General features: G+C 41.0%; 6 protein-coding genes and 1 pseudogene across 18 annotated transcripts; 3 read left to right on the forward strand and 4 right to left on the reverse strand.

Annotated features, from left to right (window-relative positions):
• The first annotated feature begins 10,082 nt into the window (after window positions 1-10,082).
• Window positions 10,083-23,115, forward strand: mapk13 (mitogen-activated protein kinase 13). Of its 2 annotated transcripts, XM_085260210.1 has the most exons (12): window positions 10,085-10,324; window positions 12,195-12,324; window positions 12,475-12,533; window positions 14,536-14,641; window positions 17,937-17,966; window positions 19,027-19,074; window positions 19,385-19,499; window positions 20,113-20,184; window positions 20,708-20,787; window positions 21,618-21,696; window positions 21,941-22,114; window positions 22,668-23,115. In XM_085260210.1, exons 1-12 carry the CDS (start codon window positions 10,212-10,214, stop codon window positions 22,751-22,753), a joined length of 1,092 nt encoding a protein of 363 aa, XP_085116336.1. In that variant the 5' UTR covers window positions 10,085-10,211; the 3' UTR covers window positions 22,754-23,115. The 2 variants fall into 2 exon arrangements, with proteins under 2 accessions (XP_085116337.1, XP_085116336.1); XM_085260211.1 differs by lacking the exon at window positions 20,113-20,184 and having other exon boundaries at window positions 10,083-10,324.
• On the forward strand, window positions 23,060-39,856 carry LOC146550462 (bromodomain and PHD finger-containing protein 3-like). Of its 5 annotated transcripts, XR_014890187.1 has the most exons (15): window positions 23,451-24,253; window positions 25,276-26,831; window positions 27,076-27,232; window positions 27,368-27,499; window positions 28,019-28,147; window positions 28,416-28,728; window positions 30,534-30,827; window positions 31,511-32,113; window positions 32,459-32,540; window positions 32,627-32,715; window positions 32,816-32,910; window positions 33,003-33,157; window positions 33,435-33,576; window positions 39,317-39,505; window positions 39,649-39,783. XR_014890187.1 is itself a non-coding variant. In XM_085260198.1 (14 exons), exons 2-14 carry the CDS (start codon window positions 25,300-25,302, stop codon window positions 39,374-39,376), a joined length of 3,783 nt encoding a protein of 1,260 aa, XP_085116324.1. In that variant the 5' UTR covers window positions 23,060-23,191; window positions 25,276-25,299; the 3' UTR covers window positions 39,377-39,460. The 5 variants fall into 5 exon arrangements, 4 of the variants coding, with proteins under 4 accessions (XP_085116324.1, XP_085116323.1, XP_085116327.1 ...); XM_085260198.1 differs by lacking the exons at window positions 23,451-24,253; window positions 39,649-39,783 and adding an exon at window positions 23,060-23,191 and having other exon boundaries at window positions 39,317-39,460; XM_085260197.1 differs by lacking the exon at window positions 39,649-39,783 and having other exon boundaries at window positions 23,449-24,133; window positions 39,317-39,460.
• nr1h5 (nuclear receptor subfamily 1, group H, member 5) lies at window positions 34,742-60,485 on the reverse strand. Of its 3 annotated transcripts, none has more exons than XM_085260205.1 (11): window positions 60,427-60,485; window positions 51,491-51,587; window positions 44,122-44,523; window positions 43,901-44,041; window positions 43,644-43,768; window positions 40,657-40,755; window positions 40,482-40,578; window positions 36,841-36,957; window positions 36,658-36,747; window positions 36,412-36,525; window positions 34,742-36,308 (listed from the first exon to the last, which is right to left on the reverse strand). In XM_085260205.1, exons 2-11 carry the CDS (start codon window positions 51,585-51,587, stop codon window positions 36,106-36,108), a joined length of 1,485 nt encoding a protein of 494 aa, XP_085116331.1. In that variant the 5' UTR covers window positions 60,427-60,485; the 3' UTR covers window positions 34,742-36,105. The 3 variants fall into 3 exon arrangements, with proteins under 3 accessions (XP_085116331.1, XP_085116332.1, XP_085116330.1); XM_085260206.1 differs by lacking the exon at window positions 60,427-60,485 and adding an exon at window positions 51,681-53,216; XM_085260204.1 differs by lacking the exon at window positions 60,427-60,485 and having other exon boundaries at window positions 51,491-53,216.
• A 998-nt stretch (window positions 60,486-61,483) lies between these two features.
• slc66a1 (solute carrier family 66 member 1) lies at window positions 61,484-67,462 on the reverse strand. 3 transcript variants are annotated; one of them, XM_085260467.1, is made up of 9 exons: window positions 67,324-67,444; window positions 67,004-67,057; window positions 66,058-66,272; window positions 65,796-65,925; window positions 64,892-64,979; window positions 64,535-64,689; window positions 64,353-64,445; window positions 63,520-63,705; window positions 61,484-62,777 (listed from the first exon to the last, which is right to left on the reverse strand). In XM_085260467.1, exons 3-9 carry the CDS (start codon window positions 66,246-66,248, stop codon window positions 62,691-62,693), a joined length of 930 nt encoding a protein of 309 aa, XP_085116593.1. In that variant the 5' UTR covers window positions 66,249-66,272; window positions 67,004-67,057; window positions 67,324-67,444; the 3' UTR covers window positions 61,484-62,690. The 3 variants fall into 3 exon arrangements, with proteins under 3 accessions (XP_085116593.1, XP_085116592.1, XP_085116591.1); XM_085260466.1 differs by lacking the exon at window positions 67,004-67,057 and having other exon boundaries at window positions 67,324-67,462; XM_085260465.1 differs by lacking the exons at window positions 67,004-67,057; window positions 67,324-67,444 and adding an exon at window positions 66,621-66,778.
• Window positions 67,463-68,089: 627 nt separating this feature from the next.
• trim33 (tripartite motif containing 33) lies at window positions 68,090-100,369 on the reverse strand. Of its 3 annotated transcripts, XM_085258974.1 has the most exons (21): window positions 99,706-100,369; window positions 91,864-91,982; window positions 87,677-87,830; window positions 87,182-87,314; window positions 85,867-85,983; window positions 85,637-85,751; window positions 84,934-85,080; window positions 84,248-84,365; window positions 83,770-84,041; window positions 83,181-83,375; window positions 80,203-80,259; window positions 79,805-80,005; window positions 77,358-77,487; window positions 77,021-77,084; window positions 75,447-75,600; window positions 74,834-75,264; window positions 74,379-74,490; window positions 74,227-74,301; window positions 71,694-71,846; window positions 69,594-69,644; window positions 68,090-68,856 (listed from the first exon to the last, which is right to left on the reverse strand). In XM_085258974.1, the coding sequence occupies exons 1-21, from the start codon at window positions 100,352-100,354 to the stop codon at window positions 68,635-68,637; spliced, it is 3,669 nt and encodes a 1,222-aa protein (XP_085115100.1). In that variant the 5' UTR covers window positions 100,355-100,369; the 3' UTR covers window positions 68,090-68,634. The 3 variants fall into 3 exon arrangements, with proteins under 3 accessions (XP_085115100.1, XP_085115102.1, XP_085115101.1); XM_085258976.1 differs by lacking the exon at window positions 80,203-80,259; XM_085258975.1 differs by lacking the exon at window positions 69,594-69,644.
• A 9,307-nt stretch (window positions 100,370-109,676) lies between these two features.
• LOC146550466 (uncharacterized) lies at window positions 109,677-113,703 on the forward strand. 2 transcript variants are annotated; one of them, XM_085258996.1, is made up of 5 exons: window positions 109,677-110,584; window positions 110,853-110,949; window positions 111,323-111,433; window positions 111,882-112,048; window positions 112,381-113,703. In XM_085258996.1, the coding sequence occupies exons 1-5, from the start codon at window positions 109,677-109,679 to the stop codon at window positions 113,036-113,038; spliced, it is 1,941 nt and encodes a 646-aa protein (XP_085115122.1). In that variant the 3' UTR covers window positions 113,039-113,703. The 2 variants fall into 2 exon arrangements, with proteins under 2 accessions (XP_085115122.1, XP_085115123.1); XM_085258997.1 differs by lacking the exon at window positions 109,677-110,584 and adding an exon at window positions 110,605-110,751 and having other exon boundaries at window positions 112,381-113,400.
• A 1,536-nt stretch (window positions 113,704-115,239) lies between these two features.
• On the reverse strand, window positions 115,240-118,884 carry LOC146550467 (uncharacterized; annotated as a pseudogene).
• Between the last annotated feature and the right edge of the window lie 4,425 nt (window positions 118,885-123,309).

Consider the following 123,309-nt stretch of genomic DNA (forward strand, 5'->3'; position numbering starts at 1 on the left):
GATAATGTCCTCAAGTTCTGTATAACCACTTTGTCCTCTCTCTGTGTTTGTTTCTCGTTCGTTGTTGTGTGTGTTTGTGTGCATTTGTCTCTTTCAAACAGGTGCCGGTCCTCACCTCTGCAGTGCTGCCGTCTCCTGTAGCGCTGCATGGTTCTAAGCTAAGTTTCCTTTCCTTTTTCTGTTCTCTCAGATTTGTCCTCAGGTTTGCAGTGTCTGTGTTGTGCAGCTGGTCTGGTCTGTCTCTAGACAGTTCAGGCTTCACCCACTAGTTAAATGGTGGAGGCTCACAGCGACATACTCAACACACAAGTTTCTGAACTCTGCATGAGGGTTTCTCCGACGAAGTGAGGGCCGTGAGGCACAGCTCCCCGTCCCCCGGTGACCCTGCTAGGTCCACCTTCTTAGGGAAACCCTCTGCAGAGGAGCTGACAGAGCCAGGAACTTGTGAGTTGCGTGTGTCCACTCAGGCATCATTCATGCTTGTTCTGTAGGCAGTTCCTGTCAGAAGGAGGAGGCGCAGCAGGAGCGTCGGGGGGCGGAAGACGGTGCCTCAGTGCCTCTCTCCTTCTGACATTGTTAAAGAAAACACAACAAATTTATAATTATGTAGATAATTACATGTAGATAATGTCCTCAAGTTCTGTATAACCACTTTGTCCTCTCTCTGTGTTTGTTTCTCGTTCGTTGTTGTGTGTGTTTGTGTGCATTTGTCTCTTTCAAACAGGTGCCGGTCCTCACCTCTGCAGTGCTGCCGTCTCCTGTAGCGCTGCATGGTTCTAAGCTAAGTTTCCTTTCCTTTTTCTGTTCTCTCAGATTTGTCCTCAGGTTTGCAGTGTCTGTGTTGTGCAGCTGGTCTGGTCTGTCTCTAGACAGTTCAGGCTTCACCCACTAGTTAAATGGTGGAGGCTCACAGCGACATACTCAACGCACAAGTTTCTGAACTCTGCATGAGGGTTTCTCCGACGAAGTGAGGGCCGTGAGGCACAGCTCCCCGTCCCCCGGTGACCCTGCTAGGTCCACCTTCTTAGGGAAACCCTCTGCAGAGGAGCTGACAGAGCCAGGAACTTGTGAGTTGCGTGTGTCCACTCAGGCATCATTCATGCTTGTTCTGTAGGCAGTTCCTGTCAGAAGGAGGAGGCGCAGCAGGAGCGTCGGGGGGCGGAAGACGGTGCCTCAGTGCCTCTCTCCTTCTGACATTGTTAAAGAAAACACAACAAATTTATAATTATGTAGATAATTACATGTAGATAATGTCCTCAAGTTCTGTATAACCACTTTGTCCTCTCTCTGTGTTTGTTTCTCGTTCGTTGTTGTGTGTGTTTGTGTGCATTTGTCTCTTTCAAACAGGTGCCGGTCCTCACCTCTGCAGTGCTGCCGTCTCCTGTAGCGCTGCATGGTTCTAAGCTAAGTTTCCTTTCCTTTTTCTGTTCTCTCAGATTTGTCCTCAGGTTTGCAGTGTCTGTGTTGTGCAGCTGGTCTGGTCTGTCTCTAGACAGTTCAGGCTTCACCCACTAGTTAAATGGTGGAGGCTCACAGCGACATACTCAACGCACAAGTTTCTGAACTCTGCATGAGGGTTTCTCCGACGAAGTGAGGGCCGTGAGGCACAGCTCCCCGTCCCCCGGTGACCCTGCTAGGTCCACCTTCTTAGGGAAACCCTCTGCAGAGGAGCTGACAGAGCCAGGAACTTGTGAGTTGCGTGTGTCCACTCAGGCATCATTCATGCTTGTTCTGTAGGCAGTTCCTGTCAGAAGGAGGAGGCGCAGCAGGAGCGTCGGGGGGCGGAAGACGGTGCCTCAGTGCCTCTCTCCTTCTGACATTGTTAAAGAAAACACAACAAATTTATAATTATGTAGATAATTACATGTAGATAATGTCCTCAAGTTCTGTATAACCACTTTGTCCTCTCTCTGTGTTTGTTTCTCGTTCGTTGTTGTGTGTGTTTGTGTGCATTTGTCTCTTTCAAACAGGTGCCGGTCCTCACCTCTGCAGTGCTGCCGTCTCCTGTAGCGCTGCATGGTTCTAAGCTAAGTTTCCTTTCCTTTTTCTGTTCTCTCAGATTTGTCCTCAGGTTTGCAGTGTCTGTGTTGTGCAGCTGGTCTGGTCTGTCTCTAGACAGTTCAGGCTTCACCCACTAGTTAAATGGTGGAGGCTCACAGCGACATACTCAACACACAAGTTTCTGAACTCTGCATGAGGGTTTCTCCGACGAAGTGAGGGCCGTGAGGCACAGCTCCCCGTCCCCCGGTGACCCTGCTAGGTCCACCTTCTTAGGGAAACCCTCTGCAGAGGAGCTGACAGAGCCAGGAACTTGTGAGTTGCGTGTGTCCACTCAGGCATCATTCATGCTTGTTCTGTAGGCAGTTCCTGTCAGAAGGAGGAGGCGCAGCAGGAGCGTCGGGGGGCGGAAGACGGTGCCTCAGTGCCTCTCTCCTTCTGACATTGTTAAAGAAAACACAACAAATTTATAATTATGTAGATAATTACATGTAGATAATGTCCTCAAGTTCTGTATAACCACTTTGTCCTCTCTCTGTGTTTGTTTCTCGTTCGTTGTTGTGTGTGTTTGTGTGCATTTGTCTCTTTCAAACAGGTGCCGGTCCTCACCTCTGCAGTGCTGCCGTCTCCTGTAGCGCTGCATGGTTCTAAGCTAAGTTTCCTTTCCTTTTTCTGTTCTCTCAGATTTGTCCTCAGGTTTGAAGTGTCTGTGTTGTGCAGCTGGTCTGGTCTGTCTCTAGACAGTTCAGGCTTCACCCACTAGTTAAATGGTGGAGGCTCACAGCGACATACTCAACACACAAGTTTCTGAACTCTGCATGAGGGTTTCTCCGACGAAGTGAGGGCCGTGAGGCACAGCTCCCCGTCCCCCGGTGACCCTGCTAGGTCCACCTTCTTAGGGAAACCCTCTGCAGAGGAGCTGACAGAGCCAGGAACTTGTGAGTTGCGTGTGTCCACTCAGGCATCATTCATGCTTGTTCTGTAGGCAGTTCCTGTCAGAAGGAGGAGGCGCAGCAGGAGCGTCGGGGGGCGGAAGACGGTGCCTCAGTGCCTCTCTCCTTCTGACATTGTTAAAGAAAACACAACAAATTTATAATTATGTAGATAATTACATGTAGATAATGTCCTCAAGTTCTGTATAACCACTTTGTCCTCTCTCTGTGTTTGTTTCTCGTTCGTTGTTGTGTGTGTTTGTGTGCATTTGTCTCTTTCAAACAGGTGCCGGTCCTCACCTCTGCAGTGCTGCCGTCTCCTGTAGCGCTGCATGGTTCTAAGCTAAGTTTCCTTTCCTTTTTCTGTTCTCTCAGATTTGTCCTCAGGTTTGAAGTGTCTGTGTTGTGCAGCTGGTCTGGTCTGTCTCTAGACAGTTCAGGCTTCACCCACTAGTTAAATGGTGGAGGCTCACAGCGACATACTCAACACACAAGTTTCTGAACTCTGCATGAGGGTTTCTCCGGCGAAGTGAGGGCCGTGAGGCACAGCTCCCCGTCCCCCGGTGACCCTGCTAGGTCCACCTTCTTAGGGAAACCCTCTGCAGAGGAGCTGACAGAGCCAGGAACTTGTGAGTTGCGTGTGTCCACTCAGGCATCATTCATGCTTGTTCTGTAGGCAGTTCCTGTCAGAAGGAGGAGGCGCAGCAGGAGCGTCGGGGTGCGGAAGACGGTGCCTCAGTGCCTCTCTCCTTCTGACATTGTTAAAGAAAACACAACAAATTTATAATTATGTAGATAATTACATGTAGATAATGTCCTCAAGTTCTGTATAACCACTTTGTCCTCTCTCTGTGTTTGTTTCTCGTTCGTTGTTGTGTGTGTTTGTGTGCATTTGTCTCTTTCAAACAGGTGCCGGTCCTCACCTCTGCAGTGCTGCCGTCTCCTGTAGCGCTGCATGGTTCTAAGCTAAGTTTCCTTTCCTTTTTCTGTTCTCTCAGATTTGTCCTCAGGTTTGAAGTGTCTGTGTTGTGCAGCTGGTCTGGTCTGTCTCTAGACAGTTCAGGCTTCACCCACTAGTTAAATGGTGGAGGCTCACAGCGACATACTCAACACACAAGTTTCTGAACTCTGCATGAGGGTTTCTCCGGCGAAGTGAGGGCCGTGAGGCACAGCTCCCCGTCCCCCGGTGACCCTGCTAGGTCCACCTTCTTAGGGAAACCCTCTGCAGAGGAGCTGACAGAGCCAGGAACTTGTGAGTTGCGTGTGTCCACTCAGGCATCATTCATGCTTGTTCTGTAGGCAGTTCCTGTCAGAAGGAGGAGGCGCAGCAGGAGCGTCGGGGGGCGGAAGACGGTGCCTCAGTGCCTCTCTCCTTCTGACATTGTTAAAGAAAACACAACAAATTTATAATTATGTAGATAATTACATGTAGATAATGTCCTCAAGTTCTGTATAACCACTTTGTCCTCTCTCTGTGTTTGTTTCTCGTTCGTTGTTGTGTGTGTTTGTGTGCATTTGTCTCTTTCAAACAGGTGCCGGTCCTCACCTCTGCAGTGCTGCCGTCTCCTGTAGCGCTGCATGGTTCTAAGCTAAGTTTCCTTTCCTTTTTCTGTTCTCTCAGATTTGTCCTCAGGTTTGCAGTGTCTGTGTTGTGCAGCTGGTCTGGTCTGTCTCTAGACAGTTCAGGCTTCACCCACTAGTTAAATGGTGGAGGCTCACAGCGACATACTCAACGCACAAGTTTCTGAACTCTGCATGAGGGTTTCTCCGGCGAAGTGAGGGCCGTGAGGCACAGCTCCCCGTCCCCCGGTGACCCTGCTAGGTCCACCTTCTTAGGGAAACCCTCTGCAGAGGAGCTGACAGAGCCAGGAACTTGTGAGTTGCGTGTGTCCACTCAGGCATCATTCATGCTTGTTCTGTAGGCAGTTCCTGTCAGAAGGAGGAGGCGCAGCAGGAGCGTTGGGGGGCGGAAGACGGTGCCTCAGTGCCTCTCTCCTTCTGACATTGTTAAAGAAAACACAACAAATTTATAATTATGTAGATAATTACATGTAGATAATGTCCTCAAGTTCTGTATAACCACTTTGTCCTCTCTCTGTGTTTGTTTCTCGTTCGTTGTTGTGTGTGTTTGTGTGCATTTGTCTCTTTCAAACAGGTGCCGGTCCTCACCTCTGCAGTGCTGCCGTCTCCTGTAGCGCTGCATGGTTCTAAGCTAAGTTTCCTTTCCTTTTTCTGTTCTCTCAGATTTGTCCTCAGGTTTGCAGTGTCTGTGTTGTGCAGCTGGTCTGGTCTGTCTCTAGACAGTTCAGGCTTCACCCACTAGTTAAATGGTGGAGGCTCACAGCGACATACTCAACACACAAGTTTCTGAACTCTGCATGAGGGTTTCTCCGACGAAGTGAGGGCCGTGAGGCACAGCTCCCCGTCCCCCGGTGACCCTGCTAGGTCCACCTTCTTAGGGAAACCCTCTGCAGAGGAGCTGACAGAGCCAGGAACTTGTGAGTTGCGTGTGTCCACTCAGGCATCATTCATGCTTGTTCTGTAGGCAGTTCCTGTCAGAAGGAGGAGGCGCAGCAGGAGCGTCGGGGGGCGGAAGACGGTGCCTCAGTGCCTCTCTCCTTCTGACATTGTTAAAGAAAACACAACAAATTTATAATTATGTAGATAATTACATGTAGATAATGTCCTCAAGTTCTGTATAACCACTTTGTCCTCTCTCTGTGTTTGTTTCTCGTTCGTTGTTGTGTGTGTTTGTGTGCATTTGTCTCTTTCAAACAGGTGCCGGTCCTCACCTCTGCAGTGCTGCCGTCTCCTGTAGCGCTGCATGGTTCTAAGCTAAGTTTCCTTTCCTTTTTCTGTTCTCTCAGATTTGTCCTCAGGTTTGAAGTGTCTGTGTTGTGCAGCTGGTCTGGTCTGTCTCTAGACAGTTCAGGCTTCACCCACTAGTTAAATGGTGGAGGCTCACAGCGACATACTCAACGCACAAGTTTCTGAACTCTGCATGAGGGTTTCTCCGACGAAGTGAGGGCCGTGAGGCACAGCTCCCCGTCCCCCGGTGACCCTGCTAGGTCCACCTTCTTAGGGAAACCCTCTGCAGAGGAGCTGACAGAGCCAGGAACTTGTGAGTTGCGTGTGTCCACTCAGGCATCATTCATGCTTGTTCTGTAGGCAGTTCCTGTCAGAAGGAGGAGGCGCAGCAGGAGCGTCGGGGGGCGGAAGACGGTGCCTCAGTGCCTCTCTCCTTCTGACATTGTTAAAGAAAACACAACAAATTTATAATTATGTAGATAATTACATGTAGATAATGTCCTCAAGTTCTGTATAACCACTTTGTCCTCTCTCTGTGTTTGTTTCTCGTTCGTTGTTGTGTGTGTTTGTGTGCATTTGTCTCTTTCAAACAGGTGCCGGTCCTCACCTCTGCAGTGCTGCCGTCTCCTGTAGCGCTGCATGGTTCTAAGCTAAGTTTCCTTTCCTTTTTCTGTTCTCTCAGATTTGTCCTCAGGTTTGAAGTGTCTGTGTTGTGCAGCTGGTCTGGTCTGTCTCTAGACAGTTCAGGCTTCACCCACTAGTTAAATGGTGGAGGCTCACAGCGACATACTCAACGCACAAGTTTCTGAACTCTGCATGAGGGTTTCTCCGGCGAAGTGAGGGCCGTGAGGCACAGCTCCCCGTCCCCCGGTGACCCTGCTAGGTCCACCTTCTTAGGGAAACCCTCTGCAGAGGAGCTGACAGAGCCAGGAACTTGTGAGTTGCGTGTGTCCACTCAGGCATCATTCATGCTTGTTCTGTAGGCAGTTCCTGTCAGAAGGAGGAGGCGCAGCAGGAGCGTCGGGGGGCGGAAGACGGTGCCTCAGTGCCTCTCTCCTTCTGACATTGTTAAAGAAAACACAACAAATTTATAATTATGTAGATAATTACATGTAGATAATGTCCTCAAGTTCTGTATAACCACTTTGTCCTCTCTCTGTGTTTGTTTCTCGTTCGTTGTTGTGTGTGTTTGTGTGCATTTGTCTCTTTCAAACAGGTGCCGGTCCTCACCTCTGCAGTGCTGCCGTCTCCTGTAGCGCTGCATGGTTCTAAGCTAAGTTTCCTTTCCTTTTTCTGTTCTCTCAGATTTGTCCTCAGGTTTGCAGTGTCTGTGTTGTGCAGCTGGTCTGGTCTGTCTCTAGACAGTTCAGGCTTCACCCACTAGTTAAATGGTGGAGGCTCACAGCGACATACTCAACGCACAAGTTTCTGAACTCTGCATGAGGGTTTCTCCGGCGAAGTGAGGGCCGTGAGGCACAGCTCCCCGTCCCCCGGTGACCCTGCTAGGTCCACCTTCTTAGGGAAACCCTCTGCAGAGGAGCTGACAGAGCCAGGAACTTGTGAGTTGCGTGTGTCCACTCAGGCATCATTCATGCTTGTTCTGTAGGCAGTTCCTGTCAGAAGGAGGAGGCGCAGCAGGAGCGTTGGGGGGCGGAAGACGGTGCCTCAGTGCCTCTCTCCTTCTGACATTGTTAAAGAAAACACAACAAATTTATAATTATGTAGATAATTACATGTAGATAATGTCCTCAAGTTCTGTATAACCACTTTGTCCTCTCTCTGTGTTTGTTTCTCGTTCGTTGTTGTGTGTGTTTGTGTGCATTTGTCTCTTTCAAACAGGTGCCGGTCCTCACCTCTGCAGTGCTGCCGTCTCCTGTAGCGCTGCATGGTTCTAAGCTAAGTTTCCTTTCCTTTTTCTGTTCTCTCAGATTTGTCCTCAGGTTTGAAATACAAGGCAAAAAAAAAGGCTGCAGGGTAGCTTTTGAAAGCAAGAAAGTTTAACAGCTGGCCAAATGGCTGAGTCATCGGCATTGATTCATGACCCTTTCAGCACTCACAGGTACATTATGATCAATTTGTGCTCTGCAGCAGAAACACTTAAAAACAGTCACATCATCCCTTTTGACTAGCCAAAACAGAAGGGCTTCACTGACTCATCCTGAACAGGTAATACAGGTCAAAAAAAAAAAATAATAATAATAATTATATATATATGTCACACAGTGGAAATTTGTATTTATCTTGTATATTGTTTTTATTCTGATTTTTAGTGTTTATTTATGAGTGTCGTTTTATTTGCATGGTTTTATTCTGTTTCTATTGCATGGTTTTTAGTGTTTTATGTGACATGGTTTTTATCCACTGTGGACTGGCTGCACATGGGACAAATTAGCTGATAGGGACCACCTGCTGAGGCAGGGGTGTGTCCAGAGGTGGCCTATCAGCTGTGTAAAGATCTTTTAAAAACAGGCTAGCTGAGCACTGAAGGAGAGAGGCCCCAGACTGGAAGGTTAATGCGAGATGGCCAGCGTGATGCGGCGGCCTAGTCCTGACCTCATGGAATGGCAACAGTAAGAGAACGTGTGTGATTGGCAGCAGGGCAGAGGTTGTGAGTAGGGTCTGTACTGTTGTTTACTGGGTGCAGCTGGATTGGGAGAGGGTCGCCATGGCCATGAGCCAGGGCCGCTTCTGGGACCATTGTTCTGGCCCCTATTTGTTATTTTACAGGACACCGATGCAATGGGAGCTGTGGCGGTGGTCGCATGATGGATTTGGGAGCAGAACGCAAGCCGGGCTGGGAAGTGATGGGCCAGCGGAAGGACAAGAAGATGGGAGGCTCTTTCTTGTCTGCCGAAGACGAGGCTGGCGTGGACTCTGCTCTAAAGAAGGAATTCCTGGCCTGCTGATGGACCCATAATGAACATGTGGCATAATTATAGCAGGGTGGGTTTTAGTGAATGTAGAAAATGGTAGTTTTATGGGTTTTAGAATTGTTTTATTTAGTTTTAGTAGATTGACAACCTTTTATTACTTACACTTTAAGGGTGTTTTTATTTGTGCTCCCTGACCTAGTAATAAACTGTTTCTGATCAGACCTGCTTCCTCTCTGTGCCCGTGGTATCTGACTCGCTTGCTCCCCCTTGTATTTTATAGAATCTTTCTTTTTAGCGTGACATTCTGGCGCGACCGCTTTAGTGTTGCCGTGTTATATCTATCTATCTCACTCATTTGGTTATTCCTGCGATTGTAAAACTGTAGTTTTAATAACACTTTATTAATAATTTTTTATTAATACTTTGTCTCTCAGTATATCTTTCCCTCATCAGTTCTTTTAAAAAAATTTGATTTATTGAAATTTTCTTTATTGATTTAGAGGTCAAATGCTGATAGTAATATGCAATCAATACTTAAGGAAACTCTAATTTTGTTGGCTAAGTTGTGAAAACTAACACATGTCACTGTAACACACAATTCCCACTCAGAAAGGGAAAACACAGCAGATCCAGGGGTGTAGGGTGCTTTGATGACACCCTACATTTGCAGACTTTAACAGCTCTAATACACAGGTGCTGAAAATCGGGCACAAATATTTTTATTTTTTAAGTTAAAATGTACATATAGCAGTAACAGGTTATGAATTTTTAAAGCTACAAAACCAACATATTGTATAGAAAGTCAAAATCTCCAGGCTTCGTGTTTTCGTCGATTCCTGTATGTGTGAATGGGGCCTGCTGTAGGCTGTCATGATTCACAAACTTCTGGCAACGTACAGTAATTATTCATGACAAATGACACCTACTGTGCGTGGGTGAGAGTACATCGAGTCATGTCGACATGTTTCAGCACGCAAGCCGTCCGCTCGTCTGATTCTTTACACTGCTAATTTCGTGGTTTTTTAGCAGGTTTTTCAGTTATGTTTCCACACATGGATGGAGGTTTCATTTTTTTCTGATCAAACAGTCTTCTACAAAGCAACGCCTACATCAGGTTATGCTTGTACAGACTAACTAGTTGCTTGCAAACAGATGCCTCATACTGGTACTGAGGGCGCAGTGTAAAGGGCGTCAGAGGATTACACCGGAAGTTGGTTTTTGCTTTCAAAGTAAAGCTTCATTATAAACTATGATCAGATATAATAGTGTAAGATAAAAGTTGAGTCTTAAAAAGAACATTTAACAGTCTGGTTTATCGAGTAGATTGCTTGTATCACAATTAGCAGCCCTGCTGAATTCTTTCTGTTTTTTTTTTTAATGAGCTCTATATAATATATTCAGTCCAGCTGCCTGTTTTATTCTTGCATCCCTCCCACGCAGCGACGGTTGGAAATTATTTTGAAAACTGTTAACGGAAGTGGGATGTGAGGCGTAATAGCTGGTACTTGAACAGTGAGTGTTTTGCTTTACCTTCTGAGCAAGTGACAGGCACACGGGAGGAGGGAGAAGTTTTTTGTAGCTTCGCTTGCTCCTCTTCATCATGGAGACTCGGGCACATTTCACCCGTGAGGAAATTAACAGCACGGTGTGGGAAGTCCAGGAGAAATACACGCACCTGAAACAGATAGGGACCGGGGCTTACGGCTCGGTATGGTGAGTGATTTATCATTTACTGTGCACTGCAAGAAGTGTGTGTCGCATTTGGGGCTCATTCACGTTAGCTACACTGGCTGCACACAGTGTGTAGTGGGCCTGCGTTATATCCTGTACAGTCTAACATAGAGTGGTCGCACAATCAGTCAACTCATGTAGCAAGTAAGCACCTAGTGTCATATTATAGCACGACGACCACACAGCCCGTTATGTGGACCTTACAGTCTTATGTTTACCTGCAGTAGGAGTAGGAGTTATGATTGAAAGTCTGTATTAAAGATGGCCACTTTCCATTTTCATGGCATCATACAGTTACATACAGGACACAGTTAAACACCAGAATAACTGTTTACGTAAAAACGTGCAGCAATTTAAATGTTTTGTTTTCTCTTTTTTTGTTTTGGGTTCTTTTTTTGTTGTTGTTGATTTTTTTTTTAGCAATACAATTATTTTTTCAGGCTTACATAAAAATGGGGGATCGGGTGTCAAACCATTAAGGAAACTAGATACAGCCAACATCACTTATCATTGCATTTTTACAACCTCCCTGGTTTTTATTTGGCTAACTGGATACATACAATCCCTGATTAGGGTTTCTAAAATAATTTCTGTTTGCACAGTTAGAATGCTTCAAGTTTAGTCATGTAGCTGCCTTCATAAAATGTTAATAACTGTAAAGAACCATTTGAGAAGAGCTATTCAGAAAGCTCTAAAGCCTATTATTATATTAATATGTCATGAGGGATAAAATGGCAAATGCTGGAACAGTGGCAGCTGTCAAACACACAAGGCCATTGCTACGTTTCATATTGCTGTCACGTAAGTGCTCTTAAGAATAACCAAAGGTCAATATATTTGAAGAAAAAAGCCAGCCTTTTGCCTTTTATCCATTATTGTGTACATTAACCCTTACATTATTGTTGAAATCACTGATTTTCTTCACTGTCAAATGTGCCTTCCTAATGAACTTTACCACACAGTTGTTCTAACTTATTTTGACTAAAAATATAAACTCATAAATTATGACAGCACTTAGTTTAAATTAGACTAAATTTAAAGGGCCTTGAGGTGACAGTTGTTGTGATTTGGCACTATATACATACAATTGAAATGAACTGAATTAACGGATAAAGCTTAGTAGGTAAAATTTTGAGAACCTAGATAAACAGCGAAAAAACTCTTTACTGACCTCAAAGCTCCTGTTGTCACAGCAGCAGTGTTCAGGCATGCTGACTAGGCTTTAAGCATAATAGTGTGGGAGTTATGATCTGTTAAAAAGCTCAGACTGGTCGACCTTTAAAAGAAGCAGCATCTCATGAACACCGTGAACATTATCTGAACCTACCTGTAAATGGAGGAGGGAAAGGAAATAACAAACAGAAGCACAGCCTGCAGTTTCGTGTTTTTTTTTTTTTATTATTTTTTATTGTAGCTATTTGCTTGGCATGCATTAGCTGTTTCATGTAAAGCCGGCTGCAATATTTGACATTACTGCATCAGTGTTGTTCACAGCACACAGTGAAGTGTGCAGTGTGTGTTGGTGGATGCGGCTCCAAATAGCCTAACAAGCCTGTCCTCCTACGATTTGGTGCCCTGTAAACATGCACGTCAAGAGCTGCCAAACATTCACATATTGATAACTCTGTAAACCACAGACCACCACACATTTAGAGAACGAGTCCCACATACAGTATCTCTGTCTCACATCATCTATGCTTTTGCTTTGTGTTTCATGCACAGCCTCTAAGTGTGACTGAAACCCCAAAAATAGACTATTCAGTCGTTTTCAAATGGTGAACATTATAGTGAGACTAAAAGGTCCAAGCAACAGCAGCCAGCTAATGACTTGTTACATTATCATTCCCAACAGCTCAGCACTAAATGAGAAGAATAAAGAAAAGGTGGCCATTAAAAAGCTCCACAGGCCTTTCCAGTCAGAGATCTTTGCTAAGAGGGCCTACCGAGAGCTCCGACTGCTCAAACACATGAAACATGAAAATGTGAGTAGACTATACACTATGCATACTCAGTCGCTTTTAGGAAGTTGTGTTTTTTGCATTGTAACAGCACTGTGATGCAGTAATATTCTGTAAATGAGCCATTGCTTGTATGTTTTAGTATTTGTCACCTGCTTCTTTCATTCCAACTAGGTGATAGGACTTATCGATGTGTTTACACCTGCCCTAAGCCTGGATGACTTCCAGGACTTGTGAGTATTCTTCATCTTATTAGCAAACCGCTCGGGGAAAGGCAGACAACACTTTAAATGATCTGCAGGTTCAAATGGACTGGTGCTTATACAGCACTTTTCTAGTCTAATTAAGAATTCAAAGCCCTTTTTACTACTAAAGCCTCAGTCACACACACACACACACACACACACACACACACACACACACACACACACACACACACACACATTTATAAAAGCACTTTTTTCTATCCCTGAGGTCTTTTCTTTTTTATCATCAACAAGTTTTATTTATTTCATTTTAAACTTCAATAACAGAACTTAAGGATAAATACATAAATAAATAGAAACAAAGGGAAAACAAAAACCAAAACAAAGGGAAGTTATCCTATTCTTTCTTCACACACCAATCCCCACACCACCACTCTGTCATTACTCCTCTGTTCTTCAAGTTACAGAAAGCCAGCTTGTAAAGGGGGACCAAATACAATCATATTGATGCAATTTGTCTAATAAACCATAAGTCACTTTTTCGTAAGACGCCAACTTAGCCATTGTCATTAGCCACTCTTCATAGGGAGGGGGGGTTCTTTTTCCGCCAATGCCTTAGCAGGACCCGTTTGGCCGTAGTAAGAGCCAAAATAATCCATCTTTTTGTATAACTGCGAAAATCTCCATCAGAAAGTTCTGTGGTTATACCAAGTATGGACAGTTTTGGTGAGATACCAAATCTCCTTACCCTACCAAATTAGTTGTATTAAGATGATAACTGCACCCATGATATTTTATATTTTATCTAATATTCCATTACACATTCCAGATAAGTATTTCAAAGATCTAGACTTTTTGATCTGGCAGTTTCTTTGGGGTAGCTCACTGCATCGTTTAAGTATTAAGAAACTTCAAGCGAGTGCAAAACAAGGAGGTTTTTCATTGCCTAATTTCCAATGGTAATATTGGGTGATGAACGTGAAACAACTTAGAGCTTGGTTACCTACTGCACCAGTTAAACCCATCTGGTCCCACATAGAGACGGAAGTTGATGGCGGTATTTCTCCCTGGATGGAGCTGTTTGATACCAGTCATATCCCTAAGCTCTTTTCTAACATTTCCGCACACACTCAAATTGCAGTGGCTCCATCAGGGGTAATTGGGGGTTCAGTATCTTGCCCAAGGATACATCAACATACAGACTGGAGAAGGCAGGAATCAAAACACCAACCTTCTAATTGGTGGATGCTCTACTCTGCCTCCTGCCACAGTCGCCACATTAACATGGTGCACATGCTGTCAGAGATCTGTTTTTTCTCTTTAAGCACTCGACACTAAAACTCTTGGAGGAATGCAGTACTTGCAGAAAAAATCTGTGGGGTTTTTCTAGTTTAGAGTGATTAGGGAAAGATTTTATAGTCAGGATCATATAAGGTTACTCTGTGAGACATGTTGCGACATCTACTTGTAACGTTAAAGAAAAATATGACAACTTAATTTTTCTTTCACTTTCCAGGAAACATGTGAGCATGCCTGTGAAAGAGCCTTTCCCACACTGAAAGCACACTTTCTGTCTACCTTAAAGAGGACATATTGTCCTTTAATTGTCATGTATTATTCAGTGGGGGGTAATAATCATTTGATTCCCTGCTGAATTTGTAAGTTTGCTCATTTACCAAGAAATGAACAACCTATAATTGTTATGGTAGTTTAATTTTAATGGAGACATTTGCTTTCTCACATGCACAGCTAAGATTTAAGCTGCTGCTGTATCACATGAGGAGACTCTAAAAAAGGTGGAAGAATATTTTATTTGGAAGTTATGTAAACATACGCAAGTCCACCAAGCTCCTTGGTCAAAGGGAGACAGGACAGATTACAGCACAGACAGGGTGTGGAAGTTAAGAGTAGGATGACTTGCTAAGGCAGTGTCGTATATCATGTTTGGACTGTTAGGCTGAGGTAATTACTTTACTCTCTGCCTCAGGGTTGTCTCACTGCACCTCTCTTCCTCTTTTTTCCCCCCCAGCTACCTGGTAATGCCTTACATGTTTACTGACCTGTCAAAGGTGCGGGGTCAACTCTCAGAAGACAAAGTCCAGTTTCTTGTCTACCAGATGCTTTGTGGACTCAGGGTGAGCCAAAGATGATCTCTACCAAACTTCAGAAATGAACTATATTTATATTCCAATGTAACTGTTTAACAGAGTCATGTCAGAATAATACTGTTGTATATGTTGTTCCAAAATTTATTGGACAAAGACGCGTTTTTTTGTAGTTAGCCTATGTACAACACCACTATGGCACCACCACCTCACCTTCATCTTCAGTTGCTAATTGGTTTATGGGGTCTTCCTATTTATATTCAATAACTTTAAAAAAAGCCTGCTGTGTTGGGTTGATATTAGGTGACTGAGTTAGATGTCTACATTCTTTGCCTTAAGAAACTCCCATTTGTCTGATTAGTTCAGCAGAGTTTGGCTGAATCAGAGCAGAGAACATAGCCCTGTACACTTCAGAATTCATCCTGTTGTTTCTATAAACAGCCACATCATCAATAATCACTAATGGTCCAGTTTCAGTGGCAGACAGACAGAAGGACAGACAGATTGATGCATACTCTGTCAATTTCACAAGGGAAATTGCTATGATACAGCTGCAGGATGAAGACTAAAAATATTATATTCTACAATTAAAAAAAACAACATTGTTAAAAATAAAAGTACCACAGGCCCAGAGTGAATACCCTATAATTTGAGGTAGTGCCAAAAATATATATTTACAACAGTAATTTAAAAAAGGGAAATAAAAAGTTAAGATAAAGCAAAGTTAAATGACAAAAGATTGGGATTGTGCAAAAGTGGAAATGGCATTAATAATTCAGTTCAGTTCATTTTTATTTCAAACATTTCAAACATGTGCCTTCACAATCATTACAAAATATCATTCCATTATTGTTTGAAAAGGAGTAGGCAGAAGTATTTACTTATTTGTCCCTACCCCCTCAAGTTTTACCTCTCATTCATTTAATTTTTTTTAATTTTTTTTATTTTAGTCTTAAATTAAACAGACAACATGTGAAACAAAAGTAAAGCAAAACAAAACAAAACATACATAAATCAAAAACAAGAAAATTAGCAAGCCCCACCACAGTATAGTTTCTTTCATATGAAAAATACAGAATGTGTATATTTGCAGATACACAAGTTATGGAAAAACAAACAAACCAAAACAAAAAAACTAAAAAACAACCACAACACCATTTACCAGCAACATTACCGTCCTGGGTTAACCCCGTTTTCTTCATTCTTATACTTATTTAAAATTAGGTTTTTATATTTTACTTTAAACTGTTTTATGTTTTTACTGTCTTTTATTTCTTCTGTTAGACTGTTCCATAATTTAACTCCTGCAATTGAGATAGACATAGTTCTTAAAGTTGTTCTAGCACTTTGTATTTTTAAATTCCATTTCCCTCTTAAGTTATACCCACCTTCTCTTTCTATGAACAATTTGCAGATTTCTTTTGGAAGCAATTTATTTCTTACTTTATACATTATTTGCGCTGTTTTAAGCTTCACCAAGTCTTGGAATTTAATAGCTTGCATTTTGACAAAGAGTGCATTTGTATGGTCCCTGTACCCCACATTATTTATTAATCTAATGGCCCTTTTCTGTATTATAGTTATTGTTTGTGTGTTACTTTTGTATGTGTTTCCCCAGACCTCTACACAGTAGCTCATATATGGCAGTAGTAAAGCACAGTATAAAATGTGCAGTGCTTTTTGATCCAACATATGCTTTGCTTTCCCCAGGACGGCAATGCCCCATGCCAATTTCCCCCGAACATAAGTAATGTGTGGCTTCCAACAGAGCTTGTGGTCAATGATCACCCCAAGAAATTTTATTTCATTTAATCTTTCTAAATATACATTGTCAACACATATTTCTACTTTGATGTTTTTCTTTTGGTTTCCAAACAACATAAATTTGGATTTATCTAGATTCAATGATAATTTATTTATATCAAACCACTTCTTTAATATCGTTAATTCCTGTGTGATCATCTCCAAAACCTGTGGCAATTCCACACCTGAACACAGTATATTTGTGTCATCTGCAAATATTACAAACTTTAAAATCTCCGATACTCTGCAGATATCATTTAAGTACATAATAAACATTTTTGGACCCAGTACTGAACCTTGAGGTACTCCACAAGCTATATCCATCAAATTAGATTTATATTCATTTATTTGTACATATTGTTGCCTATTCCCTACATAGCTTTTTAACCAGTCCAAAACCACTCCCCTAAACCTGTACTTTTCCAGTTTTTTTTTAATAGAATTTCATGATTAACAGTATCAAATGCCTCTTATTATCCATACATTCCGTTATCTTTTCCATTAAATCTATCAGTGCCAAAGCTGTTGATCGGTTGCTTCTGAACCCATACTGACTATCTGTCATTAATTCATATTTTTCCACAAAACTGTCAAATCTTTTTATGAAGAGTTTTTCCAGTATCTTAGAGAACTGTAGTGTATACAATACAGAAATGTATGAGTGGAATCTGTCCTGATAGGTGTGTCATTCTGACCCAAAAAATGTTTGTCCAGAATTTTTACAGGCTCTAGATGTTTTCTGGCAAAGTCTAACCTGACACACATGTTCTTAAGTCTAGTGGCGTACAATTTGTTGCAAAATCTCTGTATTTCCAATCATGAGGGATTTTCTTGATTATCCACTTTTAAAAAATGATACAGCTGATTTCTCACAAGTTTTCTTGACTTGGCTCAATGTTGTGAAGCTGTTTTCAGCCTCATGTTGGCCTCTGTCACTTGGGCTATCGTGTTTAAAATGAGAGTGAAAAGCTGTGAAATACAAATTCAACTAAATCAATGTCACATGTTATTTCAAGCCTCACCTGGGATAAAGTTGCTTATGATTCAACTGTCAATTTGGTTTGAGCCTCAGAATATGGAGGACTGTATATAAACAATGCTTTAATTCCTAAACAGTTAATGCAACACTTCTTTCAAACCCTTTGGATTAAAGCTGAAAGACTGCAATCACATGTTTTGCTATTTATTAATAATAAAAGATATAATAACAGATTATTAATAATTATCATAAATATTTCATGATTAGGATTTACATGACTGTATGTATCATGTAGCACATAACTTACAGAGAAATTACAGGAGAGTTAGCCTTTTTTGCTTTAAATGAGTCAATGAAACACACAATGCAATGGATATAATTATTAACAAGCCTAGTTATTATTTAAAAGGTATTTGCTGTGTGGCCAAACAGTTATTCATCAAACTCCTCTAATAAAACTTTACTTTGAATTTAGCCTAACTAGGCCTGGTAAAAACTGACAACGTAAACTAAAGTGTTCCTGCTCTGTTTATTCCTTTGCAGTACATTCATAAGGCTGGGATTATCCACAGGGTAAGTACAACTCATTGTCCCATTACAGGAAGCTGAGCTGTTTTGGGAGTACCTTTTTTCCTGTTTTATGATAAGTTGACTTTTTCAGGTTATTATCAATAATAATAATGATAACTTTATCTATATAGCACTTTTAAAAATCTGTATCACAATGTGCTTCACCAGTGTAACACAATAAACAAAGCACTGCACAGAATAAAAAAATGAAAAATTTCCGATCAATAATCTGTAGCGAGAAATAGGCGACTTCCTCAGGTCGGAGGAAGTGACTCACTTCTCCGACCTGATTTCCTCAGACTCAGACTGTAATCTGTGCAGGATTTTGTACCGCACAATGTTGTGACTCAGATTGCAGATTTGGTATTCCTCATGTTCTTTGGAAATATATTTTGTAATTCATTTGTTAAGCAGTCAGATGAAAGCGTGCCCAAACAAGTAGGATGACTTAACTCCTCTAATGCGTGTGCATGTCTGGAGCTGTTAGGTCACACCCTTTAACTCCAGTTCCAAGACGTCAAAGACCTGTCGGTAAAGTAAGAGCCACTTTTGGCTTCCTTATTCAGACTGGGTTGCTACAGCAAGTAGCTCCCCATGTTTGGTGCGGCAGATTTTTATGTTCTTCGTGACACAGCCCCAGAGGGATGTGTGTCCACTCCTGAGTTCAAACCAGGGATCTTTGGCTTGTTAGACAAATGTGCAAATCACTACACTGTGAAGTGTTACCCTGCTGTTACTCCTATAACGCTTAAAGCAGATAAATTTTTATCAACACCTACTGACAGTGATACACTTCTCACACCTTATGTTGCAGCACTAACTGCAGAGTTGAGGCAGTGTGTCTTATAGTCATCTTGTAGTTGAGTCACGATATTGAAGTCCTTGTTTTAAGTCCCCACAACATTCTTGTGTTTGAGTTCAGCTGAGCCATGTGAGACCACAGGAAGCACGTGCACTAAAGCTCTTACTGGCTCTAGTAAGCGCCTGTGGTCCAATCACTGTAATTTCTTCTTAATTACCATTTGGACTAAGTAACCGTCATTCGACTCATTTTCTCTAACAGGATCTTAAGCCTGGAAACTTGGCTGTTAATCAAGACTGTGAACTAAAGGTATGTACTTTCTGCATTACTGCATATGAGAAGCAGTGAGATGATAGGGCAGCACAGGCAGCAGACACAGTAGGACTCAGCAGTCGATGTAATTAACAATATACAGGAGGTAGAAGAAGAAGTTCATTTACATACAGTTGTGCAAACCTACTCGAAATAATCCTGAAACGATAGAATCATTTGTTATTGTTTATATGAGATTGCCATATATATGTATGCAATATTTTATGTGTTTCATTAAAAGTAAACAGCCTGTGAGACACTAAGTACATGTTTGAGATTGTCATCCGTTTCATTGCTGCTGATACAGATCCTGGACTTTGGGCTGGCTCGCAGTACTGATGCTGAAATGACAGGCTACGTGGTGACCCGTTGGTACCGGGCGCCTGAGGTCATTCTGAACTGGATGCACTACACTCAGACTGGCAAGACAATTGTAGCTGTTACATATTCTTTCCCACCGTTCTCTCTGTCGTCTAGAGTTGGCCTCTTGGTGCTGTGACCATTTGTTGTTTGTTACGTGAAAACGTCTCGACACTCCAGCTTTCATTGTTGCATGTATGGTTCTTCAAGGGTCAGCAACTTTTGTAATCCTGTTCCTAGTTCCTGACAAATATTTGAAGTTGCATGGATGTCATCTTGAGAAAAGAAATGTTTGGGGTTTTTTTTTCTCCTCTTAATCTGTTGACACAGATGGTCTGACAGTGCTGAGACTCAATGACAGAACTGTCACTGCAAACCCAGGATTTATGTTCCTTTAGGAGATAGTGGTTTTTCATTTTGTACATAGCATCCACAGAGTGGAGTGTAGCTGCGAAAGCAGCTCTGACAAGTTTAGGATAGTATTACTCACTGAATATTCCCCCTTTCAAAGCACACAACATATTCAGCTCTCTGCTGTGAATAGGAACTGTGCTCTGGCATATAAATGCCACCTTCCTCATTCCTGCTGCACTCAGCTAAACTTATAACCCTCTTGGTGTTATGTATTCTTCATGATTTCTCACTAATGTTACTTTCCTTTGGTGTTTCTTGTAGTGGACATCTGGTCTGTGGGCTGCATAATGGCAGAAATGATCAATGGAAAGACCCTCTTCAAAGGAAAAGATTGTATCTTTTCTTCAGCTTGGTCCATTTACTAAACTTTACCAGCCTGTGTGATAAATAATAAGTTGAATAATGAATGTCAGTATGCAAAGAGAAAGGTATCAAGCACACTTTGTGAAATCCCTTTAAAGCTTTAATATCGCTTTATTAAACCACTGTAATAATATAGGAGATGGAAAGGTGCTTGATGACAAGCTCTATAAAGACACAAAATCAAGCACAAGAGGCAGTTACAGTATATTAATACAGAGCAAAAGCGGCATATTTCCCGAGTCAATTTTTTTCCCCCTACCTTGTTATAAATGCTCCTGCGTTTGTTATATTTCTCTTTTATGTTCTTATTTTGCTTCTGATGCAGCGAACTGATTTATAGCTCTGCTAGGAAATAAAGACATCACAGGTCTTTCTGTGATGTCTTTTTCCTTTATTATTCTGTTTTGCATGCCTGCTTCATATCTCTATGTTCTGCTCACTGAACCACGAATGTAAGAGTAAAAATCCTTGATTCTAATCTGTTTGCTATAAGACATGGACCAGCTGACTCAGATCATGAAAGTAACTGGTGTGCCCGGGCCAGAGTTCATCCAAAAGCTGGACACTCCAGAGGTAGGAAGAACAGTCATAAATATGCAGTTATGCACTAGGAGTACTATCTGCACAGAAAATTTTTACAAATGTCCATTGCCTATAATGTTAAACATTTTTTTATAAGTGATTTCTCTCAGAGTGAGCATTAAAAAAGCATCATATCTCAGAAAGCATTTGAGCTGTGGTGCACTAGATCCTAAACTGAAACCCATGAAATTAGCATACAAAGTGAAAGTTCCACCGACAGCCCTCTGAGGTAGAAATGTACAGCATACTGCAACCTACAGTGACATACGGGAAATTTTGCCAGACTCTCATGTCCTTTTTTTCTTTACCAGATGTGAGTAGTTAAAATCTAGAAATTGTCCTGAGGGTGGCACTAGAGGAACAGTCAGGGCATTAATAAAAGCCTGTAGTAGGATGCATTAATAGGAAGGAAGTTAAGGCTTTTGGAAAGTCCTGTTTTGCAACTCTATAGGATTTTATAAATGGCCTTAGACTTGTTTCAGCACAATGCTAACAAGATGGCTCACATGCACAAGTGACGAATTGAATATACAGTTCCATCTTTGGAAGTCATATTTGCACAAGGACTATGTAGCTGTATATGAGTATGAAATCAAATATAGTTCTATCTTTGGATTTATTTCATTTTTGCAAGGTGAATAACAAACTATTCAGTTTTACAAAATAACAACATGAAACAATCAGCCTGTCTTTGATAAATGAAGACCTTTTTTATTATTTCATTTTGTAATCACAGTTAAACTAAATCATTGTTGCCATACTTAAAGATTGAATAAAAAATATTCTGTGTCTGGGTATTTGTGTTTGATATCTTAAAACAGGCCAGAAATTATGTCAAGGGCCTTCCTCGATATCCCCGAAAAGACTTCTCAATGTTGTTTCCCAGAGCTAGTGCACATGGTGAGATGCACCTTTTTTCCCCCACATTTTTATTCTTTTTTTAAATCACACTTTTTGTTTCTTTCTTTGGTGTTTTTCTTCTTTGTATGGCTATAATTCGAAAAGTCATTCATGATACCCTGTTAATGAAAGCTTTTCCATTTTCTGGCCTGCTAAGTGATAAATATTCACTTACAAAAACCATGAAACTGAAAAAGTATCGTAGTAAACTGGTGCATTATTCCACACTGCTGACCTTTTGTAGGCGTTGATCTGCTGGAGAAGATGCTTGTTCTGGATGGAGATGAGAGGCCCACAGCGGAACTAGCTCTAGAGCACCCATATTTTGACAACTTGCGGGACCCCGATGATTTCCCCAAACCACTGCCATATGATGACAGTCATGACAACGACACATTGTCCCTAGATGAATGGAAGCGTAAGTGGAAATCTTACTATGATAATCATGTCTCTATGTCTTCTCCCTAACTCCTCCTACATGTGTTAAACAATCTGAATGAAACTTACTGTGTAGACTGCCTTAGGTACCAGGATTATCAACATCTATATAAAACTTTTGGGAATTATTTTCATAACACTCAAATCTTTACAAATCCGTGTGCTGATCTCAAAACGAATGGTGATATTACGTCTATGTTACGTATGTGTTTTTGTTTGTAACTCATTTTTGCTAACCAATTTTTAATGCAGTGGCTCTTGGGGGCCACAGGAATATAGTGCCTGGCAAAATAGTGCCTGTTGTTGGTTTTTGTCTTATACAATGAATACATGGCTTGCAAAGAATAATAATAATAAATATATGTATACATTATGGATTGGGTTTTTTTTTGTTTTCTAACTATACGCGGTGATAATAAAGATAAAAAGATTAATATTAATAAATGAACATAATGCCATCATATATTTTAAATAATGTACTTGATTTAAGTTGACACCCCATTCCCTCTTTTTATTTTTCTATTTTTACACAGGATTGTGTTTCAGGGAGGTGAAAAGCTTTGTGCCATTCCCACGGCGGGACTCCAAGAGGAAAAACACTCTGACCATGTCTCCATGATCTGATGAATGTCATGTAATTACTGATGCCCCAAACAACAAGCATACAACCAATTGTGCCCTTGTATATTCTAAGCCTGGATTCATCATATATCTTTTACTCAGTTATATAAATATAAAGCGCTATATAAATCCAATCCATTATTATTATTAGTTAATATCCTGAATCAGTGTTCAAAAGAGTAAAACTGTATCATCCCCTTTTTTTACGTAATGTGCAACTGTTTCCTAAATGTAGCTTGTTCATAGTGTTACACATTTCCTGTCAGTGGATTTTGGTGTGGATTTATTGTAACTAAATGCTACAAGGTTTCTTGTAAGATTTACTGCAATGTTGTTTTCCAATTAAAAAATTCAACATGATGTGGCCTTTCTCATTTGCACAGGAGGCAGCTGAGTTGAATCATCTGTGACATTGCTTGAATATACACTGGACAGGGTTGGTACATTAAGAGACTGTATGTGTATTCATGTATTATGAATATTGTTTCACAATGCAAGATAAATATGTATTTTAATACACGTTCTTGACAGTAATTAATGATGGTGCACCTCTGTGCACATGCTTTGTATATCCAAAGTGACTGGACACATGTACGTTAGTAAATCGTCCAAATATTGTTGATACTCGGGTTTAAATGAAAAACTACACTTTTCACTGACCCTGTGATCTCGCGCGCGAAAATCGTGGTCTAGTGACGTCAGGGGGGATGGCTAAACTTGTCTCGTTTGACTGTTGTCAAGGTAGCCCACAGGTTGCTCGAAAAAGGAAGTGAGACAGTTCTCTCTCAAAATAAATGAATGTAATCGCGTTGGAATGCGATATTCCGACTTTTATATCAGACAAGCTCTACAAATGGCATGTGGTACATCTAAATCAGATAACACATAAATAAAGCAATAAGCATTGTAAGTACAAGCATGAGAAAGAGTATCCCAACCCCAGATACTACTATTTTTCCTTAGATTGCAATGCAGTGAAATACTCTTAAAAGGACATGTTAGATGGGGAAAAGGGTAGATGACATAAGTAGGTGTTATTCAGAGTCGTGTTTGTGGCAGAAGAAAATGCACTCGTTCAATCTTGGACATTATTTTGAAATCTAACCGGAAGTCTTATTATGTTGGGTGATGTCGGTTTAGCTTACTCTGGGCTCCAAATTGCTAGCCAACTAGCCGAAGGAGGCTAGTATTCCTCCTTCTCTTAAAATTGGGCCGACAGTAGGGCTTTCTCATATTTTAATGTAGATATATTACTTTTGTTCTCAGTGAGCCGTTGGGATTGACTGCGTGCCTTCCAAGTGCCGTGCTGTGAAGAAACGGAAGCGCTGAAAAATAGCGAAATATACCGGCTATACCAGCAAACTGTGGATTGCTAACGGTAGCTATTAGCTTGGAGAGTATAGCAAGTAAGCCGCCTGGCTAGGCAACCATTACAGCAAAAGCGGCTTCAACCCACCGGGGCTGTCGAGTTACTCCTGTCAGTCAGTTGCCATAATTGGTAAGATGGCATACATTTGCCATTTTACTACCCTTTTGTGATCATTGACAGGCTTAAAAGTTTTAGCTAGTAAGGATTTTTTGTGTCATGCACCTTGTCAATGTTTAAAAATATCAGACAAGCTAACGTTAGTACTACCCAGCTTATAAAGTTAGCAGGCTAGCCTGCTTATAGACTCTCGGCACTTTCATGTTAGTGCCGTTACACTGTTGTTCTTATACCGACACGATGAAATGAAACCCACTGCATCAATCGTACAAAATCAACAACTGTTAAAAATTAAACAGTAGAAAATCTTTGGACAGTGTTTTTAAAACTGTAAATATGGCTGACATTTTTACTCCTGAAATAAGGACACCGCTCTGTTGAGGCTCTAGGATCCTTGAATCTGATTGGCTCTGAGTCGGATCATTTAAGCTTTCCCGAAAGCTGATTGGATTTGACCGCTGTGTTGGGTCAAGCCGTGATAGCAGATGCCAGCAGTTATTAACATATAGTCGAGAATAATCTACACAAGATTTTACTGGCCATGTGTGTTTTGTCAGTAAAGTCTGCTGCTCGGCAGCTAACGTAGTCATTACAGTGGTTTGTTCTGTTAGCTTTTGTTAGCTTTTGTAGGTGACTAAGAGTTTTGAGTTTAGATATGACAGACTGTTTTTACCACAGGTGCTACAGCCTAATATCACCACAGTATTATGTAATGTACGTCGAAGGACTATTTCAATGAGTTAATATGGAAAGAACTTTAGCCACTTGGGCATTAGTGAGGTATTGAGACAGCAGAACATAAGTATAGGTAGAAAATAAATGGGTAATGACAGCTAGTACAGCATAGACTCATAATAATAAGAAATGTTATGATTGGGATTGGCATTGGGAATTGAGCTTATGATATATATTTCTTCTGAGTGAGAACGCTGGTGTCGTATTTGAATGTTGCATCCCTAAATGCTAATAGAAATTTGTTTTTATGTTTATTATATTATTAATATTTTTATTTTATTTCCTTTTCTAACCAACAGGAGGAAAAGTGTGATTGGTGGCCTATGAGGAAGCCACGTCGAAAAGGCCAAGTGGCCGGAGGAGGTGGAGATGTGAGAAAGTCAAATGGGACATTTGGCGGGCGTGGGGGGGCCCGTCAACGATCACCATCCCCCTACAGCCTAAAAGCTTCTCCAAGCAGAGAAACGTTGACATATGCCCAGGCCCAGAAGGTGGTTGAAGTGGAACTAGAAGGTAGGCTTCACCGAATTTCTATTCTGGAGCCTTTGGAAGTCATTACTGAAGATGAGATGATGGCTCAGGACATTAGTGAGTGTAACAGCAACAAGGAGAACAGTGAGCAGTCATCGCCTCCCACCAGCAGTGCCCAAACAGCCCGCAAACCTGTCACACCACGAAGCCGCAGGAAAGACCCCAAATGTTCCTCTAATAAGTCGCCACCATCCTCCAAGAACTGTTGCCCCAATTCTCATCCGCCATCACCGGAAAAGCTAAACAAATCACAGTATCATCACATGACCCTTCCTGAACCTAAGTTTCGAGTGCTGGAAACCTTTACGCCAGTTGAGGCCCCTCCTCTGCCAGCAGCATATTATCGTTATATTGAAACCTCAGCTGAGGAGGAAACTGAGGCAGAATATGACATGGACGAAGAGGACACTGCCTGGCTGGAGATGGTCAACGCTGATCGGACATCAGAGGGTTGCTCAACTGTCTCAGCAGAAACGTTTGAGCGGCTGGTGGACCGATTGGAGGAGGAGGCATATCTGGAAGCCCGAAGCCGAGCGCCTTCTCAAAGCACTATTGATGATGATGCCTTCTGCTGCGTGTGCCTGGATGACGAGTGCCTCAACAGCAACGTCATCCTCTTCTGTGACTCCTGCAACCTGGCTGTGCACCAGGAATGTTACGGAGTGCCCTACATCCCTGAGGGTCAGTGGCTATGCCGCTGCTGCCTTCAGTCCCCTCAGAAACCTGTTGACTGTGTTCTGTGTCCAAACCGTGGCGGCGCATTCAAGCAAACGAGTGATGGCCGCTGGGCACATGTAGTCTGTGCTATATGGATCCCCGAGGTCTGCTTTGCTAACACAGTATTTCTGGAACCAGTGGAAGGAGTTAATAACATTCCCCCAGCACGATGGAAACTGACTTGCTGCCTGTGTAAGCAGAAGGGTCGTGGTGCATCTATTCAGTGTCATAAAGCCAACTGTTACACTGCATTTCATGTTACATGCGCTCAGCGTGCTGGGCTCTTTATGAAGATAGAACCTGTGCGAGAAACAAACATTAACGGGACTATGTTCTCGGTTAAGAAGACTGCTTTCTGTGAGGCCCATTCTCCGCCAGGACAAGAGACTGGGTCAGATGATGAGAGTGAGGGACGAGTGGTGGGCAGCAGAGGGAGGGCGAGCAGAGGACGGAGTGCCTACACTGAGGGTCCGACAACACCGAAAAAAGGCAGAAAGTCTGACGATGATGCCAAGACAGATAAAAAGAAGGGGAAAAAGAATTCAGACTCAACATCCCAACACACAGCATCACCACAAGTGACAGTGCCTCAGATACCCACGAGCAGGTTAGGTTGTTTGTTTTTTTTGTTGTTGTTTTTTTTCCTTTTTTCCCCAAAATAAGATTGTCTTCTGCAGTTAGCTTGAACATCTGATAAAACAAAGTTTATCAAAAGCAGCAAATTGTTGGAGATTTTTTGATCTAGTTGATATTTCAAATAACCATAATTCACACGTTCTACAGTGAGAAGCCTGAATTGATGTTTGGCATATTGATAGTAACATAATACTGCATTTCCTTCTGTTATATAGGCTGAATATCATCTGTAAAGGAATTATTCTGCAGAAGAAAAATCAGTTCATGCAGAGGCTTTATAAATACTGGTTATTAAAGCGACAGTCGAGGAACGGTGTGCCGCTGGTTCGGCGTTTGCACTCTAACATCCAGTCCCAAAGGAATACTGAACAGGTAAGAGCACAGAAATGAAGCCTTAACACTCTGTAGCTGTTTTTCTAAAATCATTGTTTGCCTTTAAATATGTTTTGATGTTTAATATGTTTAACTATAGTTTGTAGAAGCTTTAAAATGAATTGTACTTTATAGCCTGAAGTGGATGAGAAGATTTCTGCAGCAAGAGACGCACTGAGATATTGGCAGAAGCTTCGCCATGACCTTGAAAAAGCCAGACTTCTAGTGGAGCTCATCCGCAAGAGAGAGAAACTCAAACGAGAGCAGGTAACTTACAAAGATGAACCACCCTCACTGGTTTACATGCTTCATATTTAACGCTGTGAGTTCATCGTGTAAATTTTGAATTAAAAAAAAAAATGTTGGCAAAATGAAGATCTGAAGTACCTTCAAAATGCAGTTACCTAAATAGTTCTCCAGTGTAATCTTTAGTTCTGTTATGTTTGGGTAATCTGCTTTTTCTTGGCCTGTCCTATAGCGTGTATATTGTATGTTGGCATGTCTTTGCCACATGATAATAAACAGGTGGCTGCTATAAACTGATAGGGAGGCAGAGCCGAAAGGAAAGCTATTCATATGAGATACTGGTCACCCAGTTTTGTATGGATCATGAATTGATTGTTGGAAGATTTCTGTTTTGAAAAAAGGTTTATAATGTTTTTATATATAAAAACATTTTCTTGGTTGGTTAACATTAAATCAGATCACTCTGTTTGTCTAGCCTAACCTTTTTTAGATTTGCAATTTCTGCGTAAATATCACATACATGTCTTCTGTCAACTGCAGGTCAAAGTTCACCAGGCAGCTCTGGAAATGCAGTTGACCCCAGTGTTGGCTCTGCTACGCTCCACTCTGGACCAACTACAGGAGAAGGACACAGCCCAGATTTTTACACAGCCTGTGGACATCAAGGAGGTCAGACATTAATTATAACAGATGCGCATGCACACAGTTTACATTGTGTCAGAAAGTGAGAGGAAGTGTGTTCCTCATTCCCCATATAGTTCAATTCCTTGTATCATATTGTCTGAGAATTTAGTAGAATTATACAAAACAGTAACAGTACAGTTTACAAGAATTTACATGTTTTTGTTTGTTTGTTTTTTTTGCACAGTGCAGATGTTGTTGTAGTTTAAAACATGCATCCATTCTGATGATAACGTTCGTGCTGTCTTGTCCTCAGGTCCCCGATTACCTTGAGTTTATTAGCCACCCTATGGACTTTTCCACTATGCGCTCTAAACTAGAAAGTCATTCCTACCGCTCAGTGGCTGACCTGGAGGCCGACTTCAACCTGATGGTGTCAAACTGCCTTCTTTACAATGCCAAGGACACTGTCTTTCACCGAGCAGCACTACGTCTTCGAGACCTTGGAGGGGCCATACTACGACATGCACAGCGACAAGCCACCAACACTGGGCTAGACCTAGATACTGGCATGCACTTTCCAGAGTCACCCCAGAAAAGAAACTTTTACAGTTGCACCTGGGAGGATGGTGAGTCAGAGGATCATACTGTGTCTGTCTTTAGTGATTTGGAAGCTGTTGTGTGTGTTCAGTCTGTTATTTCTTCTGTGCCAAAGGATTAGGTTGTTTTTTTGTCAGTATATTCAGATTTTCTAGTTTTGTAACATGTTAATGCTTAAATACCAGTAACACCTTACTAAGAGAACACTGTGTAGAGAGTACACACTATTCTGTGTATACAGTGTACACACTGTGGCTGTTAACCATTATATAACAGTAAATGCTACTGCTACAACAGCAATATTAATACGTACTGCATCTAAGTAATGAAGGTGTAGTTGACAACAGAAATGAGGAGTTATCAGGGTTTTAACCAAAGATTTTGTAATGCCCGAGAGCTGAAAACATCCCGGGTACAAATATATCTTTAGAGTCCGTTAGTTGTTGTTTTTTCTCCTGCATTTTATAATAGGAAAATAAGTTAGTCAGAAAAGTATCCAATCAAAGTCGACTTTGATCACGTTGAAGATATGAATGGTTCAATCTACTTTAATACATGAAAAGTGGACAGATAACTGGCTAAACAACTGAAAGCAAAAAGGTTCGGTAATTGTTTTTTGTTTATTTTTTTTGTAAACATCTTTATAGTGTTATTAAATCTTGAACTGTTTTTATGTGCTAACTGGAATAGTAGGCTAATAAGATTCATTTGCTAAACTTATTGACTGAACTTTATTTCTTCCTAGGCTTAGTAAGTTGCTGGGCTTAAAATACATTTGCTGAAAACCTGGAAATATATTCGCAAAGCTTCATAGTACTTATAATTGCTGAGTAGTTGATGAAGTTCCAGGAAAATAGAGAGCTCTTGGGCTGAGTTTCTTAGAGAGAAAATGGCAGAAAGATGATTTTTTTATTTTTTATTCCTATTTATTCTATTTATCCCCTTTGTATATTTTATTTATATTTGTTTCTGTATTTATATATGTGTGTGTGTGTGTGTATATATGTATATATATATATATATATATATATATATATATATATATATATATATATATATATATATATATATATATATATATATAACAATTCTGTAACTGTAACTTCGGTCGTTGCTGTGCTTTTTTTTGGAAATCGAATTTCCCAGAGGAACCCACCCGAGGAATTAATAAAGTTCTATCTTATCTTATCTCTTATCTTAAGTGTAGTGCTGGCAGTGGAAACTGAAACAACTCTTCATAGTAGGATATTTTGTATTTTTTACATTCTGGTTAGTTGGTCTGATTTTTAAGCTTTTGGACGTTTAATAATCCAGTCAATACTAAAATATATGACATGCAAGTGAGCCAAACACAAACTAAATGGTGTGTTTATTAATTTACATTATCAAATAATGGGTTTAGTAACATGCAGGAAAATATTTTCCTTTAAAAGCTGCCGGTACAGTCAGTTTATTCATTTTTTTCAACAGTTTATACATCGACTGATAGAGATGGATATGAGTTTGGAGGAAGAGATGGTTTAATTAGTATTTCTCACATTTTATACTCAGTTGTAGTTGACTCATGTTTAAGCAAATCATAGACCAGGGACTACAGATGAAAAGGAGTTTTGTATTCATTCTATCATGTACAATATATGTGGTGTCCATGCTAAATAATTATTCAGAATAAAATAGAAATAGCACTGCAAAGAGGGGAAATTTTTAACCTTTGAGATCTCTGAGAAAACAAGCCTGGCTGGTCATCTTTGTGAAATGTCAGCATTGAAGTATTATTATCATGTTGTACCTAAGTGTCTGTTTGGGCGCTAACCAAACTCCCTGCTGTGTTCAGTTGACAGCGTGTTGGATCCAGAGAACCGGCTGCATATGACAGTGGAAGAACAACTGAAGGAGCTGCTGGAAAAGCTGGACTTTGTCACATCGATGCGATGCAGCGGTGCTCGAACTCGACGAATCCGCCTGCTTCGTCGCGAAATCAACAGCATCAGGACGGGCAGGCAGGGCCAGTCCCACCGCCACATCCTACACAATGGACATCTCAAAGAAGAGGATGATGATGAGCAAGATGAGGAGGACAACGACAAAGACGCCAAGGCAGATAACGGCCTCACATCTTCAGACAAAGGTGGGCACTGAGAGAGACTTACAGCAATATTAAATTGCCAATTCATGAACCTTTAAAAAGCCACTTTTTTTCAATGAGACCAGTTGTGAACATGAGCTAACGGAACATTGTCCTCAGGTAATTGAGCCAGGGTCCCCCCCACGCACCAACCCCAACCACCCCACTGTCTCCAGTCTAGTAAGTAGGGGCCCACAGAGTCTCGTTAGCCATGGTTGCCTCACAAATCCTCTCTCCCAGTGAACTCTATGTCTGCACCTCTTCTATACATCACTCTCATGGACTCACCACTCTCCATGGCCACATGCAGTCATGCCATATCATCCCACTTTTGACTAAAGGCTAGTCTAGTCAAACAGTCTTGTGTCACCATAGAAGATGGCAGGAGAACTCCTGCTATTTGAGTAAAGAACGAAAGATACTACCATGTTACCATGTTGATGGTGTACAGTTGTGAGAGCAAAGTACTTTTTCACTTGTCTTGATAAGGTCCTCCATATCTAGAGAATCTGTCAATTCCCTCTGGACTGTGGTTAGAGTGTTGGAATGAAGTGTAAATCATTACAGAGTGACACCATTTTCCTGTGTGAATACTGCACCACCGCATCACACTACATACTAAATGGAGATTCATTTAAAACCAATGCTGAGTGAATTGGAATATCATTCGTTTCCTCTCCTTTCAGAGGACCTCAAACCCGCTTCGCCCCCGACACTGGAACCTACAGGGCCGGCTCCTCCTCCACGTCAGGGGGACACACCTCTTGAGCCTCCCACTCTGCGGCCAATCACAGGGGAGCCCCAGTCCCCCAGCTACTCCTGCAAACGCCTTAAGATGGACGGTGACCTCTCAAACGGCACCACAGAGAACATTCATTGCATTAGCGCACAAGAGCGGTCAACTTTGCCACGTCCCAGTTTGCACAGTGAAGGACAGACAGTGACCAACGGTCTGGCAGAGCTAGGCATCACCTCACGGCCCCCGACGGGGGGAGTCGGGCGACGGACCTCCGTGCTGTTTAAGAAGGCAAAAAATGGAGCTAAGTTGTTCAAAGTGCGAGACAATCCTGTGCTGAATGGGAATGGACCACAAGACGAGAATACAAGTAACAACTCTTCAGCACTCAATTCCATAGCCAGCACCCCATCTTCCACACCTTTGACCACTCCAAGCAGAACCCCACAGAAGAGCCCAGGACCCCCCAACCTTAATGAACTATGGACCTCCAGTCGAGACATGTGTTCAGATAGTGAGCCAGAGAAGACACCAAATCACATGCTGGAAAGTGGTGAGAAACTTTGCTTGATTACTGACGTTAAGTTTAAAGTGTTCTGCTCAGAGAGGAGAAGTGACACCTAAAGACTCGCTTGGAAGGGATCACATTTTCTGGATTGGGCTGACTGTACATTTGTTATTAGCTACTAATGCACTGATCACAGCATAGGAATATGTTTTTTTTCCTAGGTCTACCTGATTGATCAGACAGTTAGCCCTGTATTGTCTAATGGATTTCAATATAACTGAGACAAGAGCAGACATAAGTGCTCCTTATATGTCATCTTTTCTGACTTCCCCTCCTGCTCCTTTGGCTCTTATCTGCTGCTGTTCTGATTGCTCTCGCTCTTACTTTCAGGATTGACCAACGGCTTTAACACGCACAAAGATAGCAGATCCGACTTGGAGTTTAGGTCTTGCCCAGTTCTCCACAAAGAAATGTAAGACATTGTGTGTCTGGTATTCTTTGTGGTTTGTTTTGCTAACAACTGATAATAAAATTACAATATAATGTATTGTATTACAGCAACTCACCACCCAAACGCAGCCTTGGGAAACCGGCTCTTTCTAAAGTCCCCTTTCTGGAGATCATCAACGGAGACTCGGATTACACCGGTACTTTTTTCCCTCCTGTTCTCTTGAAGCTAAGTTGCATTTATGTCCTGATTATTTATTTAGTCGCTGAACTAATTTGAGTGTCACTGTTGTTTGACAGGCAATAGTAGTCAAACATCAGAGGATGAGATGGAGCTGGAACCACTGGACCTGGTTTGGGCCAAGTGTCGGGGATATCCCTCATATCCTGCTCTGGTAATTGCTGATCTGACTTAATATCACTATTTAATATGAGCGTTCAGCTCAGGGTGTAGCTTAAATTCCCTGTTGGGCTGTGTTTGTTTCAGATCATTGACCCCGAGATGCCTGAGGAGGGCCTACTGCACAATGGGGTGCCGATCCCCGTCCCACCCAAAGATGTCCTGTGTCTGGGGGAGCAGCGGCAGGAGGAGATGAATGAGAAACTTTACCTGGTGCTTTTTTTTGACAACAAGCGGACATGGTGAGTTTAACATAAACATTGCTGTTATGCAATGCTCCATTTATCACATGGAGGTCAGAAGTGTTTGGTTAGTGAAACCTGATACATTTTCCACAGGTGTATCATGTGATGAAAAGACAAATGGTGGAAAGTTTGTTTGTCTTTACAAATAATTTGAAAATTGTTTGTAGATAATTCTTTAGATTTGAATTTTATTTTTAAGATTAAGATTTAAGATTTTATCACTCTTGATAAAAGGCTGTAATAATAATCCTAACCTCTGTCATGGGTGTTGTAGGCAGTGGCTTCCGCGTGACAAGGTGACACCCTTGGGCGTAGATGACACAGCTGACAAGCTGCGCATTATGGAAGGTCGCAAGTCCAGCATCCGCAAATCTGTCCAAGTGGCATACGACCGCGCCATGATTCACCAGAGCCGGGTGAGCCACAGCCACGGCTTTGTGGCTTCCGGGTACCTGTAGGGGGCCTCTGTGAGCACTGTGTACACCCACAGTTGGCCGATATGCATTTTCTCTTTGGTCTTAAAGCAGCAGGTGGAGCTGTTCCTGTTGCCGGTCGAATTCATATTCACACTGTGGTCCGAAAAGAGGTTGCCGTGGCACCGAGTCCTGGACTGTAGTTTATTACCAAACCACTAGTGTCTGACACACAGAGGACTGGTGTTTGCCTCTGTGTCATTGTTGAGGAGGTGGAACTCCTGACGTGAATGAAGTTACCTTTAGGTCCCGTGTTGCTGCAGTAAATTCCCCATTCAGGGTTGTATTGAGGTGTTGCTTACTCCTCCTGGATGTGCTGATGTAAAAGAATTCCCGTCTATTTTGTATAATGCTACTGCTGCCAAGGAATCAAGTAGTCAGAAGAGATTTGATATATTTATATGAGCTGCAGAAGACTAATGAATGCATCACTGCCATCTTTTATACAATAGCTTTTTACATTTAAATCTTTTACAGAGACAATTGTATATTATAAAGGCACACTTTGTGTACATATGTAAGTGTATTATCAAACTGAATTTAATTTAATGTTGCCGTTTTAAAATGCGTATTTCAATCAACCCACAAGGGACAAAGCCAGGCTGTGTATATTTGTGGAGATTTAATAATTCCTGACTTGCTGCAGTTTATTTAGCTTGTCTTTGATGTAATTTCAACTGTGTTGTGTGCGTGTATGTGTGCGTACGTTCTGGGCATACAACACAATGAGCCGTTGTTCTTTATACTTGTATTCTCTTTTTGATACAGAGAGAAATAATTTATTTATGGAAGACAGAACTATAGAAATAAAGCTATATTGGTTAAAGTTGACAAAAATCTTATTTAATGGCGTGAGGATTTAAAACCATGCAGCCAACATTTTTAAATGGATGACATCACATGTTTAGTTTCAGGATTTTACTTTAGACCAACATTTGCTGTCCCCACCTCCCAGAGGATTCTATTTATTACAGAGTGCCCTATTTTATCAAATGGACAAATACACCTTCATAAGCTTGTACTACCTGCATATTTTACCTGCTCACCAAATATTTTGTCTGTAACCAGTATTTCCTTATTTGGGGAAATAAATTCTATATTAAAAAAAGAAAAAAGCTTTTGGGATACTTACCTGGAGTTTTGTGTTCTTCTTATTTAATACTGATCGATAAAGCATTCATTGTTATGTACACCTGTTCAACTGCTTGTTATTGACACTATCTCATTGACCAATCACATGGCAGCCTGCTGAAGTTCAACCATCTCTAGGGTTTACAAAGAATGGCCCTCCAAAAAAAAGAAATCCTCTAGTTCTCTGCAAAAGAACTATAAATCAGAGGAGAAGGGTCAGATTGCTTCGTGCTGATTAGAAGGCAGCAGTTACTCAGATAACCACTTCTAGTGACCTGATATGCAAAAGAGCATCTCTGAACACACAACACGCCAAACTTTGAAGCCGTACAGCAGTAGAAGACCATACTTGGTCCCACTTGTGTCAGTTAAGTACAGAAAACAGAGGCTACAGTTCTCGCCCGGTGGCGCCAGTGTCCGGCAGCCTCGCCTCTGTCAGTGCGCCCCAGGGCGGCTGTGGCTACACTGTAGCTTGCCATCACCAGTGTGTGGATGTGTGTGTGAATGGGTGGATGATTGTGTATAGTGTAAAGCACTTTGGGGTCCTTAGGGCCAAGTAAAGCGCTATACAAATACAGACCATTTTATTTACCATTTACACAGGCTCACCAAAATTAAGAAAAGACCTGAAAAGCACCCCTTCTGATTTGGTGTAAACCCCACAAAAGCATGGATCCATCCTTTCTCCTCAACATGACAGTGAGGTCACTGTACTCGAATAATCTCCAGAGTCACCAGATCTCAGTCCAATAAGGCACCTTTGGGATGTGGTGGAACAGAAGATTCACATCATGGATGTATAGATAAGAAATCTACATGTATGCTGCTTATCATGTTAATACAGACAAGAAATCTCTGAGGAATGTTTCCAGCACCTTCCTAAATCTTTGATACAAGAAATTAAGGCCGTTCTGAAAGTTGCAGCCTAGTACTAGTAATGTGTGCCTAATAAAGTGACCAGTGAGTGTACGTTCATTACAACTGCATTATCATTACAGCTTTCCTTTTATGCTTTATTTTAACATTGTTCAGCAAAGTGAAAAGTACTGTAAGTGTGAATGTTAAATGTATACAAATATAAAAAAAACCTATAAAAGTTTCTTTGATGAAACAAACTGCAGCAGCTCACAAGTGCATCTCAGTCCTGTTATAGAGGCTAAAATTCCTAAATGACTCAGGACTGGGGCGAAAACAAAGACAGCTGAGTAACTGTCTCCTACACTGTCCCATTTATACCCAATTAGAACCATTCTAAGACAGTGTTTGTACAAATAAGTCTTTGAATTGAAGTGAAGACATAAAAGACTGAAGATTTTCAGAATTTCTTGCACATCTTCACTGTCAGTGTCCAGACTGCTGTCTTGTCAGGAGGAGGTAGTTGTGGCGGAGGGTTCGCAGCTCCGTCAGTCTGCCCAGCAGGCGGCCAAACCTCTGAGCTCCTCCTCGCGCTGCTCCAGCTTGGGCCCCGCACAACCTGGACAGCAGGTCCAGGATCAGTTCCTGCATTTTCTCAACACAGCTGGCTGCCTGCAGGGATGCGCGGTCTGCAGACAGGGACAGAAAGACAGAGACAGCTTTACAACAGCATCCCAGAAGCTTTGCTTTGCCAATTCTTAACTTGACAGCTGATTTTATTCCTGGTCTGACCTGAGCAGAGCAGCGCTGTGGCTGTAAGTAAGGTGTACTCAGCCTCCGTCACCCGCAGCGCAACCATGCTGTGGAAGAAGTTGAGCACTGGTGCAAAGAGATCCTCACTGCTCTCTGTTCACGCCAGCAAATGTGGAAAAAAAACATCTAATTCATTCATTGTCTGAGCAATTTTTCCACAGCTTGTCAGACTAAGGAGTGTATCTCTGTGTGTGTGTGTGTGTGTGTGTGTGTGTGTGCACCCACCTGAACCAATGAGTCCCCTGCTGTGGATGTTTTCCTTTGATTCTACGTCTCTGAGAAAGCTGTGTGTTGACATACTGAAAAGCTGCAGTGCTGATTAATGGAGAGAAAAAAAGAAAGAATGGTTATTTCATACAGTTATCTACTTGTGTCTCATCATCTTCCTCTCTCCTGGTGTTTTTTCACCTGGACTGGGGCTTGTTGGGTTGTGGGAAAACTGCTGGGCAGAGAGCAGGAACATGACGTCCAATGAAGAGATGGATAGCAGAGAAATCTGGTCTGAGAAATCCAGGAGGTCAAAACCTGTGAGAAGATAATTCTTTGTTGCTATTGTTGTTTTAATTCTTTAAATACAGAATCATTTTATATAACTTTGAACTGATATCAAAGTTCCTCCCTGGAGACACTGGCTATAATAATTCAGTAAAAGGACTAGATGTTGTAGTCCCTGATAATGCATTGCTTTAAATGGCGAGAATCTTGAGGGATGGCTGTTATGAGGAAAGGCAGCCCAGAAACTTTACCAGCAGCACACATCGTTGTGTGCCTCAACTTTCAGTCTTTTACCCAAGCTAATCTGCCATTTTTTGGGATTAGAGATTTGATCTAGATTATCATATTAAGATTTGGGACACATCATCAGTAGTGGACCTTGGATTCATCGGGTGTTTCAGCCATTATCACTAGACACCCTCATCCAAGGAGGCCCTGCCAGGGTTGATCAGGCCCCGGAGTGTGTCACTGGTTTATGCTAAATTGTTCTTTCTTCTGTTTAGTTTTCTACAGTTTATTTTCTCCTATCTATTCACTGCAACTGAGAAATAATACTTACCTCTTTAGGTAAGTATTATTTATGGAGCCTAACTTCTTCAAAGGGATAGAAAAGGTGATAGAGAGAAGTAAGACAAAAGGGACAAGATAGGAGAGAGCAGAGAGGAGAGCCGGAAGGGGGGCGCCCGATCTGGCTTCCCGCACCTTCCCGCCTGTACGCTCTACCTCCCCACTGCCTCCCAGAAAAGGGAAGAAGAGCAGAGGGGAGAAGAGCGGAATATTTTATTTTCTCTCGCGGTTAGCTGACTGCCTTAGCTGCCCAAGTGATGTCAGCTCTTTTTAACCATAGCCAGTGACTGGTCCTCTCAGCAGTGTTAGCTAGTTCTCTTATAACCTGCTGTTGCGCCTGTCCTCTGATCCCAATCTCTCTAAGTAGTTTTGCTGTTGTACTGGCAACAAAGCCCCTGCACCCCACTTCCACTGACGCATCTTGATCTTCCAGCCTCTGTCCTCTGCCTCAAGTTGGCATACTGCAGCTTCTTACGCTCAAATGCTTCCTCAATTGCTTCCTCCCATGGTACCGTCAGCTCAATGACGTACGCAAGTTTTTGGGAGTTCGACCAAAGGACGAGGTCTGGTCGCAGAGTAGTTGTTACGATCTCTGTGGGAAAAATTAGCCTCTGATCCAAGTCCACTTGCATCTGCCAATCCGTGGCAACCTTTAGTGGGCCCAGGTCCGGGGTTGAGGGGCTTGTCCTCGACTTGGCTCCCGGACAAATGTTGATGACAGCTGACACTCCTCTTGGTTCGTTAAAGGTTGAGCGTTGATGGATTTTCTTTTGCACTCAACTTTCTTGGCTAGACACCTGAGGACCTGGTTGTGTCTCCATGTGTCTGCCCTGAGTAAGGCTAGTCCTAGAACCAACCAAGATGTACTTCAGTGTGGCTGGGACTGTACACAGGGGTCAGGATGGGTCCTTTCCAAACCACAGCTGCAGATTTATTGGGGAAGGTAACACATCATATTGGATGATGAAACTTAGTCTATTAGACTCCATTCCCCAGAATTCACTCCATGAGAGTTTCCTCTTTTCCACACTCTACCAATTCATCCAGCGACCCTGCTTGGCCAGCGCTACGGCTGTGGCATGTCTGGCTGTTTCCTCCTGTCGGCGCACCTCTTCCACCACCATTTTTTGATGTTCGGTTACAGATGCCTGTTGCCACCGAGGTGTTACTGCTCTAAGTCCAAATCCTCCTCTGCCCTGTTGGACATGACCCTCCACGTCACGATGCTGAAGAGCAGATTTGGCCTGTAGCACAGATGTGGCTGGGGTCCACTTCCTCCCCTTCGCTAGTGGGAGCAGTGCTTCTCACTATTGGGTCCCGGGAGTCCGTGAGTGACATCATAAGCCTCACTTTTGCACATTTTAACTCCTCTATCAGACTAGGCATAGGCAATGACAGTATCCCGTCGCGTAGAGTCCAACGCTGCTTAGGCATTTGGGAAGTCCGAGCCACTTCTTAACGTAGAAGCTCACTAGCCTCTCTAGTCGATTGGCATGATTGAGTGAGACCTCGTACATTGTCAAAAGCCACAGTAGTCTGGGTAATAACCCAAACTGGGTTCAGAGCTTCAGTTTCCCTGGGAGTGCAGTGTTGTTAATCCGCTTGAGGTCATTAGCCAAGTTCTGCCTTAGTTGTTCTAGTTGCCACGTATCATTGAGGTCTGCGTTATACTACCGTCCCAGGCTCTTTATGGGCTTCTCTAGGATGGTTGGAATTTGTTCTCCACTGATATAGAATTGCTCGGCTGTTTCCCTGGAGCTTCTGTAGCAATCGCCTAGTACATGGTTTTGTTGTTGTAATGATGGTCATGTCATCCATGTAGGCTCTAATGGGAGGAAGACAAAGGCCACTCATGAGTGTCTCACCTCCCACTACCCACTGAGATGCCCGCATGACCAGCTCCATTGCCATGATAAATGCCAGAGGGGAAAAAATGCAGCCTGCCATCGACTCCAATTTCCAGGTGCTGCCAGGCTGTGGTGGTGTTCTCAGCTGTCACACAAAACTGAAAGTAGGTCTTGACCAGTCCTGTGATGTGGTTCGGTATGCTGAAATAGTTGAAGGTCATCGACAAGATCTCATGCAGAACTGACCCAAAGGCATTGGCAAGGTCTAAAAAGACCACGTGATGGTCTCTTTGTTCTTTCTTGGCAGTTTGAATCTGGTGCCAGATGACGCTGGCATGCTCCAGGCACCCCGAGAAGCCCTGGATGCCGGCCTTCTGCACTGATGTGTCAATGTAGTTGTTTCTTTGCAGGAAAGTAGATATTTTTGGGGCAAAGACACTGAAGAAGATCTTTCCCTCTACGTTCAGCAGGCTGATCTGGCGAAATTGGCTGATGGATGAGGAGTTCTTCTCCTTAGGGATCAGAATACCTCCTGCTCTTCGCCAAGCCTTTGGAATAACTCCTTTCTGCCACACTACCTTCATCAGCTTCCACAGGTATTTGAGGACTCATGGGGTGTTTTTATAGAGCCTATATGAGATGCAATTAGGTCGTGGAGCAAGCATGTAGATGCAAACAATAATCCCCATCCTTCTTTCAACTGAGCTGTGAGATTAGCGCGCTATGGGTTTCGTTTGGTTGGCGGATGTAGATAGTATAAAGAAAATAGATCCAACACGAAACCACTAACAATAAGCTCTATGGATTTTTATTTATTTATTTTTTTAAGAAACTGGATCATGATTTCTGGAAAGCCATACTGCTGCAAAGCACCAGCAGGAAAGTTTCATTTACTTCTATTATATTCAAGAGAAAGCAGAGATTTCTTCAACCAGTATCTCTTGTGCCAGCAGAAACATACTGATTCAATTTTGAGGACTGAGAAGAGACTGTAGGTAATAAGATTCTGGAAACTTTCTTGAAGCTTGTATTTTTTTTGTCTCATTTGAATGGGAGAACATCTCCCCTCTGATCCTCTTATCCTGCTTCTTTTTCAAGCAAATACATTATAAAGCTGAAACCTTCCCTCTTTCATCTCACCTGGCACTGTCCTGGCAAACTGCAGCAGCCTTTGTAGGCGGGGTGATACTACATCAGACAGGCCTTCCACTTCTTCTGGACACAGCCACTCAAATGCCTGAAGGCACACACAACAAAAGCAAGATGAGAACAAGAAAACTATTTTTGCACTGTATGTTTCTGGACTGGAACCTACCCTAAAATTGTTACTGTCCTGACCTCTGTAGAGCCTATGGGCCTCCACCATCCTGTCCACGATGTATTTCTGTTCTCGGGTTAAACTGGCAGACAAAGCCTGGTGCAGATGGAAATGAGCACAGCACACAGATTTGCAAAGAAGCACTCATGATTACAGAGTGAGAGACTAGACACGGTTTAGATTAATAATGAGGGGAGCCTAAGACTTTTAAAGCTGATACTGAGAGCTGTGTGAATAGCTGGAACACGTTTTATTTCAGTCCGTCTAATGCCTGTTTGAACCTCCTGATGGCAGCAGAGGAAGAGTCTGTGATATTTCAGCCTTTCTGGGTTTGAAAAAAATATTGAAATAGCAATGCAACCAGAAATCATTGACTAAATAACCGAATAAATACAAGTAAATGCGATTATATTTATTATATCCTATATATACTATTTCAGTATGAACCAAAGTGGTGCGACTGACCATCAGGCTGATGCTTGAACACCAGCAGTTGCCATGGCAACAGTTTGCTATGATTCGTTCATTAGAAGGCCTTCGGCAGCTGCTGGGCTGGTGGTGGTTGAATTTGAGGATCATGTTTTAAGTCACCTAAATATAAAGGCAGCACTTTATAATGTGGCCTGTGACTAAGGGTGTAATTACCAAAGAATTCAGGAGAGTTTCAATGTGTTTTACCTGAAATTACAATGTAACAATGTGTATCTACAAATGCTTCCCAGTAGATACATCAGAATGAGGAGGTAACAATTCAAGTTTTCACAAGAAAGAAGAACATTTTAACTCTCAGGGAACTGCACCCTTAGTCGCTGGCTGTATTATAAAGTGTTACCAATACCAAAAAATCCAGCGCTAGTCCCCCCAAAATTATGCTTTGTTAATGAGCACCATGTTAATGCTTTACTGAAAAGGTCCAGCAAATCATCTTTTTCCACTAAGCATAGTGAAATCTGAGCAGGTTTATTTCACTGAGACAGTGCCTCTTTTTTTTAGTTTCACATGACCATTTTGCATTGCTGCTTGTTTCAGAAGCTTTAAAAACATCAGGTGGACTTGGAAGTCTTGTCAGAACAGCCAGTAAGATGTTCAACAGGAATCAGAGCAACCTTTTTGTTATTTACAAAAAGGCTGGATGGCCTTTTTGTAAATAGCAACCGGTTCACTCCCATTGGCTCCTTGGCGGGGTCTGGTGCCCTGGGAGCCCCTTCCAGGGGGTTGGGGGCCCTCAGGCCTCTGGCATCTGGGCCTGTGGCTCGGTTAACTCTGGCGCAGCTGGGTGCCGGCAGAGCCCGCAGGCACATCACTGCAGCCCCCTCTGGCTTCTGCTCCGTGGCTGCTTCACCCAATCACACACTTTCTCTAAACTGAGTGCATCCTAACTACATTCATACACATTCACATTCACACTCTTGACATGCAGACTGGAGGAGCCAGGGATGGAGGGACCACTAACCTTCCGATCAGCAGGTGGCCTGCTCTACCTCCTGAGCTACAGCCACCCACTGGCAAAGATGAGTAAACCGTCACTAGGTTTTGGATAAAGTGTACACTCACAAACCTGTCAAACATGCATTTGAAACATTAGCTACCATAGCAGTATAGTATTGCAACATGGCATTTGGGTCTTCTAACTAAAATAGGAAAATAGAAACATAAATAGTGCCATCATTGCCAGACCTGGCCCACATCTGGTTGACATACACCCTGCCATGACACCGGTCAATCAGAAGTGCCAGCTTGATGCCGGATCCAGGGAAGACCTATTTTCTATGGGCCTTTTTTTTTCTTTTTTCTTCTCTCAACAGGTGATCCAGGAGATTTTTTCTTTTTAAGTGCCCTTTCTCACACTCCCTCTTCCCCTCTGTTTTTCTTTCCTTCCCTCTCTTTCTTTCTTTCTCCTTTTCCTATCCCCCATGTCTGTCCCATGTGTAACAACTGAAAATAAAATGAAATAAAATAAATAATAATAATAACAAAAGTCGATCAAATGGACCAATACGGCAAGGCCGTGATGATCCACTTGGTAAAGTAAATCCATTGGGTATTTTTCTTGGCCTTCAGACAATAATTCTGATGGCTAAAGGACAAACGGGACAGGCAGAAAAAAAAAAGGCTAGCAGGTCCTCAGGAGAGCTAATGGCATAGAAAGTTGAGTTAGCATAGAAGGACACCGAAGGATTGCACCACTACACAATCTGAGCCTTAGCAAAATTAACTTATGGTTTAATTCTGGGTTTTCAGGTCTTGTACTACATGCAGGAGGTTAGAATAGCTGGGGAGAATAGTGTCACCCTTCCTGGGTGATCCCTCAGATCTCAGGATGCAGATAGCAAGACATACTATAGATTTAGAGACTGTGCCTGGTGAGCAAAAGTAAGAATTATAGATTCTTAGGAGCAATTTTAGGTTGTTCTTTGTTTTGTTTTGTTTACCACTGGCAGCATGCAATTTCAAGGCAATTTGATGCTTCTATAAGCCTTAATCGAGCAATATATTCCTAGAACAAGTCTCCTTACAGATCTAAATTATGTTTTTAATTTGGTCTGTTTTGTTCTTGGGCACTTAAACAGCACTGGGGTAGCAGGAGAAAGAATAAGACATTTTCCAACGAGCATAAGAGCACCTACTCTGCAATTCATGGGTTTAACAAAATGCTGTAGTTGGAGTCTGAGCTAGTGCCTTAATCAGGAGACAGTTATACTGATAAGTCTATTAAGATTTTGCCAGCTTTCCTTCCAGGCTTTAAATAAACTTTATTATCACTGTGCACTACTCTGGCACTTTCATTTCCTTATGAATTAGCATACCATGTAATCATTTGTATAATTCACCCATATTGGTGCTGTTAAAGTTGTTCCTGTATATTGTGTTTTATGTGAACTCTTGCTGCTATGCTGAATTTGTTTAGCCCATGTGGCACAATAATCTTGAACCTCGAACTCTGAAGTTAGGAAAGTATCCAATCGAGCACAGGTGTGCCGCACCTGTCCGGGTAGCCTGCTGGTAGAGCTGACTCTCCTGGTGTCTGTGTTCTCCTCTTCCTCTTGCCCTCTGCTTTTACCTCCTTTCCTCAGGCGTTTGGATTGGCACTGCACCTCAGTCAACAGACCTGAAGAGAGGGTAAAAAGTATTATTTTCTGCACAACCACAAAGTGACATATTTGTTTTTTGGAATCTCACTAATCATTTCTCTGATTACATTACAACCTCAGTCAATCAGTTTCTTGTATTTGAGCCTTACATTCAGCCAGCATTCCCACAGCTCGGCACTTCCTCAGACGGCAGTCTTGACACTTCCTCCTCATGTACATATCCATCTCACAGCTACCGCCACTCTTACAGTGATACACAGCTTTCTTGGTGACACTGCGTCTGAAGAATCCTGTAGCGAAAGGTAAAACATGACGCGCTGATGCTAAGAAGTAGAAAAATATGAAGATCAGAAAGCAATCAAATAAATACCTTTGCATCCCTCGCAGGTAAGAGCATTGTAGTGGTATCCTGATGCTTTATCACCACACACCACACACAGCTCATCCTGACCTCTGCTCTTTCCACCCGAGCCCATCCGGGACCTCCGCCCCATTGGCAGTCCTACAGATCCGAGGCCCTGAGCAAAGAGGCCCCCACAGTGGGGCTCGGGGCTCGGATCGCAAGGGGCCTCCAGGCAGTGAGGGCTGTAATGGTATGGTGGGTTGCAGAGCTGAGAGGAAGAGGAGGAGGAGGAGGGAGAGGGGGCAGAGGAGGGTGGAGAACCATAGTGGGAGAAGGGCAGGTTGGCAGGACTATACTGTTGTTGGCTGTATGGGAGGAGCTGGAGGTCAGGGTCCTGCAGGGGATAGCCCAGGGGGTCAGCCAGCATATCTGAAATCAAAGTCCAGGGTCAAAAGTTTTAACTGGCTCTGTATGTTGATGAGAGATGACACTGATGTAGGATCACATAAGTCATAGGTCCACGTGTGAACAGAGCAGCTCTGCTTTCTGTTTGTCAAGGTTGGCCAGTTAGAAGAAAGCTGACTGGAGGAAGGGTGGCTTGTTTCAGACAGTATAAGTAAGTATAAGGCAAGTGTGATTCAAAGCTTCTCTAATAGAGTCCAATAACGGAAATATGGAGCTTGAAATGAACACAATGAGGTTTCCTTGAAATACATTACTCGGACAGCTGACTTTTTGATGTGGCCTTGCAGTTTAAACCCACCCTGTCTCCATACATACAAAATTTGTATTCAGATTTTCATTCCCTTGGTTGTGCTAAACTGTGAGAAACGATTCAAGTATAAAACATGACATTTAATGGAAATGGTCACTGGAGTAAAACCTCTATTAATCCACAGTTAAAGAATTATCCACCAGGAGATGAACCATTTATTCCAGTTGGAGTAGCATTTGCTAAAAGCTGCAGTGCTCAGCAGCTGTGACAAATCACTGAACCTTTTGTAAGAATCCCAAATCCAATAAAAGTTGGACACTGTGTAAAATGGAGATAAAAACAGAATGCATTGATCTGCAAAACTCATACACTACTGTTGTATTCACAGCAGAACACAGAAAACATCAAAAGTAAAGAAAAGAATAAAATCTTTTTGAATGGCACCAACACGTCTTAAAACAAGTTGGGACAGAGCCTCATTTACGCCTATTTTGTTGTGTTTTTTTTTTCATTATGCAAATTTCCAGAAAAGGAGTTTTGCTCTTTGCCTCAGTTCACTTTAAACGAGCTTCAACCCAAAGAAGACGGCAGACTCTCTGAATCCCGTTCACATGTTGCTTCTGCTTCGCATCACAGAGCTTTAACCTCCATTTGTGGATGGCACAGTAAGTTTTCTTCACAGGCATTGCGCCTGTTATGGCCGAAGACCATAACCACCCAACGCTGACTGTCCCTTGTGCTCAGAGATTTCTCCAAATTCTGTGAATCCTTTGATGATAACATGTACTGAAGATGATTAGATATTCAGAGTTTTTACCAGTTTTATGTTGCTGGTACATATAGATTTATAGATGCAGTTTTTTGTACAACTCTCCCACTCTGAGATTCACGTTTTATACGCAGTCATGTTACTGACTTGTTGCCAGTTAACCAAATTAGCCTCCAGCCGTTTCATTTTAGTACCACATACTAGGGCTGTTCGATATAACGATATATATCGGATGACGATATAAAAACGTCTATCGTTTCATTTTACGCTATCTTTTGTTTCGTGGTGTCGCAAATTAAACTCTTTACGGCAATATTTTTTCATCGTATTGATGGTCACTGTAGTGCCTACATTAATTTATTAAAGTTCTCTCTTTCTCTTATATTTAATATAACCACGCCGGTTTTTATGCATTTGGTTTTATGCATTTTGGTTAGCAACAACCACGGTAACACCATCGCGTGTCCGCTTGTTTATGTTCCACATAAACTTTTCACATTAAAGCTCAAGATCCTGTTGTGACTTTTCAAAATAAACTGAATCACGTGAAAGAGCAGATTAATTACGGATGAGAATTAAAAAAGAGCCACCAGGTGCTAAAAAATAAACCTTAGACTCAAACGTTAGAACAGGCTTTTCCTGTATTTATTACACGCCGTGTAATAAATACTCACAAAGAAAACGGCGGCTGTTACAACTTATGTCTAAAAATGTATCGTTTCATGCATCGGTTAAAACACTCGACTCAAGACGAGCTGCCCAAGATTCACAGAATTTACAGAAAATGTTACATTTTTGTGATTTATATCGTTATCGGGACGATACAATTCTTATATCGGGATATGAAATTTTGGTCATATGGCACAACCCTACCACATACTTTTGTTGACCCAATCCCACTGACACATGTTGCTGCCATCATTTTCAAAATGAGATCATATTTTCCCTAAAATGGTTATTTTTCTCAATTTAAACTTTGAATATGTTTTCTGTGTTCTACTGTAAATAGAATAACAGTTTATGAGATTTTCAAAGGATTGCATTCCATTTTTATTGATTTCTAACTTTTTTGGAATTGGCGTTATACAAACTGAGCTAACATAGATCACCCATTTTAAAGATCGCTATCTTTAACCAGGAGCAAATGAACTTTTATCTGGAGTCACGATGATGAAATGATGAGAGACAAACAGCTGGTTTTAAGTGAAATACAGGATCATGCTTAAGGTAATCTTATAGTATCACACACCTGTGCTGCAACCTGTCCTCACAATTCATAACACTCCATCATTTTTTTCCCTTCTTCTTCTTCTTTCCTTCCTGCGTCACCACATTGGACCATCCCTAGCATCTCCTTATGTCACTACAGCCTCCTGACTGTATGTAGGATATTGTTATGATTACATCAGGCTGTGATCCACTTAAATAGCGCTCAAGTGCCATGGTGTAAGATTTATGACTTTAGGTGTAGCAAATATTCTTTCCAAATTGAAAATCTTGTCAGTATTGTAAATCTTTCACACACATACAGCATCTAACCTACAGGGAATAAGTGATTACACTAGCGTGACTGAAACATGAATGAACGTTTAAGGAAACTCTGTGACGCTGGTCGAAGTCAAAAAGCGTTCAGAGGAATGTGAATTTACGTGAGTCGTGACTGCTTTAATGGCTCTTATGGGATACAATAAAAAGCTGAGAGTGAGACCCTGTGAACTTGTTCAGACTGCTGAAACAGGATGCAGCTGAGAACTCCCAGTGCCATTTAGGATTTTTCTTTTTATTATTATTTTTCTTTTATTTTTTTATCCCCTTTTTCTGGATTCTTCATTTAGTCCATCATTCATTCAGTTCGTTGTTGGGATGACCTAAAACATGTCAGAGTGTGGGTCAGCTGCTTGTGTTTTGCAAGCACTGACTCCACTGAGAAAACATGTGTGACCACTGGCAGCCTCTTAAAGTACAGCTGGACTGTTCGACTGGGACTGCTGTGGGATCTGTTATGCACTGATTAAACAGAGAGCCCACCCAACCTTCAGGAGTTTCAGGAAATGGGAACTTTCGGGCTAAAACATGTTGGATGAAGATTAGGAAGGACTAGTTCATTGATTTTAATGTGTGTAAACCGTGTATATGTACACATGATAGTAAAATGAGTATATGTATATATAGTAATTTTACTACTATATGAACATATGTCTGTGAAGGTTCTCAGTCATCCAGGTCATCGTAGTCTAAGGAGCTTGGAAAGAAAAGCGTCTGGACTTCTTTAAGTTGCTTGAAGACCATTTTACCTCTCATCTGAGAAGCTTCTTCAGTTCTAAGATCAAATAGTGAAGAGCCCTGTGGGAGTGTCCCCCTAAGAGGGACAATGGACCCCCCTAATGATCCTCTACCTAATCACGTGAGCCAAGGTGTGAAAACAGGTGTAGGTCACATTCAGCCAAAGTTTTGGGTGAACTCATTGTGAAACCTAGCCCCACCCTATCATGTGATTTCCTGAGGTCAGAAGGCCCAGGATGTGAGTGGGCGTTAAGGCGTCTGAAGAAGCTTCTCGGATGAGAGGTGAAACGTCTTCAAGCAACTTAAAGAAGTCCAGACGCTTTTCTTTCCAAGCTCCTTAGACTACGATGACCTAGATGACTGAGAACCTTCACAGACATGTGTATACAGTATATAGTAGTAAAATGTGTATCACTATATACAGTACTGTGCAGAAGTCTTGAGCCACACCTCATTTCTCTACATTTTGCTTGTAATTGTATTAAAGTGGCCTTAGCCAATAGCTCTAAAGGCTTTCTAAGTCTTTCAAAGTGCTTTGGATATTGGCTGCTTTTTCACTCATTTTCAGTCCAGTAACTGCATTGTTTTTTCTTCAATTGCAAAGCCAAATACACTGACTTATAAACCATTCAAGCATAAAAAAGCACCTTCCTCAAGGAATGAACCAGACTTGTTTCTACACATAACAGACAATTTAGCAAATAACCGATTTTTAAGAGCAGCCTTTCACAAAAATCTACAAAATCTACAATAACTGTCCAACAAGGTGATTCCCAAAGAGCTGTTAGCTGAAAAAGTAGCATATTATGGCATGATGCATGCAGGGTGCCCTTAAAAATATGGAACTGGCCAAGTGGAGCAGAAAAAAAAAAGAGTATACCTCAGAGGTCAGAAGGGAGGTACAACAGTGAGTATGTACAGCCATCTGTGAAACATGGTGGAGGCTGGGTCATGGTTTGGGGTGGCATTTCAGCCAGTTGTGTTGGATATCTTCTCAAAATGAATGGAATTATGAAAGCAAAAATGATCGTCAGACTTTCGTCCAAATCAAGTAAATGCATATTGGGGATTTTTTTTTTAAACATAAAATGGGACATTATAAGTCACGGTGTCCCCAAAGTCCGGACATCTCTATTATTGAAGCAGTGTGGGAATCACCTTAACAGAGAACAGAACAAAAGGCAGCTAACATCCAACAAAGCACTTTGAACGTCCCCAAAGAAGCTTGGAGAACTATTACTGACGTCTACTTAAAGAAAGCTGCCTAAGAGAGTTCAGGCTGCATCAAAGAACAAAAGATGATCATACTAAATATTAACTTTAGAGGTACGCAAAATTGTACAAACTCTATTTTTGCCTTATATACTGCATTACATACTGTATTTAAATGTGTCTGCAAATGTTTTCTTCCCCTTTTCTGACCAAAATATAAACAAATGAAGAATGGCTTGAGACTTGCACAGTACTGTGCAGAGAGTGAGGTACGTCTTCGAGCTCTGACAGAAAATCGGGCATCCTGCAGTGGTGCTGTAGCACATGCACATAAAGAGGAATTTCCAGGAGACAATATTCAAAAAATAAATAAATAAATAAATCAAAGCAGCAAAGGTCGCCATATCCTGCCTTTTAACACTCAGTGTGGTTTGACAAGTGTTAAACCCTTTCACAATGCATGGAGTGAGCAACAGATTAAGTTAGTTTAGAACAAAGACAGGATGAAAGGAAACAGAGAGTGACTGTAGAGCCGCATGAATGAGAGCCTTTTCTGTGCGTGTCAGATAACAACCGAGCAGTCCCAACCATGCTGGCGACTCCACTTGAGTCACATTTTCAGAGTTGACTTCCCATTTTGAGTAAATTGATCATCACACATAAAATTGTTAGAGCTACCTTTGTTTCAGGAAGTAATTCAACTTATATCTTTGGCAAATAGACAAATCTGAATAGTTATATCATGGTTATGTGAAATCCATTCCTATTCCCAACTCTCTCTTTTAGTAACCTCAAAAATAAGCAACATAAAAACGCCACCCTGCGTGTGGTCAGTTTCTCCTCAGAGACCCCATGCGTGTCATCAATCGTCAGTTGTGACTGAGGCTTCCTCAAAAGCATCCCGAGGAGTTCTGAGCCTAAATTACAAGCGTGTTTGATGATAAATGACAGAACATGTTGAGAGCTGCTGCAGCTCACATTTAGTGGACTAATGTCCCTGCTCTGATCAGCTGAAAGCCTACTAATGAACTCTTCTCTGTGCTTAATTTCCCCTCCTCGCTTTCATTCTCCCTGCAGATGTTTCCTGTCTTTACCCGACTAGGCGATGGGTTGGCTTGGTGGGGGGTGGAGGGGGAACTGGGGAGTTGGTGGGGGGGTGGTCCTTGCTTTCTCACTGTGTGACTGAGCTGCTGTTTGCAGTGTTTGTAAACCATTTGAACGCTGTCTAAACACTCCTCAGCCTCCCTTCCATCCCACGCACGCTAGGGAGCCAAACAACACCAGCAAAGCACCTCCCGCAGCTCCCCCTCCTCCTCCCTTTCTCCTCCTTCTTCTTCTCCAAAGGGCAGGAGGGGAGACAACAGGGAGACTTTGTTGATGATACATGTCAGTATAAATAGATCCTCCGATGCACGCTCAGCCTCTCTGCATGTCGCGAACGCGGTGAGCCGGCTGATCCCCCTCAAGAACTGTTTTTTCCATGTCACTGAGTTCTCAAACGCCGTAAATAAAGGCTTAGCGTTCATTCATCAGCTGTCAGAGTGAATGAGGCTGCACTGCACACAGAAGGCAGTCGTATATCAGCGTGTAACAATATAAGCTATTTATGACCCACTTACTTAATGTCAATCTGTGTGACCAGTACACAGTGTCAAATCTGTAGACATAATAAAGCAGCAGAAGAGTCATCAAGTCTCGAGTGTCTTATGCAGCATGGATGCTCATTTTGCTGCCTAGAAATTGTGAAATTCTGCTCTCTCTTTGATTTAAATGTTCATTTCAAGCCAGCGAGGTTTAGATCAGCGGATTGAAAAATGCTAAAGTGTCCAAAACCTTCAAGGAAGTTCAGAACCTCTCAAAGTACAAATGGAAATTTATACAAAGGGGGATTTGGTTAGAGCAGAAGTGACAGCAGAAACCACATTTTCTTTCTTAATACTTGTCGCACTAAATTTTGTACTTTGTTTGGATTTCATCTGCTCAGGTGAGAAGAAAATCCTGTGAACAGTGTCCATAGTAACTGCTTTCTCCTGAAGAAATAATCCCATTTATTCTGTGGATTACAGGTTGATATGGAGACTGGCTCTGAAAAACGATGTCTCCCATTGAGCTCTTTACAGTAGCACTGACTGATCATTTAGAGAGTTTTTTGTAAAGCAAATGTCTGCACACATTCAAGTTGCATAAGGTATTAAATGCTTAAAGTCAGTTTTTCCTTTTTCCAGTGTCAATTTAGATATATTAATGCCCCACGAATGAGATTTAGCTTAGAATAAGAATCAAAAATCCCATCAGGCAGTGTTTAATATTTCAATTTCGTGGTTCTTTTAAGAGAAGCTGGAGAGAAAACAGAAGTAAAAGTAGATGAAGACACCAAAGAGAAAGAAGCAGGAGCACGAGCATGACTGTGGACTCACCGTAGTACTGGAGCTGCTCAGCGGAGCAGTAACCATCTGAGGTGCTGAGAAACCCCCCTGCCGTGAAGCTCATCTCCAGCTCGGTCCACTCTCTCATCTGGACAGAAAATCCTCTCTCTTTAACTAGTAATACAGGATCTATCTTCATACACACACACACATACACCCAGAAACACACAGAGACAATTACTCAGAGAATTCTCGCAGATATCAAGGCTCTGGGAAGTGTGGAGACATTCCTCAATCCCCAGGATGCGTCCAGGTCTCTTAGCTGATATCCCAGCCTATTTTTAAAAAGCAGAGAGCAGCAGTGCAGCTGATCCTCTTGGTCGGTGGTGGATGATGTGCTGGAGGAGGGATTACACATCCCAGGGGGATAGACAAAAGGGAAAGTGGGGGGACACCGAGGAGGGACAGGGATGGGACTGTGTGTCCAAACAGCTGGACCTGACTGGGACGTCATAGATCAGAAAACGCTGGGGAAAGATGATGGCTTTATTCCTTGCATGTTGAGGTTTGTGTAACAAGAGTGCAACAGCTGGACTGGGCGAAAGAAACATTTTCCATTAATCTCACGTTTCAAATAAAAGAAATCTTCCTTAAAGTTTCCCTTCAGAATAAACAAACCTTGCTTCTTTTATTTAAGTTGTACCTAACTGTGCGCTGTGAACGTAACTGTCCATATTTGTCCTAAAGGCCTTGGGGAGTGTGTTTACTCTTCCTTTTGTTTACCACTGTTCTGTTTGTGCTGTGGTTAATATTGGACAACAGATTAGATTTAAGGCTCTCGGGGTCCTCCGCCTCCCCACAAATAGTTAACCAGACCAGGGCAGAGCAAAAGAAGTCGAGGCCTGCACCACCCGGAGAAGACGGAAGAGTGACCCCCATTACAGGCCTGTAAATCTCCAAGCAGGGCCGGTTGACACGCAACATGCTTACTGAGGATTAATAGTGTCCTCCCACCCGCCTATCATCTCTTTCGCTGGCTCATTATGGGAATCAGGACTGACTTATGCACAGCAGAGGGCTAAGGGAGAGCCAATCATTCTCAATGAAACTGTAGCCTTCACTGGTGCAATCACGATCAGTCTCACTGACAAATGAAACAGGAATGTAGCTGCTGGCTACACAGTGTGGGTTTTTTGTAAGTGGATGTCTAAAGGGTAAATTGATACATATGTGGTCACAACACTGTGGAAAAGTACAAACTAAGGCCTAAAGAAAAAGTACATAAAACAAAAGATGTGTCACACTTTTGAAAACTCTGACTTACCCTGATTAACTATAAATAAGGACAAACCGATTAACCCGCTGTGAGATTTGTCACAAAACTTTCCAGGGGGTCAAAGTGTGTTTCAACAGGGCAAGGGATTTTCATTGGAGCATTTCTAAGCATATTAGTTTTCTTTAGAAAGCAGCCTGGAGATTTTTGTTTAGAAACAAAAATGACCAGGATCAATAAAAAAACTGACCTTTATACCGAGCCATTGCACAAACCGCTGCTGTGCAATGTGTTATAACGCTGTGATGCTCAAAGTTTGTAAAATCAAATTAAAACTGAGGGTTATCTTCTAATTTACACACAGTATAATAACTTCAGCGAGTGCTTGAGCCGTCGCTTGAGAAATCAAGTGCCAAAAACGAAAGAAATCGCTTTAGACTTGAGAAAAAGAATCGCTGTTGCTCACAGAGCAGGAGATGGATATACAAAGTTACCCAAGCATTTCCAAAGTGTCAAGAACTGGAGAGAGAAGTATCATCAAGAACTTCAAAGACAGCCACAAAACACAGAACAAACCTGGGAAGGTAGGAAGAGAAAGAAGGGAAAGACTCTAGAAATAAAACTACCGGGAGATGTTTCTAAAAACTAACAGTAATAATTACATTCAAATTGACTTTTTCCGATAGATTTAAACAAGCAAGTAGCTGTTTAAAGCTGTTGGAGAAGTGTTTACTCACATAAATACACGTGTCAGTGATTCGCTCTTGCTTACAGGAAGTCTTGTTTTTTAACTCTCTGATATCCAGGGTCTGGTGTCATTCAACCAGGATCTAAAGAGCTCTACAAGGGCTTCAGAGTAAAGTTTGTGAATGCCTATGAGGCTGGTAATGGATTTTAAAAACTGTCAAAATATCCTAGAATTCATACTAGTACTTGAAGAAAAAAATCCACAATTTATGTAAAAGATTTGCATGTGTACTTTGTGAAAAGAAAAATCTATAAGGCACCAAATTTCATAACAGGATCTCCGGGTAACTCAACCCCCTGCTGCTATCAAAGTGCAAGAAACAGAGGCTACACAAATCTGACCATGCTTGGCCAAAGGCTTTTCCTATGAAAATGATGATCCGAGCAAACCAGCTTTTCAGGAAAAGAACCTGATACCAGCTGTGAAACTTGGTGGTTGAAATGTTACACTGTGGTTTTGTTGTACCTCTTCTCAAGGACTAGGTAGCCTCATCTATGAATCCCATATCACAGTAGAGAGCGCAAAAAAAGAAAAAGGCCAGTTGAAGAGCCATACCTGAACCTACGCACGTTAGCAAATCCTCGGTGGAATGACTCAGTCAAAGTCTGAGAGATTTGAAATGGACATCATGAAAAGCCACAAACATCTTGCAGTAGAAGAGTGCACGTTGATGTCTAGTGAGTCTGTGGACACTTTTTTCACACTTTCTATTTTTCTTCCTTAAATTTCCTTGTGTTGTTGTTAATGTATATGACTTTTATCGGCATTGTTCCAAATTAAATCCAGTGTGATTTAATCAATATTGTTATTTTGGTTCATTTAAAAATCAGACTTACACAGAGCGCAAAAGGTAGTTCTGTGACCATGCTAGCTGTTCTCTGAAAATGTACTTCACAGTGTGAATATCGTGTCACCAATCGCTGTTTAGAATCAAAGTTTACATGATGCCGATGAGGATTGTTTTGCAGGGTTTCGGCTGTATACAGAAGAAATGTATAAACTAAAAGGTGGAGACGATGAATCATGGAGGGAACATGAATGTCTGCAACCGATGTAACTTGCACATGGTGTTAAAACTATCCATTAAAAAGCCAGACAACTCCCAGGGTCAATGGGCTTCAATTATATCTTGATGTCATACATGCAGTGCTGTGCAAAAGTCTCATTACTTTGGAACTGAGTGGGCTTACATCGATCAGAGAGTTAGAAGTAAAAGGAACTTAGATTAACCTGAAAGGAACTAATACGGGCTAACTGGTAGTCGATACAATTCAGGAATTAAAACCAAAACTGACCTGGGGGAAAAAAAAGAAATATATTTTCGTTTTATTTTTTTATTTGTCTTATTCTTTTTCCTTCAGGGATTTGGATACAACAAGTATAGCATGCATATTATACACAAAAACACACTATTACCCGTTTCTTTTTTTATCATTAAGATGAATTATTCTTGAATGAAGACATTGATCTGACACGTCAAATGTAGCCAATTGTGTTTATTGTTCCACCCCCATCTCTCTACCATGTGTTTTCAAAAGTGAACACAAGGTCAGGAGATGATGGAGGAAATCAAAGGTGGGGGGGAGTTGTAAAGAAGTGATTAAAGGACAGGTAGAAGGGGGAAAAGAAGGAATAGATAGAAAGGAGGAAAGAGACAGGGCAGAGAAAACCCCAGCAATCCCCTCTGAGCAAGCACCAGTGGGAAGGAAGAACTGCCTTTAAACGGGCAAAAACCTGCAGAACCAGGCTCAGGAGGCGGCAGTCAACCGCTGGGACTGGTAGGGGGGTGAGGAAGGGAGAGAGGGGAGAAAGAGGGCAGAGGAGAGGTGAAAATTAAGATGGAACAGAGGTGGAGGAAGAAGGTGTTACGACCTGGCTCAAAGGCCGCAACATAAAAAAGGAGACGAACACCAGGGCCCGTATCCCTAAAGAATCTTTGTGCAAAAAGTGGCTCCTAGCGGCCAAATTCTAAGAAAATTCTCAGAGTCATGACGTTTTCTTAGAATTTCCCCTAAAAGTGACACGACAATCCCAGTTAATATAAAAGCTATTCCTCAAGATTCCTAACGCTTAAAAGGGCTCCTAAGGCGAGATCTGCTAAGAGCAGGGAAGAGGACTTTTAGTGGCTTAGGAGTTCCCCTAAGCAGCTGCACAAAATGGTCAACAGAAGAGGCAGGAGAGATGTCCTGCAAACACTGGATGACAGGGAATTATTGAGACGCTACAGATTGGATCGTGCAGGAATCATGTTTGTGGTGGATCTCCTTAGAGATGCAATTACTTCACCAACTCGACGCCACAACGCTATTACACCGGAGACGAAAGTAATCACAACCCCGAGGTATTTGGCAACCGGGAAAATGCAACAATGCAGCAGTGATGACTTGGGTCTGCAATCACAGACATTGCTAAAAGCTGAGCCGTGTTACCCTCGTTAAGACCACACTGGACTTGTAACGTTGTGATTTCTACTTCATTAAGGACAGCCTCTTGAGATAGGCCATCTTGTTTTCAACGGGGTCCATATGGGAGTGAAAGTACAAAATATGCCAGCTAGGATATTAATATGAGCAAATAAGACACGAATCATTATTTGAACAGGGTGTAATGAGTTTAAGTTTTCACATATTTTAGATTCTAATGTTAGGCTATAACCCCTACAGATTACTATTCATTTTCCAGATATTTTCTTGAATGTGAAATATTATTTACAATTACAGTCAGCATAAGATTAGAGTATATAATATGTTTATTGATTTGAGGGTACATCCTTTGCTCATTATCACCAAAAGCTCATTTCCATCAAACTTGTAGGATCAACCAATCACGGCTTTTGAAATGATGACTCATACCTAGCAACGGGGTCAACCACACCTCCTCACTAAGATAGGATTTTCCATCCATTCCTTGCTCAGAGTTCACTGAAAATGTTCTGGAATCACTTCTAAGCTAAAACTCCTGGCAAGGAATTTTTAGGTTAAGTTAGGAGCTCTCTGAGAGGATTCTCAGAATCTTTAGGGATACGGGCCCAGATTGTTAGTGAGAAGAGGTTTTATCTTAAAATGGAATACCAGGTTGGCTAAAATAGCTAGTGCCACCAAGGCAAAGACAAGTGAGCCTCAGGTATGCTTTTATCCACACCTGACTAGGTGTGGCCAATTAGCACCAGCTGAACACATTGAGATGATTAGGGGCTGCAGAGGGACGTAACACAAGGCTACAGCAGGTGGGGAAGCATGCCTTCCAACTGCTCATTTCTTCTCTGGATTTCTTGAAGCGTATGCTGCAGGTCTTCATGTATTTTCTCTTGTTGTTGCTTTTGCGCCTGCATTTCAGTGTTTTCGTGCTTCAAGTTGCTGAAGTTCAACATAATCCCCTTAATGAGCTCTGAGTTGTTTTTCGCCATTCCATTGATCCTATGCTGCATCTCCGAGCTTCGCTTTTCCACTTTTTCCTTTTCTCATTCTAGTTCGGTTGTTTTGTCCTTCAAAGTCACCGTTCCATCCATTCATGATGATGAATGGAGGGAACATGAATGTCTGCTAAAATAAAGAACACACTGTTTCTTTAAGAACAAAAAAGACAGCATAAACCGAATACTGTCAGAGTAGAGCACAGGTGTCCTGCAGGTTTTAGATGTGTCCTTGAACCAACACAGCTGATGTAAATGGCTAAATTACCTCCTCAACATGTCTTGAAGTTCTCCAGAGGCTGGTAATGAACTGATCATTGATTCAGGTGTGTTGACGCCCTCGAGGCCTGGAGTTCGACACCCCTGGTGTAGAGGATCGACATAAAGGACAACTCATGGCCATCTGCTGACATCTTCTTGAATTCAGTTGTGTACATCCACACAGAGCAGCAGGTCAGCTGATCACAGCCTGCACATTAATAAAATCTACTGAGTTCTCAATAGAAATTATTTTTGCGTTGTCATTCTTTTCCCCACGCTGAGCCATTGCAACCCATTTTAGGATTTCCCCACCTGCTCCATCCTACTTTAGCCCCTGACTGTGCACATTTTCCCGTTTAGAGGCAAACTCACTCTATGCAATGTAGGCAACAGAAAATAAAGAGATTGTTTTTCATTTTCATTTTTCTTTAGATTCAAGCTAAGTATAATCAGAATAATAAAATACTATACTAAAGTTTGTATTCCCATCTGCTGATTTTATTTTATCATTAGGTAATATAGCACAAGGTTCAGTTAGCTCTGGACAAAAATAGAAACGTCCTTCAAAGAGCTATTTTCACTTTCTTACTTTAAGTATATTTCACTGTACTTTTTTTTTTTTTTTTAATTTGAGTAGAGAAGTAGACTATTACTGGAGTATTTTTTAACAGTAGTATCTGTTCTTGTACCTAAGTACCAAATGTTTGCCATCTCTCTGACCAGAATCAACTTTTTGGGATTTCTTTACCTGGATGATTGAGCTTGCATCGGGACAGCGTTTCACAGTGTTTTTCTATCTACAGTGGAACACTGCTGTGGAGGATGCTTTTACTGCATTGGCAGTGTCTTTGCAATCACCCTCATAATGAAAAATAAAGCTGTTGCCAATCAGCTTCTTTCCAGTTGATATGTACGGTGCATCAATTTTAAAATTCTTTTCTACATAAAACATGTTGCTGCTGATTTTTGGTCCAGTTCTTGTGTAACTTGGCATCTTTCATCCTTTGCTCCTTGTTTTCTGTTCTTACGAATGGCTTCTTGATAGCTGTCCTTCCACTGAGACCATTTCCGTAGAGGCTTCAGTGAACAGTGGATGGATCAACTGAAGGCCAGATGCATATCTCAGGTCCTGTATCGGATCTTTCCTGTTTCTTAAGGACACAACTTTAAGATGCTGTTCATTTGCTGTAAATATTTTATGCAGCCCTGTCACTTTTTCCTTTGTCTTCCACTTAGCCAGTTTCCAAACACTTTTGTTACTTTTCATATATTCAGCTAAAGAAATGAGAGTAAGTGATGTTTTTTTCTGCCTTTTCAAAATACTTTTTAGCCAGTTTGCAATTTGCACTAAAACAACTAAAAAGCATCTCAGTGGTGGGTTGCTGATGGATTCTGGCGTGAGAAGAAGTGAGTTACAGCTATTTCATTGTCAAAGGCAGTGTGTCGCATCTCAACATGCTAGTGTATGTCGAAATAAAAACCATGATAACAAACCATCCCTCTGACTCCCTCTGACCCCTGAAGAACGGAAGAGGAACAGGGAGCAGGCAGCGGCACTGAGAGTGACTCTAAATGATGGGGACAATATCTGAGAGCGTGTAAATGTCACCATGGATCTTCTGGAGGTGTCAGACTGTTGAACACAGGCCCCCACGGGAGTATCATAAAAAAATAAAATGAAAATAGGAAAATGGCAGGGTAAGGAGGGAAAGAGTTTTAGGTCACATTCACATCAAGTGTGGTTAGTTCAGTTGGATTCTGGAGTGAACTTTTTTGGGGGGATTTTGTGCAGCAACATGGCTCCAACCACATGAGAAGGGAGTAAACGGTTGTCTGGCATGTCTAAATAAGCACGAGCACAGCAAACTACAATTAACGCAGCGTTCCCTCCAGACCAACAACTCATTAGTCCTGAATCACTCACACAGTATAAGCCCAGAGATAAATTCAGCACATAATAAATCGTGTTCGGCACGTACTCTCCGTGCGATCGGCTCCCGTCTCTATCAGACAGCTGCTGGCTGGTAGCTGCAGCTCGATAACAGCCCGGACTGTTTACTGATCCTCGCAGGAAGCTGACACTCATACAAGAGTGGCCTCTGGATTTTGTGAGTAAAGTCCATAGCTTACGCCTCAGCATATGTAAGTGAGAGTGGCTGGGGGAGATTTAGCTATCACAAGGAGGAATGTAAATTGTCAAACATTAGTTATGTCTGCTCGGAGCATTTGTTTGAAACCGTATTCTCTACTCTGTGAAAGCTGCTGGTCCTCTAGTGTGTTCTATTTGCATTATTTTTCAATTCAGTTCACTTTTAATTTTTTATGGCGAAAATTCCCAACAGCAGTCGCCTCAAGGTGCTTTATATTGTCAAGTCAAACGACCCCATTTGAGCAAGCATTTGGTGACAGTGGGAAGGAAAAACACAAGGGTCAGGGAGGGGCAGCCACCTGCCTCAACCGGTTAGGGGTCCCCATTATAATTTTTCCTTATGTTCCACCTCTGAAATAAAAAACCACTAAAACAGTCAAAGTTTTCTATCCATCCTCTTCTTCTCTTCGGGGGGTGATGGAGCCGATCCTAGCCACAAACAAAATTTTATTTAAAAAAAGAAAAAAAAAAATAGGCCAGTATCCATAAAAGTCAAAAGATCGGGGTACAGACTGCCCGAAATGGTCCGCTTTACATTGTTGTTTTTTCCCTCCTGACTCTGTCTGACGTCAGTGAGAGCAGAAACGAGGCCCCCCTCGCCCACTGCTCAAACCTATTGCCAAACCTGCTTAAAGGGAGAGTGCAGTGAGCTGAAACGTCTTGTTTTAGACAGTGGATGAACTGAGAGGGTACACCCGGGTGCTAACTAAGGTAAATAGCTTAATAGTGAAGCATGCAAAACCATTTTAGCAGAGCCCAAGAATAAAAATGCAGCTAGAATTGCACATGATAGCTCACCTTTTCATGCAGCACTTTAAAATATAGTTGCTGGATACAGGCAATGAGCAATAATCTGTTGCAGCAACTCGTAGCCCTACACTTGGAAAAATGTTTTTCCTTTTGTTTCCAGATTTTTACAAGATCCAAAAGACAATTTAGTGCACGACAGCATCCACATTTGATCACTTATTTCATTGTTCAAGTTTCCTCTTTTACACGAACCCACAAAATCCATATTGGCTCTAATGAAACAATGAGGTATGAAATCTAGATTTGCTACATGAAAACACTGCTGTAGTTGGGAAGCTCTTTGTTAGGGTTTAGTTTGGTTACTTTTGCAGATAGTTAGAGGTTGGGGACTCACCACTGAGTTTTCCTGCTGTGCCAACTGTTTCACCGTCCTGTCACTTTGTCAAGCTTTTCCCATTTGTAATGTTGACAGCAGCCCAGCCTCTCTCTCCCTCACACACAGAGTAAACAGAACCTTTCACGTGAGATGTTTTTTCTGCACATGCTGATCAAAGATCTTTAGTGTCAAGCAGGATTCATAAGCTTTATTTTTTTCTTCGAGGAACACCAGGATAAATAAATGCATTTTTAAAAAGGGGCAACGTTTCAATTTAAACCTAATGTTTTAGTTATTGTAGTGTGACAGATGAAAAAAAACTAACTTTGCTTAATATTTCCCATAAGTGGCCTGTTTTTTGGTTGCACTCGGGACTTGAACTGGAAACAAAAAGCCACAAAGCTCCCTCCCCACTCGTCTCCCCTGCTCATACGAACTGGAATCGTCTCATTAAGAAATTCCCAGTATGTCGTGTTTATAAACAGCCTCTTGTTCGTGTCTGGTGATGGATGGATGCGCCCTATCACTGACTCTTCCTGCTAACTCCCCAACATGTTTAACAATCTCTCTGCCACTGTTTCACAATCGCACACTATTCACCCCCCAACCCCACACACACACACACACACACACACACTTACTGAACCCTTGATATGTTTTGTTCTGACCTTACTTCCTCTGTGGGTGGGCCCTTAGTGTTTTCAGTGGATTATATATGTTTAATAGTAAGAGAAAATGTGTGGGTACGCGTGGGTGTGCAACTCAGGGGTCAGTGTGAATCTGCTAATGAAGAAAAACAACAAAGCTGTCGAGGCCTCCCAGAAGCAGGTCAAACGCGGTCGCACTGGGGGTTCAGGTCAGCAGAGGCAAAGGCCGAAAGGTCATAATTAAAGCCAAGTGCAGACCTTGCCCTCTACTGGGTGGAAAAAAAAGAAAGAAAAAAGAAAATGTGCGTTGTCAAGAAAGTAAACTGTTAGAGACGGAGAACCCCAGAGAGTTTTTTTTTCTCCTTTCTCATCCTAAATGACTCAATAAAAAACAGAGACTTTACTCAAAGTGAAAGCAGCAGAGCAAATATGGTCTGGATGAGTTTAATCTTTTCAGTACTCTATCCCAAAGTTAATTTACCAGACCTGCAGGTACATACTTTTGTGCAAAACACTGAAGATGAAAATGTAAAACATGAAGGTACTGAAAATCTGTGCTAAGCGATGTGACTTCATCACCAGTGCAATAAAAACTGATCCAGACAAACAAATAAGCATGGCACTTGGTGCGACGACCAATTAAAACTGACCAAATACAAGTGACTCTTTTGTTCAGTTAGACATCACTACAGTCATGTGTACCCTCCCCGGAAAACACCGGATTCAAGTTACAGGAGGTATCAATTACAGAGATCAGGGCTTCATGCAGTGGTTAGCTAGCTGACAAATGGTTTGGCAACTTAAAGCACCAGAATAAAAGAGAAACCTCTCAGTGACATCATCACTCCAGGCAGCAAGTTTATAATATCACATGAGCGTTGGCATCATATTGAGAGCTCAGGGGCCATGTTCACCTAACTTCTTAGTAAACGAGTGGCTCCTGCTGACAAAAGACATCTGGGCTTGTTATAATCCTTAGATTTATCACGTTTTAAAAATTTAAAGTGACTGAAGTTCTTTCCACGGTATCGTTATGAAAGCACCGGGGCACACAAAGGCTCACAAAAGGCCATTAGTAAAACAGGCGTCCCTGCTGTTGTTGGGAAGCCAATTACAGGAAGTTGAAAAATGTCCCCCCTGTTATAATAAAACTGATTAAACAGTAAAATTGTCATAATGGTAATCAAAGCAAATACAGGCTGATCACCTTTTCTGAAAGGATGTGTTATACTTTGCTACAGGTCCACCAAGCCTGCTTGATAGGAGATGGGTTTCAGTCCCTTGCTTGCTCACATGCAGCCGAGATGTTTTTACTAGAAATTTCAAGTCTGAGCTTGGAGACTTCAGTCTCAGGATGACGGGGATATTTTCATCCACGTCTGACACCCGAAACCTTTAACCGTCCCTTTAAAGCTAAAAGTAAAACTCACTAAAAGTGAAGAACTTCAATTGCTGCTGTACTAATCACATACAAAACTTGATTGTAAACATTAAAGAGGCTGACAGCATAATAAATACATCTATAACACCAAGTCTCCAGTTCAGATCCTGATGGCGTCAGAAAGATGATTGTAAGGATCCGACTGACAGCGAGCATTCGGTCGATCGCCACCGATGAGCTCTGGCTGTTCTGGTTTAGCTCCTGATAAGAGGTGCTGTCTCATCGTGGTTGACTTCCACCCGTGGCCGAGCGTTACGGTACATCAGGAACTGGACAGAGATCTGGATCACAGCGTTAAAGAACATAAAAATGTTTCGGTTTTGTTTGTTTTTAAATGCAAAAGCAGACAGTACCAGAGGATTTCACTCAGAAGAGTACAGACTCCAGCTGCTTCCTTAATTACTCATTTCAGTGAATATTTGACCGCAAAGTAATGAAAGACAAACACCATAATTCATAGTACAAAAAATACAGTCTACTATTCAGCAAACACTGACTCCAAACTGGGCTGAAGCGATCAACCAGCGTTCACAGAAACACGTCCACTATACCTTCCCATGTCCCAGTGCTGATTATGGGCTAGCTTTAAATAAGCTGCATAAGACAGTGACAGCAGAGATGTACCCCAAGATAAATATTTACACGCACTACCCACAATTAGGGAACCACACTGATCTGATGTTTGCTAAATGTCAGTCATCATCAGGCTGCTCCCTTCTGCACTGTCACTGTTAACTAAAAACAAAACAGCTTGTGGCTTCATTTCAACGCAGTGCAAAGAAAGAAGTAGCCTACAGGCTTCACTGAGGCAGCTTTAACTGACTTGTTTCTTTCCTAACCATGAACCCGTTTCCCTGCAACTATTAATATGCCATATTGTGTTCAAAACACAATCAACTAATCCCCACTAAAGAGCTCTGCTGCCCTTCCGGTCAGAATTTCATAAATATGTGCCACATACATGCAGCAGAGGCATGAGGCCCAGCCTCCCCGTACATGTTTTCGCTTCTCTTAAAAGGATACAATAAGGTCTAAACTGAGGGTACCGAGGCTGCCGATGAGCCAGGGCACGTGGTGGATCATGTAGCTGCTCTCACCCTGGCCCAGGTCAGGGTTCTTCAAAAGGACGCTTAGACCATATGTAGTGTTTCCCAGGATGACCAGCGCGAACAGGAAGTAAGAAACTCCCTGTGTCGACTTCCTCTTGAACTGCAGGGGAAAACGAGACAGCAGAAAAAGGAAGTGAGGAAAATGTTGTGTTAATTTATTCACTTTTATTTACAAAGGAATGGATGACATTTCAACAGCCAATAAGTACACGGTTAGATGGATAAAGTCGAAACACTTATAGATTTTCTTTTTAGTTTTTGAGCTATCTACCAAAACATGCAAGTTACAGTCTCAGTTTAAGTGGGTGAGCAAGACTATGTGGGTTTACCAACTAAAATGCAACTGAATCAGGCTGACATCAGGTAAGAGACGAAGCAGTAGTAGTATAGCGCTTTTTAGTTTCGTTTTTAGCAAGGGAAACGGGCCGTTTCACTTGCATTTTCTCTTGTTCAGGTACAGCAAATTTCTTCTTTCACTTTAGTAAACATTTGCGAGCATGCTTTAGCTTACATATTGAACTTAACTGGATAATATTCTTTATTTAAAAGATAATTTAAAACTTGGAGCAGTACGTGGTCATGGAAATACTACTCTTGCTTGCCACTAGGACTTAAATAACCTTGAGACAAATTAAAGTAATTTTTCCCTCTTTATAACATTGGATTACTGACTACTGCCTACACTTTGCAGGATGTCGGGCAGAATCCTTTACACATTTATACCAGACCGTACTTTGTCATACTCACATTAGTGTATATCTGTGGACCTCTGGAACAGAGGTAGAGGACTGATGACACTGACCCAATGCAGAAACCAATAATCTCTTTAGTGGTAAAAGGCTGAAGAAACAAAGGGGGAGATGCTACTTTACACACACATACAAAAAAAAGTTTTCTTCAAATCAGTTTAGCAAATAAACAGGACTCACTGTGATAGAGCTAGTGCTAGAGGTTGAGAGCAAGGAGCGACTTCTGAACCCAGAAGAAATGATTTCCTTGTGGGGGCCTACATCTGGGAGTTGGGTGAGGCTTGTGGCAAAGCATAAGAAGCAGGATACGCCAACCACGAGCAAACGTGTCCTGCCTGGTGAAAGGACAACATATAAGTTACTCAATCAATTGACCAGACGACACCTCATCAGATAAATACAGGGTACACAGATTAACCTCTCGTCACGTCGATAGCACACAGGTCTAAAGAGGCTACAACATTCTAGGAGAGGTATTGGTTCTTCTATTGAAAACTGCTGGCAAACCACCCCCCCCCCCCCCCAAAAAAAGCTCACCTTGAGAAGCTTTGTTCTTCAGCTTGTAGTACGTGTACATACTCAGCATGATCAAGTCAGCTGCAACGTAATAAATAGCTGTGTATTGCTGAATGAAAAGAAGAGAGACAAACAAAACGACACAGATCAATGGAAAAAAACGACTTTCTTAACACAGATTTAGCTGTTGTCATGGAATTTGCTTTAAAAAAAACAAAACAACAACAACCAAAAAGCAGTCTACAAATGCTGTATGGATCAGTATTTCTATGCAGCCCATTGCGAAACTAAAACAACATGACACAAATTTTACTGATCAAGAAATAGTTAGCTGACATAAACTTGAAAAGATAAGATAACCTTTATTAGTCCCACACGTGGGAAATTTGTTTTGTCACAGCAGGAAGTGGACAGTGCAAACGTTATGAAGCAAAAATTAGAATACTATAAGAATAAAATACTGTACACAGCTGTACAGAATAGAATAAAATACTATATACAGTAGAATAAACAGAATAAAATATACAATAGGATAAAAATAGAATACAAATGCTTAATACAACTGAGTAAAAGTACAACTTTGTCAGATAAAGAGTATCGCACTTAGTGTTATTGCACATGTGTGGATGTGTGTGTTTGATCAGTTTGAGTCTTTGTTGTGGAGTCTGACAGCAGTGGGGAGGAAAGAACTGCGAAATCTCTCCATCAATGACACAAAAATGACACATTTTTGACATTACACTGCAAACCACACAAAGTTGTTTTTTTTTTTTGTTTGTTTTTTGGGGGGGGGGGGGGATTAAATAAAAGAAAAAACCAGTGACACATAATTTCTGATGTTTTACAAACACCACTGAGCATCCACCACTGCTTTTGATATTTTCTACATTAAACTCCACTTAAGGATCACATCCCTACAACTTACCTGAAGCGGAAGCTGATCTGCCAAAAATGACCCAATCAGATTACAAGAGTCACCTCCCAACCACAACAGCAAAAACCAAATGGAGAGCGCTTGATCCATATTCCCACTTTTCCACGAGTTGTAATACTGCCTGTAATCAGAGGCAGTATTACAATCAGCATTACTGATCTGACTATTCAGAGAGAGATGAGATGGAAATATACAGGTCACTTAGTTCAGTTAAGGTTTGCTCAGAGTCACAGACACCAACATAAAAACTTACGGAAATGAAGACACCAGGAAGCAGAGGATGGACAGGAGGCCCAGGTAGACGCTGGCCATATCTCTGGCATCTTGGGCACATTCCCCAAGGCCCTCCCAAACCCATTTGGACCCATTAGGACACAGAGAAGTGAAGTTTTCTGAAGTAGTCCATCCAAGGGTGGCGCGTGTGAGGACTCCGTCTGTGGACATTGTTCTTCAAGCTGACCGACGCCTCTGTAAAAACAACACCTTCAGCTTATGAAACCAGATCTTCACTACACAGTCACTATGATAGCACAAGCGCGGAGGACACTACCGACAACATGACATAAGGACCTCAAACTACATGCCGTTCGAAACAAAAATGAAAACAGCCGCTTCACTTCCACATTCAGCTAGCATCGCCCTAAAACTATTTTCAGACGTAATACAAAAACAGATAACAAGAAACGGTCTGTTAGCTTAAGCTGCTAAGCGGCAGCTACCTGATAACCGTTTACTGGATCACGTGCGCGGCTTTTACGTGGATAACATCACCAAACGACCCCACTCATAGTAAACAAAGTGCTAAATTTATCTTGCCTGGGAGGTGTCGGCGGAGTCCTCAGAAGAACAAGTCAGAAATGGCAGGTAAAAACGAAGCAAGCGAGAAACAAACAGGTTCAGTGTGAGCTGATTGATGGAGCGTCAGAGCCGTGAGTCACGAGTCACGTGATTACATACTCGTCATATGACCTGCGGTGCAAATTAAATGAGCTGGTCCTTTAAAAAACAAATTCAGTTTGACCCAGACGCGTTAACGCATTGATTTTAAACCAATATAATTTATCTGTATTTTGGTTATTTATAATGTCGACAAATTATTATATAATAAATAATTTTCTGATTCACACAATTTAGTTGTGAAAAGTGTATTTAGACGAAGGGACATGCTTACAGTACGTTTTCCCGTTATTGTCACATACCTGCAGAAGTGAGGCTCACACATTTCACATACTCCCATCACATATTGCCAAGTCCTGTTAAAGTGGTTCATTTGCTTACATTAGTTATTCTAGCCTTTGTAGTAGACCACGTCACCAATATTTACTGTATTTGAGTAAGCAGCATACACACGATAATTACATCAATACAAGTTAATCCTGCTGTATGTTATAAAATAAAATAAAAGGAACTTTAAACTTCGACAGGACAACTAAGGCAATTTTATTAGAGGTGGCAAAATAACCTAATATTATAATAAAAATATTTCTGATCATTTGCATATTCCGCAACTAAATCCTACCTGAAAAGCACGATGAACTCCAACGTCAGATGTTGAACGGGAAAGCAGAGAGAGGACTCATTTCCTATTTTTTTTTTTTTTTTTAAACACTCCACGATAGCGTCAGCTGACTGTCAGATTGGCGACTCAGCATCTAAAGTCTCTGTTGTCAGCTCGCGTGGCTTTTATTAACAGGCTTCCTAAGTTTCCGATGTCACGTGGTCCTCGGAGACCAGTTTAAGCCATGAGGAGACGCTCAAGTTTTATGTGTCAGAGTCATTACAACACGAAGAAACGCTGAGGTCGGTGTCGGACTTCCTCTAAAGGAACAGTGCATCAACTCAAAAGAATCTATGAGGAAATTATTCCTTTTTACTGACTGAAGTCTGTTTAATGCCTTTCAGATACTTTAATGTAGACCTGGAATGATGAAGGTTTTAGGTTAATAGAATAGTTACTCACTCCTTTAGTTAATGAGCCTGCAGCTTTAGTAAGCCTGATGATGTGCCAGAGTAAATTATTGACTGCTGATGTTACAAATGTATCAAATATTGTCTGTATAGTCGCTATTGTTGCCGGTAAACGTCAGGCTTTCCTTGTGACAGGTGTGTAACTGGACTGGAGGCTTTCTATAAAGAAATGTAGCCGTGACTGCTGTGAGCGGCACCATTCTGGACAAAGGAATATCCTGAAATCCAACCCATAACAGATCTAAACTAGAATTATCCGTCATCATAATGACAATACAGCAAACTCTGATAACCTCAAATCTATTCCACACAACACATTCTCTTTGTTATATTTCAAGAACAGGTTTTATTGATGACGCACCCAAACATTAATACGGCAGGAACACCTTCAGTGAGCTAGATTCTCTTATTTACACAACGTTTCCACAAAGTCATACAAATACTTGGTAGGCTTCTTGTCAAAGTATATATTTAATACATTAAACAGAACAGGGGGTTTCTTTGTTTTTATAAAGCAATTGTCACAACAAATCTACATATGAAAACGGATGATAGAAAAGAAACAACATTTTCCTAACTACTGCAAAACAAGTTCTACTTCAAAATCTTTCCAAGCGAATCTGAATGTCCATGAAATAATAAGGGAATGCAGCTCTTCCATCTTTCAGTCCGTAAAGAGTTCTCAGAAAAGCAGATGTCTAGTGTAGTTGAGAGTAATTCTTTCAAAAGCCAAGGATGAAATAAACCAAGCTTCTTTTACAGAATCTCTCATCTGTTTTTTGTGTTTCCTTTCTCCAAAGAGAAGTGTGGGATATGAGGAAGGCAGTTTTTCACTTCTCTCATTTCCTTCGTGATGAGGGTCTCACTTGATGTGGACCACTTTCTCATCCGTTTTCAACCGTTTGCGTCGGGGCTGTATGAAGTCGTCCTCGGAGTCGTCTGTATTGTCGTCCTCCTTTTCTTTTTCTTGCGGAGATTCGGGTTCAGCTGTTTCAGGAAAGCTTTGGCCTGGGAAGATCTCCTGCAACTTCTCCTCAAAGTACAGGCTCACTGCCTTGCCGGATATCGCCATCTCTGATCCCACCTGTCAGAGGAGGAAGAGGAGGAGGTGGGAAAAGGAGTGACATGAAGGAAGATTGTGTGAGAATGCCATTGGGCAGAAAGAATGAATAGGTTGAAGCGGGAAGGGGAAGAGGAGAATGAGGAGACAAATTAGATCTGGTTAAGACTCCTGATGGCGGGGTAACCCCGGCTCAACCTTGATGTACAGAGCAAGGATTTCCTGCCTCCCTGTCCCACTGTGGCTCCCTGAAGCATTTCCACAATAAATGGAAGTTGCAAAGTTTTAGTGATCTAATCAGCCAGTAGGGTCAAATATAGTATCTGACTATTTAAAGGTTGTTGAAATCCTCAGACGCTCACTATATGCACAAGGCACACATGTGCATGTCAAATAGAAACAAAAAAGCCGAAATGTAACAGCCTCCACCCTTTCCAAACAAACAAACAAACAAACAAACAAACAAACAATAAAAAAAAAGTAGTAGATAGGCACTGGATGCTCTATGGCTTACACGATAAAACTAAACAGACTTAAAGCCATCAACAGTCAAACAGAAACACTTTTAAACAGATTTATTTTGATTCTCCAAACACCCTCTCATCTGACATACTTTTCTAAACAGTGCGCAGTCAAAATGACACTTTAATCTTCATACATCATCTAAGGAAATTCTCTTCTCTTTAATAAAGGGGTACAACTTTTCTTGGAGCCTCAGTGGGAGGGGGCAGGAGATCTGCACTCCATTTGAAACGGCTTACCTGTGTATTAATCTGTTTCTCCTCATCATAAACCTGGATTATTCGAGACATCTAAAAAGGGGCAATAACATTACAACAAAGACAGTGAAGCAGCAGGGGGAAAGAAAAGAGTTCACAGCATAGGCAGGTAACATAATAACAGATCAGAAATCTGTTCGGGCCTTCTGTGCTCGAATACAAAAGTGCGTATCCCCATTACTGCAGAAATTAACAGCAGGTAAAGATCGCACAGGATACAGGAAGCCACACGCAGCTAGTGATAACTTTAGTGAATACAAGTTTAGCTCTCTGGCATCTTTTTTCCTGTATCAACAACAGTCACATTTCTTGTTTTAAAGCCCCAATTTCAATGTAAGTTTACATTAAAATGTAAATCGTACAGAATGCAATGAGAGTTATTTGTAAATCTCATAAACACAAACAGTGAAACACAGAAAACATCAAATGTTCAAACTGAGGCATTTTACTGTTCCACAAAACAATATTAGCTCAATTTGAATTTGATGGTAGCAACACATCTTTTTTTTTTTTTAAAAAGAAAAAAGAAAAAAAGAAAGTTAGGACAGGACCATGTTTACCACTGTCTAGCATCCCCTCGTGTTTCAACAATAATCTGCAAACATATGAGAACTGAGGAGAGCTGCTGCTGGATGTTGGGGAGAGGAATGGGAGAGGAATAAGCAGTCCCATTCTTATCTCATGGAGGACTGTAGCCTGCTCAACAGTTCTCGAATTTCATTGTCATTTTCATTTCCACTTTGTCTCACTCCATTTTAAATGAGCGTTGGCCCTGAGGAGACAGAGTTTCTGGATCACGTTCATATGATTTTTTTTCCATATGTGTCAATTTCAATGTCATCACCATTTTTAGTACCACTTTCTCTTCCAGACCTTTATTGGCCCCATCCAAGCTGTTTTGAGACCTGTTGCTGACACCAAATTGAAAATGAGAAAATAAGTCCCAGTTTAAACATTTTATGTTTTCTATGTTCCATTGTGAATGAAACATGGGTTTATGAGATTTACAAATAAATGCATTTTGTTTTGGTTTTTTTGTTACACAGCATCCCATACATTTTTTAAACTGGTGTTCTTTCTCTAACAGAAGCGCATCTCTGATGTCTCAACCACTGGTATGTAATAAATGTATCTTTGGAAGCGACCACAGCATTTAACATGGGCACATATGCCATCAAGCAGCAGTGAATTCCTAGCTGGTCACACCTTTACCATTTTCCTCTTTCCTGACTCTCCCCGTTTCCCAGCTATACTCACTTCTATCCAAATGAAGACAAAAAAAAATGCCAAAAACAATAAACTATAAATGAATGACCTAACTTTATATTTTGCGACTATCATAATCACTGGAATGACTCACTGATATTTGGCAACTCTCACTGAAAACCAGAAAGTATTACATTCCAGCTAATCACATGATGTTTTGACCAACATCCTTCACAAATGAGAACCATACTTGCTGTTAATTTCAGTCACATTATATTACACTGCATCTATATAGTGAAGCCATGCTACAAGGCTCAGTGTTCACAGTCAATATTAGCCAGAACTGTAGTCCAGACTTCCTGATAAACCACCAGCATTTCAGTGCCACGAAACAACAAAAATAAATACATCCATGTGTAAAAATGCATTATTTCTCCTAAGGAGAATGTAGATGAACATTATGTGAACTGTATTAAAAATAAACAGGTAATCACAGCCATCCATTAAAAAACAAAAATGTGGGGTTTCATTATAACGCAGACGGTGTTAACAGTCACACGGTGTTCTTGCAGCCAGTGTAAAAAGAGCACAGTGACACTCACTCCATCCTTCAACAGCCAGTGTTAGTGTACGAAACTGAACACACTCTACCTAAACACCCAATTTCCCCTCGAAATACCAGGCAGTGTTCATAATCAGGTTAGACAAATATGACGGTTTGCCTTTTATTGTTTGACCATGAAAATGGTCAAATAATTCAATTTTTTGAATCGGCAGGCAATTCAAATATCAAACCATATCAGTCTAACCCACGTCTGCATGCACACACAAGCAGATGCCATTCCCTGAAGCAGTCTCAAGACTCATGCTGCTCACCTCGTTGTATTTCGCACAGTTTTTGAAGACCAGGCGCATATTGGACACAAACTCCTGGACAGACTGGTAGTACTGGGAATTCCGCAGCTGCAGCTTCTTCTTCACCTTCTTTAGGTCCATGGGCTGCTTGATTATCTTGTAATAGTTGGGTACCTAAAAAAGCAGGTCAGATAACATCTCAAATTATTTCACATGACTCCAAATATTTTTCTTTTGGTGAGACGTAAACAACGTTTTTAGATTGTAAAGATTTTAGAATTTAGAGATTTCCCCAAACCCCAACAGCAGATCAGACGTTTAGAAACAAAGATGCATTTAAACACTGTCATAACCCACAACTGTGGTAGCAGTAAATTGCAGCCATGCTATAGTGCAGTCCAATATAAATGGGCATACAGCAAAATGAAACCCATTATTAGCACAGCATGTTTGAGTAACTTATACCGAATACATGCCAAAGAACATGTGAAATAATACGGTACAAATACATTACTTTACACAAACTTGTGTGGATTTTGATATCTGTCGCAGGAGATCCTACCCTTTGGACCTAGTGTCGTAACTTCTAAATTTCTAAAATTCTAAGGACAAGAAAGAGCAATGAGAGGACAACCTCAGTTTTTAGATGGCCTCTGGCCATGAAAATCAAAATACCACTTCACTTTTAAAAATGTTAAACTTTTTCTTTCAGCATTTCTGCCTGTATTTGCAGCTTGACAGTAAGGACAGGTAAGAAATGTGAGGCGAAAACAAAGAGGAAGACCTGCAAAAGGCAGGTGGCTGGGACATATAAATGCTGTGGTCACATTGGCATGTGCTGCAAACCACCAGAACACAGGAAGATCCCTCCCGAAGAATCAGTTAAAAATATAAAAGGTGGTTCTATATGTGGTAATAAGAGCCTGACAAGAACAGAAATTTTTCAATACATCAGAAAAAAATTGTAAGAAAAAAAAATTTTAAGCAAAAAAGTGGGGTAAGTGTATCCACTGAGACCACAAGCTACCGTCAGTTCTACAGTAATCGTATGGGCTCAAAATGTGGTCATAAATATTTTGTACTTGTAAATCGGTTTTGTACTTGTAAAAAAGATTTGTATGTGTAAAAAAAAAAAAAAAAAAAAAAAAAAAAAAATTGTGCGTGCGTAAATAAAGATTTGTATTTGTAAAAAAAATTTGTGCGTGCGTAAAAAAGATTTGTGCGTGCGTAAAAAAGATTTGTGTGCGTAAAAAAGACTTGTATGTGTAAAAAAAGATTTGTGTGTGGACTTAGCCCAAAAAAACCCCCTGCAAGTTACAACTACGAATTTTGACCCTATTTTTCTTCCTTTAAGCTGATTGGTCAATGTCATGTCAATCACAAATTAAACAATCCAATCAGAGAACAGATGGGTTCGGCTGTTGGAGGGGCACTTTTTTGAACTGCAGGTCCTTGAAGGGTAATCTCTATATAAATATCCGATAGCAGTTAGGTCCCCTTACTTTCAGCAGCTGTTGAAAGGAAAAAGTTGTGGTATATCAGTGGTTAGAAATACATTATTACTTTAGGATTAGTTTAACACAACGCCAGGGCTGACCCGGGACCATTGCTGTGAGTCACAGCGCGCAGCATAAAAGTCCTTTCACATCGGACGCAGGATGTGCTGCTAATGCTAACTGCTAACTAAAGGCAAAGGATCCAGAATTTGCTGCTGGCTGCTGAGCTCTGTGAGTTTTTGCAGCAGCTCTACCTGTGCTAGATGCACCTGCTCCTTGTCGTTTTTATCTCTGACTTTATGTGAACTACAATAGTTTGTGGTGTTTTTTTGCTAGTTCTTTAAATGTTCAATAAAAACATGTATGCTAATTCATAACGAAGAAAGCTTTGTAATGAAGACTGTCATTTCCAAAACGCTGCCCGCCCCCACCCCGCGGTCCGCAGCGCTGTTGAAAAGGCTGTGGAAGTCCCTGTATTAAACACGTAGTCCTGTGACACAAAAATCACCAAACTCGGACGACCACACTTTTTTCCTTCGTGGTGATGAAGGAAAACGCTGGGTTGGCATGTAAAAGGGCATTTATTCCCTTCAAAGACCTGCAGTTCAAAAAAAGCGCCCCTCCGACAGCCAAACCCATCTGTTCTCTGATTGGATTGTTACATTTGTGATTGACATGACATTCACCAATCAGATGAAAGGAAGAAAAATAGGGTCAAAATTCGTAGTTGTAACTTGCAGGGTTTTTTTTGGCTAAGTCCACACACAAATCTTTTTTACACACACACAAATCTTTTTTACACACGCACAAATTTTTTTTTCACATACAAATCTTTTTTACAAGTACAAAACCGATTTACAAGTACAAAATATTTATGACCACATTTTGAGCCCATATAATCGGACATTTATTAATTTTGGAAGAAAAACAGAAAATACAGGAGTTAATGTCAAACAACACACGAAATGAGGAACAATTAAATTTTGCTAACAACACAAGGAAGTAGAATCTTCACAGCAGCAATGGTGGTGCAGCACAGCTGACACAGTGCTACTTACAGAGCTAGGAACAGGTTCCCTAAAGCCCACGCTGAGCTCATGACAGAAGATGTACAGCAGGAGGCGTTCACATTTCTGAGGACGTAAGAAGAGAGAATTAGTTGCCTTGTATCAGTCACATCAATGTGGATTACTGTGGTTGTTTTACTGACCCTTTGGTCCTCAGCACTCAGGCCCGGCTCTCCTTTGCCCTTCCTGCTATCATCACAGTACTCTATTTCAGGGTTGGTTATACTCCGACAAAACGTGCAGAGAAAGTCGCCCCTGTGACACACAAATAACACACAGCACATTCAGAATCGCATGGAAGTGTGTTTGGGGGTTTAAAGAGATCAACGCGTCTGCTGGTATCACAGCCTGTGACTATTATTCGGCTATTATATTACTAATGTCTTTCTTTTTTCTGTTGCATCTGTGACTTCCTGAAATCCACCCAACTACTTTTTATTTTAATTTATTGTGCTTTTGAAGTTTTATTGCATCTATGTTTCACAGAGTGACCTTGTAAAAATAAGATTTTAATCTAAAGCATTTGGGAGATCTGTAATCTTTTTTTAGGGGACGTCCAATCAATAAAATAAAATAAAACTCCATTGTAATCACTTACTTTGGAAATATTTTTATGGTGGGTACATGGCATTTCATGTGAAACACTTTGGGGCACCGGTCACAGCATAGCAGATCACCGCCATTGATACAAACAGCACACCAGTCTTCATTTGGGTCATCCTCTTTCCCTTCAACATTCCCGGTTCCAGTAGAAGCCTCACTCCTTTTGGTTTCTCCCCCCTTATTTGAGTTTCCATTAGTGAGTGGAGCGACTGTCGTGGTGCTGCTGCTCTCTGTGGCTGACGAGGTAGTGGAGGTCATTGTGGTTGTGGAAGAAGATGACGCGGCTGTACTGGAGTCATTGAGTCCAGAACAAGGTGTCTCAGACTGAGGTTCCGTTTTGATGCGCTCGCCTAGAGCCTTGAGAGCGTCTTGGCCTGCAGATACAGCTCCCACTACAGGATGGGGGCTGTTCTCTGGACTGCTCATCTTCAGGGGAAAAGCACACACAAAGCAGTGTTTTAATGCAAAACGACAATATTTGACAAAATAAAGACACTACTCTAACTAAATACAGCTTTGTCAACAGTGTTATCATATCACTTTTCTGTTGAATTTGCAGTGCTGTACTGCAATATGATATTATCACATTACAACTGTATATATCATACCATGCAGGCACTCCTTCCAGCATCTTTCCCCCGCTCTGTCTTCAGAGAAGAAGCTGGACAGCTATAGCTGTCATCTGTACCAGGCTCCTGCTTCACCGTCACCTGCTCCACTGCTGCTCCACCTCCTGGCCCTCCCCTTCCTGCAGAACTACAGCTGAAACAGATAAAAACAAACCAAATTTTATCATGCTTCCTCATTTATATATAATTGACTTATTATGAATAAACCTGCATAACTGGAAAAGAACATGAATTTTGTTCTGACCCAGTCGTTTTTGTAAAGCATTATTTTTAAATAGATGGGCTAGAGAGGGTTATTTCATTTGAAATAACTTTTATTTGTTCTGCACTCTTATTTTCTCTGTCCAAACAAACCTTTCTATTAATAAATGCAGAACAAAAACGCACGATTTCTGAATCAGAAGAATGGAGATACAAGAAGGAAAATGCAAAGTTGTCTGACTCCCGTTCCAGACCACATACAGTTCTCATGTTAAGATGTAAATAACATAGCAAAGATTAAAATTACAGTTGCCAAATTTAACATCACATTTAACAGTGAAAACACTGTGAAATAGAGCACCTTTAATACATCTTGCCTAGGAGAAGCAAAGACTTCCTGAAATCCTGGATCTACAGAGGAGACACTATTTGTTTTCTGGTGATGCTCTGATAGGAGCATCATCTTATATCAAGTTGAGTGCAGCTCAGACTTTCAACAGGTGACTAAATCAGCCAGTAAGATGTATTTGTTTTAATGTGGTTGTGTTGTCAGCATTTCAAAGATGCTAAAGAGTCCTTCAATTAGTTTTAATACATTTGTCTGAATCTCAGCACACAGCAGACTCCTGTACACTCATCCTGTGCATTCATCCTGTTGCCTCCATCGGCACTAAAATCATCAGTGTGCGAGCATTTCCACTGATTGCCCAAACTATAACAGAAACACCGCTTATCTTGAAAGATGAGATGGTACAAAGAGTAGTTGCTATTTATCCTCCACAGTTTTCTTTGTCCATCATTTTTACAGAGGTAGCTTTTTTATTGCATCAGCCAAAATCCACAATTCTACTTCACATCTTTGTACAAACAACAACTCATCAAGCATTGTTGACTGTTCTGTTCAGTCATTTTCTTTACAAAGCAATTTATCACACCCATTTATCAGGACATTTTCTCCTGAGTGAATGATGTTGCCATAAAACAGAAACAATAGTCAATACATCCACAGCAGATTTTTACTTAAGCTCCTCACAGCATCAGGATTCAATCTTAATCTAAACGACCCCTTTTTGTACCTAAGCTGGACCGGTTTAGTGTCGATTAGTCCATTTACTTTTGATCTGATTACTGCACATATAAAAAGCATTTTCCCACACAGTTCTTTCAATATTAAAATAATACCACAATATATTCATATTGTAGATCTTATATGATTATATTATCGCTACAGATGTAAATGATATAAATGAAAAATTTTACATTATTATGGACCCAACACTATGCTAAAGGTCATGGAAACACTTGTAAATCCTTTCTCCTTGCTAATAAAATTTTGACTTATGTTGTCTTACCTGCCCCTGCTGCCTGTGCTGGAGTTGCTGGAAGGCCGTGCTGGCGTATGGGAATTAGACACACCTGCAGACATAAATGAAACAAGGAACAAAACATCCATAATCACCTCTTTCTCTGGGTACACATTAAAGCTCTTCAACATGTACACAGCACTTAAGCAGGGAAAGAAAAGAAAGAAGAAGAAGAAGAAAAAAAAATCAGTGTCATTTAGATCAAAGGCTAAAAATCCAAAGCTATTAATGCCGCCCGAATATCCCATAGACTGTATGTGATTTAAAACTGCAACAACGTTACAAATAAAACATTAAATGATATTTTAAAAAGACATGGGGATACCTGAAGATCCAGGAGAGTGTGTGGATAGTCCGGGTGAGGGGTTCATGTCCACTGAACCCAGCTGAAGCTTGCTGGCTGTGATCCCGCGATACATAAGGTCTCCAAGGTAGTTGGTACCAGCATCCTCCAACTACAAAAAAAGTAGAGCGATAGAGAAAAGTTAGTGAAGAGGCCAAAAATAAAAATAAACAAATAATGAAATAGTGATATCCAACCAAGGTAAACACCACCAGCTACAGACACATGTAATCGCAACTAACTTTACCATTCCTGGTCACATGACACATTTTATGTAACTATACAAATTCACACATTGCTCATCATGTTTTCAAATATCTAATTTATGAGTTTTTTTAATCTAAGCTTCACTGATATTAAACATCTTTCAGTGCTAGTGATTATTGTTGGGTCTGTGTTTCCACAAGCCCCGCTGGTTTAGAGACTTATTCATCATGAAGAAAACAAAACAGTCAGCGATCGATCGATGTACTTGCAAGGGAGGCCTCGTTGGCGTCTACCACAAAATGACCCCAACGATGGCCTCCGCTTGCTGCCTTTTATTGGGAAAACAGTTCACACAATACACATCACAGCAAAAGCACCACCCACGTAAAACCCCCAAATGGTTACAAAGACAAGGCACTATGCGTGTGTATGTGTAAACATCTGTGTGCGTGTGTGTGTGTGTGATACCTCCTGCTGACCAAAAGGGTCATAAAAGCAGGAAGCAACATCACAAGAAACAGATCTTCCAGATAGGATGTGCCTGTGATAAAACACTACAGCCCCCGCCCAGAACCTCGAGAATCTGGGTGAATGAATTCCTTTCATCACAGAGTTAAAACAATGTAGAGATGGTAAGCATAAAAATGACAACATTTAACAATTCACTCTAACAATTATACAACCAGAAAACAACATATACAAACTTTATACATTTTAATATTTATTGCGCAACTATTTGCGTTTTTTTTAGTGCTGCGATACACAATTTCCTAACAAAGAGTTAACACACACTCCTCAGCCTCCCTGGGAAAGTCTATGCCAGGGTGCTGGAAAGGAGAGTTCGTCCGTTAGTCGAACCTCGGATACAGGAGGAACAATGCGGTTTTCGTCCTGGTCGTGGAACACTGGACCAGCTCTTTATCCTCTCGAGGATACTCGAGGGTGCATGGGAGTTTGCCCAACCAGTCTACATGTGTTTTGTGGGCTTGGAGAAGGCATTCGACCGTGTCCCTCGGGGTGTCCTGTGGGAGGTGTTGCGGGAGTATGGGGTGTCTGGCCCATTGCTACGGGCCATTCGATCCCTATACGACCGTTGCAAGAGCTTGGTTCGCATTGCCGGCAATAAGTCGGACTCGTTCCCGTTCCTGGGCTCCGCCAGGGCTGCCCTTTGTCTCCGGTTCTGTTCATAATTTTTATGGACAGGATTTCTAGGCGCAGCCAAGTGGCGGAGGGCTTTCGCTTCGGTGGCCTCAGAATCTCATCTCTGATTTTTGCGGATGATGTGGTTCTGTTGGCTTCATCGGGTGAGGGCCTCCAGCTCGCACTGGAACGGTTCGCAGCCGAGTGTGAAGCAGCGGGAATGAGGATCAGCACCTCCAAATCTGAGGCCATGGTTCTCAGCCGGAAAAGGGTGGAGTGCCCACTCCGGGTCGGGGATGAGTTCCTGCCCCAAGTGGAGGAGTTCAAGTATCTCGGGGTCTTGTTCACGAGTGATGGGAGAAGGGAGCCGGAGATCGACAGACGGATTGGGGCTGCAGCTGCAGTAATGCGGATGCTGCACCGGTCCGTCGTGGTGAAGAGAGAGCTGAGTGTAAAAGCGAAGCTCTCAATTTACCGGTCGATCTACGTCCCTACCCTCACCTATGGCCACGAGCTGTGGGTAGTGACCGAAAGAACGAGATCGCGGATACAAGCGGCAGAAATGAGCTTCCTCCGAAGGGTGGCTGGCCTCTCCCTTAGAGATAGGGTGAGAAGTTCGGCCATCCGGGAGGGGCTCGGAGTAGAGCAGCTGCTGCTCCACATCGAAAGGAGCCAGCTGAGGTGGTTCGGGCATCTGACAAGGATGCCCCCTGGGCGCCTCCTGGGTGAGGTGTTCCAGGCATGTCCCACCGGGAGGAGGCCCCGGGGCAGACCCAGGACACGCTGGAGAGATTATATCTCTCGGCTGGCCTGGGAACGCCTTGGTATTCCCCCGGATAAGCTGGAGGAGGTGGCTGGGGAGAGAGCGGTCTGGGCCTCTTTGCTTAGGCTGCTGCCCCCGCGACCCGGCCTCGGATAAAGCGGATGAAGATGGATGGATGGATGGATGGAGTTAACACATTTTATATAATTTATACTGATTAAAAAAAAAAAAAAAACAATGTAATGAAATGTAATGTAAAGAAATGTTGATTGTTAATCAACTTTATTTTGAAAACTGAACAACAATAAAATGTGCTTACCTGAATGGGAGGGATCTCAGGTACGCAGGGCAGGTTCTCGGGATTGGTGACGGATGGGATGAGCTCAATAGGACCCATGGCAGGGTTTACAGGGCTACGGTGTGCGTGGGCGCCGGCCATACTAGCACTGGTGGGACTCGTGGGATTGGCATTATGCAGGGATGCAACCGGAAAAGGTCCTGCATGCCCTGGATTAGAATGCTACATGGAAAAAGAGAAGGGAAAGTATAGAGGAAAAGGAGGGAGGAGAGGAGGGAAGCAGGTCACTCACTGAGGTTTAAATAAGAAAAAAAGAAATCTTTGTTGTGCAAACAACATTGCTGCATCATCATGCATTTGAATGACCACACATGCTGCACAAGACAAATTAATGACAAAGTAAGAAAAAAGTGCCAAACCCCTGATTGTAGTAAGAAACGAAACCTTTGGTGGCTCATCTCAGATTCTATAGACATCTGGACACAAAGAAAAAGGGGCTGGATATAGTGGAGCTTCTCTTACCTAGTCGTGCATGCAGGCAGCAAATGTACATTTTTATATTGTAAATGGTATTTTATACAGTAAATGGTATTCAAGAAAATTAATGTGTACAGATACACTGGAGAGGTAGTGTTAAGCAGAGCTGAGGAAGTCCTTTGCAGCCTTCTCTGGAACAACAGTTTCAGATTTCCTTTTCAAGGAATCATTAATGGTGTGTTTGGATGTTATACTTCATCAAATTTAATTATCATTTGTGTGTAGAAAATTGAATTTAAAAATTCATTTTTCCATAATAGCACAGCTAAATTTGAAATTAAAACCTGAATGACAAACAGTTTTAAATGGACTTTATATAATAACCCTGGCTTAATTATTCTAAAAATCAATTAACTGCATTCATTTCAGGACAAAAAAAATGTTTCGCTGCTTTTCTGAATGAATAAGACTGTTAAATTTACGAGAAAAGGTTTTTACATGTGTATCTGTTAAAAATCTAACGTGTTCCTTTCCTTTAACAGTGGCTTTTCAACCTTCTCTAAAAACCCAGTTATACCCTGCAATGCATGCATCATATAGAATTCAATTTACAGGCTTTGAGTTTTATTATTTATATTTTTATATTCAATTTTATTTTCAGTTCAAGGAAATCTACTGTTAAAGAGCAGTTCATTGCCCATTGTTCATTGCAGGGAGGCTGCAGGTAGAGAGGCAGGGTACACGCTGGACAGGTCTGTGACAAGCTAATACAGAGGGACAGGTGATCTTTTACTCACATCACACCTACTGCAATTTAGAATCGCCAATTAACCTAATATGCATGTGGGAGGAAGCATGAGTGCGCAGAGGAAACCCAAATTGACACAAGGAGAACATGAAAACTCAAAGTGCTAACCACAATGCTACACTAGTAGCATCTCTTAAAGCCAAAGTCAAAGAAGAGACTCAATAATTGCCTTACTTATTCATGGTCTTAACATCGACCACAATAACCACGATTTTGGTCACAATCCAGCAGCTCTACTCACAACTAAATAAGTATTTATGTAGGGCTTTATATCCAACATCATCCAACAGCAGATTTCTTATTTTTAGGAGACAATAATCTTTTAATTAACGAAAATTGACGAAAATAAATGTCAATTTTCTCCTGAAGGTGAATTCCTTGTGCTTCTATAAAATACGTTATGCATTTTAGCAAAAAAAGAAAATAAATATTACATTTAATAGTGCACACATATATACACAACACTTGCTTTTGAATTTTGCTAAAACCTTAACATTTACAGAGTTTACATTTCTTAAATTAACGCCACTATTCACCCAGATAAGCTTTAGTGATTCTGTTACAGTCATACATGAAAGCAGATGGCAGAAAATACACATCTAACAGCCCGTTTCCCTCACAGGAACCTTTGTTGAGACTTCAATCTTGTTTCCAGTGTTAACTGCATGACTAAAAGGTGTCATCACATCACAAATCGGCCAAGTACACAATATATCAAGTCTGGTGTCTGAAACCATTGAAGTAAGAATGCAAGAAAGGGATGAAGTGAATTTGGATTCAAAAAGAGAAAAGGAAAAAGTGGTCCGCTCTCTTTGGGCTCATCTGGTTAAATGATGATTATACAAAAAATAAAAATAAAAATCTGACATTCACAGATATTATCCTTATTTTCTATATGGCTTGCATATAATTTGATAGATTACAGAAACTTTTGTTTGCCCCACAATAAAAAAAAAGAAGTAGCATCTGTGAAATTATGTCCATTTTTATATTAGTGGGTGACATAAAAATGAAGAGATTTCTATGTAATGTGATCAGTGGATATTGCAGTGTAATTAGATTATTAATATTTTATATTCTTACATGAAAATGGTAGTTACATTTTTCTAATTCAGTTTCTTCTTGCACATACTGCAAATTGAACTTCAGCTTTGATTAAATGATGTAATTTAACCATGCTACTATTAGAAGAGTGAAGATAGACGGCTGCACCATCGGCTGTTAATTTAAAATGAATATCCATCTATGAATCAATGACTTTTACAAAAATACTGGCGGTTGCCAGTGGTACCCCTCAGACTTCTATGAACTTCAAAATCTTACGTCAGCTTGTTCTCAAGTTATTGCATTCATGAGATTTGGTGACTCGCTGATCTAGAGGCCCAGGTCAATGATATTCAAACTAGTCAGAGATTTTTAGTAGATACACCTTTGGCATCAATTTGAAACTCATATGTCATTTCGTTCTGGAGTTATCACATTAACTAACTTGGGAGTTCATGAGGCAGACCCGCCAGGGTGACAACAATAACCCATTAGCTTAACGAATCAGAGGTACAAAGACACCCATCAAGATCAGTCTAAACTCAGACTGATAAAGGTGGGGCTGATGTTTTCTTTGGTAAAGGTTGAATCTGGACAAACACCCATAATTGTATTGTTTAGGAAGTCCTGATAGTGTCTTATAGAAAAAACGGTGAGGTTAATAATGTTTGAGAATATTAAAAATTATTAACCTCAAAAATGCCTTTATTTCTTTAATACTAGACTTTCTTACTTACACTCCTACACTACATACACACACTCCCAATTTATTAGATGCTCAGGCAAGCAGACCTGACCACCTGGTAGATAGGTTGCAACAGCAGAGCACACTGGATGCCACTCCTGTCATGTCCTTGCAGGGGCTCCCCCCCCAAATAATATACTGGATATTGTTCAAACTACTTTCTTAAGTCAGCTATCAGGCTGCTTAATATAGAATGGCATTTTTGGTCAAACAGCTGTTTACCAGTCACATTTAATAAATTAATCTAAATGTGCCTTACATAATAAAATTACACCTGTTCAGCTATTTCCATGTAGTGAAACTAGAGTGTGTTTTGTACTGACCTGTCTCTGTAGCTGCGGCTGCATCATCGTAGGATACTGCTGTCCATTATGTCTCGGCTGACTGGTGGGCATTCGACCCGGCGATGGGCCAGGTAGACGCATATGGTGTGAGGAAGGGTACAATGGGGGGCCCGGCCCCCCATTCATACCCCCAGGCCCTCGTGGTATCTGCTGCATACTGATGAGTCTTGGGGGCTGGTGGAAAACAAAAACAGAAACCATACAGACATATTCGACTCCTGTTCTAGCAAACATGGTCGCCAGAGACATGTCAATGATGATGATTAATGCTCATATGGCAATCACTTCAATCATTTATTCTACGGAGACACTTCAACTACTACAGCTTCTCAAACTTCTAGAATTCTACTTATTCCCAACAGGAAACATGTTTTTAAATTAAGTCTCACTGAACTTTTTTGTCTAAGTAAATGTTTTTTGCCAGATTTGAAGCCAATAAAAGTATTTAAGAGGTATTGCAGCATCCATCCACAATGCTGACACAGAGGTTTAGTAACACATTATTTTTTGCTACACTAGATTTACAGTTTATTCCAAAATGGCCCCTTAGCTGGGAATGATTTCATACCTGCTGCTGAACCATGGATGGGCCAGCCTGCCTGGATGCAATGCGCATCTGTTGCTGTATTTGCTGCTGGTGTTGCTGCTGTTGTTGTTGGTGCTGCTGCTTCTGGTGTGCATAAGCTGCCTGCTGCATGTGTTGCAGTCTGAGTTGTGCCAGGTTGATCTGTCCTGGGTGTTTGCTGGGGAGACCTTGAACTGGGGATATAGGTGGTCCGCTTACCATCACGGCGCCGGGCGGCTGTGCAGGTGGAGGTGGTTTCTCAATAACCAAATTACCTAAAACAAGAGGATGGAGGCCAGTGAGCTGAATTTAAAGAAGCACACGGAATAAACGATCCCTTTATTTACTTAGAGCAGTGTCTGTCACGTAGAAATAAACAGCTTGTAAGAACATTAGACGAAATATTCACTAGAACAAATCAATACTTAATGCACTGACATGGTAGTTGATGAGGTATAATTTGGGTATACATTTCTCTCACCTAGATTAACCACATTTTTGGCCCAGAAGGTGGGGTCACAGAAGAAGCGCACAACTCCGTTGGCCTGGGGTGCTGGCTCCAGTCTAACTTTGAAGAGCTGGCGTAGCTGATACAGGATCTGCATGCATTCATGCACACACAGAGAATAATGTTCTTCAGTTACAGAGCCTGGCTAAGCAAGCAACAAATATTATGTTTATCAGCAGGCCCTTTGGGAGCATTACTCAACAATCCCACAACAAATTTATCTCAATTATCACATTTGCTGGCTATTTTGTGGTAGGCGGTTAAATTCACATGGCAGAGCCATCCATCCACATACAAGGGGATTAATTTTGCAACTATATCAATACAGCTTGGCCAGCAGGGTACAACAGGGACAAAAATACTCTTCTTAAATTGCTCCATTACATAGAACCACAGGCAATAAAAACACTAACATACAAGCTACCCTACCTCCTTATATTAATTGCAATTCACACGTGATCACGATCAGTAGGTCATGTGACTAAAATATTCATTAAAAGAAGATCAAACACTTTATATAGTATGATTCTTTGGATGTACGGGGCTTTGGCATCCGCTTAAAGCCAAATCCAATGCTTTTTCAAGTCTGCTTTGTTCAGGCCATACAGTTAGCTCCACCATCTCCACTGCTGATCATCTGGAGCTCTTGAGAAACATACCAGCCTCTTGCTGTAGAGCAGTGCTGTGCTGCTGCCAGTAGTGATGGCCCAGTGGCAGAAGTTGAGCACATGATGAATCTGTTGTGCCAGTTGGGTAGTGTCTTTATGCTGAGCCACAAGCCTCATACTGCGTTCTTTGGTCACACTCTAAGACAAAAAGAGAGATTATATTGGTTAAGAAATTGCTACTCAAAGAGTCTAAACACTCCAGCTGAATGAATAAGTCATGATCAAGCCAAATCTCCCTCAAGGCAAAAATAAAGCACATGCATGGAAAAGGATTAGATCCTTAGATTTGATTAGATTAAAATCTAACAATCCCTGCAGGTTGCCTGGGTTACTGCGGTAGAGTTTAACAGAAAATAGCAAAGAAAAAAAATAAGAAAATAGGCACAATACATGAAGTGTAGAAACACAATGTGAAAAAGGTTCCGCTAACAAAATGCTTGCATCTATGAGCCGGGCTCCAGACATAAAAACTCTCGAAAAGCCTTTTGCCAACCACACGTCTTTAACTGTGCAATTTCAGTGAAATTACTATGTTTCAACGCTGTTACAGTGAGTCGCCTGGCACAGCCTGAGCTCTCATAAATTCGTTCAAGTACTGCTGCTGTAATTTCAATCCATTCCACCAAACCAATTATGAATTTGCAGCAAATTATTAAGTTCTGATCCAGACTAGCTTCCACTAATATTCTCTTACCTCCAACTGCTGCAGCAGAGACTTGCCCTTTTTGTTGATTTCATTTATAAGAGTAAAAACTGCAATTTTGATCTCATGCTCCACCTTCCTGTGTGTCTCATTAAGTTCTTTTAACCTGGGTTAAGGTAAGCAAAAAGAGGACACAAATGATTTACATAGAAATACCAGCCAGAAGTATATACATCCCCCAACTGTGTCAACAGGTAGCACTGGTTATGAAAAAGTCGCACCTGCTTTGCACCTGAGAGACAGAATAATGGACAAAGTTCTTCTTTTCCTGTAATTTGGCCATAGTGGTCTCAATGATGCTTTTATGGTTCTGGAAAGCCTCTTCCAGAAACTGGTACCTGGGAGTTGAAAGATAACATCAGGAAAAAAAATATAAGAACAAATGACACAGTACTCAAAGAACACCAAATCATACACGCACAAAATAAGGGTTCATGGCAGGTTGAATCACCATGAACCATGTTTACTTGTCGTTCTTCTTGGCTTATTGCACCCTTAAAGTGAATTAGCAAGACATGTGCTCAGAGCTCATCAGAAGAAGCCAGAGACGCTGACTGTTTTATATTGTGGATTGTCATTTATGCTTAGAAATATATACTCATACATGCTTAGAGTTATATAATCAATCGCATATTGATAGGATGTCTGATCCTTAGTAGTCTGCAAAGACTGTGTGTGCCTTCCACAGGGTTCTGGCATGCACACACATCCTAAGGTCATGAGAGAGGTCGTACCTTCTCTTACTGATTTATGGTATAGGAGGGACACCTACTCTGTATATGTTTAAGTATAAGAGCCCTTTGTTTAGGTGGACCGCTGGACTCCTGGCACCAGCTTTGGGGAGCATGCTACACATGCTTGGATTTCCCCTTGTGGGGAAAATTAATTTATTAATTAAGTTATTCTATTCCTGTTTTCATGTCCTGTTTTATGACCACTGACATTAAAAGTATCACTCCTCATTCATTTTCACAGTTGCTTCAAAATAAGTGTGTAGATAAATACCTGGGGGGTTGCTAAGATAGCTGCTGAGTGGGAACGGTTGTTCTAGATAGACTTTGATACCATCAAGTTGCAAACAACTTTCAATTAGAGGGCAGACGATTTATTCGTTTTGTGCAGATAATGGAAAAAAGGGTTGATGTTCCTAAAGGTGAGTCTCTCTTTGGAATAATTGAAACTGATAAGCATAATTTGATACAAAAACAATATTCTCATTATATTACTACTGAATCCTAACCTGCTAACCTGTAAACAAAACATTTTAAAGCCTCATGGCAGTATGTACATTAAATTTGGTGTGTCAATATGAAAGAGGTGCAAAATGCCCAGACACCAGTGGCTGCCAGCAAAGTAGGCAATCATTCTTAAACCTTAGTGTGCTGGGTTACTGCAGTAGCCCAATGTTAGGATTATTGGGGTAAAAACAAAAACACACTGTGCAATTAGTCACACAAGATAGAGACACTTTACCACATAAGAAAGCTGAAAGACAAGCAGCTGACAGATGAAAAAGGCATGTGCATGCTGAGCTACCTGTGCTCCTTGTGCTCCAGCAGCTGGCAGTCCCTACAGGTTAAAGTGTCACATGTCTCACAGAAAAGCTTCAGTGGCTCCTGCTTGTGGATGGGGCAAAAAACGGGCCTCTGTTCTGAGGTGCTGACAGACTCTGTAAATACACACCAGAAGAAGACATCATGAACACTCAGGAAAATAGTGATACTGGCAAGGAGTGAAAATGACCACAAGGAAAAAAAACAAACAAAACAACACAAGTCAATGGAAGATCAAACAAGACTGCAAAGAAAGAAAATAAGAGAGAAGCTATAAGAAAACTAGAGATTGGATCCTCTCTCCAGCCTGAGGGGTTCCATCGAATCCATGAGATCTGCAGCACTATTACCATGGCAACAACCAATCAGCTTTACCACAGACACTGCATGTCAACTACTGTTTGCCTCATTCAGTCTTTTGTAATGTTAGCCTCACTAAGTAGCAGCCAAAACTTCACTGTAAGAGTCGGAGTCTTACCAGACGCAGCATCAGCATCCTCCTTTGTACGAATTTTGTGGTCCTTTGTGATTTTCACCCTCTGGTGGGCCTCCACACAGGTTTTACACAGCCACTCTCCACACTCCACACAAAACCCTATAGTTCCTGCATTGTCCTCACAACTTGTGCACACCTTGGAAAGACAACACCAATTAGCACCTAAAACAAAGTATCAAAATGTGGTGATATCATACCAACATCATAATCTAGTCTTCTTTTTTTTTTTTTAAACACCATTTTTGGGACAATGTAACATTTTGTGCTACCAAAAAAAAAAAGAAAAAAAAAGTAATAATCCACCATTATAAAACATATTTTGACAAAGCATGAACTATCAAATTCTCGCTCTATGGCGCAAATACACCAAAGATATATTAATACAGAATTATTCTCACAGTAACTCTGTTTTGTAGGTAACTTGTTAAAACTGACAATAGTTTACAATTTATTTTTCTAACACTAACATTAAAAATAAGTGAAGGTTTAATCTTGGAAAAGTGTGAACTATACACAACTCTAAAAGGTGTTGGGGTATTTAATTCTGAAATGTTGTGGGTCATTTTAGTGGGTCACGAGGTGCAGGAGTGTGGTTTTACTTGCAGCAGTAAAAGAAAACCAATGAATTCAAACAATATTCAGCTTCTTCACTGCAACATAAATCTGCATTTTTAAGTTTTAAGGATGATCTGGTAGTCAATTTTGTGTCATCACTGAAAGATACTCATTTGTTTTGACAAATAACTGAAAATTAAAATAATATGATTACAACTAACTAAGTCTTCCACATTAAGATACTGGCAAAATTCCTGTTTGAAGAATCTAAATGACTCTTCAAGACTTGTTTTGGGAGACTGAACTAATGCCATTTTCATATGTTTTTAACGGCACGAGGATGGAAAGCCGGAGTGAAATTAGAACCTGAAAAGGTATAATCCAGATAAAAATTACCTCGTTTTGGTAAGCTGTTTGCACTTCCACAGATCATGTAATGCACCTCAGTTTTGTCACTTGCCAGTTTTAAACAAGAACTAAATAGGATCATTCTGATTCATGTACGGACTTTTAAATATTACCAAACCCAGATTACAAGTACTTTAACTTGAACGCATCTACTTTGAATTATTGTATTTATATCATGACAAGTTGAAAATATTGAGGAGAACAACATGTAGCATGGTGTAATATTGCTAAAAGAAATTTTATGTAAAAAAAAAAATTTTTTTTTTTGGGGGGGGGGGGGGGGCTGTGTAGGTGTCCTTTAAATTTTGCATTTAAAGGACATGTATCAGTTTGACAGTCTTGTAACACTGTTTAAGAGTTCTAGTTTTCTTTCTTGACAACCTTTTGATTTTGACTTTGGTTTATTTTTTCCATTGTAATCCAGTCTGAATCAGGGATTATGGTAATCCTTGATATTCTGGATCACAATAATCATTATCCTGTTCAAACTAGAGATTTGATATGGATTTTAAAAAATTAGCTGGGTCACCTGATCCTATCTGATTACATGATCCTGTTGTTCCTTTGAACTAGATTTCAGGATTTGATCCTGTCTGATTGGATTAATACTACCAGATTACTTTTGAAAAACTGGACCCTGGTAGGTGAAATTTAAAATCCAGCTGATATTTACAACTTCCCTAACATCTAAAGATAAAGCTTCTGAAAGGAGCCTTGGTGTTTTTACTTGGCTTTTATCATGTCACAGGTCACAGTGTGGAGTTTGCATGTTCTCCCTGTGCCTGCTTGGCTTTCCTCGAATTTCTTGCCACCGTCCAAAAACGTGTGTGTTAAGTTAACTGGAGATTCTGAAATGGTTGCAAGTGTGAATGTGAGCATGGATGATTGAATGATCTCTCTCTATTAGTGATGTGATAGACTGATAACCTCTCTAGGGTAAATCCCGCCTCACACCCAGTGCCAGCTGGGACAAGTTCAAGCTCCCCCACTTACAACCCCAAATTGGATAAGTGCTAAAGCAGATGAACATTCACAAAGGATTTAAAATAAAAGCATACTAGAAGGTACCATCGCAGCCCACAGTTCTTCAGGAACAGGTTTACTGTCTCACAAAAACTGGTTTGAAAAACAAAAACAAAAAAGAAAAGAAAAAAAAAAAATCACCAAAGTGGGTAACAGACGGTTGAACATTAACTAGAACCAGAAGAACAGGTGTCAATTAGGGCTGTGCAATATGACCAAAATCTCATATCCCCATATAAACATTTCTTATCCCGATAATGATATATATATCATAAAGATTTCACATTTTCTGTAAATTCAGTGAATCTTCGGCATCTTGACTTGTGTTTTCAGCTGGGTGTCATGTTCCTGGAGTTGAGTGTTTTGACCGATGCATGAAACTATATATTTTTAGACGTAAGTTCTAACGGCCGCCATTTTCTTTGTGAGAATTTATTACACGGCGTGTTGCGGGGAAAAGCTTGTTCTAACATTTGAGTCTAAGGTTTATTTTTTTACCACCTGATAGCTTTTTTTTGCTTCTCATTCGTAAACTCTCTCCATGCTCTTTCAACTGATACTTTCGTAGGTGGTTGAAGAAGTTTGCCGTGTTTGAGTCTGTGGTGGGGACCGGTTTGTGGCATCATTTGCATAGTACAGTTTTCTGGTCCGTGTCAGACTTTTCATTACCAAACCATGTCCATGCTACAGAGGTAGCCCCTCATTTGGAAATAAGGTTCTCGATTTGTTTTGACTGGTCCTTCTGTTTGGAGCTACCCGGTTCTTCCTCATCATTACTGGCCATGCTGGTATTCTCATGGTGACTATAAGTGCCATTTATAGTTACTTCATGTTTTTATTTGAGGTAATTTGTCCTGAAATTTGATGTTTGAGAATATTGTATTTTGTCATCATTTCAGTTTATTTGGAAAAATCTCAACAGGATCATGAGCTTTATTGTGAAAACAGACGCATAAAACAGTCACGTATCTGTCCATAGTGTGGTTATTTTAAATATAAGAGAAAGAGAGAACTTTGATAAATTAATATAGCCACTACAGTGACCATCAAAATGATGAAAAAAATATTGCTGTAAACAGTGAATTTTGCGACACCACAAAATAAACAATAGCGTATAATATGAAACAATAGATGTTTAATATTGTCATATCGAACAGCCCTAGTGTCAATGTATACAACTTGAATGAACCTTAACTATCCTTCTAGTCACAAGAATTTTTTAAAGCCATGCCATTTACTGCACAACAGCAATCAGATGAACTCATCTGATTTTGGTAAATGACAGCAACCTGAAGTGGATATGCTAGCCTGGAGATTTAAAGTTGCAACTCTTAAACAGTGCACGTCTTGATCTGTGTGACTGTTGCTTGGCAGCCACCTCAGGACTGTTTACAGCTACTTATGTGACATTTCCAACTATTTATTGATAAACATCAATGAGCAACTGTGTTTAGAAACTGCAGCTTAGAAAAAGATCGAACATTTTCATACACGAAAAACTGAATATGTGCATCCAGTATAGTGCGTGAAGGAGGACTGTACTTGGGACAGTGAGGGGCATGACGTGCGACTGTGACAACATGGGTAATAGGTCGGATAGGAGGGACCTGCGAAAGGAAGAAATCTGTAACTAGTTGGCCCAAATTATTGCTGCAGTGGCAAATGGCTGCCTATGGATAACTTTTGAATCACGATTCATAGGCAATGGGACAGTGGAACCTGTGGTGGATGTGAAAATGGTTGAACGATACTGAGTTATTTCTGTTATTTTGTTTATCCAAATGCAGACAACAGGAATGAGTTGGTGTAACAAAGGCAACTCTGCATAATCAGATGAAAGTTTTTAACTAGTTGTTGAATATGTATTCTTACTCAGACGAACTTGTGGCACAGAATGAGCAAAATATAACATGTTGAATATGGGTCTGAGATACAACCCATTAATGAGTAATGTGTAATGAGTCTATATTATCCATGTTTACCAACTCACTTGAGTTAGTGTTACTGTATGTGCGTGATGTAATTTTCAGTTTTTATATGTTCACAACAAAAAGGACTGGATCCTTTTTGAGATTATTTTAAAGAAATTAAAAATTTCAACCTCAGTTGAGATCTTGCCAAACAGCAGACAAAAGTCTTCAAGCACTGGTCCAAATACAAACAAACCAACCATGTCTACATACCTGTGCAGCTTTTTCATCTGATGTGCTGGTGGCCTCTGTAGTATCTTTGACAAAGTAGTTGTCAATAATATCACTTTGCTTGTAGTCCTGGTGGCAAACCGAACACCGCATGACATTAACTAAAGACAGAAGAGAGAAAACAAGGAGAGACTGGGGTCAAAGAAAGTCACACGTTCAAACACTGGACTGCAGATCAGGTCTTAAGCAAAACAAGTGATACTGGCTGATATTTAGGAAAAAAAAATGGAAACAAGCCAAAGCAGCAGTCACCATCAAGGACAGGCCCATATCCAATTTATGACCTGGCTTATTAAGCTAAGAAAAGTCCTGTTTCAAATAAAAGGGAATAATAACCGTCCTTCAGCAGACTGTCTTATAATTTCTTTTAGGTGAATTCCTGTTGTTATTATGAATTCTTGGCACACTGGAACATCCATGCCTATTCATGGAAGCTAATTGATTTAGTGCTTGTCTGCAGAAGATTCAATCTCATCATTCTTGGCATTTTATTAGCATATTAAATCACATGGCCAGAAAACAACGACTGTTCCACTTAATCATTTTATCTGGTTTTGTTAATGGAATTACTGCTATAATCAGATGCCAACAAATAATTAGTTCAGCACTTTCCCACACAATTTCTAAATCTAATATTAGTCACAAAATGAAACTTAAAATTAATTTGTGTAACAGAATACCCCTCCTCTACCTCATAAACCTATAAATCCCCCCACCCTCCCTCAAGCCAGCTGAGGTATAACCAGTGTAAACCGGTTTGAGCTGGTCTACACTGACTTGAACAGCATATGGCCGGTTTGTGTGAGCTCCAGCTGCATGAGTTGTTGTGTGATTGGTTGTGAGAACAGATGGACTAGAACTGTGTTGAGAAACCCACACAACCATACACAAAAGTACACACACAAAAACAAATGCACCACACTGATGTCACTTTGAACTGGACCTCAGCTCCACAACTCTATATATGCATAAACAAGTAGAAGCTTATTTTAAACTGGACAGGGCTCTCTGTCAAAAAAAAAAAAAAGAAAAGAAAAAGAAAATGCGAGGGGAAAATAAAGCTACAGCATGCTAAAACACACACAGGTTGATTCAACTAATTAAATTAATTATCCAAATCCAAAATTATCCTGCAGAAGTAACTTGCATTAGTAGACAACAACAGGTTAACCACAATTGATCCAGGCAAAACAGATCCATACCAAGAAGATTAAGTCTGGGTATGAAGCAAAGCTGAGCTTAAAAGTCCACATCTAACTTTGTACATCAGATAAAACATTACTCAGTAACACCGTCAGCTACTTTTGGATATTTCAGTAATTACATCTGCAAGAACCACTACAGCACAGTTCACAACTGTACTGCAGCCCTGACCCTCTGTCAGACTGCAGGTGCTAGCATGTTTTGGCAATGGTGCCATGCAGAGAGCATCGTCTACATGTGCACTGTCAGCAGGGGGCAGTGTTAAAAAAATATTTTGGAACAACTTTTAATGTTGGCTCGTCTTGTGGTTTTGCTCAGAAGAGCAACAGAGAAGTCATAATGCACCAAGAACTTCTTTGCAGTGAAATGAAACCGAGCAAGAAAAAACACAGTCCACTGTAACCACTTTCTGATATGTGACTTTTGGCATTTTGGACCTCTTTAATATGAACTTTGCCATCATCGTTTTTTCTGGTTGTTTATTTTGTGTTATTTATTTTGAAGACTGCACTCAAGCACATTTGCATTGGCTGCATCCATCACTCTGGAGAGCCAAACACCTACAGACACAAATATAGTTCAGGTCAATTTACCCAACAAGGGTCTGAAATGCAAATGTCTGAAATTATTGGGTCTCATTACTGGGTTTGCCAGCTAACTAGTACATAGTCTGTATTGATATGAGACAACACTCCAGCACAGCCACCATCCTGTGTCCTGCCTCTTTAAAGCTGTATCCAGGCAGCTCACTCACCTAAACCGAGTATTTCCAGTAATGTGTGACCACATTTGAAACAGACCAGACTTTCTTGCTTTGTGCTGGATATGAGAGAGGAAAACTGTGGATACTATCCCAATCTGATTCTCCCAAACTTGTCTTATGTTCATGTGTGAAAAAAATTCATAATAAATTACAACAGCTATTACAGCCAACATTATAAATAAGAAGTATAAAGGTTCAGACACAAGAATGAATGAATGAATTCATCAGCATACTTATCTATTAACTTTCCCCACATTAGTGAATGTGACTTCGGAAATAAAATAAGAAGAAGACATGCCAAACCAATTACTCTTTTCTTTTACCCATTGCTTTGAATGAAACCAACCTCACCATTAAGCAAACTGGTGTTGACACTTATTACTATTGTTATTATAATAACAAATTCATAATAGATTTTGAAACTTTATGTTTAGGTTAACTGTATCAGACTGGAAGCATCTGTTTTCTTCCTGTATGCGTAATTTACTACAGCTACAGTTAAACTTGTAAAAACAAGGTGATCTGTTTTAAGCAAGTTTTGTCATTTAACAATATCTTGTACCACCGATTCTGAACTTTTAAAATCTCTACCCCTGCATATACTGTAACCTCTACATACAAGAGTGTTTGGACAGCATAACTACCCCTAAAAAGCAATGCCTAAATTAAAACTTTGATGTTTTATGACGTTTTTATAACAACACGCTTTTATTACAATACACTGATGTCAGCCTGCTAAATGTAAAAATAGTCATATTCATGAATCAGGCCCTATGGGTAACCCTGCGCACAAAAAGAGCAGATCTTAACAAATCACTGTGATAACAATAGACAACTGATTCATACAGATTCTGCATGACCTTTCATATGAGATAGTTTACTGATTACTTAATATGGTTTCTTGAAATTTTCTTTCAAGTTCAACTTTGACCTTCTGCGCAGACAATTAAGGTCAAATCCTTAGCTAACCTAGATACTCATGTCCCCCAAGGCTTAGTATATTCTTGTGAAGTTTGAAGGCGATCCATCAAGAACACTGGGTAAGAAATTTAACCAATTTTCACATTTGGTGTGATCTTGACCCAATTTAAATTAGCTCACGCTCTTATTGGCATCTACCATCAGACAAAATTTGAAAGTGAGTGGAAAAAAGAGGAAAACTGTATTCTTGACGGACTCACAGATGAACACTAAAAAAATAAAACTAAAACTAAAAATCAATAAAAATCAATAAATAAAAAAAAACCACTACAACAACAAAAAACCCTCTTCAGCTTTGATCTCTTTAAAAAACTGAGATTATTACATTGCATCAAAACAAAGTTTATAAAATATTTGGTTGTAGTAGTAAGAATTTTCCCTGTAACCACTGAGAGCAGAGAGTTTATTATCCATCACTGAACCTGGCTCAGTGCTGTAACTGGGGCTGAGGGGACATTTGTCAAATCAAACCAAATCAAATCACTTTTTATTGTCACATCACATGTGCAGGCACACTGGCACAGCACATGCGAGTGAAATTCTTGTGTGCGAGCCCCACAAGCAACAGAGATGTGCAAACACAACACAAACGAGCAAAATACAAGAATGGCCAACCTGAAACTACTAAATATATGTACAATATATAATAGTGTATGCATTTCTGGATGTGTATACTAAATATTTTCCTACGTGTGTGTGTGTGTGTGTGTGTGTGTGTGTGTGTGTGTGTGTGTGTGTGTGTGTATACACATTTTTACAAATTAAATAGTAAAAAAATAAAATAAAATAACAATAATAATAATAATAATAAAATATATAAAATATACAGAGATGAATATGTGCAAAACAAGTGGCATTTATATACAGTATGGAGTGCATAATGTTAAAGTTCCAGTAGTGAAGCTGAGGCGTCTATGTTTTGTAATGTTTTATATATTAATATCACATGAATCAATGATTAAAATCTGGTTACTAAGAAACTTTTTACAGGATGCACCTCTTAAAGTGACAGTCGTCACTCTGAGACGTGCCTATACTGCACCACTGAACATGCACTTAAATCTCTCAATAGTACCTCCAGCAGAAAGACAGCAGAAGGAGCTAAAATAGGACCTCCCCCTAACAAAAAGGGTTCTAAGAACTGTAACCATTCCTAGTTCCTCCAATGCACAGACACAGAAATTTATGTGTGTGTGTGTGTGTGTGTGTGTGTGTGTGTGTGTGTGTGTGTGTGTGGGGGGGGGGGGGGGGCACTTCCTCCACATGCTATAAAACCTTTTCTTAACACAAGGTCTAAAAGGCACCATATGTTAACAAGGGGAAGCAACCCTGCTTTGTTTTCCTAAACACCAGCCCAGGTATGACTGAGTGTGGCAGCTAGAGTCACAAAAGGAACATTCAAGACTGAAAATATAGAAGTCCCACTGAACAACAGTATATTCCCTGATGAGTGAGAGGCCATGTGATACAGAAGGCAATATTAGGGTCACTCCTAAAAACAGAACTTAGACAATGTGATATTAAAAATGACTCAAGAAAAAAAAAAAAAAAAAAAAAAAAGAGCTTGGTGACAGGTATTGTAAGAGATAAAACTGTGCTCACATAGCTAAAGATAAATTAAGAATTATATGAGTATAACTTGTAAGGTCTTTTGGATGAAGCAAGAAATACAACACTTGTCTAGCGTAGACTGACAGGAAAGTGATTGGTTTAGTTATACACTCTATGGACAAAGGTATTGGACAACACTGTCGCCATAGGTTTGAATTTAGGTGTTTCAATCCCATTACCATGTATGTGTAAACTCATGGACCTAGCCAAGCAGTCTGGCTTTACAAGCATTTGTAAAAGAATGGGTCATTAAAAACATCACAGTGAGTTAAAGTGTGGTACTGTGTAGGGCTGCCACGATTAGTCGACTAGTCACGATTACGTCGACTATCAAAATCGTGACGACTGATTTAATAGTCGACGCGTCGTTTGAAGCTTTGTAAGATCACAAAAGACGCAGGAATGAGTAGTAGGATTTAAGAGTGTAATAACGGACTGAAACAGAAGAGGGCAGCACTGCATGTACAAGGATGCCAGCTGCCGTTAAACCCTGAAGAAGAAGAAGAAGAAGAAGAAGAAGCAGCTGTGTCCAAGAATTCATAGCGCAGCCCAGCTCAGTTTCAAACGACGGCGGCAGCTAGTTAGTTTTAAAATTACTCTTATTATTCTTTCTGGGTCACAAAATAAACGTTGAACATATTTCCAGGCGAGAATGTAACTGTATAAACCTCAAATATCTGCTCAGTTTATCAAGACACCACATATTTTCAAAAACGCGCCGACGTTTTCGGAGACGTCAGTTACCCACTAGCTCGATAGCGAGCCGGGGGCTAGGCTCACTAGAGCCCGTGAGAACACCGGACTCCCGGCAAATCGTTTTCAAACCCACCGCCTCTTTCGCTACTGAGGTTAAACATACATAAGTCACTTAGATAACTTAAACATGTTATTGTTTGGCTTTTTTTTGTATTTTATTTGTTCCTGAGTAAATCGGTTTGGCTGAGATTAAAGTTATAGTTTTTACACAGCTGAATAAACGTCAAGCAGACAACTGATTATCAGAAGTGTGAGATGTTCGAGAATATACTCCAGTGTCCTGTTATATTTTAGATAACAAGGAGTTTATTAAACTTCATCGAAACAATCTGTAAATTTCATTAAAATTTAATAAACTATCATCTTGTCTTTATTTTTAGTTAAGACATACCTTAAACACATAAAGCTGTAAGCTAATGATAGTTATATAAGAGCAGATGCATGCTGGTGCAATATGCTGTACGTTTTACGTCCAATGGATGCATGATCTGATTAGTCGACTAATCGCAAAAATAATCGGTGACTAGTAGACTATCAAAATAATCGTTTGTGGCAGCCCTAGTACTGTGTGTTGATACTACCACTGCAACAGGTCAGTTTGTGACATTTCTTCCCTCCTAGACATTCCACAATCAGCTGTAAATGATATTATTGCAGAGTGGCAGGTTTTAGGAACCATGTTAACTTAACCAAAAAGAGAAAGGGGAAGACTGTAAAGTTACAGAGCAGGGTCATACAGTGCTGTGGTGCAAAGAAATCGCTACTCCTAAAGATTTGAACTGGCAGACTTTTAAACCTTGTCAGGCATTAACATCAGTACAAAAACTCTGCACTGGAGCTTCACAGCAAGGGCTTCCATGGCTGAGCAGCACTGGAGCTTCACAGCAAGGGCTTCCATGGCTGAGCAGCACTGGAGCTTCACAGCAAGGGATTCCATGGCTGAGCAGCACTGTGGGTGGCTCAATATTTTTTTTCCACACAGTGTATTTTGTTGCACAGTAAACTTCGGTAATTAGAGTAACTCATGGATGACCTTCAAATTCATATAAAAATCAGTCCAATCCAATAGGGTACCAGATAATCCATCCAACAAAATGTCATACAATGACAGAAAAGTCACACAGTTGTTAAATTCTTGACAGCCTGTGTATAGTTTGCTGTAGTAGCATGTTTACAGCTGTATACCAGCATATGGTGAGTTGTTAAAGTGTTAGTCTGGGAAGACCAGCCAACCCAGAGCCCTTGACAAGCTATAACATTTTTGCACCAAGGAAACTGTGTCTGAAGATTATTTCACTGCCATCCTCACATGCTGATTCGTGATTTTGGATAAAACCCAGCAGATGAAAAGCGAGTCTTGTCCATCAAGGTATCATTAGCCAGAGTCTACCAACACAAAGCCTGGTCTGCTTTCCTGTTTTCACTAAGCAGACATGGCACAGCTGCAGTTTTGATCAAAAGTCTAACTCTGCTCTCAGGATAAAGCTTTTGGTACACCAGCTGAAACGATCAGCCCAGGGGTGCTCTTGCTAAGCATCTGACAATCAGGCTTACCAAAAATCTATCAGAACCCAGGAGCCTACATTAGTCAGACTTTAGGATGTGTCCACTCTTACAGCTACAAAGGTAGCAAATATGGTGACAAGAAACACCTTCACTGCATCATTATGTTGCACCGCATTTACAGGACCTTATCTTGGAATTATGATTTTTACATCACATACTAAGTGAGCTAATCAGGGAAGATAAGGGAAAATAGCATTATCAAGAGAGCTAAATACATGAAAAGATAAATTCCACTTTGTAGCAGTCCCTGCAGTTGCATTTCAATGACAACTTAGCACTCACATGTCTATTAAGTGCTGTACACACGACAAACATTTGGGTTTCTAGAAATCAGAATACACGCGTATAAACATTTTCAACTCAATCTCTCTGCAGATGAATGCTTCTTTGTTACAAGTTGTAACCGAAGCCTCGATTATACTCGGATGCGGACACAGACACGGACATATGAAGACACCACGGTAGAGTAGTCATTCCTGTTATGCTTCTTATGCACAGAGTATGCAGTGGTGCATGAGAAGCAGCAGCCCACAGTATTGTGATCAGCATCCATCCTATGTTTTAGCTGCTGTCTACTGATAAGTATAGAAAGGAGCCTGCTGAAAGGAAGCGAGACCCCTGCATAGCCGCCGCCTTCTTGTAATTCAAGCGGTTTTAATTCGTGTTGCTTACTGCTGTTTCCCATGTTTGTTACGGTGGACATTATTAATTCGTGGCACTTAGGATTCTCACCACGGACAGACTGACTACCTACCCAACAACAAGCTCGTCGTTTTGAAAGGTCAAGAGTCAAAATAAGCAAACAGGTGCCACATGGTCCACTTCAATCGCGATCGTTTACCCTTCCAGGTGCTGAATCCCAAACTTCCGATGAACAGCGTTAACTGAGAACAGATGAGCGACCCAAAAAGCGGCGAGGCCTGCTTACTTGGGGATAAACTCACCTATGTGCGTGTCCGTTTGTCCGTGTGGTCCAGGAACCTGTACGCTTATCTGTCTGTCTGGTTGCGGGATACATTTCAGGCAAAAGGAATGCAGACAAGGAAGAAGTTTTGGTTCACAGTCTCGGCTCTGAAGACTTTGTTTACACACTGCGCACGTATCCAGTAAATTAATAGGAGTGGATACCGGCGTGGCCGCAGAAGCCGCGGGAGGGGGGGACATTTTAGCGGCGAGTCCACCGACAGGAGCATCCCCGACAGCTTCAGCCGCAGTCGGCTCTGCATTAGTGCTACTGGTCCCAGCCGGGCTAGCGCTACCGTTGGTTTCTCCTCCCGCACCAGCAGCCCCGCTGCTGCCGCTGCTACTGCTGCTGCTGCTAACGTCTCCACCTTCACTGCTGGGTGTAGGAGCCTCGTTTGCGTTCTCACGGGGCTCGCCTTCTTCGTCCCCCTTTGTACTTGTTTCTATGACTATTACTGCATTATCGGTTTTCGTCTCTGGCGGCTCAGTATCTTGAAGTGAAGGCACGGAGTCCGACTTAGCAGACGTTTCCATATCCTCTTCGCCTTTGTTATCCGCCATCTTCCTTCCTCTTAGAACCGCTGCACATCCTGCGTAACTTCTCGAATCAGGAGTACGTGTGGACGTCATGACGTCGACGCCCCTTTGATTTTCTGCACACGTGATGCAATCTGGGATCTGTGCATGGGCTCAAACACTTTCCGAAAGAACTAAAAAGGCGTTAGTAGAGAAATACTATAAAGTAAATTAACAAACAAATGTAACAAATGTAAGTTTGTTGACAGCCGATTTATATATATATATATATATATATATATATATATATATATATATATATATATATATATATATATATATGTATTCAATTCAATCTTTATTGGCAGACTACATGTCCATAAAAACTAGACAAGAAACACACACACACAACTCCCCCCACACACACACACAACACAAGGTATACCATTAAATATATGTATATAAATAAGTATATAAAGCATTTGTAAAAATATAAAACCATAATATACATAAAACACAATTACTTAAAATAAATCAATAAATACACAAACACTTTAACCAGTGCTTTCTGAGACTGGATGAGTAACGGGAACCACTCACTGTCGGATCTGTAAGTGCTAAAATTATACTGTTACTCGAACCATCCAGTCGTTCTCTAAAACTGAACATTAACTTTCTTAAAAGTGCTTTAAAAGTCCAGACACCCACAGCTACAAACATCTGACTGGCACTACAGGGCTCTAGACTAACTTTTTGACATGGGCGCACCGGTACGCCTAACTTTAAAAATTTAGGCGTACCGGCACAAAAGTTAGGCGCACTCAAATTTTTCAACCGCATCGCTTAACACCGCAGTTTTACATGTGCACTTTCTTTGGGGGGGGGAAGTCCATACAGACAATATTAATTTCTAAATTATTAACTAACAAACTTGTGCTTAAAGTGCTTTGTCAATATTGTAGAAAATGTTAAAAACTTAATCATCATCTTGGCCTCCTCTGACGACCTGTTTGCTGCTGTCTGCTGCTGAAAGGCCGTGGGGAGAGGGGACACTTGGGCAGTGCATCTACTGCAGCATATAATGTGTTTTCTGGATACACTGTGCTTTTTCAGCATTCAAATATTGATGGCACCGTGTCAGAGCACTGGCTATGAATTTCAGACAGATCAGGCCTTAACTTAACAAAAAAGTTATCAATAGTTCTTTTCATCTTTTCTTATTACCCACAGCTACAGTACATCCACTTCTCTCAGGCCTAGGCTGCTCACTAGGGCTGAGTATCATCACTGATTTCTATAATCCATTCAATTCCGGTTCTCAAAGTCCTGATTTGATTCAATTTAGCCTCAGACAGTCAGAAATATTATAATTCTGATCATTTATCAGTACTGATACACATGAGACTTCATCAGAATTGTGAAAATCACAGCAGATGCCTTTGTGTGAAAGTAACTGAGAATAAAACACAGGAAAACATGAAGGAGATTTTCCTGGTCTGGCTTTTTAATAGCAGATAACCTTAAAAATATTCTGCAATTTTGCATAATTTTAAGAAATTAAAATTTCTTCAGTATTGAACAGCAGAAATTAGGCTTTCTTGTCCGAGGTCATTTAAGTGAAAAAAGAAAAAGCGCTGTAAACAACGCTAGACTGGTGGGTAATAAGCGAATGAATAATGCAGAAAACAGATTTGAGACGGAAACTGTTCCTGAAGTACAGAGAGAGAGAGAGCTGTGCAGGAAGTGTGATTTTTATCGTGGTGGAAGCAAAACAGCAAAAGTCAGAGGGAATTCATGACGACATTTATCAAATGTGAAGCGCAGTTTGCTGCTTCTTTTGCTGCAGGCTCGGTGAATTTTGGTTGGAGAGAGGCAAAACCTGCAGCTCAGAATCAGCGCAAAAAGACGTAAACACAGCGCGGACCCGAAGAATCGCTAAGCTCCGACAGCTTGTCCGTGTTCAGGCCGTCGGGTGAGAAAGCCGAGAAAGACGAAGCTGATTCTGATGTGTTGGGTCCGCTCCGTGTTTGGGTCTTTGTGTGGAATCCGTTAATGAATTGATATCGCTTTATTCAAGCTACTCACCTCTCTCTTCCACCTGCACTTTCAACTGGACCACGGCCAATCAGAGAGGTCCCGCCCCTGACTATCTCTGATTGGTTTAGTCCACGATAGGGGCATAATGTGTGTCTGTTGTTGACCACACGGAGAGTTACAGAGATTTTTTTTTTGTTACCGGAACAGTTGGTCGCACCTGTGCGACCAAATATTTATTTTTAGTCGCACCACTGAAAAATTTGGTCGCATTTGCGACCAAATTGGTCGCACTCTAGAGCCCTGCACTACCACTTCTAGGTATCCTGCAAAGGATTCTCATCGCATCATTATATGCAACATGCAGCTTCTGCATGCTACATTGTTTGTAGGATGACCACAAGGGGGCAGTATATAGCGGTGTGCAATATACTGCCACATATAAAGCCACATATATATATATATATATATATATATATATATATATATATATATAGCATAGTGGTTAGACTACACGCCTTTGGAACAGAGGTTGACATCAAGCTGTATGCCAAGAGTGAACGAGACATCGATTCACTGATCCACACTACCAGGCTATACAGCAATGACATTGGAATGTCGTTCGGACTGGAGAAGTGTAGTCGGATGGTAACAAAGAGAGGGAAGGTAGTCAGAACTGAGGGGATTGAACTACCAGAAGGCAACATTGCAGACATAGAGGACAGTTACAAGTACTTGGGGATCCCGCAGGCGAATGGGAACCATGAAGAGGCCGCTAGAAAAGCTGCAACCACCAAGTACCTGCAGAGGGTCAGGCAAGTCCTGAGGAGTCAGCTGAATGGTAAGAACAAGATCCGGGCCATCAACACGTACGCCCTGCCCGTGATCAGGTACCCTGCTGGGGTAATAGGCTGGCCAAAGGAGGAGATAGAAGCCACTGACATAAAGACAAGAAAGCTCCTTACCATGCATGGAGGGTTTCACCCCAAGTCCAGCACCCTGAGGCTGTACGCTAAGCGGAAGGAAGGGGGCCGGGGACTGGTGAGTGTCAGCACCACAGTCCAGGATGAGACAACGAACATCCAAGAATACATTGGGAAGATGGCCCCAACTGACCGAGTGCTCAGTGAATACCTCAGGCAGCAGAAACCCAAGAAAGAGGAGGGAGACGAGGAACCATCATGGAAGGACAGAGCCCTGCACGGTATGTACCACCGGCAGATAGAGGAGGTGGCTGATATCCAGAAATCCTACCAGTGGCTGGACAAAGCTGGACTGAAAGACAGCACAGAGGCACTAATCATGGCAGCACAAGAACAAGCTCTGAGCACAAGATCCATAGAGGCTGGGGTCTATCACACCAGGCAAGACCCCAGGTGCAGGCTGTGTAAAGATGCCCCAGAGACAATCCAGCACATAACAGCAGGGTGCAAGATGCTAGCAGGCAAGGCATACATGGAACGCCATAACCAAGTGGCCGGCATAGTGTACAGGAACATCTGTGCCGAGTATAACCTAGAAGTCCCGAGGTCAAAATGGGAGATGCCCCCAAGGGTGGTGGAGAATGACCGAGCTAAGATCCTGTGGGACTTCCAGATACAGACGGACAAAATGGTGGTGGCTAACCAACCGGACATAGTGGTGGTAGACAAACAGAAGAAGACGGCCGTAGTGATCGATGTAGCGGTTCCGAATGACAGCAATATCAGGAAGAAGGAACACGAGAAGCTGGAGAAATACCAAGGGCTCAGAGAAGAGCTCGAGAGGATGTGGAGGGTGAAGGTAACGGTGGTCCCCGTGGTAATCGGAGCACTAGGTGCGGTGACTCCCAAGATAGGCGAGTGGCTCCAGCAGATCCCGGGAACAACATCGGAGATCTCTGTCCAGAAGAGCGCAGTCCTGGGAACAGCTAAGATACTGCGCAGGACCCTCAAGCTCCCAGGCCTCTGGTAGAGGACCCGAGCTTGAAGGATAAACCGCCCGCAGGGGCGTGCTGGGTGTTATATGGACGATCTGATTTCCTCGTGTCAGCATTGTTCCCACATCATCATAATTAATGTTGTTCCAGGTTCAACATTGCAAGTGACCAATCACCTTCTTGTGACGTCATTCCTTTGCGACTTCGAAATACCCGCCTTCGAGTATTTCGAAATACAAGTGAAGAAGCGAAAAACCGCCGCCTGTCCGCCGAATTTGAAGTCAATTTAGGATACTTTCTGTTATGGATAGGCGTAGCTTTGGGTCACGTGGTGTCTGTAATAGTGATTGCTATATCACCTGTTCACGGCCCGAGGGAAATTTTGTGAATGAGTGGGTGATGGGGGAAGTCGACTTTTGCTGACCGCTCAAGCTTGGAATGTTTTTGATCACTGTTTTTCTACGGATTTTAAGGATTTGATAACAAATAAAGGAGTTTTAACTTGGAACTTTGACTAACGTTTTAAACAGCGGGCGCGTCAACATTATTCCCCTATTCAGCTGCTCGGCGACTCAAAGGCTTGAAAGTCGCCAACATTTGTCAGCAAAAAGTGCGACGGCAATGGACCGTCCCGCAATCAGCGCTGAATAAACGCCGATGCGAGCCCACACACCGCCGCCACTACACCCGTAAAAGCGGCTAGACCGACAGATAAGGAGAAGACGACGGTGGTATGTAAACTGTGTTTTTGTGCTGCGTATTGTTTGTTTGAACGCAGTTTGGATTCTGACCATATGAAGATGTTTTTGTGACACGCCCACCGCTACGTTTGCTGTTGGATTTGGTGTGTGTGAGTTGTGGCTCTGCAGGCGTTCAACTGAGTTTGAAGGAATTGCTGTTGCCTTTGTTTTGGATTTTGGCATGCTGCTTATGTTGAATGCTTAAAATGAGTGGATCACAGGCTGCATCTGTTGTTGGAAAAACTGAAAAGGATAAAAGAATAACTTCCCTCACTGAGAAAGCTCTTGCAAAAAAAATTGAAACCATCCAAACAGATCGGAAAAGGCATGTAAACAAAATGAAAAGTGTTATTATGTCTCTTAAAGAGCTAATGAAAGATGATAAAAATCATTCACAAGTCAAAAAACAGTTTGATGAGTTAACACACCTGTTTAAGGATGCCAGTGCATTGCATGAATCTTTACTTTCTCTAATCTCATTTGATGAGAAAGATAAACAAAATACATGGTTCTCAAGCATCTCTAAATACAATAAAGGGTTTATGGAGGATGTTAACATATGGCTTTCTGAAACTGATAAACATTCAGGGAGGCCATCATCTGACAAAGCACAGTCACAGGAAACTTCCCTGGGAGGAGAAGTGGAGGTGCGAGAGCACACTGGAAAAGAACCACAATTATCTCTTAATCCTCAGAATGATGTTAATGATGACGTGTTGCCATCCGACAGTGTGTCAAATCAAGGCAGTAGGTCAAGCTCAAGAGTATCATCTACTTCATCTGCATGTCTCAGGGCAGAAGCTGAAATGGCCGCCTTGCTCGCACGTCAACATATGCTGAAAGAAAAACACTCTCTTGAAGAACAAGAGGAACAATTGAGGAGAAAGAAAGAACAACTTCAGCTTGAAGCAGATATAGCTGCAACTGTTGCAAAGGTGAACGTGCTGAGAACTGGATCCACTATGCGGAGCGTCGCTTCACGGAAATCTAATGGAATGGAATCATATTTTAAAACAAAGGGAAACAGCCTTGAAATTCTTAATGCGGATGCAGAGACTTTTGTTCCTCAGACGCTTACAAAAGGAAATGCAATCACTGGGAATGCAGAGCTTCAAGTAAAAACAGTGCAACAGAATATCAAAAGGGAAAGGCCTGCACCAGCTTTTATGGGGCCTTCTGATGCTTTTGGATCAATTCCACCTTTGCCTAAGCTACAAGCTGCTCTTCCAGTAGCCAATGAAAATCTGTTGTCCATTATGGAAAAACAAAATGAATTAACTTGTATGTTGGTCCATCAGCAAAGTCTTTCTTCACTGCCCAAAAGGGAGATTCAAACCTTTGATGGTGACCCTTTACATTTTCAGGCCTTTATGCGCTCGTTTGAACAGGTCATAGAAGCAAAGACTGGCGATGCTGGTGACTGCCTGCATTATCTTGCACAGTACACCAAGGGGCAGCCCAATGAACTTGTTAAAAGCTGCCAACATATGTCTGGAAGTGCTGGATATGTAAAGGCAAAGACTCTGCTGTATGAGCACTTTGGGAATGGACATGTGATTGCATCTGCCTATTTGAACAAAGTTTACTCATGGCCACTGATTAGATCGGAAGATGGAAAAGCTCTTCAGGCATATTGTTTGTTCTTACGTGGATGCTGCAATGCAATGGAAGAGATTAATGATCTCTCTGAATTAAATACACCTGCCAATATGCTTGCTGTGATTAGAAGACTGCCATATAAGTTAAAAGACAAATGGCGAACAGTTGCATATGACATTCAGGAGAGGCAACATCGCAGAGCCGCATTCATTGACATTGTTTCCTTCCTTGAGCGTCAAGTTAAAATTGTAACAGATCCCATCTTTGGAAATCTATGTGACGTTCCAGCAACACATCTAGCAGCCAAGGGCAGCAATGGAGGGAAATGTTCTCCACATCTAAAAGCTAAAGGAAGTAGCTTCGCCACAACAGTCTCTGACGTCGAGAGACAGAATCAGATAGAGGCTCAAGATCGTCACAGCACTGTGAAGGCTTGTTTTTTCTGCAAAGGCGGACACACACTGGAGTCATGTGCTCTGCTTGATAAGAAACCTCATGATGAGAAGATTTCTTTTCTTAAAAAGAACCGCATTTGTTTTGGCTGTTTGTGTACTGGGCACATAAGCAAAGAATGCAGAAAACGCCTTTCATGTAAAATCTGTGGCCTCCGACATGCAAGTATACTCCATATCCACCACAAAGAGAAGAATGAAGTCAAACCTAATAATGAGGCAGATAACATTCCTGTTACGATCCAGACTAGTGGTCTTACTGGGGCTGGTGAACAGGACTGTAAGCTTGCCATTGTGCCAGTTAAAGTAAAATCAAAGAGAGGTCAAAGAATAGTGGAAACGTATGCCTTTCTGGACCATGGGAGTTCAGCATCCTTTTGTACAGTGGGTCTTATGGACAAGCTGAATATTGCTGGGAGGAAGACAAAGATTCTCCTGCGCACCATGGGACAGGAGAAAGTGGTGGACAGTTTCATTGTACCTGAACTTGAAGTTGCTGGATTGGACAGTGACATGTACTGTGATATGCCTAACCTCTTCACTCAGCATAAAATGCCTGTAGATATTGGTAACATCCCAAATCAACAGGACCTGGATGACTGGCCACATTTGAAGCACGTTCATTTGCCAGAAATTAAGGCCAATGTTGAGCTTTTGATTGGCATGAATATGCCCAGAGCTCTAGAACCTTTGGAGGTCATCCGGAGTGTAGGTGATGGACCCTTTGCCATTAGGACTGTGCTCGGCTGGACTGTGAATGGGCCACTTAATCGAGAATGCTGTGGAAGGCCAGGATGTTTGGCAACAGTTACCGCCAACAGAGTTTCTGCTGTCATACTGGACAAGCTATGGAAACAGCAGTTCAAGATGGATTTTCCTGAGAGCAGCAATGATGAACAGATGGGGCTGTCAAAGGAAGACTTGAAGTTCCTGGAATTGGCCAGCAAGACGGTGACTTTGGGGGATTGGCACTACAGCATTGCCCTGCCACTAAAAGACCGAGACATAAGAATGCCTGACAACCGTGCAATTGAGCAACGAGCCTTAGGTTTGAAGAAAAGGTTCATCAGAGATAAAGACTTTCACAAAGACTACACTGCCTTCATGACAGATCTTATATCTAGAGGATATGCAAAGAGAGTCCCAGTCACAGAATTAGAGCGCCAGAAATGGGGAAGGATTAAACGCAACTTCGTTCCCGGAGATGTGGTCCTTATAGTGGATGATTCTGCACCTCGTGGTTCCTGGATCGTTGGGAGAGTCACCGGAGCTGCACCAGATGAAAAGGGGCTTGTGCGTCAGGTCTGGATTAAGACCCCAACCAGCCATGTGTGCAGACCCATCACAAAGATATGCCTTCTTCAGGAGACTTCTGACCCATGATTATGACATTTTGACACAGTGTGACATAACTAACTTTGAATTGACTTTAATGTTATGAGATGTACATTACAGACTGACTATATTTAGGCTAAGTGCTGGTAACCTCTGGCCTATGACTGACTGACCATGTGCAGACAGAAGAGAAGACATGAGAAAATAACTTTGGTGGACTTTTTGAGTATGTTATGTTGTCTCACTGGGTGTCTGTGATATGATGAAGTGTGTGTTGTGAGTTGTGGTGTTGGATGTGTAATTATTACTGTAAAAATGTAATAATTAGGGGCCGGAATGTTATGGATAGGCGTAGCTTTGGGTCACGTGGTGTCTGTAATAGTGATTGCTATATCACCTGTTCACGGCCCGAGGGAAATTTTGTGAATGAGTGGGTGATGGGGGAAGTCGACTTTTGCTGACCGCTCAAGCTTGGAATGTTTTTGATCACTGTTTTTCTACGGATTTTAAGGATTTGATAACAAATAAAGGAGTTTTAACTTGGAACTTTGACTAACGTTTTAAACAGCGGGCGCGTCAACATTATTCCCCTATTCAGCTGCTCGGCGACTCAAAGGCTTGAAAGTCGCCAACACTTTCCTTTAATAAACGGTAAGCATTATACATATGTTCCTCACTTGGCTTGCTGTTTGTTTGCTAGCGATAGGCTACTTGACGACAGCATTAGCTAACCAGTGTTCTCTAGACCAGCGTTCCCCAACTTTTTGGGTGTTTCGTGGCCCGGGGGTTGGGTCAGGCAAAATTGCAGTAGCTTCCCTGATCATTTTACAAACATAAGTGAAGAGAATCTGGACTAAAAGGCCTAGACTTATGGTTGTGTGCTGAATCTATGAATCAAACTATCACCTGGAAACATAATTAACTGGTCCATAGCTGTGAAACTGGACATGAGTTCTTGATTCTATGGAGATTAACAGTAATCCAGAAATTTACAAATTTGTCCCAGGGACATCGCGTAGATGTTGTCCCTGGGACATCGCGTAGATGTTGTCCCTGGGACATCGCGTAAATGTTGTCCCTGGGACATCGCGTAAATGTTGTCCCTGGGACATCGCGTAAATGTTGTCCCTGGGACATCGCGTAAATGTTGTCCCTGGGACATCATGTTAAAGTTGCCAGAGACATACCATATGAAAGTTTAGCTTCTTTTAGCCCCTGTTTGTTTTATATTATTTTATATATATATATTTTTTAATATTATATTTAATATTTACATTGTATTGCAAAAAACCCCACAACAAGTTAAAATGAATTAATGAATATTGACTAATTAAACCTTCGTTATTTTTCCACCAGAAATGGACGACATAATTAGAAGAGGTGTTCTGAATGACGAAAAAAAAAGAACTGGAAAAGACACACAACTTTGTGTGCATGTGTCACAATGCCAGGAGGACCCATTCAGTGTTGTGTTAGAAAAATTGAACTCATTAACCCTTCATGGACATTATAAATGTTTAAATGTTGCCTCAGGTAAAGACAGGAAAAGAGACTATTACAAATTCAACTGCATCAGAGCTGGGAAAAAAAGTCGAAACAGCTACAGAGCAGTGGGCTGTAAGGCCTATGTTTCATTTAAAGTACTCAAATGTTGGAAAGACCACACAGTCATCGTGCAGCGTACATATGATAAGCATGATGGGCATGATCCTTCGGACCCAAAAGACGCACATTTCAACAATATTTCCAGTGATTTGAGGAGGAAGATTGAGGAACTGCTTTCCCTTGGAACTAAGCCAGCCATCATACTAACCGAATGTCATAAATGGGCCAAAGAACATGGACACAGAGATCTTCACAACAGAGAGCATTTTGTCACACCACGTGACATTGACAGTGTTAGAACCTGCATGATGAGGAAGAAGCACTTTAACTGTGGAGACAGTCAAAGTGTACATACCTTACTTAATGGAAAACATCAAGAACATGTTCTCTTCTATCAACCATACACATCTGACCAAGAACTAATGATTGTTTTGCAGACACCTGTAATGAAATCAAACATGGAGAACTATGCAAAACAGTTAGTATTTGTTGACACCACGCACTGCGTTAACCAGTATTCATTTCCCTTATTCACACTTGTTGTAAGAGATGATCATGGGCATGGAGTCCCTGTGGCCTATGCTATTGTCAGCAACGAAAGTCAGAAAACCCTGGAAACTGTTCTTGGAATAGTTTGTGAGCATTTCCCAACTTCCCCGAGGTAAATAATACATTGACAGCTATTGATTTTGAAATAATTCCTTTTCAAAAAAGTTATAACATGCCAGAATCTAATGCTATAGCTGCAGCATGGGCTGCAAAAAACTTTCCTTTCCAGTTGTTAAAGTTATTCCTATAGGCTGTATGCAGTATTTTATATATCTACTTGTGAGTTGAAATGTTTAATTTGGCATTGAAGTGGTGCTTTGAGATAGCAAAAACATTTTCATACTGTTTAATCTCATTTAGTGTTTTCTTTTTTTCTGTAGAGCATTTATGGTTGACAAAGACTTTGCGGAAATAAATGCTTTGCAGAAGGTTTTTCCAGAGTCAGCTATCCTTCTATGCTGGTACCATGTCTTGCAGGTAAACCACATTGTTTTCTTTTCACGTTGTCTAAGATGCACCTGAAACACATTTTTACAACAGGGTCCTGTTGTCATGATTTGCCTCATTGTGATATTCACCTACTCAGGTTAATGAATATAAAGGGATAAAATGTTGAGTGACTATGTCCATCCATTTAAGACCACAGTGCACTCATCTTCTGGTGGCTGCTTCCCAAAGCTCTTTTTGACATTTAAAAATATGTTTGCCTGGTTGATTTCTGTAATGCACAGGTCCTCTTGTCCAGTGAGTGACAAAGTTATTTTTGGACGTCAGCTTTCTTTTATGCTTTTTGTACAGCTGCTCCTCTGTCTCTCTCTCCAGATTAACTTTTTTTCTCTTACATTCACAGGCTGTTAATCGATGGCTTTCAAAATCAGAGTCCGGGGTCCATGGGCTTTCTAACACCCAAAAGAGAAATGAAATCATTTCTTTCTTTTGTAAGCTGAAAGCTTGCACATCTGTAAGTGTAATTTGTCTATTTCACATTTTGATTTCTTGATTACACTAAGAGCATAATAACTTTCAGTTGCTAAAAAAAGTTACAGAGAGATACAAAATAGATTTTTGAAACAATTTCTAAAACTGGCTTCTTATCTTGCTTATCAAAACAAGTACTTAAGCTGTGCAGACCATCATTGTGTCACCCACTGTGCAGTAGAACTTGTGAGTGGGATTCTTTCACAGACAGATGCTGAAACCAAATATGCTTATAGGTTTAGTGTTCCTTCTTAGCCATTGTATGGGAAGAAATAATTGCTTCTTAATACAAAAACACGACATATTATTAATAACTTAAAATTCTTAATGTTATTCAATAAAAGGAAAAGGGCTTCAATACATAATATTAAAGATTTCAATAGGTCTGTTAAATGGATTGAAATATATTCTGTTGCATCCAATTCTCTTAGGAGGACGACTTTAAAGCCACATCAGCAGAGTTCTGCCAGACATTTAAGCAATACCCTTTGGTGTGCCAGTATTTTCAGAAGCACTGGGAAGGCATTGGCCACATGTGGTGTGACTACGGCCGTCGCTTCAGTCACGCTCGTTCTGAAACAAACAATGTGATTGAAAGGTATGATTTATTATTTTGACCTCATTCAATTGTATTGCTGAAAAAAAGATATTATGCTTTAATCCAAGAGGCTAAACTGAGTAGGTTCGTCATGTCATTGCCAGAACAGGTTTTAGGCAAATCCTTTAAATTCTAGCAGCGTTTTTTATGTTATCACAACAAAAAACAGAGTAGGTGGATTTGCCTAAATCAGCTAAACCGGCACAGAGCATTCCTTTATAAAAGACGTGTGCAATAGGTATTCCAATTTTTAAAAAAATAATACAGTCTTGATTAAAACTTTAAATTCCTTCAATTACAGTTACTAATCATTTCAAATAACTGTTTTTCAGATTTTTCCACCGCCTGAAATACCAGTTTTTATCTGGCTACAAGAATAGGCGTCTGGATGATCTGATTGAAGTGCTCCTAGGGAAGGCCGACGACTACTTCTCAGTCATAAAAACCCTGCAAGATGTGGGCCGCATGAAAAACAGGTTTGCTGACACCTTGTCTCAAGTTTCAGACTCTGCTTCAAGACTGATGGAAAGTGGTTGGGCTCTTAAAATTACAGTCAAGAACAGCCATGGAGTTAATGCATATCAAGTCCCATCTGAGTCAAGAGAAGACATGGTGTATGACGTCTGCCCTGTTGAGTCCTACTGCAACTGTACATATGGCTTACGAGGACTTCTTTGCAAGCATCTAGTGTTACTTGCAAAATTAGCAGAGGCTGACAATGACATCGATCCAAACATGGAAACAGACATTTCTACCTTGGCAAGAATTGCAGTGAAAGAAAGGCATTACTTTGTACACTGTGAGGACTTGAAAGTGATAAAAATGCCAAGTTTGTTTGGAAATCTGTGTTTTTTTGCATCGGCTGAAACACTTCAGTGCACTTGTTGTACGTTCTCTCACTATAACACATGTGCTTGCCTGAAGGTGGCTTGTAGCCATTTTAAAAAAAATGAAAAACTCTCTGAAAAGTCCTCTATCAACTTTGAATGACACTCCTGTAGTTGAAAGCACAGACAAAAAATGCACAGAAGATGCAGTTGGAAAACTAAATGCTGTTTTAGACACAGTTAAACAGTGGGCATTCATTCCAGAGGGTATTACTCCAATGATAGATGAACTGCATACAAATGTCTTAAAAACAAAACAAGTAGGCAAAAGTATATGCCAGTACGAAATAAAGACGACAGATAATGCACGCAAAATTAGGCCATTGTATTCTAGCAAGAAACGTTCGGCCAGCATCGACATTCCAACAGTCTGTGAAAATGAATGTGAACAGTCGATAACCACTGAAAGAGAGACATCCTCTGGAGAAAATGAAAACCTTTTGGAATACAAAACAAAAAAGAGAAGAGTTAAAGCTAAGTATATGCATAAGTAGACTTTTGTGTGACATTTCAAAGGGACTGCATCCATTACTTCTGTTTATTGAAACCTAAAGCTGAATAGCTGTCTTTACTTTCTGCCAAGGAACAGTTGAAAAGAAATTGTTTGGTCTCTCAAGCAGTTGTTATTTATGTGTGTTATTCATTACTTTGGCTTGGTTGCTGTTTTTGATACAAATTCATCTGTGCCCATTGTAATATTTTCATATGTTACTATTTTTATATTGCTATGCATTATAAATAAAGGATTACTTATTACTATTAAAGGTCTGCATTTGTAATTGTTGGTATTATTTATAAAATATGCGCTCTTAAGTTTTTTGCTCCATAAAACGATACCTGTCACTTTTTGGACATAGAGTATCAGCTGTTGAGAATCCTGGCTCATACAAAATAGAAGTAAAAGGTTTCAACATCCAGCCTTTTTATGATTAAATACAAAGTGTAATAACAGAGTTATTGGGGTGTGATTTTGTTAATAGTTAGTCTTAAGTATAAGTTTAATAGTAATGAGTAAGAAAATATAGCCAGAATAATGGAATGAGACTAACACCTGACCTCACACTGAGATTTGGTATGAAGTGGCATGTTTGTGCTAATGCTGACATTGGGGCTCAGAGTTCCTCTGTGTGTATATATTTGTGAACGTTAACTTGGCTAATGTCCAAGGGTTTGACTGCTTTCCTGTTGGATTGTATCACAAAGAACAGGGATAAGAGCACCAGTGGCCGTGCACACCCTCATCTCTCTCCTTCACCCGATCATTAGTGTTGGAAACCGGCATTAGCTCAGAGTAGATTAGACTTCAGTATAGTGCAAGTGATTTGATTTTATGATTATTTGATTCAGTTTTTTCTGTGTTCAAGCTCAATTACTTTAATAAAATGTTGAATTCAAACAAATAAATAAACAAATAAACTGTGGACATTACCCTTTTAAACCTTTCTGAAACAAGACAGGTAAAAACCAGTGTATAAAAGTTTACATAGGTATAAATAGCTCTAACACTTTACTCCAGCCTGGCGTCCACACATGTGGACATCACATTTTGGGTTATTTAGACCAAAATACTAAATCTTGATCAACAAGTGCCTGATATACAGTTATGAGGACATTATACTGCAACTGTTCTATCGAAATTTCAAATTAATGTCCTCATATGTGGCTCTCATTTTTCTCAGAAACAAAAATTAGGTAAAAAAAACAAAACCTGGTAATTCTTTCTTTTTACATTCATTGGGTTCCAATCGGCCCAAATATCAAAGAGAAATTAAAAATGCATGCCATGGAAGATTTCGGGTCTTAGGGGGTTAAAATGACCAGACCCCTCCGGCCTGTTTTCCAGGCCACTAAATTAAACCCAGTCAATTACCAATTGAACAGAATAAAAACCTACGAGGTCCACTAATAGTCCAAAAGTCCAAATCTTTAATAGAAAAGACAGGCAGAACTCAAACAAACAATAATCCAAACGAGGAGCATATAGACACACTGGAAAGTAAATAATTATAAGTTATTAAATCAGACTAATTAAATACAGTAAAACTAATAAGGGAAGACGAACACACGGGAAATAAAAATAACAGTGTAAACATACCAAAACTCAAAATAAAACAGGAAAGCTACTACAAACCGAGTGTGACACAATTACATTCATATTGAAACATATGTGATAATTTTCTTTCTTTGTAGCATTTTTAAGATATGTGTTAGAACAGTCATTATGCTGTTTGGATTAGGAACCAATCATTTTTGCCAAGTAGTTAACACAAACTTAGACAACAATGAACAATTTTCAAGATTCTGATTTACAGAACAAACAAAAGTCACAAAAGGTTTCATTATTTAAGAAACAAGATCAAGTTTTTCACACAGGAATGAAATGACAGAATCCAGTGCAGCGGGGCCAAAGGTGTGTGTCAGCAAACTGAAGGTTGAGGAATCAGTCAGCTCATGTTTAAGATTGTGTTGGATTTTGAGAAGAGTCTGTCTGTTATTAGAAAGTAAGATTAACAATGTTACACCAATAACCCAAATACGGGGAAATGACAAATAATACCAAAAAAGATACAACTTTCATATTGTTTTACTAACTTACTTTGTCATATCAGCACTTGAATGGTCGATGCCTTTACAGACCATGTCTGTTGTGACATCGCAGGCCAATCTTCCGGCAAACCCGAGGGCTAGCTCCCCAGCCTCCTCTTCACTCAGAACACTAAACACTGTTACTTTAGTTTTGGCCTTCTTAGGCCTGTCAAGAATCATTGTGGGCAGTTTGGCTTTACGGCCCTAAAAAAGAAAAAGTGCAAACACCAAAAGAGCAGAGAGAGACACACACACGCGCACAAAGTTAAATGCTTTTGTTTACATGGTGTAATTGTGTATATGTTGCAGCAAATGCACAATTTCCAGCCACATTGTCACTTCATTGATACGAGTAACCCGGATTTATTTCAGGTGACATCAAAATCACGAAATGTATACCTACCCCAATCAAACCTCTGAAAACATGAACTGACATGTTCTCTGCGTTGATTCTGCGCTTGATCTCGTCTTCTGTTATTGTGTAGGTTTTCTTTTTTGAGCTTGGTACAGATAAGCGACCATGCACTCTGTAAACTGTACTAGTTCCTTCTGAATCAGTTTGGAATTCTGTATCTGCATCGATCCTGTCAACAGCAGCAGCATTATCTGTACTCAGACTTGTGCCGTATACTTCTGTTTCTTTTTCTTTGTCTTCAGTCTGTGTACCTTCATCTCTGACTGTCAGTCTTCCTATCTCACTGTTACTTGTCGATTTGCTGCAGATGTTCTCTCCCTTAGGAACTTTTCCTTTGTCATTCGCTGCCTGATGCTTTCCCTGATGACATTCTTCACTGGCTACTTCTATTGCTCCTCCTGTATAGCCACCCACTATGCTGCACAACTCCTTTCCCTCTGCTGTGCTGCACTGTGCTGTTACATAAAGAAGAATGATATAAACAGCACTATATCAATTTAATTGTGAAGAGAAATCCCCACAATACGACACAGTTATGTCTAAAATAGTTTTGTGTAAAAACTGGATCTTGAAACGTCCACTTTAATTACACAGTCCTGGTGTGCAAAGGCAAAATTACGAAAAAAAAATTCACTTTAAACATTTTTGGACGTTGTTTAGTTATATTGTGACGCATGTGCTTGTATGCACCACATTTCTGGCACTGCACCTGTGAATTAAAAAAAAAAAAAGAAGAAGAAATAAACAAACAAAAAACAAATGAACAAAGTCCATTAAATAAACAATCTATATGGCTAAGGACATGTCATAGTGTACCCGGTCTTTGGCTGCAATCACACACCAGCACTGACTGCACTTCCTAGTTCGATCTGCAAAATATAATTTGTTTAAGTACAAGTTACATTTTCCAATGTTAGAGAAAAAGAAGGCAGCTAATTTTATCTTTACCTATTGAGGAAAATAAGTAGTGGCAAAGTCGGGACCTGAGCTTTGTGATTTCAGTGTTGTACTCCTCCACTTGTGTTTTACCGTCAATGAGAGATTGGGCAAACTAATAATTGACGAAGAAAAAAAAAAAAAAAAAAAGAACAAAAAGAATTAGATTAACAAAGAAATGTTTGTTTGTTTTTAACCCCCCCCCCCCCCCCCCGAGAAAAAAAAAAACAGAGCAACCAAAGCAAAGCATTACTGCTGAAATGGTTCAATCTACAAAAAAAATTGAGATTTTACCATCCTGCCTCTAAGGCTTTAAAAACTGAATAGGCAAAAATGTAAACATTACTTATATAGGTTAAAGCTATAGTTTTCAGTACCATTATGACATGCACTCCACATGAGTTCCCATCCTGTTGATGTGGGTGGCTCACATGTGACAAGGTCCACTCTCCAGCGCAGCCTCTTGCTGAAGCAAATGAGCTGAGAGATCGCAGTTATTACAAATAAAAAGCATATAGAGAAATCAATAACCACGTTCGGTAATGCTTTCAATTAAATTAAATATGTTATGTTAAATATGTTAATTAATTACCTCCAGTTTTTCAACACCGCACTTTTTCTGACCTCCGACTCGCCAAATGAATTCATATAGACTATGGTCCTCTTGGGTATGTCACAAAACTGTTTTGTAAAAAGATGGATATGGTAGGCTTGGGCCTTGAGTTTTCCTAATGAGGGACACTGAAAAGTATCATGCACTAGAGAGAGTGCAAAATCTGTGCAACTTACAAACAAGGTCCAGTGGCTGCCGTTTTCCAGACAGGCTCCAATCAATTTCTCATACATCTGAAAGATGTTTTTCTGGAAATAAAAATAATGTGACAAGTATGTTTTTCTGTCAAGAATGACACTGCAAAACTGCAAAAGCTTGTCAGGTGAGACTTGTAATTAATTCTGCAGATACACAAACATATAGAAAGTGTCATTTTTGGTTTACATTAATTAATTTCTATAGTGTGTACAAAACAAATCAAGACCACAGACTCAACACGCACCACTCAATTTTTGGTGTTCTTTATCAGTTGGCCAAGACAGAAATGTTTTAATCTGTGTGCATTGCTTTTGAACAAGTCTTTACACAGAAAAGGTTTCAGAAAGGTATTTTTCAGGTTCTTCTGACAAGGCTTCAATTTTGGAAAATGCTGTTTGTTTATAGTGGCAACTTATAAACCCTTTGTGATAAGAACATAGTTACCACAGTCCAAGTCATACCTTCAAAAAGTATGCACTTTGTGCTCTTGTGGACCCATCCAAAATTTTTCCAGTGATTTGGCTTGGTATTGGAGAAATGTGAGGGAAATTCTATAAAAATAACATAAATACACCTATGTTTTCAAATACATTACAAAAAACGTAAACATGCTATGTCATTATGATCAAACAAGCTTTTCAACATACCTCACACTGCAAATAGATTAGGCCATCTATTACCTTATAAAACAAATAAATAAATACATATAAATAAAAACAGAACTAAGGAATACGATTCATTAAGTAAATTGTACAATAAAGTGTATTTAAAGCAGAATTTAACATTAGTTTTATGACAACATAAAAGGATTTTTATGTCAAGAGGTACCTCATCTGAAATGTTAGTCTGGTCAAACAGGGATTTCAAACTTGAAATACCAATAGAGTTTGGTCCAGCTACTCCCACAAGGTAATCTGTGAGAAAGCATATGCTGTAGTCAACAGATATCATTTTCTTTTTGCATGCTGCAACCATCATCCATTTCAGTCTTCTAGGAGCTTTGTCTGGTTGTAGTTCTTTTTTCTCCTCCTCTCCCCTCATCTATTAATTAAATTGTTTTCTGACCTTCCTAACTGTTTCCGACCTGTCTTCCCAATGTGATGTTTAAGCAATATATGTATGGTCAGAAGGGGGTGAAATTTTCATTGCAGTTGTACGTGTAACATTGCATGTGATAATAAAAGGCTTGATTGGTTGATTATTCAACATCAGTTGACATTTACCTGACATTGTGAAGGAGTCACAGTTTCTGTAAGGGTGTAAGAACATAACATGTGGATTTGTTACACTTCTTTTTCACAAGTTAATAACAATCAATAATTTTCATTCCATTATTTACAAGCTATCACACGATGTCCCTGGGACAACATTTACACGATGTCCCAGGGACAACATTTACACGATGTCCCAGGGACAACAATTACACAATGTCCCAGGGACAACATTTACACGATGTCCCAGGGACAACATTTACACGATGTCCCAGGGACAACATCTACACGATGTCCCAGGGACAACATTTACACGATGTCCCAGGGACAACAATTACACGATGTCCCAGGGACAACATTTACACAATGTCCCAGGGACAACATTTACGCGATGTCCCTGGGACAACATTTACGTGATGTACCAGGACAAATTTGTAAATTTCTGGATTACTGTTAATCTCCATAGAATCAAGAACTCATGTCCAGTTTCACAGCTATGGACCAGTTAATTATGTTTCCAGGTGATAGTTTGATTCATAGATTCAGCACACACTTCTTCACTTGTATTTCGAAATAATCGAAGGCGGGTATTTCGAAGTCGCAAAGGAATGACGTCACAAGAAGGTGATTGGTCACTTGCAATGTTGAACCTGGAACAACATTAATTATGATGATGTGGGAACAACGCTGACACGAGGAAATCAGATCGTCCCTTTCCGAAAGAACTAAAAAGGCGTTAGTACAGAAATACTATAAAGTAAATTAACAAACAAATGTAAGTTTGTTGACAGCCGATATATATATATATATATATATATATATATATATATATATATATATATATATATATATATATATATATATATATATATATATATGTATGTATGTGTATATATATATATATATATATATATATATATATATATATATATATATATATATATATATATATATGTATATATATATATATATATGTTGCCTTCTGGTAGTTCAATCCCCTCAGTTCTGACTACCTTCCCTCTCTTTGTTACCATCCGACTACACTTCTCCAGTCCGAACGACATTCCAATGTCATTGCTGTATAGCCTGGTAGTGTGGATCAGTGAATCGATGTCTCGTTCACTCTTGGCATACAGCTTGATGTCATCCATGTACAGGAGGTGGCTGACAACTGCTCCGTTCCGTAGTCGGTATCCGTAGCCAGTCTTGTTAATGATCTCACTGAGGGGGTTCAGGCCTATGCAGAACAGCAGTGGGGACAGAGCATCTCCTTGGTAGATCCCGCACTTGATGGTAACTTGTGCTATGGGCTTGGAGGCAACATTGCAGACATAGAGGACAGTTACAAGTACCTGGGGATCCCGCAGGCAAATGGGAACCATGAAGAGGCCGCTAGAAAGGCTGCAACCACCAAGTACCTGCAGAGGGTCAGGCAAGTCCTGAGGAGTCAGCTGAATGGTAAGAACAAGATCCGGGCCATCAACACATACGCCCTGCCCGTGATCAGGTACCCTGCTGGGGTAATAAGCTGGCCAAAGAAGGAGATAGAAGCCACTGACATAAAGACAAGAAAGCTCCTGACCATGCATGGAGGGTTTCACCCCAAGTCCAGCACCCTGAGGCTGTACGCTAAGCGGAAGGAAGGGGGCCGGGGACTGGTGAGTGTCAGCACCACAGTCCAGGATGAGACAAGGAACATCCAAGAATACATTGGGAAGATGGCCCCAACTGACCGAGTGCTCAGTGAATACCTCAGGCAGCAGAAACCCAAGAAAGAGGAGGGAGACGAGGAACCATCATGGAAGGACAGGCCCCTGCACGGTATGTACCACCGGCAGATAGAGGAGGTGGCTGATATCCAGAAATCCTACCAGTGGCTGGACAAAGCTGGACTGAAAGACAGCACAGAGGCACTAATCATGGCAGCACAAGAACAAGCTCTGAGTACAAGATCCATAGAGGCTGGGGTCTATCACACCAGGCAAGACCCCAGGTGCAGGCTGTGTAAAGATGCCCCAGAGACTATCCAGCACATAACAGCAGGGTGCAAGATGCTAGCAGGCAAGGCATACATGGAACGCCATAACCAAGTGGCCGGCATAGTGTACAGGAACATCTGTGCCGAGTATAACCTAGAAGTCCCGAGGTCAAAATGGGAGATGCCCCCAAGGGTGGTGGAGAATGACCGAGCTAAGATCCTGTGGGACTTCCAGATACAGACGGACAAAATGGTGGTGGCTAACCAACCGGACATAGTGGTGGTAGACAAACAGAAGAAGACGGCCGTAGTGATCGATGTAGCGGTTCCGAATGACAGCAATATCAGGAAGAAGGAACACGAGAAGCTGGAGAAATACCAAGGGCTCAGAGAAGAGCTCGAGAGGATGTGGAGGGTGAAGGTAACGGTGGTCCCCGTGGTAATCGGAGCACTAGGTGCGGTGACTCCCAAGCTAGGCGAGTGGCTCCAGCAGATCCCGGGAAAAACATCGGAGATCTCTGTCCAGAAGAGCGCAGTCCTGGGAACAGCTAAGATACTGCGCAGGACCCTCAAGCTCCCAGGCCTCTGGTAGAGGACCCGAGCTTGAAGGATAAACCGCCCGCAGGGGCGTGCTGGGTGTTTTTATGTGTGTGTGTGTGTGTGTGTGTGTGTGTGTGTGTGTGTATATAATATGTATACATCTTATTTGACTGTTGGAATACAGCTGAATGATTCAGCAATCACTGACACTGATGCTAAGGCTGTAGGGGTCTGATTTGTCTCCTCTCTTATGAATGTGTGAAATGAGACCTTTACACCAGATGTTAGGACAATATCCTGACTGGAGGATCTTACTGATCAGCTTCTGCATCAACTAGATGAATATCTGCAAACAAGACAGGAACATGACATCCTGCCATGTTCTGTGTTTCTGTGTTTCTGGATGTTTGCCTTTTCCATGTGCTTCCCTGCCTGTGCCTTCCTGTTTGTCAGTGTGAGTGAGTTCTGTCTCTCTTTTCAGTTACATCCTGTCTTATTGTGGAAGTCATTGCCTTTGTATCTCATCTTGTGTTTCTCTTCCTGTCTTTGTTCTTAACCCACCTTTGTTATTATTTGTCAGGGCCTAATTGTGTCTACCTATTCCTTGTTATCTTCCTTGCATGTCTGTGTGTTTTTCTGTCTTTTTTAAATTTGTTTTATTTGTTGTTAGTTTTGAACTTCCTCTTAACACTTGACACCATGACGTAACATTTAACTTAGCAGTGTGTTGTAATATTCTTCTTTTTAAAAATTGATTAACATAGCTTTGTTTTGAAAACCAAGTAACTTGGTTCATTTGTTGTCTTATTGTCTTATCTTTCTGTGACCTGACTTTAATATTGACCACAAAGTTCTGACAATCTCCAAAATCATAAATAATCTGCCTTTATCTTGCAGAGTCATTAATGTCAGTAAAAACACGTTTGACGTGGAGCTGGAGTATCTGCATTAGCAGGCTAATAGCACACCACAAATTTACACCTATCTTCATTAAATGACATTCTGTCTCCACCATCTTCTCCACCACTCATCCAGTTTCCTCACTGTGTCCAGTTTATGAGTCTGTAAGACTATTATGGCTTAAAGAACAATACACATTTAAACAATCCACGTGTACCACTGAGAAATTCTGCAGTACTATTATTTATGATGTGAATCCCAAATGAAAACACCATTCGCACTGGAGGACTAATGGGTCGCTTAGATTCCATCTCGAGATTTAATAAAAAAAAATCATGATTTCATAAATCCTCAGTCAGATGAAATTGCCTAAAAGAACAGAGTTATTTAGCTCCTTACTTTTGTCACCTAAGCTTCAAAGTAAATTATTTACTTCAAAGTCTTTATATTACCAATAACAAGGTGGGGTCTGCTCATGTGAGAAGGAGAATGAGGAAACAGGCGTTTTAAGAAAGTATGGTTTTATGAAGGGTTTTAAAGGGCTTAGGGGCAATAAATGTGTCATTTGTTTATTATAATAGAAACATTTATAGTTAAACTCTGGCCAATAGTGTGATACAGAAAGAATGATAACCAAACATTAATGATTAAGCCATGTTAGGTATCAAAGACTGGATGGAAGGCATTTCTTTAAGCAGACGACTTAAGCAAGTCTGAATAAGCAAAAAGTATGGAAGAAATTGTTTTTTGAAAATTAAACATCGCAAGGAATCTCTATTACTTGTCTCAATAATTTAAAAGGGAATGGGATGCAGTTTCTGCTTTGGTGGATGATAGGGCCCTTTGGATCAAACAAATACATTTTAAATTCAGTGTTAAGAAACTGCACTGGGGTAGAAGAACAGTCAGAATGATGTCTTTAAGTTTACCAAATTTAAGGGAACATGAGTGATAAAAGGAAAGCTATGATTAAAAATACAGGAGAAATAATAGACTA

This window comes from Mchenga conophoros, linkage group LG20 (genome assembly GCF_057382185.1).
Source record: "Mchenga conophoros isolate Kocher_MC1m ecotype Shallow Benthic linkage group LG20, M_conophoros_male_GT1.1, whole genome shotgun sequence".
In the NCBI taxonomy this organism is placed as follows: Eukaryota; Metazoa; Chordata; class Actinopteri; order Cichliformes; family Cichlidae; genus Mchenga; species Mchenga conophoros.

What these genes read in the sequence shown, in the direction of transcription:
- mapk13 (XM_085260210.1), top strand. Translation starts at nt 10,212, where the DNA reads ATGGAGACTCGGGCACATTTCACCCGTGAGGAAATTAACAGCACGGTG. An exon ending in AGGCTGGGATTATCCACAGG is followed by an intron (nt 17,967 to 19,026) that starts GTAAGTACAACT and finishes TTTCTCTAACAG; the next exon opens with GATCTTAAGCCTGGAAACTT. An exon ending in AAAAGCTGGACACTCCAGAG is followed by an intron (nt 20,788 to 21,617) that starts GTAGGAAGAACA and finishes ATCTTAAAACAG; the next exon opens with GCCAGAAATTATGTCAAGGG.
- LOC146550462 (XM_085260198.1), top strand. Translation starts at nt 25,300, where the DNA reads ATGAGGAAGCCACGTCGAAAAGGCCAAGTGGCCGGAGGAGGTGGAGAT. An exon ending in CCCAAAGGAATACTGAACAG is followed by an intron (nt 27,233 to 27,367) that starts GTAAGAGCACAG and finishes TGTACTTTATAG; the next exon opens with CCTGAAGTGGATGAGAAGAT. An exon ending in CGGAGACTCGGATTACACCG is followed by an intron (nt 32,716 to 32,815) that starts GTACTTTTTTCC and finishes GTTGTTTGACAG; the next exon opens with GCAATAGTAGTCAAACATCA.
- nr1h5 (XM_085260204.1), bottom strand. Translation starts at nt 51,638, where the DNA reads ATGAAGATAGATCCTGTATTACTAGTTAAAGAGAGAGGATTTTCTGTC. An exon ending in AGGACAGTAACAATTTTAGG is followed by an intron (nt 40,579 to 40,656) that starts GTAGGTTCCAGT and finishes GTGTGCCTTCAG; the next exon opens with GCATTTGAGTGGCTGTGTCC. An exon ending in GTTTGCCAGGACAGTGCCAG is followed by an intron (nt 36,958 to 40,481) that starts GTGAGATGAAAG and finishes ATCTTCTCACAG; the next exon opens with GTTTTGACCTCCTGGATTTC.
- slc66a1 (XM_085260466.1), bottom strand. Translation starts at nt 66,248, where the DNA reads ATGTCCACAGACGGAGTCCTCACACGCGCCACCCTTGGATGGACTACT. An exon ending in CTAGCACTAGCTCTATCACA is followed by an intron (nt 64,446 to 64,534) that starts GTGAGTCCTGTT and finishes TTGTTTCTTCAG; the next exon opens with CCTTTTACCACTAAAGAGAT. An exon ending in GTCCACAGATATACACTAAT is followed by an intron (nt 63,706 to 64,352) that starts GTGAGTATGACA and finishes TTTCCCCTGCAG; the next exon opens with TTCAAGAGGAAGTCGACACA.
- trim33 (XM_085258974.1), bottom strand. Translation starts at nt 100,354, where the DNA reads ATGACGTCCACACGTACTCCTGATTCGAGAAGTTACGCAGGATGTGCA. An exon ending in ACACTCTCCTGGATCTTCAG is followed by an intron (nt 77,085 to 77,357) that starts GTATCCCCATGT and finishes TTATGTCTGCAG; the next exon opens with GTGTGTCTAATTCCCATACG. An exon ending in ACCATAAAAATATTTCCAAA is followed by an intron (nt 74,491 to 74,833) that starts GTAAGTGATTAC and finishes TGTGTGTCACAG; the next exon opens with GGGCGACTTTCTCTGCACGT.
- LOC146550466 (XM_085258996.1), top strand. Translation starts at nt 109,677, where the DNA reads ATGGACGACATAATTAGAAGAGGTGTTCTGAATGACGAAAAAAAAAGA. An exon ending in GCTGGTACCATGTCTTGCAG is followed by an intron (nt 110,950 to 111,322) that starts GTAAACCACATT and finishes TTACATTCACAG; the next exon opens with GCTGTTAATCGATGGCTTTC. An exon ending in ACAAACAATGTGATTGAAAG is followed by an intron (nt 112,049 to 112,380) that starts GTATGATTTATT and finishes ACTGTTTTTCAG; the next exon opens with ATTTTTCCACCGCCTGAAAT.